The sequence below is a fragment of the Rattus norvegicus genome, chromosome 2 (genome assembly GCF_021556685.1).
Source record: "Rattus norvegicus strain SHRSP/BbbUtx chromosome 2, alternate assembly SHRSP_T2T, whole genome shotgun sequence".
Lineage (NCBI taxonomy): Eukaryota > Metazoa > Chordata > Mammalia > Rodentia > Muridae > Rattus > Rattus norvegicus.
This window is the reverse complement of record NC_141535.1, coordinates 71,253,447-71,397,625: the sequence shown is the minus strand read 5'-3', so window position 1 is coordinate 71,397,625 and position 144,179 is coordinate 71,253,447. Positions and strand designations below refer to the sequence as shown.

The window sequence follows — 144,179 nt, the reverse complement described above, 5'->3', positions numbered from 1 at the left end:
TGAAGAGACTGGACATTTTATTTGTTTTGTGCTCTTTTTCTTTTTCTTTTTGGTTATTTTATTTATTGACATTTCAAATGATATCCCTCTTCCCAGTTTCCCTTCCACAAACCTCCTATCCTGTACCACTCTCCCTGCTTCTATGAGGGTGCTCCCCCATCTACCCATCCACTCCTGCGACAGTATCCTAGAATTCCCTTACTCTGGGTCAGGACCAAGGGGCTCCCCTCCCAATAATGCCAGATAAGGCCATCCTCTGCTACATATCCAGCGGGAGCCATGGAGATTGGACATTTTAAATGCTCATCTAACCACCTGTTTCAGTGTTCCCTCGTCTATACAAAGGTGATGTCTTGCTACTTAAGTAGTTTAATTAGCTATTTACATTTAACTATATGATTTATTTCACATTTCAAACTAGACATGCACAATATCTGATACTTTTTATAATTACTTAAAGAATTATGTTGGTTTATTTGCTACAGATACACATATATAGGTATAACACATTTAAATATATGCATACTGCAACCATGTACACATTATCTCGTTTTGGGGATATTTTTATTTACATTTCAACTTCTCTTTCCCAGTTTCATATCCATAAGCAACCTATCTCATACACTCCTCATACTTCTATGAGGGTGTTTCCTCCTCCCAACGAGATCTTCTTCCTGGCTTCCTGTCCTGACATTCCCCTACACTGGAGGGTCCAGCCTTAGTACGATCAAGTGCTACCCCTTCCTTTGGTGCCCAACAAGGCTATCCTCTGCTATATATGCTTCTGGAACCATGGCACTGCCCATTTGTAGATTTTGGGTACTGGTTTAGTCCCTAGGAGCGTTGGTTGTCTGGTATTATTGTTTTCCTGGGGTTGCAAACCCCTTTCAGTCCTTTCTCTAAATCCTCCAACTGGGACCCCACTCTCAGTTCAATCGTTTGCTGCTAGCATTCATCTATGTGTTTGTCACGCTCTGACTGAGCCTCTCAGGAGAAAGCTATATCAGGCTCCTGTCAGCATGCACTTCTTGTTTTCATAAGTATTGCCTAGGTATATATATGCTGAATACCCAGGTGGGGCTGGCTGTGAATGGCCATTCCTTCAGTGTCTGATCCAAAGTTTGTTTCCATATCTCCTCCTATGAATATTTTTATTTGACCTTTTAAGAAAGACAGAAGCATCTACACTTTGGTCATCTTTCTTGAGCTTCATGTGGTCTGTGGATTGTATCTTGGGTAATTCGAGCTTTAGGGCTAATATCCATTTATCAGTGAGTGCATACGATATTAGTCTTTTTTGTGATTGGGTTACCTCATTCAGGATATTTTCTAATTCCATTCATTTGCCTATGAATTTCAGGAAGTCATTGTTTTTGATAGCTGAATAGTACTCCATTGTGTAGATGTACCACATTTACTGTATCCCTTTATCTGTTGAAGGGGATCATGTAGCTTCTTTCCACCTTCTGGCTATAATAAATAAGGCTGCTATGAAGATAGTGGAGCATGTGTCTTTGTCATATGCAAAAGATGTTGGAGCATCTTTTGGTTATATGCACAGGAGAGGTATAGCAGAGTCCTTAGGTAATACAATGTCCAATTTTCTGAGGAACCTCCAGACTGATTTTCAGAGTGGTTGTACGAGCTTACAATCCCAACATTGGAGGATTGTTCCTTTTTCTCCACATCCTTTTGAGCACCTCCTGAGTTTTGGATCTTAGCCATTCTGGCTGGTATGAGGTGGAATCTTACGGTTGTTTTTATGTGCATTTCCCTGATAACTAAGGATGTTGAACGCTTCTTTAGGTGCTTCTCGGCCATTCGATATTCTTCAGCTGAGAATTTTTTGTTTAGCTCTATGCCCCAATTTTGAATAGGGTTATTTTGTTCTCTGGAGTCTAACTTCTTGAGTCCTTTGTATATATTAGATATTAGCCCTCTATAAGATGGAGGAGTGGTAAAGATCTTTTCACAGTCTGTTGGTTGCTGTTTTGACCTAATTAGAGAGTACTTTGCCTTACAGAAGCTTTGCAGTTTTATGAGGTCCCATTTGTCAATTCTTCATCTTAGAGCATAAGCCATTGTTTTTCTGATCAGAAAAGTTTCAGGTACCAAAGTGTTTGAGACTGTTCCCCACCTTTTCTTCTATTAGTTTGAATGTATCTGGTTTTATGTGGAGGTCCTTGATACACTTGGACTTAAGCTTTGTACAGGGCAATGAGAATATATTGATCTGCATTCTTCTACATGCTGACCTCCAGATGAACCAGCACCATTTGCTGAAAATGCTATCTTTTTTCCACTGGATGGTTTTAACTCCTTGTTCAAAGATCAAGTAATAATTGGTATATCAGTTCATTTTTGCGTCTTCAATTCTATTCCACTGATCTACCTGCCTGTCTCTCTACCAATACTGTACAGTTTTTATCACTATGCTCTGTAATACTGCTTGAAGTCAAGGATGGTGATTCCTCCAGAAAGTCTTTTATTGTTGAGGATATTTTTGCAACGCTGTTTTTTTGTTATTCCAAAAGAATTTGCAAATTGCTCTTTCTAACTCTATGATGATGTGAGTCAGAATTTTGATGGGGATTGCATTGAATCTGTAGATTAATTTTTGGCATGATTGCCATTTTTACTATATTAATCCTGCCAACTCAGGAGCATAGGATGTCTTTCCACATTTTTAGATCTTCAATTTCTTTCCTCAGACACTTGAAGTTCTTTTCATACATAACTTTCACTTGCTTGGTCAGAACCACACTGAATTATTTTATGTTATTTGGGATTATTGTAAAGGGTGCCATTTACCTAATTTCTTTCTCAGCCCATTTATCCTTTGAGTAAAGGAGGCCTACTGATTTACTTGAGTTAAATTATACCCAGTCACTTTGCTAAAGTTGTTTATTAGGCTTAGTATTTCTCTTGTAGACCTTTTTGGGGTCACCTAAGTTTACAATCATATCATCTACAAATAACAATTTGTTGTCTTCCTTTCCAATTTGTATTCATTTGGCATCCTTTGTTGTCTGATTTCTATGGCTAGGACTTTGAATACTTTATTGAATACGTAGGGAGCAAGTGGGCATCCTTGTCTAGTCCCTGATTTTAGTGGGATTGCTTCAATTTTCTCTCCTTTTAGTTTGATGTTGTTTACTAATTTGCTATATATTGCATTTACTATGTTTAGGTATAGGCCTTGAATTCCTGATTTTTATAAGACTTTTAACATGAAGGAGTGTTGAATTTTGTCAAATGCTTTCTCAGCATCTAATGAGATGATCATGTGTTTTTTCTCTGAGTTTGTTTACATAGTGGATTACATTGATGGATTTAGCCATCCCTGCATGTCCAGGATGAATCCTACTTGATCATGATGGATGATTATTTTGATGTGTCTTGGATTCGGTTTGCAAAAATTTATTGAGGATTTTCGAGTCGATACTCATAAGGAAAATTTACCTGCAGTTCTCTTTCTTTGTTGGGTCTTTGTGAGATTTCTGTATAAGAGCAATTGTGGCTTCATAGAAGGAATTTGGTAGTGCTTCATCGTTTCTATTTTGTAGAATAGTTTGGACAGTAATGCTATTAGCTCTTCTATGAAGATCTGATAAAAATCTGCATTAAATCCACCTGGTCCTGTTCATTTTTTTTTTGGTTGGGAGACTTTTAATAACTGCTCCTATTTGTTTAGGTGTTATGGGACTGTTTAGATTGTTTATCTGTTCCTCATTTAATTGTGGAACCTGGTATTTGTCTAGAAAATTGTCCATTTCAACCAGTTTTGTTGAATATAAGCTTTTGTAGTAGTATATGATGATTTTTCAACTTTGCTCAAATTATGATATGTTTCACTTTTCATTTCTGATTTTGTTAATTTGGATACACACTCTGTTCCCTCTGGTTAGTCTGGCTAAGGGTTTATCTATCTTGTTAATTTTTTCAAAGAACGAGCTCCTTGTTTTGTTGGCACTTTGTATAATCCTTTTTTTTTTCTACTTGGTTGATTTCAGTCCTGAGTTTGATTATTTCCTACTGTTTGCTCCTCTTGTTTGTATTGGCTTCTTTTTGTTCAAGAGCTTTCAGGTGTGGTGTCAAACTATTAGAGTTCACCCTCTCCAGTTTCTTTTCGGAGGCACACAGAACTATGAGTTTTCCTGTTAACCCTGCTTTCCCTGTGTCCCATAAGTTTGGTATGTTGTGCCTTCATTTTCATTAAATTCTAAAATATATTTTATTTCTTTTTTTATTTATTCCTTGATCAACTTTTCATTGAGTAGAGCATTATTCAGCTTCCATGTATATGAGAGCATTCTGTTGTATATGACATGTATATGACAGCCTTACCCTGTGATATCCAACAGGATGGATGGGATAATTTCAGGTTTCTTATATCTGATGAGGACTGTTTGGGGACTCAATATATGGTCAATTTTGGAGTACCATGAAATGCTGAAATGAAGCTATATTGCTTTGTTTTAGAATGAAATGTTCTATAAATATTTATTAAATCCATTTGCTTCATAACTTCTCTTCTATTTTCACTGTGTCTCTCTTTAGTGTCTGTTTTAGTGAACTATCCATTGATGAGAGTGGGGTGTGGAAGTCTCCCCCTATTATTTTATGAGGTACAATGTGTGCTTTGAGCTTTATTAAGGTTTCCTTTATTTATGTTAGTGACCTTTTTTTGGAATATGAATATTCCAAATTGAGAGTTCATCTGGTAGAATTTTCCTTTGATGAGTATGACGTTTCCTTCCATATTTAAAATAACTTTTACTTGAAAGTTGATTTTTTTGGATATTAGTATGGCTACTCCAACTTGTTTCTTATGATCATTTGCTTGGAAATTTTTTTCCAGCCTTTTACTCTTATGTAGTGTCTGTCTTTGTCACTGAGGTACGTTTCCTGTATGCAGCAAAATGCTGGATCCTGTTTACATACCCAGTCAGTAACTGTATTTCTTTTCATTGGCGATTTCACTCCACTAATATTAAGAGATATTAGGGAATAGTGATTGTTGCTTCCTCTTATTTTTTTTTTTCTTTTCTGTTGGAAGTGGCGTTTTGTTGTATTGGTATTTTCCTTAGGGTTTGTTGAAAGATTACTTTCTTCACATTTCTAGGGTTTAGTTTCCCTTGTTGTGTTGGAGTTTTCCATCTATTTTCCTTTGTCATATTGGATTTGTGGATAGGTTTTCTGTAAATTTGGTTTTGTCATGAAATACCTTGGTTTCTCTATCTATGGTAGTTGAGAGTTTTGCTCCTGTATAGTAGCCTGGGCTGGCATTTGTTTTCTCTATGATCTATATGCCATCTGCCCAGGAGTTTTCACATTCTCTGTTGAGAATTCTGGTGTTATTATGATACGTCTGCCTTTATATGAGCTGGGAGTCTTCACTCTCTTCTATACCTATTATCCTTAGGTTTGATCTTCTCATTGAGTCCTGGATTTCCTGTATGTTTTGGACCAGTAGCCTTTTCCGTTTTACATTATCTTTGACAGTTGTGTAGATGATTTCTATGGAATCTTCTGCTCCTGAGATTCTCTCTTCTATCACTTGTATTCTGTTGATGATGCTTGTATCTACTGCTCCTTGTCTCTTCCTTTGGTTTTCTATATCCAGGGTTGTTTCCCTGTGTTCTTTCTTGATTGCTTCTATTTCCATTTTTAATTCCTTCAACTATTTGATTGTGTTTTCCTGGAATTCTTTCAGGTATTTTTTGATTCCTCTCTATAGGCTTCTACTTGTTTATTTATGTTTTCCTCCATTTCTCTAAGGGAGTTCTTCATGTCTTTCTTGAAGTCCTCCAGCATCATGATCAAATATGGTTTTAAATCTCGATCTTGCTTTTCTGGTGAGTTTGCATATTCAGTGTTTGCTTTGGAGGGAGAATTGGGCTCCGATTATGCCATGTAGTCTTGGTTTCTGTTGCTTGGGTTCCTGCGCTTGCCTCTTGCCATCAGATTGTCTCTGGTGTTACTTTGTTCTGCTATTTCTGACAGTGGCTAGACCGTCCTATAGGCCTGTGTGTCAGGAGTTCTGTAGACCTCTTTTCCTGTTTTCTTTCAGCCAGTTATGGGAACAGAGTGTTCTGCTTTCGGGCATGTAGTCTTTCCTGTGTACTGGTCTTCAGCTGTTCCTGTGGGCATATGTCCTGAGTCCACCAGGCTGGTCACTTGCAGCAGAAAAGTTGGTCTTACCTGTGGTCCTGATGCTCAAGTTGCTCGTGGGGGGCTGCTTTTGAGCTCTCAGTGAGTGAGGCAACCAGGAGGGCCTGCGCTGCTTTTTCCAGGAGCCCCTGTGCACTGGGGTCCCAGATGGCGTTAGGTGTTTTTCTCTGGAGTCAGAAATGTGGGCAGAGTGTAGTCTCTTCTGGCTTCCTAGGCGTGTCTGCCTCTCTGAAGGTTTAGCTCTCCCTCCCATGGGATTTGGGTGCAGAGAACTGTTGACTGCGTCCCTTCAGGTCCGGGCAGTGTCTGGAGCGTGGAGGACCTGCAGCTCCATTGCCCCTATCTTCCGGTTACCAGAGGCTGTATACTGTTTCCTCTTGGGCCAGGGAGGTGGGCAGGGGTGGGCAGTATTGGTGGTCTCTCCGGCTCTGCAGTCTCAGGAGTGCCCACCTGTCAGGGTCGTGAGTTTCTCTCCCAAGGGGTTCGGGAGCAGTGAGCTGTAGACCAGAATCTGCGAGGTTGGGGCTCCAGCTAAAAACAGAAGTTACCGGTCCCAGAGGAATTTTGCCTCTGTTTGTCCTGAGACCACCAGGCAGGTCTCTTGGAGCAGAAAAGTTGGTCTTACCTGTGGTCCCATGGCTCAAGTTTGCTTATGGGGGGTTGCTTTTGAGCTCTCTGTGAGGGAGGCAACCGGGAGGGCGTGTGCCGCCTTTTTCTCTCCTGTATTTCTTTAAGGGGGTTATTTATGTTTTTCTTAAAATTCTCTATCATCATCATAAGATGTAATTTTAAAATCCGAATCTTGCTTTCTGGTATGTTGGGGTATCTAGGACTTGCTGTGTTGGGAGAACTGAGTTCTGATGATGCCAAGTAGCCTTGATTTCTGTTGCTTATATACTTTTGCTTGCCTCTAGCTATCAGGTTATCTCTGATATTAGTTGATCTTGTTCTCTCTGGCTGGATCTCATTGATCTGGTTGATCTTGTTGTTTAACCTGTGGGCCTGTGATGATAGGAGTGAGAGCACTCCTGGGAGACCAGCTCTTGCCAGGCATGATTTGGGGTGCCTACGGCTGTGGAGTAGCCTTAGGTCTGGGCACGAATAGAGATCAGAATGATCCGTTGAAAGGCCGTTCAGTGGTTTCTATGCCCTATGTTCTCTAGCCGGGTCATTCTTTGAACAGTCATTAGAGAGAAAGTGGAGTCTAACCTGTGGGCTTAGGATTGCGAGCAGTACTGAGAGACCAGTTCCATCTAGTTTGGATTTGGGCCCGGAGGGCTCAAAAATATCTCTTCAGTTCCTACTTTATCATTCTCAAATCCTTGAGCTCAGCCTATTTCAAAAATAAATATCTAAATTATGCCAGCTTCATGTAATGAAGACCTCACAGGTGTAAAATTTTCTTTAATTTGCCATGTAAAATAAGTTAATAAAGGGCTTGAAAGATGGCTCAATGTTTAAGAGCATCTATCATTCTTGCAGAAGTCCAAACTTCAATTTGTAAGAAGCACAGCATGTGGTTCAAGCTTCATGTATCTCAAACTTGAGGGAATATGACTGACTATCATTAGCTCGCACCTGTTCACACATGCGCTTGCTCAGCTGTCTTACACTAGAAAAATAATTACACGAATGCTAAACATCATTTGCAGGTCCTAATGCCAATAAAATGAAGAAAAAAAAAACTAAATGGAAAGGACAAAAAAATTCCAAGTCTGCTAAGTGGACCCTTCCCATATTATTTATTTACTGTTTACCTTCCAAGACTACTGTGAACTCCTAATAACTATTATTTCTGATAATGGTTTGCTAACATAATGATACATGTCTATTTTTATGGTGAAATCCATGTTCCTCATTTTTTCATATTATTGACAATCATTTTCTTTTTTAAACCTACTAAGTAAAGATAATACAAACCTTAATCACAAAAAAGGAATACCGGATGTTGTCCTTTAATCAGTGTTTGGAACATAATGGATATACCTTCAATAATAAAAGTTTGCATTTCTTCCCTAAAAAATTGGTGGGAATTCAGTGGGAAAAAGAGTGCCACTTTGAGCAATGCTGATAGATCAGCAGTAGAATGAGTAAATATGGTGCAGTGTATTGCCATTAACATGAACTGAAAAGACAATAAATAAGCTATAACAACACTAAAAATATAGATGGATTTTTTGTAAAAATTATTTATATGAAATAGAAAGGAAAACTTATTACATAATCTAATTATTTAAGTTTTGATTTGAGCTAGGCTTATTTATAACAATAAAGTTAACTATAAGGTTATTAGGAGGTGTGATAATATAAAGTATGAAATCCTCTGAGTATATCAGCATGAAGGTTAATGTGTGCCTCTATATGTTAACATTCCATTTATCCTTATAATTATAACCATGTACTATTCTACATATACTTTGTCCTGAAATATATATGAATATGAGTAACCACAATGGAGAACATAAAAGTAAATCATGATCACTTAAAATGAGATAAATTAACATCATTAATGTAAAGGAATATTATGATATGTTTCATTTTCAATAACAAATTCTACATAGAGCCATATCTTGGTAATACTATTGTGAAAATTACTTAGTTGGATTATGTATGGAATCCTACAAGTGGAAGATACTCATTTTCCCCCAAAAGATATCATCCTCCTGTCCCTCTCCCTCTCCCTTTCCCTCTCCCTCTCCCTCTCCATCTGTCTCTCCATCTGTCTCTCCATCTTCCTCTAGCTCTGCCTTGGCTTCTCTTTGCCTATATGGATTTTGTGTTTTCACCTTCAATTAAAAACAGTTTCCACTTTAACATGTTCTATCACACGCTTGCAGCACCTTAGTATATATTTTTGCCATTAATTGTTGTATGTATCATTTTTAAAGTCCAAGAAGTTAAAATTGGTCCATTACAGAAGACTTCCAGTTTATTTATGCAGAACAAATAAAATATAACATAATCTGACTGAATAGTAACTACACCAATTGTTTTTGAACTCTATTTGAACACATTTTCATAATTTTGTTTGAAGGGTATTTAAACAAGATTAAGAAGAGAAAAAATTGACATAGATACTTAATTTCATATTTAATTCTTGGAAATTTGTCATTCTAAGACATTGTCTTTCCTTTGATAATGGTGGTAAATTTCTGTAGGTGAAAGTGTCAGTGTGGAACTGAATTAAACACAGGGTAGATTAAGGAAATGGTTTCAGAAGTCATTGATTTTTAAATTTTTTTATGTTCTATATATCCAATGATTTGTTTATTTATTCACTCTACAACCTTATCAGAGTCAGTCAGCTCCCTCTTCTCCTCCCTTATCCCCTTGCCCTCAGAACAGGGGGACCCACTCACCCTGGTAGATCAAGAGCTAGCAAGACTAAGCACATTCTCTACACTGAGATCAGACAAGGCAACACAGCTGAGGAAAAGTTATTCAAAGAGCCACAACAGAGCAAGAGACAGCCCTGCAAGTCCTCTTACAGATATCATTTATTTGTGTGCTTTAAAAACAAACAAACGAAAACAAAACTGTTTCTAGAATCATAGCATTGTATTATTTACCTTTGGACAAGTTATAGTAGGTTAGGCATGTGAGTTCATACACTCTGTACTCTGTAGCCACAAAGCCTTTGATTTTTCTTTTTTCTTTTTTCTTTTTTTTATTAACTTGAGTATTTCTTATATACATTTCAAGTGTTATTCCCTTTCCCGGTTTCCGGGCAAACATCCCCCTCCCCCTCCCCTTCTTTATGGGCGTTCCCCTCCCCATCCTCCCCCCTTGCCGCCCTCCCCCCAACAATCTAGTTCACTGGGGGTTCAGTCTTAGCAGGACCCAGGGCTTCCCCTTCCACTGGTGCTCTTACTAGGATATTTATTGCTACCTATGAGGTCAGAGTCCAGGGTCAGTCCATGTTTAGTCTTTAGGTAGTGGCTTAGTCCCTGGAAGCTCTGGTTGCTTGGCATTGTTGTACATATAGGGTCTTGAGCCCCTTCAAGCTTTTCCAGTTCTTTCTCTGATTCCTTCAACCGGGGTCCTATTCTCAGTTCAGTGGTTTGCTGCTGGCATACGCCTCTGTGTTTGCTGTATTCTGGCTGTGTCTCTCGGGAGAGATCTACATCCGGCTCCTGTCAGCCTGCACTTCTTTGCTTCATCCATCTTGTCTGATTGGATGACTGTATATGCATGGGCCACATGTGGGGCAGGCTCTGAATGGGTATTCCTTCTGTGTCTGTTTTTTTTTTTTTTTTTGGTTCTTTTTTTCGGAGCTGGTGACCCAACCCAGGGCCTTGTGCTTCCTAGGTAAGCGCTCTACCACTGAGCTAAATCCCCAGCCCCCTCTGTCTGTTTTAATCTTTGCCTCTCTATTCCCTGCCAAGGGTATTCTTATTCCCCTTTTAAAGAAGGAGTGAAGCATTCACATTTTGATCATCTGTCTTGAGTTTCATTTGTTCTAGGCATCTAGGGTAATTCAAGCATTTGGGCTAATAGCCACTTATCAATGAGTGCATACCATGTGTGTTTTTCTGTGATTGGGTTACCTCACTCAGGATGATATTTTCCAGTTCCGACCTTTTGCCTACGCCAGCCTCTTCCTTCTTTTTCTCCTCATCTCTGTTACTACTAACTTCAAACTTCACTATAATTTGACTACTGAATGTACTTCTTTTAAATATGTGTTGAACACAATATTACTGTTTCATTTTTGCTAATTTTAGCTCTGTTTATCCATGTTTTCATGAATCTATAGACCATTGTATGGGGCAATTTTTCTGACCAATTCAAATATCTTATTTTCCCAGATGTCAGTTTTGATCCATTAAATACATATTCATGCTATTTCAGCTGTTTTGTTGTTGTTGTTGTTGTTGTCGTTGTTAGATTTTTGCTTTTCTGTGTCTTTGGGTGTGTCATTTTTTCTTTAGGGTTTCTTTTTCATTGTTGACAACTCAAAAATCTCTGCAGAGACTTGCAGTTTAATGAAAATAATTAATTGCATCAAACCAGCTATACTAATAGAAGAAAAAGTGGGGCAGTGTCTCGATCACATGGGCACTGGGGAAATTTTTCTGAACAAAACACTAATGGCTTATGCTCTAAGATCAAGTATTGACAAATGGGACATCATAAAACTGCAAAGCTTCTGTAAGACAAAGTACATTGTCATTAGGACAAAACAGCAACCAATAGACTAGGGAAAGGTCTTTACCAATCCTCAGTCTGACAGAGGCCTAATAACCAAAATATACAAAGAACTCAAGAAGTTAGACTCCAAAGAGCCAAATCACTCTATTAAAATGGGGTACAGAGCTAAACAAAGAATTCTCAGCTGAGGAATGCTGAATGGCTGAGAAGCACCTAAAGAAATGCTCAACATTCATAGTCATCAGGGAAATGCAAATCAAAAAAACCCTGAGATTCCACCTCACACCAGTCAGAATGGCTAAGATAAAAAACTCATGACAGCAGAGTCTGGCAAGGATGTGGAGAAAGAGGATCACTCCTCCATTGTTGGTGGGATTGCAGACTGGTACAACCACTCTAGAAATCAGTCTGGAGATTCCTCAGAAAATTGGACATTTCACTACCTGAGGACCCAGCTACACCTCTCCTGGGAATATACCCAAAGATGCTCCAACATATAACAAAGACACATGCTCCACTATCTTCATAGCAACCTTATTTATAATAGCCAGAAGCTGGAAAGAACCCAGATGCCCTTCAACAGAGTAATGGATACAGAAAATGAGGTACATCAACACAATGGTGTACTACTCAGCTATCAAAAACAATGACTACATGAAATTCATGAGCAAATGTATTGAACTAGAATATATCATACTGGTGAGGTAACCCAATGACAAAATCATACACATGGTATGCAATCACTGACAAGTGGATATTAGCCCCAAAGCTCGAAATACCCAAGGAACAATCCACAGACAACATGAAGCTCAGGAAGAAGGATGACCAAAGTGAGGATGCTTCCCTCCTTCTTTAAAGGGGGAACAAAAGTATTCATAGGAGGGAATATGGAGGCAAAGTTTGGAGCAGAGAGTAAAGAACGGCCATTCAGAGCATGCCCCAAATGTGGCCCATATATATACCACCCCCAAAACTAGATAAGATTGAAACTAAGAAGTGCATGCTGTCAGGATCCAGATATAGATGTCTCCTGAGAGACAAACCAAAGCATGTCAAATACAGAGGAAAATGCTAGCACCAAACCATTGAACTGAGAATGGGACCCCCCGTTGAAGGAATTATAGAAATGATTGAAAGAGCTGAAAGGGCTTGCCACCCCATAAGAACAACAATGTCAACCAACCAGAGCTCCCAGGACTAAAACACTACCCAAAGACTGATACATGGACTGATTCATGGCTCCAACTGCATATGTAGCTGTGTTTATTGGGCACCAATGGATGGTGAAGCCTTTTTTCCTGCCAAGGTTGGACCCCTAGTGTAGGGTAATGTCAGCAGGGCAGAAAGGGAGGATGGATGGGGACAGGAACACCCTTATAGAAGAAGTGTAGGGACATTAGATAGGTGTCATATATCTGGGAAAACGGGAAAGGAAATAACATTTGTAATGTAAATAAAAAATTTCCAATAAAAGAAAAAACAAATAAGAAAATACCTATTTGCACACTTCCCTACCTCTGGACTCTGATGTGCACCAAGATCCAAATACTATTCCTTCTAGCTCAAATAAGAATTTAGCCAATGAGATCCCAAAGCTGTTGCTATTTTCTTCTTCTTCAGAATCTGATGGAAATACCTTATTCCTGAAGTTAATATATAATTGATTCACAGATTATGAAGAAACAAAGTATGTAGCTTCATCCTTACTAGCTAGCCTTCATGTTACTAGAATATTCTATGCATGCTATTCAAGGAGGAAAGTGATAATCAATCTCTCCTAACTGTGAACTCTGTGCATTAGTATTGTTTGGGCAAGATTTTCACATGGATATAATACTAGCACAAATATTATGGGGATTATTAATAATGCTCTGTTTGTATCTAAGGGTCTCCTTATGAGATGGAACCCATTCTTGAAATTTTAAATAAGGCCAAGAACCTCTGGCTACATAGTACATAGTTCATAGGGGAGAACTTAATGCTAGTATTCCACTAAGTGGATTTAGCACTTAAGTGACTAGTAATAACATATTTTTATGCCTATAAAACAGCACATATGTCAAAAGTCAGCCGACAAGTTTCTTTCAGAATATGACAACACAGAAACCCTCAGTTGGCCAATACAAAAAGAATAAGTGACATTGGAATGCCCACAGCTAAGTGGAATGAACATGATAGAAGCGATTGCTCAAGAAGCAGGGAAAGTCATGGATAAGGTGGCTGAAACATTAGCTTACATGTAATATGTCTTCAAGGAAAGAGTGTGTTTTGGACACAGCAGAGTACTTGTATATGAAATGACTGTGATTGTACTAGGTGAGAAGACTTGTATAGTCAGACAAAAATCCCAACATGAATGATGGGGAGAGTGAGAAGCAGAGTGAAATTCCATGGCCAACTGAAGAACTATTGGCATTTGATAGCAGCTGCTAAGAAAAGATGAGTAACCTGCATTTAATGATAAAAAAATAACCACTGAACTACATATTTTCTTTTCATAAGTAGGCCTTCATCTTTCTTAATTTGTAGGTATCTATAAATAGTTCTATGTCTTTTTTTTCACTGATTCTTAATATATAATTGGAAATAGGAGCTGGTTCTTCACTACTCTTAAGTGAAAAAACATTCTACGGCATTTCCTTCAAGAGGATTATTTGTCTAAAGTCAATGACAAATTACTTAGCCTACTGTAACTCACTTTGACTCTACTCTTCTTAATTAATTATGGGACTTTCTATGCTATTCACTGAAATTTTATCTAATCTCATGTTAGTATACTATCACAGACCTCCCCTTATGCTTCCTCTCAAGCCTCTCTTTTCCTTCAAGGGTCCTGTGACACTTTACCCAAAACTTTGTCCTTCTTAGAATCAACTCCTATCCTTTTGTTCTTTCCTCCAGTTTTTAAGGCTCAGCCGCATTCACATACACACCCTTCACACACACTTTATTTCTGTTATCATTTTTAATATTTTAATTATTTTTCTTGCATCATTTATTTATAATCCAAACCTTGGCCCTATTCTAGGATCCCCTCCAAGAATTGTACACTCCACCCTCCTCCCGTTTGCCCCTCAAAGGGTGCTCTCTACCCCACAACCAACCCATCCACCACCTCACACACCAACATATCCCCATCTCATCATCTTCCACATCTCTTTTCCGAGGGCATTAAGTCTTAACAGCATTAGGCTCATCCTCTTTTACTGAGACCAGACAAGGAAGTCCTCTGTTACTTTTGTGCCAGAGGCCAAGGACAAGCCCTTGTATACTCTTTGGTTAGTGGCTTACTCCCTGGGAAATCACAGGGTCCTAGGTTAGTTGTACTGTTGGTTTTCCTATAGGTTTGGAATACCCTCAGCTCCTTCAATCATTTCCCTGAATTTTCCACTGGGCTTCCCAACCTCAGTTCAAGGCTCAACTGCTAAGTATCTGCATCTGTCTTGTTCAGCTCTCAGGCAGAGTTAATTAGAGGACAGCCTGGCTAGGCTTCTGTCTGCATAACATAACAACATAACATCAGTAATAGTGTCAGGGACTGGTACTTTTAAAGGGAACATTTTTGGATACAACATTCCTGGTTTACACACATTTACACTCAGAGCTGAGATATTTGAACCTTGGCTTTTCTGGCTATAAAAGATTTGATGTTATTTTGATAGCCCCACTTTTGTATAGGAGTTCACATTATATTCAAGACACTTTTAGACAATTTCATGACTTTATATTTTTATCTTCGTGACTATGATATGTTGCAGATAATTTACTCTCTGATGATATGTATACATCGTTATAAATTCCTCCTATGAACTTGAGAACTTCATACAATTTGTCTTGATGATATACGATCCTTCCAATCCATGAACCCTTTCTGCCTATCTAAATTTAATATTCTTTACATCTACAATAGTAAGCCCTGAAAAAGTATATGTGAGTAACATTCTAGAGACCGAGAAGGTTACATTTAAGAAAAAAGCATGTGTGAGACACCGCCGGAACCTGAAGGGACCAACCGGATAAACAGTTCTCTGCACCCAAATCCCGTGGGAGGGAGAGCTAAGCCTTCAGAGAGGCAGACACGCCTGGGAAACCAGAAGAGACTGCACACTGCCCACATCTCAGACGCCAGAGGAAAACACCAAAAGCCATCTGGAACCCTGGTGCACTGAAGCTCCCAGATAGCGCAGCACAGATCTTTCTGGTTGCTGCCGCCCCAGAGAGCTCATAGGCAGCACCCCACGAGCAAACTTGAGCCTAGGAACCACAGGTAAGACCAATTTTTTTTTTTTTGCAAGTGACCTGCCGGGTGAACTCAAGACACAGGCCCACAGGAACAGCTGAAGGCCTGTAGATAGGAAAAACTACACGCCAGAAAGCAGAACACTCTGTCCCCATAACTGGCTGAAACAAAACAGGAAAACAGGTCTACAGCCCTCCTGACACACAGGCTTATAGGACAGTCTAGCCACTGTCAGAAATAGCAGAACAAAGTAACACTAGAGATAATCTGATGGTGAGAGGCAAGCACAGGAACCTAAGCAACAGAAACCAAGACTACATGGCACCATCGGAGCCCAATTCTCCCACCAAAGCAAACACGGAATATCCAAACACACCAGAAAAGCAAGATCTAGATTTAAAATCACATTTGATCATGATGCTGGAGGACTTCAAGAAAGACGTGAAGAACTCCCTTAGAGAAACACAGGAAAACATTAATAAACAAGTAGAAGCCTACAGAGAGGAATCGCAAAAATCCCTGAAAGAATTCCAGGAAATTATAAATAAACAAGTAGAAGCCCATAGAGAGGAGTCACAAAAATCCCTGAAAGAATTCCAGGAAAACACAATCAAAGAGTTGAAGGAATTGAAAATGGAAATAGAAGCAATCAAGAAAGAACACATGGAAACAACCCTGGATATAGAAAACCAAAAGAAGAGACAAGGAGCTGTAGATATGAGCTTCACCAACAGAATACAAGAGATGGAAGAGAGAATCTCAGGAGCAGAAGATGCCATAGAAATCATTGACTCAACTGTCAAAGATAATGTAAAGCAGAAAAAGCTACTGGTCCAAAACATACAGGAAATCCAGGACTCAATGAGAAGATCAAACCTAAGGATAATAGGTATAGAAGAGAGTGAAGACTCCCAGCTCAAAGGACCAGTAAATACCTTCAACAAAATCATAGAAGAAAACTTCCCTAACGTAAAAAAAGAGATACCCATAGGCATACAAGAAGCCTACAGAACTCCAAATAGATTGGACCAGAAAAGAAACACCTCCCGTCACATAATAGTCAAAACACCAAACGCACAAAATAAAGAAAGAATATTAAAAGCAGTAGGGAAAAAGGTCAAGTAACATGTAAAGGCAGACCTATCAGAATCACACCAGACTTCTCGCCAAAAACTATGAAGGCCAGAAGATCCTGGACTGATGTCATACAGACCCTAAGAGAACACAAATGCCAGCCCAGGTTACTGTATCCTGCAAAACTCTCAATTAACATAGATGGAGAAACCAAGATATTCCATGACAAAACCAAATTTACACAATATCTTTCTGCAAATCCAGCACTACAAAGGATAATAAAGGGTAAAGCCCAACATAAGGAGGCAAGCTATACCCTAGAAGAAGCAAGAAACTAATCGTCTTGGCAACGAAACAAAGAGAAGAAAAGCACACAAATATAACCTCATATCCAAATATGAATATAACAGGAAGCAATAATCAGTATTCCTTAATATCTCTCAACATCAATGGCCTCAACTCCCCAATAAAAAGACATAGATTAACAAACTGGATACGCAACGAGGACCCTGCATTCTGCTGCCTACAGGAAACACACCTCAGAGACAAAGACAGACACTACCTCAGAGTGAAAGGCTGGAAAACAACTTTCCAAGCAAATGGTCAGAAGAAGAAAGCTGGAGTAGCCATTCTCTGAGTTCCTGTTTTTTTTTAACTTGAGTATTTCTTATATACATTTCAAGTGTTATTCCCTTTCCCGGTTTCCAGGCAAACATCCCCCTCCCCCCTCCCCTTCCTTATGGGTGTTCCCCTCCCAACCCTCCCCCCATTGCCGCCCTCCCCCCATAGTCTAGTTCACTGGGGGTTCAGTCTTAGCAGGACCCAGGGCTTCCCCTTCCACTGGTGCTCTTACTAGGCTATTCATTGCTACCTATGAGGTCAGAGTCCAGGGTCAGTCCATGCATAGCCTTTGGATAGTGGCTTAGTCCCTGGAAGCTCTGGTTGCTTGTCATTGTTGTTCATATGGGGTCTCAAGCTCCTTCAAGCTCTTCCAGTCCTTTCTCTGATTCCTTCAATGGGGGTCCTATTCTTAGTTCAGTGGTTTGCTGCTGGCATTCGCCTCTATATTTGCTGTATTCTGGCTGTGTCTCTCAGGAGAGATCTACATCCAGGATCCTGTCGGCCTGCACTTCTTTGCTTCATCCATCTTGTCTAATTGGGTGGCTGTATATGTATGGGCCACATATGGGGCAGGCTCTGAATGGGTGTTCCTTCTGCCTCTGTTTTAATCTTTGCCTCTCTATTCCCTGCCAAGGGTATTCTTGTTCCCCTTTTAAAGAAGGAGTGAAGCTTTCACATTTTGATCATCCGTTTTGAGTTTCATGTGTTCTGTACATCTAGGGTAATTCAAGCATTTGGACTAATAGCCACTTATCAATGAGTGCATACCATGTGTGTTTTTCAGTCATTGGGTGCCTCACTCAGGATGGTATTTTCCAGTTCCAACCATTTGCCTATGAATTTCAAAAAGTCATTGTTATTGATAGATGAGTAATATTCTATTGTGTAGATGTACCACATTTTCTGTATCCATTCCTCTGTTGAAGGGCATCTGGGTTCTTTCCAGCTTCTAGCTAATATAAATAAGGCTGCTATGAACATAGTGGAGCACGTGTCTTTTTTATATGTTGGGGCATCTTTTGTGTATACGCCCAAGAGAGGTATAGCTGGATCCTCAGGCAGTTCAATGTCCAATTTTCTGAGGATCCTCCAGACTGATTTCCAGAATGGTTGTACCAGTCTGCAATCCCACCAACAATGGAGGAATGATCCTCTTCTCCACATCCTTGCCAGCATTTACTATCACCTGAGTTTTTGATCTTAGCCATTCTCACTGGTGTGAGGTGAAATCTCAGGGTTGTTTTGATTTGCATTTCCCTTATGACTAAAGATGTTGAACATTTCTTTAGGTGTTTCTAAGCCATTCGGCATTCCTCAGCTGTGAATTCTTTGTTTAGCTCTGAACCCCATTTTTCATAGGGTTATTTGTCTCCCTGCAGTCTAACTTCTTAAGTTCTTTGTATATTTTGGATAAGCCCTTTATCTGTTGTACGATTGGGAAAGATCTTTTCCCAATCTGTTGGTTGCCCTTTTGTCCTAACCATAGTGTCCTTTGCCTTACAGAATCTTTGCAGTTTTATTGATCCTCTTTATTGATTCTTGATCTTAGAGCATAAGCCTTTGTTGTTTTGTTCAGGAAATTTTTCCAGTGCCCATGTGTTTGAGATGCTACCCCAGTTTTTCTTCTATTAGTTTTAGTGTATCTGGTTTGATGTGGAGGTCCTTGATCCACTTGGACTTAAGCTTTTTAAAGGGTGATAAGCATGGATCGATCTGCATTCTTCTACGTGTTGACCTCCAGTTGAACCAGCACCGTTTACTGAAAATGCTATCTTTTTTCCATTGGATGGTTTTGGCTCCTTTGTGAAAAATCAAGTGCCCATAGGTGTTTGGGTTCATTTCTGGGTCTTTAGTTCTATTCCACTGGTCTGTCTGTCTGTCTCTGTACCAATACCATGCAGTTTTTATCACTATTGCTCTGTAATACTGCTTGAGTTCAGGGATAGTGATTCCCCCTGAAGTCCTTTTAGTGTTGAGGATAGTTTTAGCTACCCTGGGTTTTTTATTATTCCAGATGAATTTGCAAATTTTTCTGTCTAACTCTTTGAAGAATTGGATTGGTATTTTGATGGGGATTGCATTGAATCTGTAGATCGCTTTTGGTAAAATGGACATTTTTACTATATTAATCCTGCCAATCCATGAGCATAGAAGATCTTTCCATCTTTTGAGGTCTTCTTTAATTTCTTTCTTCAGAGGCTTGAAGTTCTTATTGTACAAATCTTTTACTTGCTTGGTTAAAGTCACACCGAGGTACTTTATATTAGTTGGGAATATTATGAAGGGTGTCGTTTCCCTAATTTCTTTCTCGGCTTGTTTCTCTTTTGTGTAGAGGAAGGTTACTGATTTATTTGAGTTAATTTTATACCCAACCAGTTTGCTGAAGTTGTTTATCAGCTTTATTAGTTCTCTGGTGGACCTTTTGGGATCACTTAAATATACTATCATATCATCTGCAAATAGTGATATTTTGACTTCTTCTTTTCCAATCTGTATCCCCTTGATCTCCTTTTGTTATCTGATTGCTCTGGCTAGATCTTCAAGAAATATATTGAATAAGTACGATCAATTTACATGCTTCTTCATGCAACTCACTAGTTAGGTCAGTATCCCCAAACAATGATACATTGACTTGTTCCTTTCCAATTTTTATCACTCTGATCTCCTTTTGTTGTCTAAGTGTTCTAGGTAGAACTTTGAGTATTACATTGGATACCTATGGAAAGAGTGAAGAGCCTTGCCTTATTCCTGATTTTAGTCAGATTATCTCAAGCTTCTCTCCTTTTATTTTGAAGTTGTTTGTTGTTTGTAGTATGTTGCTTTTGTTACGTTTACGTATGTGCCTTAATTCTTGATTCTTCTGAGTATTTTAACATGAAGGGTTATTGTATTTTATCAAAGACTTTTTCAGCATCTAATGAGATGATCATGTGAAATTTTCTTTGAGTCTGATTAAATAGTGAATTTCAATGATGGTTTTACACACATTGAACCATCCCTGAATCCCTGGATCCCTCCATCCCTGCATCTGTGCATCCCTGAATCCCTGGATCCCTCTATCTCTGCATCCGTTCATCCCTGCATCACTGCATCCCTGCAGTCCTGCATCCCTACATCCATGCATCCCGGCATCCCTGGATCCCTCCATTCCTGCATCACTGCATCCCTGCAGCCCTGCATCCGTGCATCCCTGCAGCCCTGTATTCCTGCATTCCTGAATCCCTGGTATGAAGCTTACTTGATCATGGTGAATGTCATTTTGATAACATCTCCAAGCATTACATATGCAGACACACTTATTGTTCAATTTATTTAATAAACTGTTTTTAGCAATATTCTTCTTAACTCTTAATGATTTATTCAGTGTATTTTAGAAATATTGATCCCTCCTGCAATATTTTTTCTACCTTCCTATATCCTTCTTTCAAACTTTGAGGTTTTTTTCTTTGTTTCTTTTTTCCCCCTTCAAATATAATGTATGTTGCCAAGCTTGTCTTGCAAGTGCAGATTACCCTGTAAAGTGGCAGACACGCTGGGAATCATATTATTAAAGTAATACCTCTTTCAGTAGTTATCAAGTGAAAATAGCTTCTCAGACAGTGGTAGAACTTCTCTCCAACTTTATCCTAAACTTCTCTGTACTTAAATTTTGTGTGACTGAGTTTTTGTATGTCTGGTGCATGCTGTTACAGTCATTGACTTCATGGGTACAACCGCCCTTTTCTGTCTTGGAAACCCTGTCTCCTTGATATTATTGAACACCTCTTGGTCTTACAAGTTTTTTCCATTTATTTGGCCAAGATTTTTGAGTTTGTGGAGAGGAGTGTGATGTACATGGCCCATTTAGAGCTAAATCTTGCACTGTCTCTCTTTTTCTTCCTTTCTTTCAGCTGAGGGGAAATTCTTCGGTTTTAATGGCCATCTACCTTAATGAAAAGCTAAGGTAATGAGGTCTGAAAAATACCAAAATCTGTGGGCATAACTCTATGTCTTAGGAGGCATGGTAATACTATACCAGTTTTGCAGAATGTTAGTATTGGTTTATTCCTAGGGCCTATGACTTATCTAGCTACTGGTCCTTGTGCCCCTCCCAATACGTGTTCCATCTCTTTGAACAGGCCCTAGATCAAAGTAGAAAATGGTTAACTAATTACATAACAGTCTTATTTAAACATTATGCACAGTCTTATAACTTTTATAAATGAGTAATATTTATTTTATTTAATAGAGGTGAATAATAAACAAGAAATCATAAAAATGAGTATTTGTTAGTTAAAACTCAGTAATATCTTTAGTCTGAAGATACTTGATACAGAATTTCAATCAAATTGCAGATGATGTTATCATGTTGATGATTGTTCTCCTATTTTCACAATCATTTAAAACACTTATGAAAATGATATTCATTTTATTAGTATTATTAGCTAATAAAGTTTTTGATGAGGACAAAGAACAGAACTGGTTTATCAACTTAGAATAAGAGCCTCAAAACCAGTTACGCTTCTTAGTCATGATAACCAAATCTGTCTTGCTCTGAGTCCAGGTAACTCAGCATTTTCATTTTTGTGAATATTGAAATACCAAACAGGATAGGAGGAAACCTAAGACATTGCGTTCATGATCTCCATTCTTGCTTTTGGTTGTTTATATGTTTTACCTAAGAACTTAGTTAGAACAACAACACACAATCTAACAGAAATCAGATACTTCATGAGTGCTAGAAGGTGTGTCCAAACTTCAATCATGATTGAGAGTCACAGGAACACTCAAGGCTCTTAGATTCAACTTACACTCTTACCCCCAGGCCTCAATCCAGCAAACCTTTTTTTTTTTCTTTTATTAACTTGAGTAATTCTTATTTACATTTCGAATGTTATTCCCTTTCCTGGTTTCCAGGCCAACATCCCCCTAATCCTCCCCCTCCCCTTTTTTATGGGTGTTCCCTATTACCGCCCTCCCCCCAACAGTCACATTCACTGGGGGTTCAGTCTCAGCAGGACCAAGGGCTTCCTCTTCCACTGGTCCAGCAAACCGTTTTAAGTCCTAAATTGGAACCCTCAATAGCAAACATTTCATGAGATCTGTCTTTGTTCTAAAGGAGAACAGATTGTTTTTCTTTTTAAAATTTTAAAATTTTCTTAAATTTATACTTTTAATAAAACTCCCTTCTGAAAATCAATTTCTTTTTTTCTATGAATTTAAGTCCTTAATTATTGAAACAAAGTACCAAGAAACTGTGTTGTCTTTGTCGCTGTTAATACTATGTCACGTACCCTGCAGAGTTATTGCTGACAGCAAATAAAAAAGCCTCTGTCTATTCTAGTATGCCTTCTTTCCTGTATATTTTTTATTACATATATTTCTTTTTTCCTTCTCGGTACATGACTCAAATATAAGTGAGAAATAGCTAACCTATTTAAATTTGAGGTGTTGGCCTTCCTAAGAAGCATCTTAGAATGTTGGACATGTTAAAATTCTTATCAATACTTCTGCTTAATGTAAATTATGAAATAGAAATGATAACAATACTGCTTTAAATGACTGTGATGGTAAAAATAATATTAATAAACATTTCCAAGAAAGGCAAAAATGTTAAATATGTTATTAAACTCATAACCAAGATGACATTTTCTAGATATGTGAAAGCAAACGAGAGTTCAAAACAAGTTTGGCATGAAAGATTTTACCCGATAACAGTCTGTGAGTATGAGAGCCAAAGTGGGACTTTAATGATCAACTTTAATGTTGATCTAGCCAAAATTCATCTTCACAGGGCAAAAATACCCTCTTCATTGCAGCATGGGAGTTGGATACAGATGCACACTATGTATGTGCTGGGAGCACTTAGCAAACACACTCATAAAAATAGTGAATCAAAGCCCTTTAAACTTGAAGATATTTCTACAGGCAATCCCCAGAAGAGGAGTGTTTGCTTCCACAGGAAGCAATCCCACTGAAAATTAGCTCTCACAAGTTTCCTAAAAATATAGATAGTATGACAAAGTGTCAGGAAAGCAGCAGGCTAAACCATTTAAAGTGCAATAACCAGTAAAGAAAAGCAGGCTACTGAAAGATTTAAATGTAATTATATTTTAAATGTTAAAAGGGAGTTCCAATACTAGCCAGGAGAGTGTTCTGAATTATACTAGTGTCTTGTGAAAGGTAGCTACGAAAGGTGCAGGTGCATTGTATTCCTGCATATGTGGGCATTCACAGGTGAGCATTTGTGAAATGCGTTTAGAAAATTTTGACATTAAGGTAGCCAGTCTCCAAGAAAGGAAGGACTTGGGGCAGCTGGAGTTCGAGCAGAAAACAGCAGAGAAGAAATACCACCAAACACAGTGGTTAGAAAAGGACACTGTGAAAAATGGCAGTGATTTGGAAGACAAAGATCGAATACATGGGTTATGAAAGAAGTAAGTAAAAATGTGTGGGCTTTATTATCAAGGTGTCTTCACTATATATGAAAGAATTCATCCAAAGGTGACAGCATTTTAAAAACAACAGCATAAAAACAAATAACGGTAAGTTATCATTTTCTGCAATTCTAAATATTTAAACAATATTTGTCTCTTTAAGATGTGAGTAAAGAAAAAGGTAATTTTAACCTGAAAATAAAATTTCTCACACTCAGAATTTCAGTGGAAGAAAATGTGGGAGTAAGAGAGGAGAAATGGAGCAAATGGCAGGTATTCCTTATTTTCATAGATTTCCCTTTAATGTTAAACCAATTGATTGAGGTTCTCTGCCAATCCTAAGCTAGGAAAGGTGCTAGGCGGCAGTTTTACCTCACACCATATGGTTGCTTTAATGAAGGGGCTTGTTTTGTTTTGTTTTCCCTTCTCTATTATATTTGTATACTCTTTGCATTATTTTAATCTCTTTCATTAATGTGACCTATAAAGACCTATAAAGACGTTTTACTGACCTATAAAGACATTTACTTTGGTTAGGTAGCATAAATATTTTGAGGCTCTCTGATGCTTTCTTATCTTCATGAGTTTGTTCTAACTCATGGTTTTAACAATTCTACTTCTCCTTAACTGTTACACCATTAAAATGATGCCCAGAATGCTGACGAATAATCCCCAGAACAGATTCTAAGTGCTCAAGTGGATAAAATTGGAGAGAGTTCTCAGCTAAAAAGTAAGAAAACCTAAAAGTGTTTAATTAAGCTAATTCAAGAAGTCAGGACACTTTAAAAGGGTAAACTGAATAAAGTCTGCACATTTGTGTTGGGTTACCTTGTGTGAATGCAAAGAAAGACAAATGAAGTAACAACTCCATTGAAAATATGAACGTTTGCAACAGTGTTTTTGCTGATATAAAGGAACTTCTGCTGCTCATTAAAGGATACCAGTTAAAGTAACCACAAAATAGCCTTAATAATTTAGGCTAACTGCAACCAAAATCTCTATTTCCTTTAATTCTGGAGAGTCCAAGAAACAGTAAAAGATACAAAAGAGAAGTCTGAGGCTACGGACATCTGTTTATAACTGACAAAATAGCCATCTCTATGATATAAACGTACTAAGAAAAATAATGCTGATAAAGCTACTGTATCAAATGACCCAGATATAGCTTTAATCCCTGTCAGATGACTAGCTAAAAAAGCATATTTTCAGTATGTGTTAAGATGCACATATAATATAAGAAAGCATAATTTAGGAGTTTTACAGAAAGAAAAGTCTTCACAGGAAAAAGAGACATTAAGTTCAGAGTTGATTTTTCTTAGTTAATATTCTTATATTCTAAGTACACCAAGTAGTTTGCATATGTATACTGAAATTTAAAAATTGTGCAGAACAGTATGTCTCTTACTGAATACAGTTAGTTAGCTTATTCGTATTCTTACTGTCTTTTGATAAACCTCAGTGAGCATAAAGACATGAAAACAGTAATATAAATTTACATGAGTTGTGTGTTAGGGTCATGACATCTCTATCATAATAGTCATTCTGTATTGGTAGCTAAAAACTTTTATAAAGATTTAACTTGGGGTAGGAGTAGGTGAATGAGGATGGGAGCATTCTAGTGGAGGCATGGGGAGTGGGGGGTGGTATGGGACAGGGTTGAAGGGGGATAACTAAACGGAACCCCCTTTAGGGAATTAGAGAAAGGATTGAAAGAGCTGAAGGTGCTTGCAACTCAATAAGAACAACAATGCCAACCAAGCAGAGCTTCCTGGGACTAAAACACTACCCAAAGATTACATATGAACTGACCCAGGGCTCCAACTGCATATGTAGCAGAGGATGGCTTTCTTGGCCACCAGTGGAAGGGGAAGCCCTTGGTCCTGCCAAGGTTGGAGCCCCAGTTGCAGTGGAATGTTGGAGGGAGGGTGCTAAAGGAGGGTGGATGGTGGGAACAACCATATAGGGGAGAGGGAAGGGATAGGGGGCTTATGGACAGAAAACCAGGAAAGGGAATAACATTTGAAATGTAATTAAAGAAATATATCCAATAAAAATGAAATGTAAATACGTAAAATATATGAGAAAAATAAAATTTAAAAATATTTAATTTTGCTAAGGTTGTATTCTTTTGATATATTTTATCAAAGCAAATTAAAAATATCCTCCCAGAAAATGTAATAAGTTTGTTTCTAACTGACAGAAATTTCCACATGTTTGTGACATATAGTCTGTCTGCCCCCCCCCCCTCTCTCTCTTTCTAGCTGGTTATTTTTCTTTTTAAGGGAACTAAGCAGGAGTTAAGAACGATGGGATAAAAGGGGTCTGTGGTCTGTGGAAAGGACTAGGAGCAGTGATGGGGAGGAAGCTGCTATCAAAATCTTATTGAAACAACTCATTACATCTTTCATTAAGGCAATTTAATGCATGATATGGATGAGAACATTAAATAGTATAAAATTTTTTGAAGTCGTTCCTTCTGATCATGAGAATGGCCCTGTGATGTCAGTATACACTGGAAGAAGTCATAGTAGAGATGCTGAAAAGATCGAGATAAAACTATACAGATTCAGAACATGAAAACATGATCTAATTAGGAGCAAACCACTGAGCTGAGAATGGGATCCCCATTGGAGAAATTAGAGAAAGGACTGAAAGAGATGAAGGGGCTTGCGACCCCATAAGAACAACAATGCCAACCAACCAAAGCTTCCATTGACTAAACCACTATCCAAAGACGATACATGGACTGACCCTGGGCTCCAACTGCATATGTAACATTGAATAGACTTGCTGTGGCACAAGTGGAAGGGTCCTGCTAAGGTTGGACCCCCAGTGTAGGGGATTGTTTGGGGTAGTAATGGGGGGTGGATGGGTAGGGGGAGACCCATATAGAAGTGGAGGGCAGATTAGGGGGCTGATGGACTTGAAACCAGGAAAGGGAATAACACTCGAAATATAAATAAGAAATACCCAATTTAATAAAAATGGGAAAATTTTAATACAGGGAAAAATTTACTTAATAAGGTTATTATATTATATTGATTGGAAAATAAGCCCATCTCCTGTTTAATGATGTATGAATATTGGTACATGACAAAAAACAGACTCATGGTTCTATATGAATCTACATGCTAGCACTTTGGAATGTGTAGACAGTAGGACAGAAGTCCTGAGGATAAATGTAATAAGAAGGCATCCTGAAAATGGAGAAATGTTTGAAGGGAAGAAGAGTCAGTCAATCAAGGCAGAAAATGTCAATCTTCTTTTCTGTCAGGAAATTGGAAGCAACTGCACTTTTCAGCAACCATTTCCCTGATTAATCTACATTTCTTAGCTCCCATGAAAATCTACCAAGAAAAGGTTGACATTCACTGAAAGTGATCTACATTTGTGTCATAACAATACTTTTTTTCTATATAAAGTATAAATATTTATTTCAGGCTTTAGATCCCAATCAATTTCAAAATACAAAATCTGTTATCTCCTAAGAGTAGCTGCAGCCTCCATGTTGGGATGGTCTCACAGAGGCAGCACATTTCATCAGACTTAGTGAGAGTAAGTCCCTGATTCCCAGCACAGCCCAGCCTTAGGAAGGGAAAGAAAAACTCACCACCAGGGGGCTGAACAAATGCACATGCACTAATGTAAAGGAGCAGGTAAACCTTGGCAAATTGGCTTTTTTTTTTAAGTTTGTTTTGTGGGGTTTTTTTTGTTTGTTTGTTTTGTTGGGGTTTTTTCCCCATTTTATTTTGCTACCCAATATATGCAGCACTTGTGGACTCCCAGTGGGCTCCCAGCTTTAAACACAATGTCTTAGACAGACTAATTCTTTAAGAATCTAGAAACAGACAAAGGTAGTTTGCTGTGAACACTCTGCAGAGATGAGGTGAGGGGAGGTTTGAGGGGTGGTGGCTGTTTTTAAAAAAGAATCAATAGAGTGATGGAGGGAAGAATGCAAGGATTCAGACATTCTGTAGAGGGAACTTCCTCTCCAGTAAGATCCATAAAAGGAAGCAAACTGAGAGGTGCAAGGGGAGTGAGTCAGCAGGAGCTGTTTGGTTCCCATCCCATGAATAAGTTTTTTCTGAGTGGCCACTGTAGATCCCCACTTGCTCCCCTCCCTTTGGCCTGAGGTGTCAGGGCAGTACAGGGAACTGAAGGAACATGTCACGACTCTCCTCATTTCCAGAGTCGTCATCATCATCATAACAGTAGGCATCTTCTTCCTCCACATCTTCGTCATCAATGTCGTCGTCATACAGGTCATCATAGAGCAAATCTGAGCTGTTGTCATTGGAAGGCACTTTAGTTTTGGTGCAGTATTCTGCCAGGGTTGTGGGGAATTTCACTCCATCCTTTTCTGCTTCAGCTTTCGTGGCTGAGGCCTGTTTCCTAATGATCTCAGCATACTCCTTGTCCTTTCTTCGCTGTCCCTCCATTTCCTGAACATGACTGAAGCATCCACATTAGCTGGAGAAAAGGTGTTGGGCTCATTAAGCAGGGAGATTACACTCAGCAGGACAGTCCACACATTCTGAGTAGGATTCCACCTTTCAGAGGGCAGCTCTCCACTCTGTGGGTCATCTACAGAGATGAAGGGTTGAAATGCATATATCTCCATTCTCAGAGATGCTGGGGTGCCACATTTTGGTCAAGAATCTGAAGGTAGGTGGTGGATATGGGTAGTCAATAGGAAATTTAATATATGCCTTGAAATAGCCGCCTTCGTAGGGGTTGTTAGGGGGTCTGAAGATAGCCACCTCCCAGTTTTAGAGATCTGACTCATCCACCAGTGTGATCTGGAAGCCCTCCACCGGTGCCTCCTGCAGGGATTTCATCTCAAGCATCAGGGCTTATACTTTTAAACTATGACCTATAATTGTTAATGGGCTTCAGTGTGTTGAAATATAAATTTCCATATGTACAGAGAAATTTAAGACATAGTGTTATTGTTTATTTTGATATGTATGTTTGAGTTTTAGTAGTTTGAAATGCAGCCTCCTATAAATGAGAAGTGTACCCGTCTTGAGGTGATAAGTCAATGTAGAAAACTTACTGTCCTATGAGAGTCCATCTTTATAAATTATTAATGGGCATTGTGGAAATTGTACATTTCTTATATTAAGTTAGGAAAACTAGAAGTGATAATTTACATAAGTTTCAAAGTATTTGAACAATATTACACACACATATATATGAAATATATACATATATCTGAAATATATACATATATATGAAATACATATATACATGAAATATATGTGTATATATATTGAAATATATAATATATGTACATGTATATATGAAATATATATACATATATATGAAATATACATATATATGAAATATCCAAAAGGATATGCATGGTATGTACTCACTGCTAAGTGATATTATCCAAAAAGTACAGAATGCCCGGTATAAAACCCAGAGATTGTGAAAAGCTTAACAAGAAGGAAGACCCAAGTGAGGATGTTCATAAAAGAGGGAAGTAAATAATCACCAGAGGCAGAAGGAGGGAGAGACCTGAGTAGGAGAGGAGAGGGGGAGGAGAACAGGATATGGTATAGAGGAGACAGGAGAGTAGTCCGGAGGACCAGGAAAATGAAAGGAAATATTCAGACCTCAGGGGTAAGAGATAGGAGTGGTCCTTTAGAAAGTTACCTGAGACCTAGAATTGTTCCTGTCTAAAACAAAATGGAACAGAGAATGAAGGAAAGGCAGTCTAGTGACGAGGCCAACTTGGGATCCATCTCATGAGAGGGCACCAAGGCCTGACACTCCTATGCTATGATGTGCTGGCAGATGGGAGCCTGGCATGGTTGTCCCCTGAAATGGCCTACCAGCAGCTGCCTGAGACAGAGGCAGATACCTGCATCCAACCATTGAACTGAATTCAGGGACCCCTATGGTTCAGTACAGAGAAGGATTGAAGGAGCTGAAGGGAGAGAGGCCCATAGGAAGACCAGCATCTCAAGTTACCTGAACACCTGAGAGCTCCCTGAGACTGACCCACCAACCAGAGTATAGACAGACTGATCTGTGGCCTCAGGCACATAGATAGCTGAAGAATGCCAGATCTGGCTTCAGTGGGAGAAAATGTGGCTAATCTTTAAGAGTCTTCAGGCCCTTAGGGGGATCTCTGGGGAAGGGGTAGACCACTCTCTTGGAGCCAAGAGGTAAGGGAAATGAGATGAAGGAATTGTAGGAGGGGGCACTGGGAGACAGGGCAACATCTAGAACATAAATAAATAATTAATTAAAATAGGAATTACCAGATGTCATCATTCTAACTGATACGATCTTAGAATTTACCTGACACAAATCTTAGGCTTTCCGAATATTTTGCTAAATTTCTGAAAATATGAATGTGTCCAAAATGATTAATACTTCACAAAATATTAATGGAGAATGCAAAATGTAACCTAATGTGGCTATTAAGAAACTTTTCTGCAAATGAATGAACAATTGGATATTAGTCATGCCTACTATATCACAAATTTTCATATTTGCTATTATGTTTCAATATCAATAGTGTGTAATATATTTAATGTACTTAATATTGTCACATTTATTCAAGGAAGCTGATAAGAAGTATACTTATCAATTGGTCACTTATTTAATATGAAGCACAAACTATATGTAATATTACTCATGTATTTTAATTGTATTCTACCTTAAGATTGAGGTTTAAAAATAATTACAATTTGTATATCATTTAGAATTTTACAAAAATTTAAGCATTTGTACTCAAAAATAAAAAATTTGTAGCAATGTCACCATAGATTATGTATGTGTAGGCCATTTTCATAAATCTTAAATGCATTAATAAAAGCACTGAAGCATTATGCAGGAAATTCAAAAAGGTATCAATAAATTATCTAACTTTAACTAGTTGTCGAACAACTTAATGCAATCTTGAATAGTTAGAAATTTATTGCTTTAAAAGATCATCTCTGTATAATTTAAATTATTTTTAAATGATGTTACTTACTCTCAGCTTTAATTAAATTTATCAATGAACTATCTTTATGTTACAGCTCTAAGAGAATATTGTATTCATTTTTATTTGTGCTGCACATAGCATCAATATTACAAATTCAATATAACATTTCTTGCTTAAGAGAATACTAAAATTTAGCCAATAGGACATTTACATAAAGAAATAATATAACAGCTTATATTTATAATGCCATAATTATGCTATGTTGTTCAGTTTCAAAATATGTATTATATCAATACTGGTAAAACATAAAATTGAACCTATAAAATAGAGAAAATAACAGTAAAAGCATATTGTTCCAAGACTGGATATTGCTTGAGATCTATTAAATGTTTTAACTATGTCCTCAATCTCATTAATCTCATTTATTTTTCTTCTAATGATATCTTCTGTATGCATTTGTGCATAATGTTTTTAAATTTTACTTTAATAAATATTTATGTATTTATTTTTATTTTTTTCTTTATGTTTCAAATGTTATCCCCCTTCCCAGTTTCCCCTCCACAAACCCTCTATCACTTACTCTTTCCTTCCCTCTTGCCTCTGTGAAGGTGCTCCCCACTTGCCCACCCACTCCAGTCTCAGAGCCCTAGCTTTCCCCTATTCTGGGAAAGTCATTAAGCCTCCACAGGACCAAGGTGCTCCCCTCCCAGTAATGCCAGATAAGACAACTCTGCTACATATACAGCTGGAGGCATGGGTACCCTAAATATGATCTTTGGTTGTTGGTTTAGTTCCTGGGAGTTCTGGGGGCTCTGGTTGGTTGATATTGTTTTTCCCACGAGGTTGCAAACCCCTCCAGCCCCTTATGTCCTTTCTCTAACTCCTCAATTGGTGTCCGTACACTCAGTCCTATGTTAGACTTTATATATCATCATCTGTATTAGTCCGGCTCTGGCAGAATCTCTCAGGGCACAGCTATACAGGACTCCTGTCAGTAAGCACTTTTTGGCATCAGCACTAATATCTGGGTTTGGTGATAAGATGGATCCATGGTGGGGCAGAAACCCAAGAAGAAAGTTTACATAAAAGTGTGGATGTTACACTACTGCTCAGTAGGGGGAAGAGAATAAACTCTGGGAAGTAGAGGGAGAGAGGGATCCCGGAGGGAGAGAGGAGAGGGAGGGAAAAAGGGAGGCCAGTTCAAATATGGGAGATGGGGAAAAGTGCAGAGGGTCAGGAATTTGAAAGTAGATGTGTACCAGTGAGGAAGTGGGGAATGGGGTATCAGGGACCCAAGAGGTTCCCAGTTCCCAATAGGGAGAACTTTAGCCAAAATACCCAACAAAGAGGATATAGAACCTGTAGAGAACATATTCAATGGATCGGCATAGCCCCCAGTTGAGGGATGGGGCCACCTGCCCACCTCAAAAATATTAATCCAGAATTCCTCCTGTCAAAAGAAAATGCAGAGACAAAGAATGGAGCAGAAACTGAAGGAAAGGCCATTCTGAGACTGTCTCACCTAGCTAGGGATCCATCCCATCCAATAAACGATTTAAATATTTGAAAATTTCACAATGCACACACACACACACAACACACACACACACACACACACACACCACACACACACACACACACACACACACACACACACACCTCCCCCTCCAGGTAACTCCCTGCAGATCCATTCTCATCTCTCTCTTCAGCAAACTTTATGTCTTTTCAATTTTTTTTCAATTACTAACCTCAACTCTAAATTCTTCTGCTCATATGTCTTGATGTGAGAGCAACAACCTTGGTCTATTAAGTACCTTACACTTCCAGAAAACTAAATCCCTCTCCCAGATAACTTCATATCTTCATAGCTTCTTAGGAAATTTTGAGGGTTCATTAATGTCTTCTGTTCCCATTTTAGAATGGATGGATTGATATTCTATCAGCAACAATCATACTTGCTGACATGTGAGTAGCAGTCCAAAATTTACAGAAGACATGATTTTACTCCAATTTTTTCCCAAAATCTTACTGTTAAAATTTTCCTCTTCCTCTTCTACTTCTACTTAACCTTAGAGAAAGAGTGTGGTATAGATGATCATTTTGCACTTGAGGGCTACACAGTCATGTATCTTCTTCATTTTGACCAGCTACAAGTTTTGTCATTAAGCCCCTATGTTCTCTTAAAAGGTCTCAGAACTGTACAAATTTATGGTTAGACAGCTAAATATTTAGAGGGTAATTTTATACTCCTATTTTAGTGAAATAATGGTAGTAGATTTCTCCTTGGAGTCTATGTGCTCTCCAATCCTGAGTATTTACCCATATTTTCAGTAATAGACATGCATTTTTTTTCCGGAAGAATGAATAGAACTAAAATTGAATTTTTTAAAAAAAATCTGATTTTCTCCTTAGAATTCACATCATTATTTCATCAAAGAGCATATCTTGCTATTTCAGTCATTATTAAAGTTCATAGGTTTTACGGTTGAATAAAACTGTTGACTTGTATTCCCAAGCAAGCCCTATAATATCTTCCATTGCTAAGGGAGCTTTGAAGAATAGTTGAGGCTTCTAGGCCAGTGCCAAGTTTGTTTCTCCATGTTCTTTGACCAATGTTTTGGTGTATTCAGTGATGATGTTTCAAGGTTGACAAATAAGAGCAAAACATGATATGAGGGGGAGAAGGAGAACTAATGGAAGTTTAGATGTTTAAGTGGGGAAAGGAATAAGAGGGTTGGAACTTGGGGAAAAGATACCTAACTCTAAATATATTTGAAAAACAGTGTGGTGTCTTACAATTTTATATGTGTTACATATACACACACATAGGTGAAAATCTCTAAGAGGTATCCTACAAAAGATCTTACACAACTCCCAGAAACCCTAGGTTACCAATGGTGTGTGAATAATACCACCTTCAAATTCATGGTAAGAAGTTTCTCACACATCATCCAGTTTAGGATACTGCTATTGTTCTTCATTACTGAGAAGTAACTGATGAATTTAGATACGTTATTTTGGAGAGTAAATATCAGAAAGCCAGACTGGCATATATGTGCTTATGTGTGTGTATGATTTATTGTGTCTATGAAATTTGTCAGATAAGGTAACTGCTTAGTCATTCAAGTTATGCATTTTTCCAGAAATATAATCATTATTATGTTTGAAACATATTTAAATTTTATGAATATAATTTTATTTGTAAGGTAATTACACACTTGTACACAAATTATAACTGGTTATGGGATCACATTTCTGTGGATTTGTGAAGTTGACTTAACTTACAAGACCTTCATGTTTCTCTTAGTGAATGATCTCAAACAGTGACTTTGGAAAGCACTTTCGTTACATTCTCACTGATCCATAAAGATTTAATTGCTCCATATGCTGCAAATTCAGTGCTAGCTGGAGTGCAATCAGTAGTTTGCATATCTCTGATTACCAGATTTCTTTGGGAATATTTAATTAATGTTTTAAAATAATTGAACACTCTTCTGTTAAGTGATAATGTTTCCCTCATCCTCTATTTCACGGTCAACAACCCCTCCTGTGCTATGATGAAGGACCACAGAGGCACATAAATTGAATGGTCATTTTAAATCTCACTTGCTTGGCAACTTGCTTGCAATTTTATTTTTTTTCTAAGTAAACTAAAAAAACAAAAAGAGTTTTGCAAGAAAGTACTATTTCATTGATATATTTTTCAACCTACTTTGTGAATTAATATATTATTAGGAAAATGTTAGTGTTACTGAATTCATAAAAACCAATGAAGCTTATGATTTATGACCTTAGAAATATAGAATATTATACAGTTAAAATATTCTGACAGTAATTATTTTGCCTATATCTATAAAACACAGAAAAATACCAAGAGGTTTCTGAATATAAAAGGTCAGAAACGTGAACAGAGGTTCATATATCAGCTATTATTTTTTTTCATGAAAACTTGCCCAACTTAGACCACAGAACTTTAAAAGATTATGTGAAAGTAAGGAACTGAATTTTTATCTACCTTGATATTTGCTGTTGTTATACAAATGGAATAATTTGGGACTGTTGGCTGGTTTGAAGTCTGGTTGCCTGCAAATATTTTGATATGCCTCCCAGGCAGACCTATAACTGCAACTCATGACCTCAGCCCAGTTGCATAATAAAATTACAGACAGGCCACAATACTGAACTCTAATATTTCCTGTTAATATTAAAATCAAATCAATGCATGTTTTATTTTCAGATAAAGCTATGCCTTTACAGCACAATGTGAAAATTCATGACTATGATCTTGAGTGAATTTGATGGGTAGGACTGTTACGTGTTTCTCTCCATTTACAACTTCTTTGTTATCTTCTGGTACCATGAAAGGTAGTCTCCAGGGAGGCTGAATTCAGGTTAATTCCTGCTCAGAGGACTTTTTTTTTTAATTTTACGGTATCTTCTGCAATAAAGATTTACCTTCCACCTCTAGGGAAAAACAAGAGCAATTGCAACCTCTGGGATTCACTTGGACAACTCTAATTAACAATTCAAAAAGTATGTATTCTTTGTCATGTTGGGAATACATATATATATATATATATATGCTAGAAAATTAATAGTATAATTCTTTATGGCTTTATCAGACCTGCCATAATTTTTTTAACAACTTCAGTCATTATTTTCCCGCCTCCATCTGTAATTAGAAACTGGAGAGAAGAAAAGAATGCAGTTTTGAAAAGCAATGAAATAGTTTGAAAACTTAGTTTTTTATCACAATATGTAGACAAAGATTGAGATAAATCTTGTGGAATTAGGAAATTATGACTGTGAGTGCATTCATACATAAGCCAAGTGTTCTGTGTGTAATGTAACATGTCAAGAGTACCAGCAGGGTCCTACACAGGAAGAATTGGAAACTAGAATGGTTGATAGAAAAGAGATCTGATGAGAATCAGGTATAGATTAGACGTAAGATTTTTTTTAATTCAATCTCTCTCTCTCTCTCTCTCTCTCTCTCTCTCTCTCTCTCTCTCTCTCTCTCTCTCTCATACTCCAGATTTTATCCTCTTCCTAGTCCATCCTCTGACTGTTCCACATTCCATACCTCCTCCCCAACCCCTGTCTCCAGGAGGATGTTTTCACCCCCACCCCCTTCCCCACCAGACATCTAAACTCCCTGGGGCCCCCAGTCTCTTGAGTGTTAGGTGCATCTTCTGTGACTAAACCCAGACCCAGCAGTCCTCTGCTGTATATGTGTTGGGGACCTCATATCAGCTGGTGTATACTGCCAGGTTGTTGGTCCAGTGTCAGAGATCATGGTGGTCCAAATTAATTGAGACTGCTGGTCCTCCTATAGTGCAGCCCTCCTCCTCAGCCTTTTCCAGCTTTTCCCTAATTCAACCACAGTGCTCAGCAGCTCCTGTCCATTGGTTGGGTGTAAATATCTGCACCTGACTCAACTGCTTGCTGCTTAAGATTCCTTCAGTTCTGATTTGTTTCATTTCAGAAGATAGAATGAAGAGGAGAGTGCATAGAGTCATCTACTTTTAGTGTTTCTTTGAAACAAAGTAGATGACTGAAACAGCTCTAGACTGTGGAAGACTGCAAAGAATTATCTAATGAAATACCCAGATCTGCATATAGGTGAAGACTTGGTTCCTCCAGAGCAAATTTTCACCTAACATCCTTGCTCCATTTATTTCTAGTGAGTAGTGTATTGGAACCAAGGCAACAGCTCAGCCACATGGCCTGCCTAGGCATAGTGACAGTGTGATATTAGTATGTTATGGCACAATAAAGACCAATATTTTTTACTAGACTCAGCTTTACTTCATAACATATTTTTATTGGATATATTTCTTTACTTATATTTCAAATGTTATTCCCTTTCCTTGTCCATAAGTCTCCTATCCCCTCCTGCTCCCCCATAAGGGTGTCCCCCCATCCATCCCTCCTTACCACCCCCCTGACATTCCCCGGCACTGGGGGTCCAACCTTGGCAGGACCAAGGGCTACTCTTTCTACTGGTACCCAACAAGGCTACATATGCAGTTGGAGCCATGGGTCAGTCCATATATAGTCCTTGGGGAGTGGTTTAGTCCCTGGACATTCTGGTTGGTTGGCATTCTTGTTCTAATGGAGTTGCAAACACCTTCAGCTCTTTCAATCCTTTCTCTAGCCCCCCTAAAGGGAGTCCCATTCCCAGCTCAGTAGTTTGCTGCTAGCTAGGGTTTGCCTCTGTATTTGACATGCTCTGGTTGTATCTCTCAGGAGAGATCTATATCCGGTTCCTGTCAGCATAAAATATTTTAATTCTTCTGCTAAACTAAAGCTTAACTGTAGCATTTAAACCTCAGGGGTTACTTAACTCAACTTAGAACAATAAAACCTAGTCAAAGAAAAACAATGTATTTCAGAAAATTTAAAATTTGCATGTAGTACATCAGAATAATGTAATTATAATTAAGAAAAATAGCCTTCACATATTAGTAATGTGATTCTGGTGCATATTTGTGTGTGAATACATATGTGTTATGTTATGGACTACTACAGCAAGGATACAAAATACATCAGTAGTCAAGAAAAAAGCACAGCCTATATGATTGCCTTTAATATTCCATATGTTAAAAAAATTAAGGTTTTACTTTTTGTTCAACTTTTATACTATGGTCACATATGTTTAATTTAATCATGAAAAATAAAAAATATTACAAAAATATTGTTTGAAAAATGAAACTTATCTTCAACCAGTAAAATTCTTCTATTCTGTCTTAATATGCATGTGTGATGTACAATTTTCCTTAATAAGATCTACTGAGAATATAGAGAACAAAATTTTATCTTGGTTCATAGAATACACTCAATTAAATCCTCATAGAATGTCATTTAAAAATATTGATGTAAATATGGAGATATAATTAATGTGCATTTTTAGAAAAAATATCATTTTCTATGCATAGATTTTTATAATTGAATAATGGCTACATAAAACCTATCATGGTCTCTATTTTTCCTCCTGAGTAATGAGATTAAAATATTCATAATCATAATCATTAGAAAAATATGAATTTGAAACAGTAATCAAGATAGTTGTCCATTTGCAATAATTCTTTTGTATAATTAATTTCAATATCTCCCCTCTCACTCTATTCCTTTCTCTCTTCTCTGTCCCTCTCTCTCTCATATACACACAAAAACACATACACCCACATGCACATGCATACACATTCAAAACTTTATTTTCTGTGTTTGGATTTTACAAATCCTTTCAGAACTACAACTTTGGCCTTGGTTATGTGTACACTAACAGGACACCTATACCAAAGTAAAACATCCAGTGTTAATATGAATCACCTAGTCTGTGCAAATTCTTGGTATAGTAATTTTTACAGTCTGTGCCACAGTAAAAAACATGGCAGGCGGTATTGGGCTCCATGCTGCACTTGAATAACTAATCTCCATAAGCACAGTAAGAAAACTCATTACCCGACAACATATGTGGACACATCATTTCAGGATGCCATATGCTTCTAAGACACATATAAAATAATTATCACAGCTAGTCCCAGATAGTATCATGTGTGTTTCGTTGAGTTTTAGCTAGGAGGCTTAATTATACCATTATCGTTTCATTCCTTTTATGTTTCTTCCATCTCCAGTCACTTTGTTCTCATTATCGCTGGTGGTTTTATTTTCTAGCAACAGTCTTTTCTCTTTATCCTTGGCCCTGGAGAAAGGAAATAAGGTGATAGTTTCTTATCCCTACACCATAGCTTTAATTTATTGCACTCTTGGTTACTTTATTGGAAACAATTATCTTCTGTGGAATTCTTTTGTAGATGTTCTTATTCTTTTTCCTATACTTTTTTAAAAACTAATTTCCCTTTCATTATTTTCATGAATCCTTGTAACTTTGGTTTATTCTGGTTGTATAGAGTCATCCAAGTCTTCTTTCTTCCTTCCTTCCTTTCTTTCTTTTTTCTCTTTCTTTCTTTCTTCTTCCTTCCTTTCTTCCTTTTGTCTTTCTCCTTTCTTTCCTTCCTTCCTTTTTCTTCCTTCTTTCGTTCCTTCTTTCTTTTCTTCTTTCTTTCCTTCTTTTTTATCCTTTCTTTCTCTCTTTCTTTCTCTTTCTTTCTTTCTTTTTCTCTCTAATGTTTCCTAGATTTAAAATTGTATGAGTCATATAACCCCCAAGTTAGTTTTACTTATATAATATTTACAACAAACACAAATAATACAAGCATCTACTTTAAAATATTGACCATTGGAACGTAACAAAAATTTACAATCAAAGAGTCAGTGATGTCTCCAGTACAGGAGTCTCAGCATTGATTACTATTAAGCCACAGGCACTGGACATTCAAACCTAGAGGATGTACATCTGAGTCAGTGTTCTCACACTTCCTTCAACTATGAAGAATTCCAAGCACAATTATACCTCATCATATTGCTATGCTGGATGAATAATCTGGTATGAAATTTTGTAAAAGTAACTTTTATTCTCCAGATGTAATTATCTTGGTGGTTTACTTTTGAAAAAGTTGGATTGTTCTTGGCTTCAAACTAACTATGGAGATTACTTCTAATCCTTTGGGATCTTCTCATTCTTTGGTTTGTTCTATTTTCACCTGGAACCTGTCTCTCTAAAACCGCTCCCTACTTCTCTTGGCTCTCCTCTAAATCCCTCTCCTGTTTGTTCTCTTAAGTATTCTCTCTTTCCAACGCTGTTCTTGTAAGCATATCCTATCTCTGGCTTATTTTGTTAAATCTTTCTTTGATTCATCATTCATTGCCTTTTTCTTTCAAACATGGCTCTTTCCTTCTACAAATCAATTTTTCAGCTTGGCAGGGCTGTCGTCTGAGAGGCCCTTGCAGCAGCTGACTGAGACAGAGGTAGATACTTACACCCAACCATTGAACTGAAGTCAGGGACCCCTAATATTTAATTAGGGGAAGGATTGAAGAAGCTGAAGGGGAGAACTACCCTGTAGGAAGACCAGCAGTCTCAACTAACCCAGAGGCCAGGGCACCCCCAGACACTGAGCAACTAACCAGGAGCATACACTGGCCTGTCTCATTATATAGGATGAAGAACTCTGAGAAGGGGTACACGGAGCTGGGCAACTTTTAAAATGTAAATAAATAAAATAATTAAAAGAAATATTTATTCCATAAAGAAAAAGTAGAGAACTTGTGAGGTGGGAAGGGAAAGAGCAGGTGAGTTCTGTTAGGGAGGAAGCACCATCTGGGAGGGTACTGGGAGGAGGAATATGATAAGGAACTGTTGGAGGGGGGCCAAGAGGGGAAACGACTGGAATATAAATAAATAAATAAATAAAAAAGAGCACCCACAGTGCTCCAAAAAGTATCTGGAGAAAGAAAAATATAGAAGAAAAACGATATATTTGTATTCAAACCAGAGAGATTAAAAGTGTGTGATAAGGACATGTATTCAAGCCTGACAGCAGACCTAAAAGGTCTTTGGATGTGTCCTGTTGAGTTTGATACCCCAGGGAAAGAGAATGCTTTGGGAAGGGAAGGGTGAAAGGGTAGGTAAGGGAGGTGTAGGTAGGTAACTAGAAAGGGGGATAGGGTTAAGGACTCTGAGAAGGGGTTCCTGGAGCTGGGCAACTTTTAAAATACGAATAAATAAAATAATTAAAAGAAATATTTCTTCCATAAAGAAAAATGTAGAAAAATAAAAGGTCTTTGGATGTGATCCTTTGCCAGAGCAAAGGTTAATTTATTCATCAGTAAACTTCAGAGAGGGCAATTATACCCGGCAAATAAAAGTCACTTTTGTGAATCTGGATAGAACAATAATTTCTTCTTTAGAACAAAGAGCTCCAGGTGTAGTTTGCTGATTAACTTAGCATATGTGAGTAGGAATTAAAGACTTTAGATGTTTTCATGACAATCATAGTTTGCCTAAGCACATCTGGCTGTGGTTACATGGAATGGACTATTTGATAAGGTCAGGATTTCAATGCCACTACAACCTCCCTGAACGTTTTTGATGCATTAGCACTTTCCTGTTCATGGTCTGATTCCATGGTAAAAGGAAGAGCGATTTTATTTGTTCATTGGAATAGACTAGAGGTACATCATTTTGCAATTAGAATGTAATTTAGGACTTGGGAGAAAAGATCAGCTCCTTCCTAGCACATTTTCCTATCCCACATAACGTGCCCCATGTTTCCATTAATGGTACAGCATGCAGAACAAGAGCACTGTTAAGGGAATAGTACCTATTCTTGAATAAAAATTGGTCTTGGGATTTTCTTGTTCTTGCTGCATTATTTTAATGCAAACAAGGCCTGGACAATATAATTTTTAAATTGTGGTAAACAAATGGTCAGCTTCATTAAAATCGGCATGTTCTTATTTTTAATTTGAAGCATTTGATAAAGCCACAATCTATTTCTATGTTCCCTTTATTTAGAGAGGAATTGTGCCAATTTGTTGATGTTTGCAGAAATGATGTCACTTGACAGTTAGACAGGAGAATGACATATGATTCCTCGTGAAGAACAGTTGTTCTGGCAATGAGGAATGGGCACTAGCAGTTGCAGAAAGACACGTTGCTAACAAGATCTTTTATATGAAAAATAAACAATTGCTGCTTAAATTATATGAATACCCAAAAGAAAAACACTCAAAATAAAAAACCTCACACATTTGTAATTTACAAATATAATATCCACAAAGGTCATATCAATTTACAGTCCCACCAGCAATATTTACATGAACTGTCAAAAACTGCCAGCATTGTTAATTAGTCTTTGCCAATTGGTTAGTACAGATTATTTCTGGATATGTTTCACTTTTATTGTTGTGTATTGCTGTGATATCACTCACTTGTAATTTTAGTAAATGTAACAATATAAAGAAGTGGAAGTTCATTTTTGTATCAAAAATGGTAATGTAAATCAGGTTTTTCTTTGAAAAGTCTTTCTTTTTTCTTTCTTTCTTTCTCTCTTTCTGGGGTGCTATTTCTTTCTTTCTTTTTTACACACCCAAGATAAGTAGACCATAGAAAATAGTACTACCTTAGGAACAAGCTATACCACTCCTGGGCATATACCTAAAGGATGCTCTAACATATAACACGGACACAGGCTCCAATATCTTCATAGCAGCTGTATTTTTAATAGCCAGAAGCTAGAAAGAACCCAGATGCCCTTCCACAGAGGAATAGATTCAGAAAATGTGGTACATTTAGACAATGGAGAACTACTCAGCTATTAAAAACAACGTCTTCCTGAAATTTGCAAGTAAATGGATAGAACTAGAAAATATGCTGTGTGAGGTAATCAAGTCACAAAAGAACACACACGTTATGTACTCATTGAGAAGTGGATATTAGGCAAAAGGCTCAGAATATGAATGATACAACTTACAGACTGTATGGAGCTCAACAAGAGGGAAGATCAAAGTGTAGATCCTTCAGTTCTACTTAGAAAGGGGAGCAAAAGTACTCACAGGAAGTAGAGAGTGGGAGGAAGACAAGTGATTCTTTAAAACTGATTTCTCTTCCTGTCTTTTTTCTTTGTTTTCTTCTTTTACTTTCAATTTTTTCCTATCACTTTTGTGTTTTACACAGAACTGCATACAGGCCACTCAAGGTTTACATCACTAAATTATCTATCGAATACTTTTTTGTTTTACTCAAATGCAATGTATTTGAATTTATAAAATATTAGATTATAAGTGTCACTGTTCAGAATGAGAAGGGGTACAGTACTGGATAACAGATATATTCAAATCATGAAATACATTTAAATTTTGAAAAGTTGCCCTTCTGTAAACGGCTTTCTTTCCTTTTTTTTTTAATTTTTAAATTTTGTTTATAATCCCATCTTTACCCTTCACAGGCTGCTCTCTGACTGTTCCACATCCTACATCTCCCACACAACTTTCAAAGGTTATCCTCCCCTAAACTCTTATCCTCACCCTGTCAACCTTTTCACTTCTTGGGGTCTCAAGTCTTTTGAAGGTTAGGTGCATCTTCTCTCACTGAGTCAAAACTGGCAGTCCTCTGTTGTATATGTGTTGGGCACCTCATATCAGTTGGTGTATGCTGCCTGGTTGGTGGCTCTAGGTTGGAAAGGGAACAGGGAAGGGAAGAGAAAATCATGATCAGGTATTGGGTTGGGGGCAGGACTAATGCCCTGGATGCCAGCAGAAAGACTCAAAACAGCAACCTTGGGAAGCAGGAGGTGAGGGGGCCCTCTTTAATGAACCAGAGACCTGGGAAGTGAGAGACTCTCAAGACTCAAAGACCTCAGATAATATTTTCCTACAGTGGAGAGAGGGAACTTGTAGAGTCCACCTCCAGAAGAAAGACAGGGAAACATGTGGAAAGATGGGGTTGCCATCCCATAGTCAAAAACTCTGACCCAGAATTGTTCCTTTCTGAAAAAACTAGAAAGTCAAAAATGGAGAAGCACCTGAGAGAACGAAGGTCCAGTGACAGACCCAAAATGGGTTCCAGGATAAGGGGAGGCCCCATGACCTGACAATATTACTGATGCTATGTTGTGCTTACAAACAGGAGCCTAGCATGACAACCCTTCAAAAGGCCCAACAAACAGTGGAAAGAGTCAGATGCAGATATTTGCATTCAACCAATAGATTGAGGCCGGTGAACCCTGTGGTTGAATTAGTGAAAGCAGGAACAAGCTGAGGAGGTGGGTGACTGTAGGAGGACCAGCAGTCTCAATTAACCTGGACCCCTGATACTGCTCAGAAAATTTGATTTCATGTATGTTGGTGATTATTCCTTCTGGCACTTGCATAGAAGACTTTGTAAGTATTAAAAATAGTAAATTCTTGCACTCGGTGATACAAAATTGTGCATTAATTCTGAAAATTGTTCCTTCTAAAATTCTAGAAAAATAAATAAATTTTTATGCAGCTTATTATATCATATCACTATGTTGTAGCATGTCTCTTCTCTCTGTTTGAAAAAGTAATGATAATTAAGTTATAGTTACAATCACTTGTAACAGAAAACAGAATTAAAAAATAGAAACTTTAATCAATAGTGACTTACCTTGTAATTGATTTCTATTTTTTCTTTTAATTTATTGTTCTCTCATACAATATGTAGCAACTGTGTCCCACAGTACCTCTACCCTCTCTACATCCTCCACCCGTTTCACTCCCTCCAATGCTCTATTCCTTTCAATTATTTGTCATCTCCCTTCTGCAGATCCACTGCTTCATTTCATTTCCCTCCAGAACAACAGAAGATATCAATCCATATAGGTATAAAAGATTCAATGAGACTAGTCAAAAGACTAATAAGACTAGATATAACAACACAGTAGGAAAAAAAGAGTTCCAAAAGCAGGCAAAAAACATGTCAGAGACACTCTCACTATTTGGAATCCCACAAAAACCCCAAGCTAAACAACCACAACATTTTTGAAGAGGATCAAGTACAGATTAATGTAGGCTCCATGATTGACAGTTCAGTCTCTGTGACTCTACTTACTTGATTCTGTGAGCTGTGATCCCCTGGTTTCCTCAACCTCTCTGATTCCTATAATCCTTCCTCGATCTCCATCTCTGAGTTCTACGTAATGCGTACATATGTCTCTATATTTGCTCACATAAGCTGAAAGAGGAAGCCTCTGTGGTGACAAATGTACTAGGCCCTGATCTATGATCTATGTGTAGAACAGACTATCATTAGAAAGCACCTTTTAAAAAATTCTGTGTATTTTGTTTTGTGACAATCATCTTGCATTTTGCCCTAGGTCTCTGAACCCTCCAGCTTCCAGTTCTTGGCTATTCAGGTTCCATATAGCATGGACCCCCTCTTTTGGCTTTGAAATCCAGTTAGACCAGTCATTAGTTGGACATCCATATAATTTCTGAGCCACCATTGCCCCACCATTGCCCCACCTTGCAGGCAGGACAGATTAAATCTTAAAGGTTTTGGAACTGGGTTGGTCTCCTAGTCCTACCACTGGAATCCTTGCCTGCAGAAGATGGTTGGTTCCGGCTTTAAATCCTATATTACTGAGTCCTCCCTAAAGTCACCCTCATAGATTCAATGAAGCTTCCACTGCACTATGTTTTCAATTCACCCTCAAAATGCCCTCAAATTCCTTAAATTCCACTTGTCTCTCCCAGTGTTTTCTCCCTCTGTCTCTCTTGCCTTGTTCCCATCCCTACCAGGCAACAGTCCACCCACAAAATTTATTCCATTTCCCCTTCTCAGGAAGACCTGGGCATTCTAGAATCCTCACTGTTACTTATCCTCTCTGCGTCTGTGACTGTGGCATGATTATCATTTACTTACCAGATAATATTTCCTTATGTATGAGTATATACTGTTTTTTTTCTTTCTGGGTGTGGTTACTGCATCCAGATGTTTGTAGAATAAGGCTCTAAAAATTACCCAATTCCAATTGAAAGCGGCGTAGCTTTTCTTCCTGAGTGCTTCTGTTTTGTGCCATCATCTTAGCAGGTCGACCTGTAATGACAAAGTTAGTTCAGATTCCTTCTTCATCTTCCCATCCTCAAAACAGAAAGTTAGAGGTCAGAGCATTCTTAACACAATAGCAACAACCAATTAATGAGTTTTCTAACTGCCTAAAACAACAGTTATCAAAAAGAGAAATACTGTGGCCAAAACTACTTAGGAAAAAAGAGTTCAACATTCTTAGCTATTACAGAAAAGCCAATTAAAACTCCTTTGAGATTCCATCTCACCTCAGGCAGATTGGCTAACAACAAAAGACAAATCATAAAGAAAACCACAGCTAATCAGTATGCAGAGAACAAGTCACAATTCCTAAGAATTGTGTTCAGCCTAAATATCTATAAACAAATGAATATAAAAAAAGTATGAGACAAATAAACAAATGCTGGTTTTAATTCTGATCACACCCATTTTCTTCTCCCATTTCCCCTTCTCATACCAACCTTCCTTCCATAACATCCAAAATTTATATCCTCATGTACACTTCAGTTTTTATTAGTTCCATTAATTCTCTCTATATGCTCTTAGGTCTGTGATATTCCACTGGAGCCTCTAAGAATAATCAAGCCTTTGAATTCTATTGCATTAGTTGAAAGAGGATGCGAAGACTTGCATATGCTCAAATGTAGACAACGTTCTAGCTAGCATGCATGGGAACGAGAAGAGGGCAGCAAGACCAACATCCAGTAGAGGAAAGTATGATAGAGGCAAGCTGCCAAAAGAGGATGTGTAATGCAAAGAACAAAGATGAGTTCCTTATGTTTCTTCACATGTGGGAGACTTAGACATTTCATTAGAATAAGGCTGGGCACTGATATGGTTGTAGTCTGGAACTTGTGATCATTAGAAAGGAAACAGGAAAAGGGTGGAGAAAGAAAGCAAGGGAATGATGTGACTTGAAAACTGAAACAAGGTAATGAGGAAGAGGAAAGACACCATGAGTGAAAGACAAGGAACAGAGGAAGAAGCAGGCATAAGAATAATAAAAAAGAATGCATACAAAGGCCATATTGAAGCACATGGCTTTACATTCACTTTATAAACTGAATTTAAAAAAAAATGAGAGCATCATTTTATTTTAACTCATTTAAAAACCTAGTCATGAAATGTTTCTCTTTTGATTTTTTAATTGGTTATTTCATTTATTTACATTTTAAATGGTATTCCCCTTCCCGATTTCCCCTCCACAAATCTCCTATTCCATACTTCCTCCCCTTCTATGAGGGTGCTCCCCCAACCACCCACCCACTCCCACCTCACTAACTTAGCATTGCCTTATGCTGGGGCATCGCGACTCCACAGGGCCAGATAAGGACATCCTCTGCCACATATGCAGCTGGAGCCATGGGTTTGTTTTACTCCTTGGGAGTTTTTTTGATTTTTATGCATGCTATTCTTCAAGTGCTGCCATCAATATTTTCGGGAACAGTAAGAGATATTGGTGTTGAATTCCCCCCCCCAGAAGTGAGGTCAACTGCCTAGTGAGCCCTGAGAATCTACATGTCTCCATGCCCCAGGACTTCAAGTGCAAATTTCTGCCATGCCAATTTCTGCCATTCCAATATTTGTTTTACACAGGTCTTAGGTATCAATGCAGATCTTCATTTTGCATTCCAAGAACTTTAAGCACTCAAACTAGCCACACATCACTAGCCACATACGGTTGTATTCATTGGTATTAGCATACTTACATTGCTGAAATGATTATTTCATTGTATTTATTCCATTTAGCATTCCATCCTGCCACACATAGGAAAAAATAATTCAAAACTAAAGATCACATTTAATGAATAAAGTTAACATGGGTATTTTCATGAACTGAAGTAAATAATAATATATTATAATATAATCCTCTGTGGTGGAATAAAGGCCAATTTAGAATGTTCACCTAATTAATTGAAGCAGAGTCATAGCTGTCATTGACCTCAGTAAATATATCTAGTGTAGTTTTTCTAAAACTTTTGATAACAGTTTAAAAAGAATATTACACTTAAGAAAAATAAGTTTATATAACATAATTTGTCTTCATTTTTGCATGCAGCATAACTTCATATTGGGGTGATTAAATCTCTGTAGACTAAAAGTGAATAAGACAAGAGATAATGTCACACTGTTTTCCTTCTATGTTGTAAAAAGTGTAATTATGAGGATTTGAATTTTAGATCTACTCAGCAGTACTTACTAGGAATGGGTACTTGTTTCAGATTCTTTTTTATTAGTCACATGCACTTTTGTTGATGCTAGAAGGAATATTTTAATAATTATTGTAGAATTGTTTATTTTTACAGTGTACTTGGCTTGTATTATTTGTCACATACATTTTTATGAATTACAATCTGTAAGAAGTAAGTGAAAATTTAGTACAGTGCCTCCTATCTATAAACTGTACGTTTAGTCTATAAACAACAATTCAGGCTTTAATTTTAGCTGGATGGGTTGAATTCCTATTACCTGGAGAGGAGAAACCAAACACGTGTGCATTGTACAAAACTGATCTTCATCTGCATAGTGCTGTTCTGTGGATGACCAAACAGATTTGCATGGGTATGGGTCATCTGTGTACTGCAGTGGATTTCTCAGGCTTACTCAGTCATGCTAATTTAAAATCAACCAGTACCCTCTTGACTAAAGACCATATTCAGATAGTCTCCTTTGTAATATGCAGAGCCCATTTAGTGGCTTATTTCCCAGGAATTGTCTTTTGTCATTTTCGTAGTTGAGCACTTTCTTGCTCATGCTAAACATTCTGTTAGTACTGGGTGAATCAATTGATATCTAAAGTATCTCTAAAGGTTTTAAAATTTACAAGGTACATAACTATTTTCAAAGAAAAAATTCTATTTGAGTGTTTTTTTTTACTAAAAAACAAAACTAATTGGCAAGTGTTATTTTTTGTTATTGTAAAACCCCTCTTCCTTGGCTTTTGAACTTGGAGTTATAGTGAGTAGTATTATAAGTTTTAGGCAAGCAACTGATCTAATATGTAACAAAAATGTCCACAGCAAATTAACCATTCTTGACCTTTATCATAATTTACATGGTCATATTACATGTGCTAGAAAACTTATCTGAACAATAGCTCCAATCTATTCTCATTTAGATTCAAAGTGATTTTAGCTAACAAACTAATGTCAGTAGAAGTTTTAATGTCACAGAACACATTCTTATGAAATAATGTTGAGGTGGGACTTTTTCTTTGACAATTGACAATGATGTGTAAGACCACTCTCCAAATGGATGAACAGCAAATTTAAGCCTTTCACACATAGGGATGAACAAATAATACAGCATATAATTTATTTTAATAGGCGAAAGAAAATGTTCTCGTGCCAGGAAGCAGTATTTTATGTCAAAATTTGAAACCTCTGCACTCAGGTTATCCTGTTTTACAGAACTTTTCACTACTAGAGTATGACATTTTTCATCAATTTCTAGATTTCATAACTAGAACTATTCCTCCACCTGAGTCTGGGTGACAATCTGACTCTCATGGTGTGAAATTACTTTGTTTCTTTCATAAGGAAAAATTAGAAATCTCCATACATCTCAATATCTCAAGGCTTTATCAACTGTCAATTCTTCTAACAAGTGAGAGCTGACTTACCTAAGAAACGTTGGTGTGCTGCTACTGTCGCCCTTATGGAATTTTATAATAACTTTATTTTATTTTCAGTTTTACCCATTCTGATCTTTTCTGAGCAGAGAAAATATATTTCAGGATACTGTTTTAAAAACAAAATAAGATTTATTTTTTAAAATAAAAAACTCAATATCAAATTTGTTAAAATGATTTAATTTTACAAAAATTAAATAAATTATGTGAATACTATATTGTCTATGTGCCTGCAAGAATGCCAGTATTTAACAAGTAATGTCATTAAATACAGTAAACAATGTTGTCACTCTCAATCACTACCTGCTTTTAGAATACGTATGTCATCCTAAACTCTTCCTTCCTGTCGACCCCGCTTCTGGCAAAGAATTCCACTTAGCTTATATAGAACATTTCATGTATGTGGGATCAAAAAGTATTTTGCCTTCATATCCTGGTTATTTTCTTTATCATGTTTTCGTGCATCAACTTTAAAACTGACTTATTAACTAGATATATAAAGTAAACGGCATGTTATCCTAAAATTAATGGTAGATTCTAAATGATTCTTCTGCTAAAACTTTAGCATTTTTCACATTTAATTGCTGTGAGGTTTTGATTATGCTGGTTTTTCTTTTTCTAATATGAAGGATAATGCTGTAATTGCTGATTTAAAAGGGTTATCTCTTTTCTGCATTTTGACCATTAGGGGAAAATGACAGTATGTTCAGTGCAGCAAAAATAAAAAGAGTAATTATAGCCATTCTATGACTTATACTTAAATGCAGAATGGTAATGCTCTAACTTATGTCCTTTCTGATACACAATTAGAATCCAGGTATATCAACCTCACATTCTTTTGTTATTCACAGACTTTCTCATGTTGAAATTCTCAAAAGACTACCATTGCTAAGGGGAATTCTGATTTAAAACTATGCAGCCACGTACACATTAGACAACAAATTATTGGATATTTTTTAAATTCTTTTCTCCATAATATGTTGTATTGATCCAAGCACACATACCTTTACATATATATGTAGAGATATTCACTAATAATACACAAATATTTTATGAAGAGCAATGCATCCATGAATATCAAGAAGTATGCATTAAAATACTCATATATATACTAATCTCACAAGGTTATGAATTTAATGTTCTTTTCTACTTAAATACAAATATATAAAGAATGATGAAAACTAAGCTTTAATGTATATAAATTCTAAAGGACTGTAATTTAAACAATGCTTCCAGTAGTGAAGCTCAGTCTACCCAACAACTTGAAGGGTATTTGGCTGTTCCTAAAGCTTTTTCCTGTCTGTGAATCCTGTTCCCCCAACAGGGCTGCGTTGTCTGGCCTCAGTGGGAAAGGATGGCCTGGTCCTTCCGAGACATGATATGCAGGGGTTAGAGGTATGCAGGGGCAGAAGAGGATGGAAGACAATTGGAGAGTCTGGGGGGTGGGGTGAATGGGAGGAGGGGGACAGTGACTGGACTATAAAATGAATATATAGCCTAATGGAAAATAAGTGATATTGTACTATGCTTTCTCAAGTCATTAACGTTGTATTTCTACATTATGCTTCAAGGAAGCACTTGTTTCTAGAATACGGACAATTACTCCTGTAAGATAGTAATTCTGTATCAACTCTTTGTTTGGACATTTGAGACACACATTATTTAGTCAGCTGTGAGGTAACACCTACCACTTGATAACTTTGCATGTTCATTGATGAACTCTGATCAATACAGGGATATGTTACAGTGGAAACTTCCTCATGTAAGATATGGAAATAATGATTCTCTCGGCTTGATTCTAGGCACTAGAAATGTACTACTGCACATGCAAACCAAAATATTTAAATTTAACTTATTTCATTACTATAATATATGCTTATACTTATGCATACAAGTAATTATCTTAGAAATTTTAATGTATTTAATAAGAACATAAAATGATATTTCTAGTTCATTTATAAATAAATCATCATCATCATCATCACCATCACCACCACCTGGCCACTGTTTCTTGTCCACAGAAACATAGGTAGTTTTTTAAGTAAAGGTATAATTCATGTTATATATGAAATTTCCAAAACTTTATAACTTGTATATCCAGCATCTTATCCTATTACTGACTGATTGCATGTTCCTATAGCAATATATATGCAAATTGACTTTGTATTTGTGTTATCATATAACTTACTAACAAATGCTTTTCAATTCCCATTCACTGTTGTTCCCATCAATGAAATCTTGGAACCAAGTACACATTAACCTCCTCACAGGAATTTCACAAATGTGAACATGCACATAGAAGCTAGAGACTTACATCTGAGTGTCTGCCTCTTGAGGGCCAGGAAACAAAGAATTTCCCAGTCCCCTTCTCCTACAGCTGTCAGTGAAGACTTGTGCTACCAGATCTTGCTTTTCATGGCTTCTCCATTTGCAAAAAAAGGAATAAAGTGCTCATGTTGTACTTTATAGTTTTTAACAATAGAGTTATTTCTTGAGTACCAGTTCTATGATTGTATTTTTAAAACCCTATTTTACTTTAGTAAGTTTCATTACATAGAATGAGTACATATGTCATATGACTATCATTTAAAGCTTATTTAAATATATGTATAGTTACATAGCACTATTTATTTAAAAACGTTTTTTTTCTAGAAATGATGAGAGATCATTAGTGAAGTATCATGGACCATGCTATTTCCTAATATAATTCTGGATTCTTCCTTGTATGGATCATGGTGCATAATGTAGATTTTCACATTGTGAGTGCAAATAAAATGAAAATATTCAGCTACTTGAAAATTTCTACTATAAACATCTTGTAATTTAATGTTACTTCAGTAAGAATAAAAATTTTATATTCAATCAGTTTACTTTTACAAATTACATTGTGTGTTTTGGTATCATATGAACAGATACCAATCCCGATGTGTAGATAATCCTTAGGGTAAATGTTTAACTTTAAAATATATTCCAATAAATCTATTAAAATTTTTAGTAAGAGAATTTCATAGGATTCCTAAGCAAAAATAGACAAAATGTAATGAAAGATTCTCAATTTTGCATCACAATTCTTAAAACCATAATGTAAGGCAACAGAGGGTAAAGGTTAGTTATATCCCAAAATGTTTCAAAATATATTAAAATAGTCTCAGAGAAAGGCAGTGCAGGACACACTTTCTCTATCCATCTGGCTTTCAGCACCAACAGGCAGTTCCCTATACCCCAAGCCCACAGCCCCCATTTAATCTTCTCATTGCCTGAGACAATAGGTAAAAGATCCTCTTGGATCCCTCCAATCCTCTGCCTGTACTTGAGACAAGCCCCAGCTCTCAGCCCTTATATGTAAGAGTTTCTAATGGATATCAGTCAATTTCAAAGTAACATAAAGATAATCATTAAAACCTTTATTCCACTACACAGGAAAAGCTAAATACAATAGATGAAATTTTAGCTGAATCCTACATTATATGGAGATTAAACGCTAGTGAAATAAATAATTTAAAAACAAAGACGCAGCAATAAGACTGAAATGATACATTTTCAAATTAAAACTGGTAAGCATCAGATGGATACAACAGAGAATTGTGCTAGAAATTTATACAGAAATCCATACCAGTGTTATGCAAACATTTTCATAAACAGAAAATGGCCCTCCAAACTCATTGAAAGTGGCCAGTATTATCCTAATATCAAAAAGAAATAAAGGGGCAATAAAATCCAGAAAGTTGCATGAGGCTCAACAGTTAAAGAAATCGCTGTTGTTGCATAGGACCCATGGTTTGGTTCCTAAAATCCAGGTAGAAGCTTAGAACTATCTCTACCTCCAGTTCCAGAGATTCAGTTCTGTCTTCTGGTTATTTGTGTCCCAAGCATGTGTGGGGTACACATACATACAGGTAGGCAACACACACAACCCTGCATAGAAGGCACACACATATAATTTAAAATAGGTATATATTTTTTTAAAAATATTTGTTGAAAAATTCTAAAGAAATATAACAAGATGAATTCAAGGTCATATCAAAATGATCTTGTCAAGAAGATCATTCATGGAGAAAAAGTTGACTTCATTTCAGAAGTGTAAAGGTTCACTATGTGTACTGTCACATTTATCGACCCAAAGGCAGAAATGATGTGAAATATAATATCCTTTTAAAAGATTCATTTATACAATATATGAAGTTTTCTCTTTCTACAATGCTAATTAATATCTTAGTCTAAGTTACGGCATTCATAATTTAATGATATAATCTTAACTTTGAAATATAAGTATGTTTTGCCAATGCTTTTAATGCTAAATAATTCCATAGTTTAAAATGGCATAAACAAGGTACTAAAATCTTGTTTTCATCAAACATTTTAGTTTTTAAAAATTTGCTTTATCAGTAAATTAATATTGTTCAATAAAATCCATTAGACTCTATTAAGATGACTTAATTTTTAATAATTGTGAAAACTCTTAACTCATTACAATATCTCCCCTTAATTTTATCCACAGAAAACCAATTAAAAGATGCCTTAATGTATCTAACTCGAGTTCACTGATAGTGTTATACATGTATCTTATGGTTGTAGAATTGTTTATTCACTATGAATGCAACCACATATTTTTATACTAAATTAAAGAAGGAATTCAAGGAATATAATAGTTAATCTAATGAATATAATGAAGCTAACATCTAAGTTTAGAGTTTTGTAAAGTAGGCAATTATGTTGCCTGGCTATGATTTATGATTTGCTCTTGCTGTTTATTGCTCAGCAATAGACTATCATCCAGATGTTAAAAAAACTCACTATCCTTCCATCTAATTTTCAATTTACTTTGATTTTTTTCTTTTATAACCATTGTCAAGGAAAAGCATAATTTCTCTTGGAAACCATAATATATATCAAAAGAAGATGAAACTATTCATAGAGTGTTTTCAAACTCATGATCAATAACTCATGCTGATAAGTTTCAACCACCCATTGCTAGTGTGCCTTGAAGTGATAGTACTTAGCCAAACTATCTATTATCCTTGATCAATGACTCTTTTTATTGGAACTATAAGCACAATGCCTTCATAAGACCTAGAGAGTTCTGTATATTTTTGTCTAGCCAGCAAGTAGGCAAATGAAACAGAAATGACTTAAATTCAGATTGTGTCATATTTAAACATATGTTGTACAGTAAAATATAATAAAAACAATAAAATAAATGAATTAAATTGTTTTGTCTTTCTCATTTACACTCTTTATAAAGAATGTCTGTCAGTCAGAAAAAATTGTAACTTTTAATAGCTATATGACTGACTATGGAAAGGAAAGGCATGGCTATATCACAAAGAAAGGTGTGGCCAACTCCTTAAGAGGAGACAAGGAAGCACAGGCTGACAAAGGCTGGAAAGAAGCAAAGGAAGCTTTCATTTCTAAGGAAAAAAGCGAATTTACATGTTTGATTTTTGGTCCTCTTTCAGGTCACTAATTTTAAAGGGGAAGATATTTTACAAAAGCTGATCAAATGGCACCAAAATTAGAATATTCTAGTAGGAAAATAAAAACCCAAATTATGTATATGACTGAGAATTCAGAGAGTACATTTTAAAATCTCGTGAATTTTGATAATATATAAAACTATATATAGTTTATATATAAATTATATATAAAATATATAATTTTGCAGGCTGTTTAAAAAGGAAGTTTGATAGAAACACTGCACAAGCTAACATAACTAAGACAGTTTGAACAAGATGCTCTGCATTTTTTGTAATGTTTTATTTCATTAATGTCTTAAACTATAATTAGAAAATCAACTATGATAAATCAATTTCGCTTACTCTAATGATCTATCAGGTCTTTACTCCATTGTTATTAGATGCTTATCCAAAGGCTTAAATATTCAAACATGATTCCCACCTACATTTATATGACACAAATGGATATACCAAAGGAATAATCTGTGGGTATTTAAATCTGTATTATCATTAATTTGCCAAACTAGAGTTGTCTGGGGGAAGAAATCCAAACTATGAAAAGGAACAAACCCACTACTGTCTGTAGACATTCTATAGGACATTTTCTTCATTAATGATTGATATGGGAGAGCAAAGCCATACTGTGCACATTCCTTGGCAACTGGTCCTCTGAAGCATAAGAGAGTGAGATGAGCAAACCATTGAAAACAAGCTAGTAAGCCGCACTCCTCTTTTACCTCTGATTCACTCATATTTCCATGTCCCTGCCTGACTTCCTGCACTGACTTCTCTTCATGAAAATCTATACAAGCTAAGTCTCTTTGGTCTTTGATTTTTTTTTTTCATGGTAGTAGAGCACAAACAACATTTAGTGTCAGGAGTTGTGGCATACATGAAGTATCACGTACGACATTTCTGTAATGTTTTGAGCTAAGATGGTTCTGAAATATGCTATAAAAACTAAGGTTAAAATATTTAATTATGCTCTAAGATCAAGAATCGACAAATGGGATCTAATAAAACTGCAAAGCTTCTGTAAGGCAAAGGACACTGTGGCTAGGACAAAACGGCAACCAACAGATTGGGAAAAGATCTTTACCAATCCTACAACTGATAGAGGCCTTATATCCAAAATATGCAAAGAAATCAAAAAGTTAGACTGCAGGGACACAAATAAACCTATTAAAAAATGGGGTTCAGAGTTAAACAAAGAATTCACAGCTGAGGAATGCCAAATGGCTGAGAAACACCTAAAGAAATGTTCAACATCATTAGTCATAAGGGAAATGCAAATCAAAACAACCCTGAGATTTCACCTCAAACCAGTGAGAATGGCTAAGATCAAAAACTCGGGTGACAACAAATGCTGGAGAGGATGTGGAGAAAGAGGAACACTCCTCCATTCTTGGTGGGATTACAGACTGGGAAAACCATTCTGGAAATCAGTTTGGAGGTTCCTCAGAAAATTGGACATTGAACTGCCTGAGGATCCACCTATACCTCTCTTGGGCATATACCCACAAGGTGCCCCAACATATAAAAAAGACACGTGCTCCACTATGTTCATAGCAGCCTTATTTATAATAGCCAGAAGCTGGAAAGAACCCAGATGCCCTTCAACAGAGGAAAGGATACAGAAAATGCGGTACATCTACACAATGGAATATTACTCAGCTATCAAAAACAATGCCTTTATGAAATTCGTAGGCAAATGGTTGGAACTGGAAAATACCATCCTGAGTGAGGTAACCCAATCACAGAAAAAACACACATGGTATGCACTCATTGATAAGTGGCTATTAGCCCAAATGCTTGAATTACCCTAGATGCATAGAACACATGAAACTAAAGACAGATGATCAAAATGTGAATGCTTCACTCCTTCTTTAAAAGGGAAACAAGCAATGAATATCCTAGTAAGAGCACCAGTGGAAGGGGAAGCACTGGGTCCTGCTAAGACTGAACCCCCAGTGAACTAGTCTATGGGGGGAGGGCGGCAATGGGGGGAGGGTTGGGAGGGGAACACCCATAAGGAAGGGGAGGGGGGAGGGGGATGTTTGCCCAGAAACCGGGAAAGGGAATAACACTCGAAATGTATATAAGAAATACTCAAGTTAATAATAAAAAAAAAAAAAAAGGGAAACAAGAATACCCTTAGCAGGGAATAGAGAAGCAAAGATTAAAACAGAGACAGAAGGAACACCCATTCAGAGCCTGCCCCACATGTGGCCCACCAATTAGACAAGATAGATGAACCAAAGAAGTGCAGGCCGACAGGAGCCAGATGTAGATCTCTCCCGAGAGACACAGCCAAAATATAGCAAATACAGAGGTGAATGCCAGCAGCAAACCACTGAACTGAGAATGGGACTCCTGTTGAAGGAATCAGAGAAAGGACTGGAAGAGCTTGAAGGGGCTCAAGACCCCTTATGAACAACAATGCCAAGCAACCAGAGCTTCCAGGGACTAAGCCACTACCTAAAGACTATACATGGACTGACCCTGGACTCTGACCTCATAGGAAGCAATGAATATCCTAGTAAGAGCACCAGTGGAAGGGGAAGCCCTTGGTCCTGCTAAGACTGAACCCCCAGTGAACTAGATTGTTGGGGGGAGGGCGGCAATGTGGGGAGGGTGGGGAGGGGAACACCCATACAGAAGGGGAAGGGGAAGGATTAGGGGGATGTTTGCCCGGAAACCGGGAAAGGAAATAACATTCGAAATGTAAATAAGAAATACTCAAGTTAATAAAAAAAAAGAAATTACAAACAAAAAATATTTAATTATGCTTACAGAAGGTTTAAATAAAATTACTTCAAATTTTAGACGTTATCCTTTTAAAGTTAGTCCCCAATTTTTGAGTTGTCATGAAGCACTCAGATACTTCTGTTTGTTTCATGTTTAAAATAAGTTAGGATGAAGTTAGTAATCATTTTGTTATTGAAAAACCTTACTCTAACTGTTCGTAATGTTTTCTTTTTCACAGCATTTTGAAGCATTTATTTTCTAATATTATTTGTATTAAAATATATTTTATTAATCTTTATAAATTATCTATACTATATTTAAATCATATTATTTGCTCTACAGTATTCCTCCAATATCCTCCAGCCCCAACTTCCTGTTCTTTCTCTTAAAGAAAAAAGAAAAGTGTCTTGAAAATACACATGAAATAATGGTTATACTTTTTTGTCAGCAATCTTCTCCTGAAACTGCAACCCACCCTAATATTAGATTGACATACTCAAAGCAAATCCATTGAAGAAAATTTATTTTCCCTTTCCCAGAAGTTGTGAATTAAAAATGGATTCTTGGCTACAGTTAGTACTTCTTGCCTACTCCACCTTTTCATGCTGGGATATTGCCAAATTTGAGTTTGTTCAAGTCTTAGGATGATATCACTTTTAGTTCACAAGTCCATCTCCAAAACATTATTTACTCTACCAATTCTAGCTTACATCCTCCTGTTTTTTTTATTTATTTAATTTATTTTTACACTCTAGATTTTATTCTCCTGGTCTACTCTCCAACTGTCCCAAATCCCATCCCTCCTCCCCACCCCTGCTCCTGTCTCCACAAGGATGTTTCTACCCCACCTACCATACCAGACCTCTAAACTTTCTGGGACTTCCAGTCTCTTGAAGTTTAGGTGCATCTTTTCTGACTGTACCCAGACCCAGGAGTCTTCTACTGAATATGTGAATTATGCATCACCATCTCAGCTGGTATATGCTGCCTGGTTGTTGATCCAGTGTCTGAGAGATCTTGAGGGACCAGGCTAATTGCGACTGCTGGTCCTCCTACAGAGTTGCTCTCCTCAGCTTCCTTCAGCTTTTCCATATTTCAATCAGAGAAATCAGAAGCGCGTTTTCATTGGTTGGGTGTGCATATCTGCATCTGACTCTTTCAGCTGCTTGTTGGGGTTTTTTGGAGAGCAGTAATGATAGATCCCTTTTTGTGAGCACTCCATAGCCTCAGTAATTGTGTCAGGTCTAGGGTCCTTCCCTTGAGCTGGACAGCACTTTGGGCCTGCCAATGGACCTTCTTTTCCACAGGCTCTTCTTCATTTCCATCCCTGCACTCCTTTCAGACATGTAGAATTATGAGTAGGAGTTTTGACTGTGGGATAGCAAGCTCATCTCTAACTTGATGCCCTGTATTTCTGCTGGAGGGGGTCTCTACAAGATCACTCTTCCTGCTGTAGGGCATTTCATCTAGAGCCACCCTTCTGAGTCCTGTGATTCTCTCACTTCCCAGGTCTCTGGTACATTCTGGAGGGTCCTCCCAACTTCCTTCCTCCTGAGGTTGCCTGTTTCCATTCTTTCTGCTGGCCCTCAGGGCTTCAGTCCTTTCCCCCTACCCAATACCAGATCATGTTCCCCTCACCCCAATCCCATCCCCTTTCCCTCCTTAGTCTCTCCCTACCTCCCCACTTGTGGTTGCTTTCTTCTCCCTCCCAAGTGGCTGAGGAGTCCTCACTTGGGCCCTTCAGCTTGTTGACCTTTTTCAGTTCTGTGGACTGTATATTGGATATTCTTTACTTATTTAATTTTTGTTTTTGGCTAATATCACATATTAGTGAGGACCTACTGTCCAAGTCCTTTTGTGACTGAGTTACCTCACTCAAGATGAAATTTTCTAGTTCTATTCATTTGTCTGCAAAACACAGGGTGTCTTCATTCTTAATAGCTGAGTAGTATTCTATTGTGTAAAAGAACCACATTTTCTGAATCTGTTCTTCTGTCATGGAACACCTGGATAAATTCTTATTCTAAAGAGACTCCTGATTTTTAAGGGGAAGGTTTATTCAAGGCATCTCATTTAGGGTTGAGTGGCCCCTAACTTACACCTTCTTCATATTGTCCAGTTACAGGACTCTGTTTTAATTATCATCTACTGAAAAAATATGTTTCTCTAATGAGAGTTGAATGATGCAGTGATCTACAGTATAGCAATATGTCATTGGGAGACATCTCACTGCTCTGTTCATTTAGTAGAAAAGTGAGAGTATGTATGACCTATCTAGTCTCAGGATTTTGGTCTCATTAATAATATTAGGTATTGATTCTGTCTCATGTAGCGGACTTCAAATAAATTTTTTTTAAATTGTTAGTTATTCCCATGATGTTATTGTTACTATTGCACCAGGAGATAAACCTTGCAGATAGAGCAATATTGTCGATTTCAGATTTCATATCTGGGTGAGATGTAAAATTAATCTTCAGTCCAGTAGAATATATTGTAATGTTTAGTACTATAAATGCTACTCTACATAATTGAAGCCTTCAATAAAGCATCGGCAATTTTTCCATGTTCACTGACACAATTTTGTCATATTTTCATCAATAGAATTTTATGGGATGATTGTAAAAATGATACTATGAAATATGGAGGGAATGGATAAGAGATGTGAAAATCAACAGGTAATCCAGATTTGGGGAAAATTCCTACACTTGGTACAATTTTACTTCTCTGTAATCTCCATTGCCCATGGATATATGGAGCTATGATCAAGTCCATGATTCCATTTCACTGAACAATGAGTATGTTTAAGCCAACTCTACTGTATTTACATAATAATTCTTCACCATTCCTTGAAATATTGGTCATGAATACCACTACCAGATCTTTAATTATTCAGTATTGATTTACCTATACTTGATTTTTCAAGTTTCCACATAAAATTGATGATTGCCTTTGCAATATGTGTGACTTGTCTTTGAATTTTAATGGGATAGCATTAAATCTGTAGATGCTTTTGATAGGGTGACTATTTGAACAAATTAATCCTACTTATCCATGAACAACAGGGATCTTTCTATTTTGTAAAGTTTTCTTCAATGTGTTGTTCAATGTGTTTTTCTAAAGTTTTCATGTGTATTATTAAATTATGGATAGAGATCATTCCAGTTTTGTGAGATATATATATATATATATATATATATATATTGTTATGAATTTCCCTCTTAGTATCCCTTTCATTGAATTCAACAATTTTGGTATATTCTCTCTCTCTCTCTCTCTCTCTCTATATATATATATATATATATATATATATATATATATATATGTGTGTGTGTGTGTGTGTGTGTATATTTGTATATATAATATTGTATATATATATATATATATATATATATATAATTTTTTGTGCTTTACATCTTGACCAGTGTACATTAAGTAGTAGGTTATTAACCTTCCATAACTTTGTGCACTTTATACCATTTCAAATGTTATTGAACTTTAATGAATAGTGGTCAGATATTTTATGGTGTGCTATTTCAATTTTACTCTATTTTTGGAAACATGTTCTGTGTCTTAACATGTAATCAAGCCTGGATAAAGTTCCATAGGCTAATGGCAATAAAGTATATTCTTTAGTTTTAGATTGGAATGTTTGTAGATGTTTCATAGGACCATTTGATATGCGATATCATTTGTTAAAATATTTCTGTGTCGAGATTTTGTTGGGATAACCTGTATATTTGTGTGACTAAAGTATATGATCTTGATGATGAAATGTGTTCCTTGGAGGCAGCAGGAATTTATTATAAGAAACACACCTAGAATTAAAGTTAAAAATCATATATAAGAAAACTGAACAATGTCCAGGCTGACTTTATCTGAGGGAAAGGGATGGAAATGAGAGAAGAAAAAGCAGAAAGAGAGAAAAAGAAAGAAGGAAAGCAGATCAAGAAAGGAGATGTTGACCAAAGACTGTTAGTATTTGGTCTTTGAACAGAAAGCCATGGTGCTATAAGCTGGTAGTTATGGCAGGTGTAATAACTGTGGTATTGTAGTAAAGTCTTGTATTCGAGAACCTCACATGAAAGACGTAAAAATAATCTAGGCAGTGAAAGAAATGCCAATTTTTCTAAGTCACATCCACTATGCCTTTTATTTTAATGCTAATTACTGCTGAAATAAAAAGTAGTGTGTGGTATAGCATAAAATATTTTGGGTATGAGCATCAATTTAGAGATGGTTGTACAGGTTAAAATGGGATAAGGAGCAGCTCACTGCTCCCAGACACCATGGGAGAGAGACCCGACCGCCTGGTCAGGTGGGCACTCCTGAGGCTGCAGAGCAGAAGAGACCACCAGCACTGCCCACCCCTGCCCACATCCCTGGCCCTAGAGGAAACTGTATAAGGCCTCTGGGTTCCCGTGGGGAAGGGCTCAGGAGCGGCAGGACCGCTGCCTCTGAAAGACCACCGGAACCTGAAGGAAATAGACCAGATAAACAGTTCTCTGCACCCAAATCACATGGGAGGGAGAGCTAAACCCTCAGAGAGGCAGACACGCCTGGGAAACCAGAAGAGACTGCACTCTGCACTCTGCATACACATCTCAGACGCCAGAGGAAAACAACAAACGCCATCTGGAAACCTGGTGCACTGAAGCTCCCGGAAACGGCGGCATAGATCTTCCTGGTTGCTGCTGCCACGGAGAGCTCTTGGGCAGCACCCCGCGAGCAAACTTGAGCCTCGGGACCACAGGTAAGACCAACTTTTCTGCTGCAAGTGACCTGTCTGGCGAACTCAAGACACAGGCCCACAGGTACAGCTGAAGACCTGTAGAGAGGGAAAAAAAACACGGCCAAAAGCAGAACACTCTGTCGCCATAACAGGCTGAAGGAAAACAGGAAAACAGGTCTACAGCACTCCTGAAACACAGGCTTATAGGGCAGTCTAGCCACTGTCAGAAATAGCAGAACAAAGTAACATTAGAGATAATCTGATGGCGAGAGGCAAGCGCAGGAACCCAAGCAACAGAACCAAGACTACATGGCACCATCGGAGCCCAATTCTCCCACCAAAACAAACATGGATTATCCAAACACACAGAAAAGCAAGATCTAGTTTCAAAATCATATTTGATCATGATGCTGGAGGACTTCAAGAAAGACGTGAAGAACTCCCTTACAGAACAAGTAGAAGCCTACAGAGAGGATTCACAAAAATGCATGAAAGAATTCCAGGAAAACATAATTAAACAGGTAGAAGAACATAGAGAGGAGTCACAAAAATCCCTGAAAGAATTCCAGGAAATCATAAATAAACAAGTAGAAGCCCATAGAGAGGAGTCAAAAAATCCCTGAAAGAATTCCAGGAAAACACAATCAAACAGTTGAAGGAATTAAAAATGGAAATAGAAGCAATCAAGAAAGAACACATGGAAACAACCCTGGATATAGAAAACCAAAAGAAGAGACAAGGAGCTGTAAATACAAGCTTCACCAACAGAATGCAGAAGATGGAAGAGAGAATCTCAGGAGCAGAAGATTCCATAGAAATCATTGACTCAACTGTCAAAAATAATGTAAAGTGGAAAGAGCTACTGGTCCAAAACATACAGGAAATCCAGGACTCAATGAGAAGATCAAACCTAAGGATAATAGGTATAGAAGAGAGTAAAGACACCCAGTTCAAAGGACCAGTAAATATCTTCAACAAAATCATAGAAGAAAATTTCCCTAACCTAAAAAAAGAGATACCCATAGGCATACAAGAAGCCTACAGAACTCCAAATAGATTGGACCAGAAAAGAAACACCTCCCGTCACATAATTGTCAAAACACCAAACGCACAAAATAAAGAAAGAATATTAAAAGCAGTAAGGGAAAAAGGTCAAGTAACATATAAAGGCAGACCTATCAGAATCACACCAGACTTATCGCCAGAAACTATGAAGGCCAGAAGATCCTGAACAGATGTCATACAGACCATAAGAGAACACAAATGCCAGCCCAGGTTACTGTATCCTGCAAAACTCTCAATTAACATAGATGGAGAAACCAAGATATTCCATGACAAAACCAAATTTACACAATATCTTTCTACAAATCCAGCACTACAAAGGAAAATAAATGGTAAAGCCCAACATAAGGAGGCAAGCTATACCCTAGAAGAAGCAAGAAACTAATCGTCTTGGCAACAAAACAAAGAGAAGAAAAGCACACAAACACAACCTCACATCAAAATATGAATACGACAGGAAGCAATAAACACTATTCATTAATATCTCTCAACATCAATGGACTCAACTCCCCAATAAAGAGACATAGATTAACAAACTGGATACGCAACGAGGACCCTGCATTCTGCTGCCTACAGGAAACACACCTCAGAGACAAAGACAGACACTACCTCAGAGTGAAAGGCTGGAAAACAACTTTCCAAGCAAATGGTCGGAAGAAGCAAGCTGGAGTTGCCATTCGAATATCAGATAATATCAATTTTCAACTAAAAGTCATCAAAAAAGATAAGGAAGGACACTTCATATTCACCAAAGGAAAAATCCACCAAGATGAACTCTCAATCCTAAATATCTATGCCCCAAATACAAGGGCACCTACATACGTAAAAGAAACCTTACTAAAGCTCAAAACAAACATTGAACCGCATACAATAATAGTGGGAGATTTCAACACCCCACTCTCATCAATGGACAGATCATGGAAACAGTAATTAAACAGAGACGTAGAGAGACTAAGAGAAGTCATGAGCCAAATAGACTTAATGGATATTTATAGAACATTCTATCCTAAAGCAAAAGGATATACCTTCTTCTCAGCTCCTCATGGTATTTTCTCCAAAATTGACCATAAAATTGGTCAAAAAACGGGCCTCAACATGTACAGAAAGATAGAAATAATCTCATGCGTGCTATCGGACCACCACGGGCTAAAACTGGTCTTCAATAACAATAAGGGAAAAATGCCCACAATACGTGGAAATTGAACAATGCTCTACTCAATGATAACATGGTCAAGGAAGAAATAAAGAAAGAAATTAAAGACTTTTTAGAATTTAATGAAAATGAAGGTACAACATACCCAAACTTATGGGACACAATGAAAGCTGTGCTAAGAGGAAAACTCATAGCGCTGAGAGCCTGCAGAAAGAAACAGGAAAGAGCATATGTAAGCAGCTTGACAGCACTCCTAAAAGCTCTAGAACAAAAAGAAGCAAATACACCCAGGAGGAGTAGAAGGCAGGAAATAATCAAACTCAGAGCTGAAATCAACCAAGTAGAAACAAAAAGGACCATAGAAAGAATCAACAGAACCAAAAGTTGGTTCTTGGAGAAAATCAGCAAGATAGATAAACCCTTAGCCAGACTAACGAGAGAACACAGAGAGTGTATCGAAATTAATAAAATGAAAATGGAGACATAACTACAGATTCAGAGGAAATTCAAAAAATCATCAGATCTTACTATAAAAGCCTATATTCAACAAAACTTGAAAATCTGCAGGAAACGGACAATTTCCGAGACAGATACCAGGTACCGAAGTTAAATCAGGAACAGATAAACCAGTTAAACAATCCCATAACTCCTAAGGAAATAGAAGCAGTCATTAAAGGTCTCCCAACCAAAAAGAGCCCAGGTCCAGACGGGTTTAGTGCAGAATTCTATCAGACATTCATAGAAGACCTCAGACCAATATTATCCAAAATATTCCACAAAATTGAAACAGATGGAGCTCTACCGAATTCCTTCTATGAAGCCACAATTACTCTTATACCTAAACCACACAAAGACCCAACAAAGAAAGAGAACTTCAGACCAATTTCCCTTATGAATATCGACGCAAAAATACTCAATAAAATTCTGGCAAACCGAATCCAAGAGCACATCAAAACCATCATTCACCATGATCAAGTAGGCTTCATCCCAGGCATGCAGGGATGGTTTTACATACTGAAAACCATTAACGTGGTCGATTATATAAAAAAACAGAAAGAACAAAACCACATGATCATTTCATTAGATGCTGAGAAAGCATTTGACAAAATTCAACACCCCTTCATGATAAAAGTCCTGGAAAGAATAGGAATTCAAGGCCCATACCTAAACATAGTAAAAGCCATATACAGCAAACCAGTTGCTAACATTAAACTAAATGGAGAGAAAGTTGAAGCAATTCCACTAAAATCAGGGACTAGACAAGGCTGCCCACTCTCTCCCTACTTATTCAATATAGTTCTTGAAGTTCTAGCCAGAGCAATCAGACAACAAAAGGAGGTCAAGGTGATACAGATCGGAAAAGAAGAGGTCAAATTATCACTATTTGCAGATGATATGGTAGTATATTTAAGTGATCCCAAAAGTTCCACCAGAGAACTACTAAAGCTGATAAACAACTTCAGCAAAGTGGCTGGGTATAAAATTAACTCAAATAAATCAGTAGCCTTCCTCTACACAAAAGAGAAACAAGCCGAGAAAGAAATTAGGGAAACGACACCCTTCTTAATAGACCCAAATAATATAAAGTACCTCGGTGTGACTTCAACCAAGCAAGTAAAAGATCTGTACAATAATAAATTCAAGACCCTGAAGAAAGAAATTGAAGAAGACCTTAGAAGATGGAAAGATCTCCCAGGCTCATGGATTGGCAGGATCAATATAGTAATAATTGCCATTTTACCAAAAGCGAACTACAGATTCAATGCAATCCCCATAGAAATACCAATCCAATTCTTCAAAGAGTTAGACAGAACAATTTGCAAATTCATCTGGAATAACAAAAAACCCTGGATAGCTAAAACTATCCTCAACAATAAAAGGACTTCAGGGGGAATCACTATCCCTGAACTCAAGCAGTATTACAGAGCAATAGTGATAAAAACTGCATGGTATTGGTACAGAGACAGACAGATAGACCAATGGAATAGAATTGAAGACCCAGAAATGAACCCACACACCTATGGGCACTTGATTTTTGACAAAGGAGCCAAAACCATCCAATGGAAAAAAGATAGCATTTTCAGCAAATGGTGCTGGTTCAACTGGAGGTCAACATGTAGAAGAATGCAGATCGATCCATGCTTATCACCCTGTACAAAGCTTAAGTCCAAGTGGAACAAGGACCTCCACATCAAACCAGACACACTCAAACTAATAGAAGAAAAACTAGGGAAGCCTCTGGAACACATGGGCACTGGAAAAAATTTCCTGAACAAAACACCAATGGCTTGTGCTCTAAGATCAAGAATCAACAAATGGGATCTCATAAAACTGCAAAGCTTCTGTAAGGCAAAGGACACTGTGGTTAGGACAAAACGGCAACCAACAGATTGGGGGGTCCTATTCTCAGTTCAGTGGTTTGCTGCTGGCATTCGCCTCTGTATTTGCTGTATTCTGGCTGTGTCTCTCAGGAGCGATCTACATCTGGCTCCTGTCGGTCTGCACTTCTTTGCTTCATCCATCTTGTCTAATTGGGTGGCTGTATATGTATGGGCCACATGTGGGGCAGGCTCTGAATGGGTGTTCCTTCAATCTCTGTTTTAATCTTTGCCTCTCCCTTCCCTGCCAAGGGTATTCTTTTTCCTCATTTAAAGAAGGAGTGAAGCATTCACATTTTGATCATCCGTCTTGAGTTTCGTTTGTTCTAGGGATCTAGGGTAATTCAAGCATTTGGGCTAATAGCCACTTATCAATGAGTGCATACCATGTATGTCTTTCTGTGATTGGGTTAGCTCACTCAGGATGATATTTTCCAGTTCTAACCATTTGCCTACGAATTTCATAAACTCGTTGTTTTTGATAGCTGAGTAATATTCCATTGTGTAGATGTACCACATTTTCTGTATCCATTCCTCTGTTGAAGGGCATCTGGGTTCTTTCCAGCTTCTGGCTATTATAAATAAGGCTGCGATGAACATAGTGGAGCACGTGTCTCTTTTATATGTTGAGGCATCTTTTGGGTATATGCCCAAGAGCGGTATAGCTGGATCCTCAGGCAGTTCAATGTCCAATTTTCTGAGGAACCTCCAGACTGATTTCCAGAATGGTTTTACCAGTCTGCAATCCCACCAAAAATGGAGGAGTGTTCCTCTTTCTCCACATCCTCGCCAGCATCTGCTGTCACCTGAGTTTTTGATCTTAGCCAATCGCACTGGTGTGAGGTGAAATCTCAGGGTTGTTTTGATTTGCCTGGAATTCTTTCAGGGATTTTTGTGACTCCTCTCTATGGGCTTCTACTTGTTTATTTATGTTTTCCTGGAATTCTTTCAGGCATTTTTGCGATTCCTTTGTGTAGGCTTCCACTTGTTCTCTAAGGTAGTTCTTCACGTCTTCCAGCAACATGATCAAATATGATTTTGAAACTAGATCTTGCTTTTCTGGTGTGTTTGGATATTCCATGTTTGTTTTGATGGGAGAATTGGGCTCCGATGGTGCCATGTAGTCTTGGTTCTGTTGCTTGGGTTCCTGCGCTTGCCTCTCGCCATCAGATTATCTCTAGTGTTACTTTTTTTCTGCTATTTCTGATAGTGGCTAGACTGCCCTATAAGCCTGTGTGTCAGGAGTGCTGTAGACCTGTTTCCCTTTTTTCTTTCAGCCTATTATGGGGACAGAGTGTTCTGCTTTCGGGCATGTAGTTTTTCCTCTCTACAGGTCTTCAGCTGTTCCTGTGGGCCTGTGTCTTGAGTTCACCAGGCAGGTCACTTGCAGCAGAAAAGTTGGTCTTACCTGTGGTCCCGAGGCTCAAGTTTGCTCGCGGGGTGCTGCCCACGAGCTCTCTGGGGCGGCAGCAACCAGGAAGATCTGCACCGCCCTTTCTGGGAGCTTCAGTGCACCAGAGTTCCAGATGGCATTTGGTGTTTTCCTCTGGCGTCCGAGATGTGTGTGCAGAGTGCATTCTCTTCTGGTTTCCCCGGCGTGTCTGCCTCTCTGAAGGTTTAGCTCTCCTTCCCATGGGATTTGGGTGCAGAGAACTGTTTATCTGGTCTGTTTCCGTCAGGTTCTGGCGGTGTCTCAGGCGCAGGGATCCTGCCGCTCCTGGGCCCTCCCCCACGGGAACCCAGAGGCCTTATACAGTTTCCTCTTGGGCCAGGGATGTGAGCAGGGGTGGGCAGTGTTGGTGGTCTCTTCTGCTCTGCAGCCTCAGGAGTGCCCACCTGACCAGGCGGTTTGGTCTCTCTCCCAAGGGGTCTGGGTGCATAGAGCTCCTGCGGGCCGGGATTCGCGGGTGTGGGACTCCAGGTAAACACAGGAGGTGCCCGTTCCTAGAGGAATTCTGCCTCTGTGTGTCCCGAGTTCACCAGGCCGTTCTCTTGCAGCAGAAAATTTGGTCTTACCTGTGGTCCTGAGGCTCAAGTTTGCTCGCGGGGTGCTTCCCATGAGCTCTCTGAGGTGGCAGCAACCAGGAAGATCTGTGCCGCCGTTTTCCCCTGGCTTCCATTCTCACAACTATAAGAAAAATGAATTTTTTTCTTCTCTAAGTTGATTTAGCTCATGATGTTTTAACAAAGCAATAGAAAATCCACCTAAAATAAATCTAAATTCTCATTGCATTCAACTTAGTTTCTATTCTTTTTACAGTCAGTCTTTTCACTAGAAATTGTCAGGAAACAGTGCATATGCACACCTGTATTCACAAACACACAAACACACACACAAACACACACACACACACACATGCACGCACTCCTTCTCACAAAAATACGAATGCTAAATGCTTAAAAGATCTCAATTACAATTCATTATTTTTATTTTGCCTGAAAAATGGCATTTTGTCCTGTTTCTACACTAAATTTTTCATTTTAATATTTGAAAATATGCTATGCAAAACAATATATTTAAAAATGATATTGAATTATAAATACTTATTATATGATCATCTGAAATATTAGTTAATATTTCAAAACATAGTACTTTTATGATATATCTTTGCAAAATCACTTTCAAATGTTATTTTATTCAATATATGGTTATTCAATTTTTTAAAATGAATAATCATTTTTCAATTAATATTAAAAATGAAATTATTAAATTACTATCCTTTTTCTTTTGGAATATGCAACATATTAGTGTCCTCTAAATATCAGCTATGCTATAGCTCATTAGAACTTCCTGTTGCCATCTAAACCGCCAAGTATGCTGTAGCACTTTGGAACTTTCTGCTCCTATGGGTGTTAAAGTTAGTGTGCTTTGGTAAGACATTCTTCATCCTCCCTTCTTGAAATATGTATAAGCCAGCTGTTAATGTAGACAAACCTAGAGTCGTCTCCAAAGAGAGATTGTCAAAATAATGATTGCCTACTTCTGTCAACTTGTAGATAAGACTATGGCGCATTTTCCCTTGACTACTAATTGGCTTTGGAATACACAGCCCACTTTGACCATCCTTAATCATATAACCCTGGGGTATACAAGAAAGGGAGCTAGGCATGCCAACTTCAACAGGCCAGTAAGCATTTGTTACATTAGCTCTTCCAGTTTCTGATTCCAGGTCCATTGCTTGTAGCTCCTGTCTGGCTTCACTTAGTGGTAGACTGGAATTTTGCACTGAAATAAACCCTTTCCTCTCCATGATGTTTTCTGTCAGTGATTTATCACATCAAGCAAGAATGAAATTGGTACCAAGCATAAGGGACGTTGTAATAGATCTGACAAGGCAGTCGTTATGCCTCAGAAGGTTTTGTGGCTGCAACGTGTAGAATTTTAGAGTTTTGGCCTAGAAATGCTATTGAAGGCTTAGAGCTTAATGGTCTATCATGGGTACATGGGAGATAATACTGAGAATGCTGCTGAAACTGTATCCTCAATTCCTTAAGGACAGAAAATAGTGAAGGCTTTACAATGATTTTTTCACATGATATTTTGTATTAGAATCAGTGTAAGTGAAAACTTGTTTCATTATGAAAATAGATATAGGTTATCTCAGACTTAAAATTCATCTGTGATTAATAAGAGGTCAGAATCATTAAGGTAAGTCATCCAAAAAATATTTTTTCAGGATCACCATACAGAAACTGTGGTCCAGGGATGCCAGGGTCACGTCTCCATTTGATCCCTGAGCTGGACCTGTAGAAGAGCCTCCCTCATGTTACTGTATTTGTTGACATGAAAGCCACAGGATAAAAGGGTCATGTAATGCCAATGACAATTGATATAGTGTGGCTAGGGCTAAAATGCACACTCAGTTGTGGGGAAGACCTCCAGGATTGGAGAAGTCCCCAAGACAACCAAAGATTTGGGAACGAGAGGTCAGGAGAGGCCACTGGTAAAAGTGCAACCTCAGTTGTCATTAAAAACCCAGTCTAATGGAGAAATCTGGATCACTGATTTGAATTTCAAGGATAGGTTTGTTATACTAGAAGAGGCAAGAATAAAGATATGAACTCCCTTCTAGCTCACTGTCCAAAGAAGGAGAGAAATAATATAATTAGATTAATAGAGATGTAAACCTATCTAGAAGATTTTCTTTGAGGTGATTCCAATATCTGTTATCAAATACCTGAAGTCCAGTTCAAATAATATTACCAAATCCAAATCAGCAGCAGTATCACAATCCAACAGAAGCAACTAAGCCTTCACAGAAATCAGCATACGTCAGCAGGTATGACCAGAACAAGTTGGTATGCCCTGCGAAGTTCAATGCTAGCCTCTCTCAGTGAAGCAAAGATCACCTAAGATCTAAGATCAATAAAGTGTTACACACCTTCACTGACTGTTGGGTCCTACTTATACACTCTCCAAACATCATGTATCCTCTCATGGGTCTCTTCAAGCAAGGCATCACATGAATTTGCTTCTGCAAACCATCATATGTGTCTGCTTCAGTGAAAGATCACATGATTCTGCATCACATGACACAACCAGAAATTTCTACTTCAGAGACCATTGCATTGTTGGATTTGGGGTTTAGTTTGATCTTATTATTACTCTTTCTACTTATTTCCTTTAGTAATAACAAAGTCTGAAACATATTTTAGATTTTACAGAGAACCGCAATTAAGAACATTTTCTTGACTTCAAATTGATACATAAGGGTACAGTCAAGTGTGTGGGCATCCCATCCCTGCCATTTTGTGGTAAGCTATATAAGAAAGGTAGCTAATCAAGCCAGATGGTGAAAAGCTTGCCTCCATTGTCCATGCATTGGTTGTTCCCTCCAGGTTCATGTCTTGAGCAACAGTCCTGTCTTTTCCTCATAGTGGATTATAATGTGAAAGACATACATATTTTCCTCCTCAAGTTGCTTTTTTGTATATCACAGCAACACAAAGCAAACAAGAGCAATATCCCCTTCACTTCCATTGATCCCCCAAAATCATTTTTCTGCATCATGTTGGGTCCCTCTTTGGTTGATTGTTTAGCCCCTGAAGCTATGGTGAGTAAGTATAGTTGGTTGATATTGCTGTTCTTCCTATGGGTTGCAAACCCCTTCAGCTCCTTCAGTCCTTCCTCTCACTTCTCTTTTCGGGACCCCATGATCAGTTCAATGGTTGGTTGCTAGCATCTGCCTGTGTATTTGTCAGACTCAGGCAGAGCCTCTCAAGAAACAACTATATCTGGCTTCTGTCAGCATGCACTTCTTGGCATCAGCAATAGTGTCTGGGTTTGGTGTCTGTACATGGGATGGATCTTCTGTTGGGGCAACCTCTGGACATTCTTTCCTTCATTGCCTTTCTAAGACAAATGCTTATCAGTATGGAGGAAGGGTTTCTTTCCTTCATCTCCTCACCAGTTAACTATAGTAAGATTATAGTGCAAACTCAAACAATTCACTACTATATTATTTCATGTAATATATTTTGTTTATGTTTTGTCACCATCACTGACATCTCAGTTGCTGGAAGATACTTTGCATTGTACGAGAGGAAAAAAGTAATCACTATCCCCTATATACAAACCTTGAAACCTACTTTAGAGTCCTGTCTGGAAACTAGTAAAATTTTAAAAGATGTTAAGAACATACTTAAGTGATTTACTTACAAATAAATATGCATTTGTATACTTATAAGCTAAATATATACTTTATAAGATTATATTTTATGTACACCTGAAATTTGAAGATACATAATTAAATTGATTTGTAACATCTGATATAAAAGTAAATGTTTAATGAATTTTAATATTTAAGCATTTGAATGACATATAAATCATATATCTGAGTTTTGATTACACAATTTCATATTATTTTATATTTGCTAGTATAATTCATGACAGAGAAAAAGCAAATTCCTTCAAGTCCTATATGAAATTTACAAAGATGTTAAATTGTTTGTAGTAGCCTGCTTTCTGAAGTTCTTGGAATTTCATATTGAACATCAACTCTATCTTACTGTTACCTAAAATGAAATCACTATCTAGAGGAAATTGAAGTTCTGTAAGAGAGAATATAGTGCAGGAATAACTTAGATGACTGGATAATGAAACTGTAGAGCATATACAAGGTAGAATTTTATTCGCTTGTATAAAATCAAATCAAATCAGAAGTTTTCAAGAAAATGAAAGTATCTAGAAAGTATAATGTCAAGTGAAGGCAGCTCAACTGAAGAGGTAATAATCAAGTACTTCCTTCATAAAAAATTTAACGTACCATGGTGTGTGCACATGTATGTACATAAAAGGCTGTAACATCAACTGCTGCCCTTTAATAAAATCAATCAGATATCTTTGAGTATTCTTTTATATTTTTGATATTTCAGTTACATCATTTCCCCTTTGGATTTTGCCCTCCATATTCTTTTTTTTTCTTTTTTCTTTGTGTCCATCTTTATTAACTTGGGTATTTCTTATTTACATTTCGATTGTTACTCCCTTTCTGGGTTTCTGGGCCAACAACCTCCTAGTCCCTCCCCTTCTATATGGGTGTTCCCCTCCGCATCCTCTCCCCATTACCGCCCTTCCTCCAACAATCACATTCCCTGGGGATTCAGTCTTGGCAGAACCAAGGGCTTCCCCTTCCACTGGTGCTCTTACTAGGCTATTCATTGCTACTTATGAGGTTGGAGCCCAGGGTCAGTCCATGTATAGTCTTTGTGTAGTGGCTTAGTCCCTGGAAGCTCTGGTTGGTTGGCATTGTTGTTCATATGGGACCTTGAGCCCCTTCAAACTTTTTCAGTTCTTTCTTTGATTCCTTCAACTGAAGTCCTGTTCTCAGTTCAGTGGTTTGCTGTTGGCATTCGTCTATCTATGTATTTGCTGTATTCTGGCTGTCTCTCTCAGGAGAGATCTACATCCGGTTCCTGTCAACCTTCACTTCTTTGCTTCATGCCCTCCATATTCTGGTATATACCACTGCTTCCTGTCTTTTAAATTCATGATCTACTCTTTAATTGTTTCTTCGTATTTACATGTATATTCATACATATATAATTAAAATTTGGTCAGTCTGTATATTGTTATTTGTATATCCATTTCAGAGATGGTTATTTGATACTGGATAATCAGAGACAAACCCTGCTTACGTTATTTTTATATTTAGACTTGGAGATGGGATTGGAAACATATTATTGCACTTATTAGATTATGGTAAATCTGAGATTTACTAGTAAATTTATATTCTTTTATTATTTTACTTGTTTTTTTTTCTTTTTATCGGAGCTGGGGACCGAACCCAGGGCCTTGCGCTTGCTAGGCAAGCGCTCTACCACTGAGCTAAATCCCCAACCCCCTATTATTTTACTTGTGAGACTTTGTCATAAACATGAGCATGTACAATTACAATTATTTATGTGATAGCTTATAGTTAAAATTCTAAATGTCAGAAATATTTTGCCAATAATTTTATTTATGGAGTATTCTTCCAGGATGTACATAATTACATTCATTACCAAGGTGACTATCATTTCACAACAATAAGGTACATACTGAGTTAATGAATCTTAATGTTTTTAGTGTACATTTCACTTTGAAATTCCTTGCCTTGGTTACCATGCTTCTAATTACTTTCCTCACCCTAAAACAGTTTGAAGAGCATTTCACTTTTGATCTCTGATTAATAAGACTCCTTATGACACAGACTCAATATGAAGATATGAAGAGAGAAAAGAACATGTCTCGGTCTAGTTATCTTTGTCTCTGTCCAAGTTGAATGTAATTGTGAAACATAGAGATATGCCATCAAAAAATGACAAGAAAATTGCTGACATTAAACAGTCTAGACTCTGACACAAGGATAGCAAATTCTACCATACATTTTATTTGTTTTGTGTAAGAAGTGATTATAATATATTCATTGTTTGTGTAATTTTTACCCTGGTTTTGTTAACTATTTATGAACATCTATGTTCCAGCTTATTTTCTTTTGTGCTTTCATTAATATTTGCCTGATATATCTTATTTACAGTAGATATTATAAAATGATATTGACATCAAGAAGTATTCACAAGAACACAAAATTTTTCAGTGAAAAGCAAGAAGTAAGTTTTATTTAATATATATTTCCAGCCAGTTTAGAATTGCTGACCTTCACATTATGGAAGACTGATATTCTAATCACAGAATGTTCACTTGTATTATTCTAAGACTCAGTAATGTAATCCTGTAGAGACATATGAGGCACATCTACACATGTTTAGTAGGGGAAACATTTATTTTGAACACTTTACCATTAACCAGATGCTTTAGTCACAGCTGCTATTCCTGCAGAAATATCATACCCAAGAAGGAAGTTGGGGAAGAAAGGATTTATTCAGCTTAAACTTCAACATGGCTGTTCATCACCAATGGAAGTCAGGACTGGAAATTAAGCAGGTCAGGAAGCAGGATCTGACATAGAGGCCCTGGAGGGATGTTACTTACTGGCTTGCTTCTCATGGCTTGCTCACCTTTCTATCTTTTGGAACCAAGGAAGGACTATCAGCCCAGAGATGGCACCACCCACAAGGCACCCTCCCATCCTTGATCACTAATTGAGAAAATGCAGTTGAATCTCATAGAGGCACTTGTTCAAGGAAGGATCTTTCTCTATGATAACTCTAGCTTGTGTCAAGTTGTCACACAAACTCAGCCAGTACACCAGCAAATAATTTTTAAGAAGTTTTAAGAGGCTTGATTGTCAGTCATCCTTGTTAGTTGGTAAAGAAAAGTACCAATTTCTGACAATTCTGTGAACCCTATTGAATAGCGATTTTAAAATGTCTATGTGAGGGGTATTTTTACTACATTTAAGTTCTTAATAGTGCAAACAGGAGTCGTTTACTTTTTACCTGTCGATAAAGAAAGCACTGAATTGTATAATAACATATGCCAGGTCTCATGTGATTTTTGTTTTAATAATTAAACTCAAAAAAAAGTGTTTATCTATGGGGAATGGATTGACTCAAGCATCTGCATCTGCCTCCTAACGTCTGTCAGACTTTTGTTTTTATTATGTGACTATTACTACAGTTCATATTATAGGATCCCGGGAGTCCCAATCAAAGCTGGTTTCTCCTTTAGAAATCATTTCACATTGTGTGTGAAGGACATACCTGGTGCGTAGAGACAACAGCTACAGCTGTCACTCAACACTCAAAAAGAGTGCACGCTATGAAAGCAAAGCACCAATGATCTCACTGTTTCCTAAGTGGCAAGAGCCTTATTGTAAGTTATCGTGTGTGCCAGAACGTAGTACCTGACAATGCGTCATTTCATTTACTTTATGCAACGTGCTAAAATCTGTCACTAAAAAAAGCCTATTAAGGTAGGCGGGTTACCAAATACAAACATTATGTTTATTTATGTATCAAAACAAATATATACAAAACATGAATCCTTTCCCAATTGTTCCTAAATCATTTGAAAATAAGAAGAAATAAGTATGCTCTTAAAAAATTTTTTTAGGCTAGTAGTTTATTTATTTCCCTCTTTCATGTCTGTAGAAACATTTCAAATATTTAAGATCTGAACATATGAGCTAAACAAGTCATTGAGCTACAATATGCTCATTTCTACAATTCTGATCATGAACCTAAACACAAAAACATTATATTTCATTTATGTGGCCTCAAGATTGATGTATATTTTATTGTTCCCAGCCTACCTTATTTTTCTTAAAGGAATAGTTACATACATCCTATCTGTTTTTGATATATTGTCCCACATGGCTTTGCAGCAACAAACTTGCTCTCTAGCTGACACTGACCTTGAATTCTTTATCTCTTTGCATATGTCTTACAAGTAATAAAAGGACAGGTGAATATTACTCTCCTGCATAACTTTCAGAGATCTAATATTTTAAAATGTTTCTATGAAATGATTATGGTTTTGTTTATACCAACAGTAACAGATCTAGCTAATTATTTAAAGAATATAAGACATAGTATGTCTTTGGAAAAATTCTGTTTGTGTTACATGGTTGAAAACAAAATGATTGAAAAAAAATTATCACACATATGGCTGAGAATTATTGCTTATTTGTTCTACCTAATTACAGCCACAGAGACACATTGTGTAATTCTAGTATATAATTGAACCCGCATACTTTGATTTAGAGATGGGCACCACAAATTGCCATTTTAGTGATTATGAATAAGATATTCTCTTGTTCCTATTATTTTTATCCTTCATAAAATGTGTAGTGTTATATGAACCACTTAACAATGCAGTTGGGATAACCAAGTACTATGCATAAAATTTCTAATGTGTCTTGGCATTGTATTATTTTCTTTATAAGAGCTTGTTGTAAAATGATATGAAATAATAGTAAGAATAAATACTCATAGTTAGCTTCATTGTACAAGTACAAACAATTTCAATTTTGGTTAATTAGAATGGGAGTCCATGAATACCACTGAACAACTTACTGAAGAGAGTTATGTTCAAGAATACATATAGAGAATGCAATCAATATCTAATGTTTTTATTAAGCTTACAAGATTTCAGTGTTTCTAACCATATGAGACTAGATAATAAATTGACTATATTGAAGTAATCACAGTAGTTGTGGAGGAACCATACAAGCACGATAATAATAATAAGTTCTCTCAGCTTTCTTACTCCTGTAGGGAAAGTGTCAAAACCTGTGAGTAAGCAGATATCAATCTAGAAATGTGACCCATGAGAATCTATTTTTCTGATGAAACCATATACATTCTTTTAACTGACGTGCAGAAATGAGCAGAGAGGCCTAATTTTATGTGCAGTTACTTATTCTTGTATTTCTCACTGCAGCAATCTCATGATGAAAGATTCAGTAGTTGTCTAAAAGTATTCTATTTGGGGTTTGGAGAAATGGTTAGAGGTTCACCCTCATAAAAGAATGGGGTGATGTGATAGGGGGTTTATGGATGGGAAACTGGAAAAGGGAATATAATTTGAATTGTAAATAAAAAATATCCAATGGGGGAAAAAGAAAGGTAAGGTGAATAGATATTTTTAAAGTTAGACGAAATGATTTTGAAACATTTTACAACTAAAGAAGTGTAACTATTTGAAAGGTAAATATAGTTATAGTGTAAACATTAATTTAAAAAGTGTGTTTGTTCTTCTTGCAAAAGACCCTTAAAAAACTCCCTTTAACTCTGACAGAGTGCTTAATTCAAGAGGTGAAATGATTGAAAGTGGTAAACCAATCTTGTTTTCAAATTGAATACAACACCACATACGGTGGTGGGGAGAGAATACTGTTCGGAAACATTCAAAGACTAGGGTTCTAAAAATGGGATCACATTGCAAATCATTCTATATATTTAAATCCATCAAAAGTCTTTAGTTTTGACCATTGTCAAAGAAATACATGAGCTAAATGTAAAAATGTTGAAATGAAGACATAAATCCATACTACTGAATCTGGGATGTACCTTCTTAGTGGAAGCTTGTGATATGTTTCCACACACTTACCATTTAGCTAGTTTTTCTTTATTGTCAAGGTATTAAGTGCAAGTATTAATCTGAAAATAACATGACAATTTTCAGTAGAAAAGGAAATGAAATGTTGCCAGTAGTGTCTCCACAGGCACAATAAGCAGTAATGACAGATTTTAAAATGTTTCTTTGCTTATTAAAAGTATTGTTCCATCTGTCCCATTTACTGTCCCAAATACTGATGAACATTTAAGCATGTATGCTAGGTGTTTCTTTGAATTCACATGTAGTGCTAAGTCTATATACCTGGAAATAAGAAGAGGCACCTTTTTGCTACATCACTAGTTCATCAGAGCTTCATATTTTCAACTTTGCATGTGAATGAGATGCCTAGATATTAGAATGTGAGACTCAACCGTGAAGATAGTGTACATAAATATGAAACAGAAATCCAAAATATCATTAATAATTGTCTGTTGCTTGAGAAGGGTCACAGTTAGATATGCTAGTCAGATTTCTACTTAAATAACAAATACCTGTGAAAACAAGTCTACAAAGAATAAAGGTCAATTTTGACTCTCAATAGATCAGGTTTGAAAATCTATTACCAGTAAATACCATTGATTTAGTCTGTAGCAGCACCATACATAATAGTTGAAATGAATGGCAAAAGATGAGTGTAAGGATGAGTATGAAAATGAGAAGTGGAGGAAATAGTATACCAGCTCTTCTTTTTTTCCTTCTTTTTCTTTTTTATTTGTATTGGATATTTTTAATTTACATTTCAAATATGATTCCCTTTCCTCGTTTCTCAGCCATAAACCCCCTCTCCCATACTCCTCTGCTTCTTCTATGAGGATGTTCCCCCTCCCCAACCACCCACTTCTCACACTGACATTCCCCTGACCTGGGGGGGTTCCAGTCTGGGCAGGACCAAGGGCTTCTCCTCCTATTGGTGTTCAACAAGGCCATCCTCTGCTACATGTGCAGGTGGAGCCATAGGCCTGTCCATGTGTACATTTTGGAGTTTCCCTGGGAGCTATGATTGGTTGGTATTGTTGTTTTTATGGGGTTAGAAACAACTTCAGTTCCTTCAATCCTTTCTCTAATTCCTTCAACAAGGACCCCGTTCTCAGTTAAATGGTTTGCTGCTAGCATTTGCCTCTGTATTTGACATGCCTTGGCTGAGCCTCTCAGGAGACAGCTATTTCAGAATCCTGTCACTATGCGTTATTTTTTTTTTTTTGGCTTCATCAATATTATCTAGTTTTGGTTGCTGTATATAAATGGGCTGCATACCAAATTGGCGCATATTTTTAATGGCCATTCCTTCAGGCTGTGATCCAAATTTTGTCTCCATATCCCCTCCTATGAATATTTTTCTTCACACTTTAGAAAGAAGTGCAAAATCCACGCTTTGGTTGTCCACCTTGAGCTTCATGTGGTCTGTGGATTTTATCTTGTATAACTTGACCTTTGAGTGAATATCCACTTCTCAGTGAGTAGTACCACTTGTGTTTTCTTGTGATTGGGTTACCTCATTCAGGAGGATATTTTCTAGTACCATCCATTTGCCTATGAATTTCTTGAAGTCATTGTTTTTGATAGCTGATTAGTATTCAATGAATATAGATCTACCAAAATTTCTGTATTCATTTTTCTGTTGAAGGGTATCAGGGTTCTTTCCAGATTCTGTCTATTATAAATACGACTCATATGAACATAGTGGAGCATGTGCCCTTGTTGTATGTTAGAGTATATGCCCAGAAGAGATATAGCTGGGTCCTCAGGTAGTGCAATATCCAATTTTCTGAGGAACCTCCATATTGATTTCCAGATTGGTTGTACCAGCTTGCAATCACATCTACAATGGTGAAGTGTTTGTCTTTCTCCACATCGTTGCAAGCATCTCCTAGCACCTGATTTTTGGATCTTAGCCATTCCGTCTGATGTGAGGTGGAATGTTGAACATTTCTCAGCCATTCGATATTCCTCATCTGAGAATTCTTTTATTTTTTTGTACCTCATTTTTAATGGGGTTATTTGACTCTCTAGAGTCTAATTTCTTGAGTTTTTTTTATATTTTGGATTTCAGTCCTCTATCAGGTGTAAGATTGGTAAAGATCTTTTCCCAATTTGTTGGTTGCCGTTTTGTCCTAATGACAGTGTCCTTTGCCTTACAGGAATTTTATGAGGTTCGATTCTTGATATTAGAGCACAAGCCAATAGTGTTTTGTTAAAGAAAATTTCCCCAATACCCATGTGTTCGAGGCTTTCCCCTACTTTTTCTTCTATTAGTTTGAATATATCTGGTTTTATGTGGAATTCCTTGATCTACTTGGACTTAAGCTTTATTTAGGACAATAAGAATTGGTCAATTTGCATTCTTCTATATGCTGACCTCCAGTTGAACCAGCACCTTTTGTTGAAAATGCTATCTTTTGTCCATTGGATCAAGTGACCATAGGTGTGTGGGTTCCTTTCTGGGTCTTCATTTCTATTCCACTGATCTACATGCCTGTCTCTGTACCGATACCATACAGTTTTGTTTTGTTTTGTTTTGATTTTTTTATCACTATTGCTCTGTAATACTGCTTGAAGTCAGGGATGGTGGTTCTCCCAGAAGTTCCTTTGATTTTGAGTATAGTTTTCTTCATCCTGGGATTTGTTATTCCAAATGAATTTGCAAATTGCTATTTCTAACTCTACGAAGAATTGATTTGGGATTTTGATGTGGATTCCATTGCATCTGTAGATTGTTTTGGCAAAATGGCCACTTTTCCTATATTTATCATGCCAATCCATGAGCATGGGAGTCCTTTCCATCTTTTGAGATCTTCTTCATTTTTTTTCTTCAGAGACTTGAAGTTGTCATACAGATCTTTCACTAGGTTGGTTTGAGTCATATGGAGATATTTTATGTTATTTTTGAACATTGTAAAGGTTGTCATTTTCTTAATTTGTTTCTCAGCCTGTTTATTCTTTGAGTATAGGAAGGCTACTGAATTGTTTGAGTTAATTTTATACCCAAACACTTTGATGCAGTTGTTTATCAGGTTTAGTTATTTTCTTTTGAAGTCACTTAAGTTTATTATCATATCATCTGCAAATAGTGATAGTTTGACGTCTCCTTTTCCAATTTTTATCCCTTTGAGCTCCTTTTGTTGTCTGATTGCTCTGACTTTGAGAACTATATTGAAAAATAGGGAGAGAGTGGTCAGCATTTTCTAGTCCCTGGTTTTAGTGGAATTGCTTCAAGTTTCTATCCATTTACTTTAATGTGGTCTACTGGTTTGCTACATAATCCTTTCATTATGTTTAGGTATTGGCTTGAATTCCTGATCTTTCCAGGGCTTTTATCATGAAGGGTTATTGAATTTTGTCAAATGCTTTCTCAGCATCAAATGAAATGATCATGTGATCCTTATCTTTGAGTTTTTTATATAGTGGACTACGTTTATGGATTTCTGTATATTGAACCATCCATAGATCCCTTGGAGGAAACCTACCTGGTCACAATGGATGATCTCTTTGTTGTGTTCTTATATTCATTTTGCAAGAATTTTATTGACTATTTTTGCATCAATATTCATAAGGGAAACTAGTCTGAAGCTCTCTTTCTTTGTTGGGTCTTTGTGTAATTTTGTTATCAGCATAATTGTGGCATCATTGAAGGAATTTAGTTAGGGCTTCTTCTGTTTATGTTTTGTGAAATAGTTTGGACAGGATTTGTATGAGGTCTTCTATGAATGTTAGATAGAATTTTGCACTGAACCCATCTGGTCCTGGGCTCTTTTTGGTTGGGAGACTTTTAATAACTGCTTCTATTTCTTTAGGAATTATGGGATTGTTTAGATGATTTATTTGTTCCTGATTTAACTTTGATACCTGTTTGTGTAGAAAATTGTTCATTTCCTCCAGATTTTCCAGTTTTGTTGAATATAGGCTTTTTTAGTGGGATCTGATGATCTTTTTAATTTCTTCAGATTTTGTTGTTATGTCTCCCTTTTCATTTCTGATTTTGTTAATTTGGATACTCTCTCCGTCCTTTTTGGTTATTCTGGTTATATGTGTCACGCGTCCAACGTCTCACCAGCAAGAACGACGCGCAGACACAAGGATCCTTCTACAGCAAAGCGTTTATTGCATCTTAAAGAGGAAGAGACCGAGCCACAGAATGGCGCTGCTTATATACACCCTAATGTGGCATGTCCACGCCTGATTGGTCGCTTACCCATGATCTCATTGGCACACCCCGGGGTGGGCAAAGACTTGGCGCGAACACACTCTTGCACATGCGCACACAGCTAGTTTCCTGAAAGGAAGTCGGGCTGGCACAGCAGAAGCCAGCGCCATCTTGTAATGTCGAATGCTATCGCAGCTTTCCACATGGGGAACAGCGGAAGCCGGCGCCATCTTGTAATGGCGAATGCTATCACGGCTTTCTACATCTCCCCTTTTTGTTTTACTAGAATGAGGCTGGTCTAGGCCTCTGTAGTTAACGTCCATCTGCTGTGGCTCCTGTCTTAGGTCATTCCTCTAATGTCACAGCCTTATCCGTTGTAGGGTAACCCTATCGCCACTGGGCCCTGTGTCTTAGATTGGTCTGTGCATGAGGAAAGTTGGCCGTCTCTGGATACCGCAGTGCTGTGTGACAGTAACTGCTAAACGACTTAGGGCGAACTCTACAAAAGAGGCCAGCCAGAAAATGAGTTAGTGGGGAAATCATGATCACCCTATCGCGTGCAATGAGGAAACCTCGGCAATGTAGAAGGGCTGATCAAATAATCATTGAGTCTCTCTCATCCCAGTGCAATGGATCCACAAATCCATGTGGTGCAAGAGCAGAGAACTCAGATGCCTACTAATTCCTAAGCATAGATAACCAAATTTCAGGGGAGGCCCATTGTTCAATGGCCACAATGGCTTGAGTGATAACGACCTTGTCACGTTTCTGTTGAGATCTGAGTTTGCAAACCAACCATAGCATGAACACTAATCCACAGCATAGGGCTGCACCAAACAGAGCCACTCCCACCCATTCTTTGAAGTAAGAAAAGGCTGAAGAAATCCAGGAAGAGAGTCCCTCCGTGGGCTATACGTGTGTTTTTTTGGGGGGAGAAACTGGACAGAGGAGCATTTGACCGGCCCGTACGTTTAAACGGGGAGTAGCCACCTCTGTCTTAGGATCGACCTCTGGAACCCCAGCCTTATCTGTCATAGGATCACCTTGTCACCCCCAAGGTTCCATGTCTTAGATTGGTCAAGAGTCAGAGGAAGTTGCCTGTCACTGAGGAAACTACATCGGGTCATCTTCTCATTCCTCTTACTTGAGCCCAGTGGCGAAAGTGTAATAATTTAGGAGATTGTGGAGGTTGAACCTCTCCTGATGATAAGTAGTGGGCACCTCATCTGGTTCTCCTCAGCTGCTACCACCAAGGGCCGTAGTCAAGCCACTCCTATAATAAAATTTAGAATTCCCAATTGTTAGCAACTACTCCAGAAAGTTCACCCACTGTGCTTGCCTAACAATAGATTGGGGGAGGGTAACTCCAGACACTGCAGACACAATGGCTGCAGCAGTAATGGCTGCTACAATAGCAGCGAAAGTGCCAAGGTCTTTCCCAGGACAGTTTAGGATCAGTCATTCTTCTCTGGAACAACCAGCAGGCAATGGAACCATGTCTGAGATCTGTACAACCAGGGCAGAGTTCCTCAGTCCACAGCAGCTTCACGCAGATGGCATTCCTGTGAAGCTACAGACTGCAAGATGACAACACCAGTTAAGGCAGCAAGAGTCTCCAGGGGAATGAGGGGGGCAAAGGTAATGGAGTACAGTCTTCTCCAGCAAGCAGCAGTGCACAGAGGGTCTAAGCATAGGCCACAGTGGAATGAGACACACACAGTGGTTGACAAAAGATGAGGGGGGGGATCTTCCATCTTCCTCTCAGGGCAGAGGAATGACTCCAGGGACCCAAACCACGAAAGCTGAATTTTCATGCAACCAGGATCAGCAAGTCTCACCAACCGCTCAGGCAGCTGGCATACTCTTGTAGCATCCTGTAGAAAAAACACAAAGATTTCCTCTTCCCCATATAAAATATCTGAACAGGATCATGTCAATATGTGAATCTTTCTATTTCACCTAGGTAGAAGTATGCCTAGTTGTAGGGTGCCATAAACACTCAAGGGTTCCTTGGCATCCAAATTTTAAAATTGAAATAAAAGGAGCATTATTTAGCATACTGGGATAACTCCCCCTTTTTATTTATTAAGATATAAACTGTCTAGTATCATTGTCCTCCCTCGTTAAGGGGTCTAGGCAATCCAGTTTGAGTTCTTAAATGACCTCTATAGGAACAGTATTTAGTGTTCTTAACCACTAAGCCATCTCTCTAGCACCTCACAAACTTTATTTCCAATGAGGATAACAAAGACCTAAGTCCTCTGGTAAGGTGAGGTACTTAGCCAACTAACATATCCTTAGAAGTTTAAAATTACTTTCAAATATTCTTTTCTGGAGTAGTGTGATAGCTACTCCTGAAATATTAAAGCTCATTTTGAGAACAAAGGTTTGTATTAAAATTTTTCCATATACACTGAAAGATTAAAAGTTCTAACTTCTTACATTGAAGAAGCAACAAAATTACATAATACAAGGCTGTTAGCAATCCTCTAAATCTATCTTGAAATGGCGGTTGAAGTAAGGAAACAAGCTGTAATGCTCTCACAAGTTCTAAAACCTCATCAATCCTTTGTAAATCCTGTAACAATCTCTATCTGTTTGATTTTTTCTCAATAATAAATAAGTTTGAGTTAGTCAATGAAACACTGGCAATCCTTAATCACAATCCTTAAGTTCTCCTTGTAACACCAGAGCACAACCACAAGGTCACCTGAGTTCTGAGTAGTGACTAGGCAGCTGTCCTTGGGGCAGTGGAATTAGCATTAAAATACAGATAACTTCAGGGCAAACCACAACTTTGGAAAGCAAAACTCAACCTCCAAAAAATGATCTAGTCTCCAAAATCCAGTCTCCAAAACGCTGAGTCTATCCTTCATGCTACAAAGTTTGACTGCCAATTCCTACATATGAACACATGATGGTGCGGTCTCCGATACCTCAACAAAGAGACATTCCCCTAAATTCTTTTAGAAGCCTGGTTTCTAGAATAAGAATTCCATAAAAATATTATCTCAATTTAGACCTGTTTCCCTAGGTTGGCTCATGCCACATGTTGTCTAGAATGAGTCTATCCAAATTACCAGCTTTATGTCAACTTTCTGTTACCAATATTATACCCTTTTAACCATATCCAATAACTTAAAAGCTAATAGTCCATAACCAAGGCATGTAGAGCATATTTATGCATTTAAAACCAATCAGAAACAAAATTGAAGTGGCTATACATATCTTCAATATTTACACCAAGCACCATTTTTAGTTTTCTAGCTGTGATTTTAAGAGAAGTACCTTGTCACCTGTTGAGTCTAATAATAAGTCAGGGATTTTTCTAAGAGAAACAGCCATCAGCTCCTGTACCAAAGAAGCTGAGGAGTTGTTGGCTCCTTTAAGATCAGCTCATGTAGACGCTCACCCCCGGGCAGCTTCTCCAGCTGACCTATGCTCCTAGCTACAGGTACAGGGCTCTAAAGGCCGATTGAAACTGCATTTTATTCATTTCTTCCTTTTTGAAACGAGTTAAATCCAAATCAAGATGTGAACGATTGACAGATAAAGTTTTTACCATTTTTTCTTTTGAACATGAAGCATAAAACATTTAAACAATGAGAAACAAAACCACAGATATAAACTGACAGACATGGACAGCTTGGTGCACCAAGGACAGACAATAGACAGAGGGGAAAAAACTAGATGGTGTCCCACCAAAGGGACCCAGATTCCAATAGGAGTCAGCAGAGAGGTAGGATTTCCTCTTTCCCACCACTTCCACGGTGACCATCCACTCAAGTGGAGTTGATATGGACGATGGATTATCTCAATTCCTGGACTAGTCCATCAACATGTTGAAACCAAATTACTGTAAGATACTGAGATATATTACAGGATATCTGAGCAGCACGACTGACATTCACAAATGGTATGGAAGTGAAACACAGTCCTGAATATTTCCACTCACAACCCAATTACATTAACTCCATCAAGCTGTGCATGGGTGTTGAGATGTCCTTGGGGGTAGGGGGTAGGAAAAATGAAACTAATGCTGTAGCTGATATGTTCTGACTGGTCCCAGCTAAAAGTCCTTGAGACCAGGAATCCAAGTAGGCACACTCTGTAAAATACAACTCTGAAGACAAAAGTTGAGAATTGAGATATCTTTTTGTTTGATTCTCCTGAATAAATGTTTCAGGAGGTCTACCTCTATCAAATCTGATCAGTATGACTCTGTGAAGTTTCCAGAGCCTAATCACACCTTTTACAAGCACAAAGACAAAATTTTTCTCCCAAAATACTGTGTTGCTTTTATCTCCTCCCTGTTTCTCTCCCAGGGCGTACTTTCCCTTATCTCTCACTTCCTCGGATCCCAGGTCCTTGGAAGGGCCACTTTTCTTAGGTGCACCTTTCCTTCTTAAAGCTTCTAATCTTTCACCTCGCACTGTTTCTGACATGCTGTCCTGTAACTCCTCTAATGCCCCCTGTCCTGCTATTACTGTTGGGCGGCATTTCTCATCTTCTAGGCATGATTTCTGACTGTGCCTAGCGGCAGCCGCAAAATCGAAAACCAAAAGAAAAAGAATGAGTGCAGCCAAAACAATAACAAAAGCTTCCACCTCATCTTCTAATGGGGGAGAGAGATGAGAGAGATCAAGACCAAACATGCCTCTCAGAGCTTTCCTTTTGTCCTGCAGTTCTGGACCCTCTCCGCGAGCAGAGGCTCTTCTCGGTGCCGGCGATGGTGAGGCGTTTTTCCGGGTTTTGGCACCAAATGTCGCGCGCCCAATGTCTCGCCAGCAAGAACGATGCGCAAACACCAGGATCCTTCTGCAGCAAAGCGTTTATTGCATCTTAGAGAGGAAGAGACCGATCCACAGAATGGCGCTGCTTATATACACCCTAATGTGGCATGTCCACGCCTGATTGGTCGCTTACCAATAATCTCATTGGCACGCCCCGGGGTGGGCAAAGACTTGGTGCGAACACCCTCTTGCACATGCGCACACAGCTAGTTTCCTGAAAGGAAGTCGGGCTGGCACAGCGGAATCCAGCGCCATCTTATAATGGTGAATGCTATCATGGCTTTCTACGTGGGGCACAGCGGAAGCCAGCGCCATCTTGTAATGGCGAATCCTATCACGGCTTTCCACATATATGTTTATCTATCTTGTTGGTTTTCTCAAAGAATCAGCTCCTGGTTTTGTTGATTATTTGTATAGTCCTTTTTGTTTCTACTTGATTGGTTTCAGCCCTGAATTTGATTATTTTTCAAAGTTTGCCCCAAATGGCCTAACATGACCATGCCTGAATCTGTGTCTTAAAGATCCCAATGGTATCATTCACTGGAGACCAAATATTTGACACATGGGAATTTAGGAGATTCTTACAATCCATACCACAGCATACATACTATGGGGCCAATACAACTGAGATGGCTTTATCAAATAATATACCTCTCCAAAATTTGTTGGAACAATCAATATTTGTTTGTTCATATTATCCATAAAATATAAAATTATAGTGATTTTAATTTGGAAGTTTAAAGAACTGTAGTCATATAAAACAAGACAATTCTTAAAAATGTAAGAAGTGTTTACGTGTGATTGAGTTATTCAAATATATTCATAATAAGATATATATTTTCTAAAGAAGACAAACATTAGAAGTAATCTCATTGTATGATATTGGTAATAGAGTGATTCATGAATGAGCAAGACTTAACTACAAGCTGACAAAGTTTTTCTACTCATCAGCACTATTAGAGGACATTTTATAACCTCATGTTAGAAAGATCATTAATGATTTACATCACTATATATAGAGTTGCTATTTTGGGATGGAGGTCCTAGAAACCTAGTTTAAGATGGAGGAATGGTTTCCTGTAAGAACACTGTGGCTATTCTAAGCCAGATAGAAAACTTGAAGTACATTTGGGCTTCAATTTGTTCACAAACTAAGGGATCTTTAGTATTGCTTGAATGGTGATATTTAGTTGTCTGCAATGTTATTGATAATTGAAATATTTTTCTGTGCTCAAAATTGAACTCATGGTGTAATGGGTGCTAAGCACTTATTAAAGCAATAAAGAATTGAGAGTCTTTAATTTAAGCCAATGACCAAAAGCAGGTTCCTCTCACTAAAAATTCTACCCAAATTCAAGATAGTGCTCAGTGAATATAGTTGAAATATTGCAATCTCAACAGCCAAGTACAGGCTGATGATTTTTAATTTTTACAACTGCCCCTTCACAAATAAAAAGGAAAGATCTTTTGATATGTAAAACATCTTCCCAGCACCATTATTCCGAAGAAGGGAGATAACATTTCTTTTAATTGAAGGCAACTTAAAAGGTTAGTAGTCTTGGGGTCAGAGTCATATTTAAGCCAGTTCATTCACCATTTCTTTTAATTATATTCAAACCCTTGACTCTGATTAAATGATAAGTACTGGGTCCTTAGACTCATGAGTGAGGTAATTCTTTGTTGTATATATTAAAGAAAACACTGATAGTACAACACCCCACCTTATAAGAAAGGGAAACATTGGGCCACTGAACAATGAGCAGAGTCTTGAGTCAGGGGTTCCAGACAATATTTAATATTACCTAGAACGAATTGACTTTCTTGATTCCGAGGTTGCCATTTCCCTCGATCCCCAATTTCTTTAATAACTCCTGATTTGTTTCCAGAGAAAGAAGCCTCAACTATGACATCAAGTAGGAAGTTTGGTTGGCTTCTTCCTTATCCTGAAGAGATCTTTATATCTTTCTGGTCACTAGTGATGGGTGTATCTCTTGGATTTTTCAGGAATTTTAGTCTATTTTTGATTTTGAGTAATTATATCATCTCCCCCTCTGTCCCTCCAAACTCATATCACAAACTCATGGCTTCATTTTTTGTTTTTCATTAATAGTAGTTATGTGTACAAAAGTATATTGATATATAAATACATTTTTCTATATAACCTTCTGACACAATATAATGTTAGTTATATGTATGCTTTTGAGGCATTTGGTATTTGAAATTCAATTGGTGTGTTCTGTCCTGGGAAAAATGTATTTTGCTCTACAGCTACCTTAGTTACTGCAGTTCTTCTTCTTCTTTTTTTTTCCTATCTTTATTAACTTGGGTATTTCTTATTTACATTTCGATTGCTATTCCCTTTCTGGGTTTCTGGGCCAACATCCCCTAACCCCTCACCCTCCCCTTCTATATGGGTGTTCCTGCAGTTCTTGCTCACCCTCTTTAGCATGTCTATTGCTCTCAGTCCTGTTCAGTTCACATGCAGGTAATCACTTTGGAAAACTTTACTGGCTATAACTTCCACATAACCGTATGGCAAAATCTCATAGCAAACTTACTAATCCTCTAGTAGTATTGTTTTTTAGTAATTTAAATTATTTTCTTAATTTACATTCTAGTTCTTGACCCTGCCTCGATCACCACTCCCATGGTCCCTCATCCCATTCCTCTCCTTATGACCCCACCCCAGTCATGCAAGGACATCCCCTACTCTAGGGCCTCAAGGCACTTGAAGATTAAGTATTATCTTCTCCCACTGAGACCATTTGAGGTAGACTTTTGCTATATATGTGCCAGGGGCCTCGGATAAGTCAGTGTATACTCCTGTTTAGTCACCCAGTTTCTGCGAACTCCCTGGGGTCTAAATTAGTTGAAACTGCTTGTTTTCTTATGGAATTACTCTCCCTATCAGCTTCTTCAATCCTTCCCTTAACTCAGCAAGAGGGGTCCATGATATCAATCCAAGGGTTGGGTGTAAGAATCAGTTTCTGTCTTAGCTCCTGGCAAGGCCTTTCCGAGGACAGCTATGCCAGGTTGTAAGCACATTATAGAATAGTAGGGTCAAAACTTGGTGTCACCCTCATGAGATGGATCCCAAGTTGGGTCTGCTCCATTCATTTGCCTGTAAATTTCTGATGTCCTCATTTTTAATACCTGAATAATAATCTATTGTGTAAATGAACCACATTTTCTGTATCCATTCTTCTTTTGAGGAATATCTACCTGGGTTTTTCCCAGCTCCTATTACAAATAAAGCTTCTATGAAGGCAATGGAGCATGTTTTCTTGTTGTGTTGTGGGTATGTTTGGAGTATATGCCCAAGTGGTATACATGGATTTTTTTTTACATCCTCTTCTGTAATGTTCCTGGACCTTAGGTACAGGAATAGTTTTGAATGTGTATTGACTGGGCATGGTCTCCACAACTTTTCTTTGATGATGCTAACCCGAAAAACAATATTATCCTCTTTATTAACTCCTTCCTTGGCTGAAACATTCATGGCATTTTTTCCTTTTGACACTCTACTACTCATTTAATTTTGCTTTGAAAATGAACCTATGATAAAACACCATGACCAAGAGAACTGATGAGAGCAGCGTTTATGGCTGACTATTGTAAAGGAGAGTACAATACCATCATGATAGGGAACATGGAATCAGTAGACAAATATTTAAGAAGATCAGGTGAAATCTTGCATATAATCCAAGAACCTGAGACAGAGAAAGAGCTTTGAAGGGATAATTGCCTGTGCTCTAGAACACTTAAACTGTACCTCCCAGTTACATATTTTTTCCATCAACTTTTAAACAGTACCACCATCTGGGGACGGAGTGTTCAACCATACAAGCCTATGGGTAACCTCATTCAAACCACCATATCCACCTGATAAACTTGTATAACTTTCATTCAGACCTCTCTTGCTTTTCAAAATATTGATATTTCCTTTATAGTCCTTTTTCACACATTATTATTGCTCACTGTAAGCATATATACACATGCAGGAGACTTTTTTATTCACAGTAGTTTCAGTTCAGTGGCTGGCTAAGTGTCTTTTACATATCACTTTTAATAGTTTATTTATATTTATAAGTTATGATACCAAATGTTTAAAAGCAAGAATGCTTGTTATTTTAGTATAGTTATGATGCTTTTAATGTACTTATTGCTAAAATGATTTAGGAAATAATCAACTCTCTTCCCTCATTACTTTGCTGATCTATATATAATGTTTATGTAACACTGGCAAAAAACCAAACCGGAATGGCTGTGATAAAACTTATAGTAGGCAAGCAAATAGAACACATGTGAGAAAATTCTAAGGTTCAAATGAATTCACTCTTCTCTATTTATTTTGATTTCTAATATTCTACTTAATAAATAGGTTTTCATATTCTTTTCAAGTTCTTAATATCATAATAATTTATACATCCAATAGCTGTTTATCATACATTATAAATGCTGGAGTGAAATATTTCAAAAATGATCTGAAATATTGTAGTAACTGTAGCGATGACTTCTGCCTTATTTATACCTGTATTAATTATTACTAATGTTGACTAATCCATTCAAATTTCAAATTTTTAAATTAATATTATGTATATACATATATATTATAAATTTTTAAACTAAAAATTTGTTCCAAACTACCTCAACAGAATGATCAAATTTATCTCAACTCAGCCTTTACTGTGAATTATGCATGAAGTAATAATTACCTGGCATTAATTTATACAAAACCATCACTTTATATTTTCTTATTTAAACAGAGGAATCATAAAACATAAGGGTACATTTGACCTTTATTTAAAATTTATTCTTATTTTTCTCTTTTCTGATCTTTCGATTAGGAAAACAACAGTTGAAGAACTGTTAGGCTGAATTTAACAGGATTTGACATCCTCTATGCCCTAGAGTTGTTTTTTTCTCTCACTTCCATGAAATGGCAAGTTGAAAATGATAAAGCTATGGCTAAATGAAAATGAGAAGGGCCCACATCTGATCATGGCATATTATAAATATAAAATAGACATAATGTTTCTCTATTTATAGATATAAGCTCCATATACTGCAACAAGATATATTCTACGTCAATAGTGTAATAAAGACAGATCTATACCTCAAGGCCAATCCAGGACTTTTCCTTAAACTGTAAAAGAATCATTGTCTATTATAAAATACAAATTGCTTTAAGATTCTCATCATCTGAAAGTTGACAAGAATGTTTGCTTCCATTTATAGTAAGCATCGATATTAAAGTAGATGAGTATGATTATGAGACATGATCAAATACCTATTGATTTCGTCAATACCTAGTGTTCTCTGCAAACTTGTAAACATATTAATTTTAGTTTTTCTATTATTTGTGCCAATTATGCTCCACATTTCAATTAAACTTATTTTATCATGAAGAATTTTAGAATAGAGCAGTTCAGTGAGCCTACAAGTACATAAAGAAATGGGTCTGAAAATGATGACTGAGTTTTGCAAATGCTAACACTCTAAAGTAAGTACAATAGGGTTTTAAACTCACTAGATTCATGGTGTCTGACACTGGATTTTAAAGCTGTATCATTTGGTCACTGGTGCTGGCTTATTTGCCATTAAGGCATGCACTAAAACTCTTCTGTCAACACTGTAACAATCAGGAATATAGGAGACGAACTGCTTTCTGTTCTGGGAATTGCCATTAACTGAGGTTAGCTGGGCATTAGATGTAGGACTTCACACTAAACTTAATACATTTGCAAAGGATCCTTTTACAATGCAGAGGTCCCCTCAAGTTTTAATATTAGTTCAATATTTTTGTCATTGTTCAATAATAATTTTAGCACCCTTCACTTGAAGTTGTGAACTCTTACCATATAAATCATCACCACTAATTTAGAAACCTAGGAGAATGAACAACATGTAATTTGTACCAGAAGTTGTCATATGAAGTTTTATATGGCTTTGTCTTTCAGTATTTCTTTAGGTACATTGCCGTGGTTATTAAATTGATTATCTAATATAGTAATATATTCTGATATATATATATAAACATATATATATGCACATACACACATACAAAAGGCTTGTGAACATTTTTATTGCAATATTATGAATAATTTCATTATCTCTTTATTTATTGTAATTTTCTGAATTGTAATAATATTGAATTATGATATTTTATGTATGTCTGATTCTGTTTTATGTAGGCGTCTTGGTGTGTTTATGTGAGTATATGAGCAAATATATGCCATCAAATTCCTAAAATTTGGAACAGAATTTCGCTAGAATTCAGTCTTGTTATATGGATGCTGGATGCAAAATCTGATATCTATGACTGAAGACTGAGAGGTCTAAACCACTAAGTCGTCTATCCAGACACAATTTTTTTGGGGTGGATGATATTTTTTATTTTTATTTATTTTTACCTTCCAGATTTTATTCCCCCACCCTCTGTTCCCAGACATACCATACTTCCTGCCCCTATCTCCACTACTATTTCCACACCCCATCCACCACACCAGAACCCTAAACATCCTGGGGCCTCCAGTCTCTTGAGGGTTCATCTTGTCTTACTAAAATCAGACCCAGGAGTCCTCTGTTGTATATGTGTTGGGAGCCTCATCTCAGCTGGTCTATGCTGCCTTGAAGGTGATCCAGTGTCTGAGTTATCCAAGGGGTCCAAGACAATTGAGACTGCTGGTCCTCCTACAGGGTTGCTCTCCTACTCAGGTTCTTCCAGCATTTACCTAATTCAACCAGAAGCAGCTTCTGGTTTCACATAACTGCATCTGACTCTTTCAGCTGCTTGTTGGGTCTTTAGGAGGGCAGTCAGGACAGGTCCCTTTCTGTGAGCGCCCCATAGCCTCAGTAATGGTGTCAGATCTTGCAACCACCCCTTTGGATGGACCCAACTTTGGGCCTGTCACTGGACCTTCTTTTCCTCAGGCTCTACTCCATTTCCATCCCTGAATTTCTTCAGACAAGAATTATGGATCACAGTTTTGACTGTGGGATCTCAACTCCATCCCTCACTTGATGCTCTGTCTTTCTGCTGGAAGTGGGCTCAACAAGCCCCCTTTCCCCACTGTAGGGCATTTCATATAGTGTCCACTCGTGGAGTCCTGAGCTTCTCTCACTTCCCAGGTTTCTGGTACATTCTGGAGGGTCCTCCCAACCTCCTCCTTTCAAAATCACTTGTTACCATTATTTCTGATGACCCTCAGGCTTTCAGTCCTTTTCCCCACCCACCACAAAATCATGTTCCTCTCTCCCCCAACCCCTATTCGCGTTTCCTCCCCTGTCCCTCATCCCTCCCTCCTTGTGGTTGTTTTCTTCTCCCTCCCAAGTGAGACTGAAGCATCCTCACTTTGGATCTTCAGCTTGTTGATCTTTTTGAGTTCTGTGGACTGTATATTGGGTGTTCTGTATTTTTTTTTTTGGCTAATATCCACCTATTAGTGATGTCCTTTTGTGTCTGAGTTGCCTCATATCATACGATATTTTCTAGTTCCATCCATTTGCAAAATCAGAAAGTCCTCATTCTTAATAGCTGAGTAGTATTCCATTGTATAAATGAAAAGAATGGATACATGGTTCCAGCTTCTGGTTATCACAAATAATGCTGTTATAAACATATCCAAACATGTGCCCCTGTGGCATTGTGGGACATCTTTTGGTTATATTCTCCAGCGTGGTATTTCTGGATCTTTAGATCAATAAGAAAAAATGGCTACTTACAGAATGAGCAAAAATCTTCACTAAGCCCACATCAGATAGTGAGCAAATATCCAGAATATGTAAAGAACTCCAATAGCTAACCACCAAAAATACCAAACAACTCAATCAAAAAAATTGAATATAGAACTAAACCTAGAATTCACAACAAAAATCTCGAAAAGCTGAGAAGCACCTAAAGAAATGTTAAAAGTCCTTATTGACCAGAAAATGCAAATCAAGGACCCTGAGATTTCACCTTATGCCAGTCAGAATGACTAAGATCAAAACCTTAGGTGACAGCACATGTTGGCAATGATGTGAAGAAAGAGGAACACTATTTCATTGCTGGTGGGATTGCAAACTGGTATGATCACTCTGGAATCAATTTGAACATTCCACAGAAAATTGGAAATATACCTAACCAAGTTAAAAAAAAAACAATGGGAATGAACCTGATAGATATGTCAGCTCCATATACATACACACACACAAACACACACAAACACACACACACACACACACACACACACACACACATATATATATATATATATATATATATATATATATATATATGCATGCTTTTGCATGCTTTGCTTCAAAGATGGACTCCTATTAAGTTCAATCATTTGGGAAATTATACAAACTTTTTAAATTGTGGACACAAAATCATTATTAGCATTAGCCAGTGGGGATGAAATTTTCAGTACCATAAAACCTAGGTGTCTTCATGTTCTACCACATTCAAGTATGTGGTGTCTTCAGCAATGGGGTTTGGCTATTAAGTCCCTGAGGGTAACCAACAGCATTGGAAAAAAAAACTATAAAATTTGTGAATCTAGGGGAAAACTCTTGCCAACAACTCTAAAAGAAGTAAGGGATACATGGCATCTATATCTTTGTATTGTAGTTTCTGATTGTTGCCTCATTATGCTATAGCTCAATCTAAATTATTTTTATGTTTGTATGAACATATATTAAGAAGTACAGACAGTAAAAAAGTATCTTTTCTTACCTTTTCAAAAAGTCTGTGGTGTTATTTAATGATTCTAAATTTGTCCTCTATTGTAAAGCACTTTTGCACCCTGTTTTTCCCTTCACATTCCATTATATCCTTTATGGCACTCTTTTTTATTTATCCTCCCTTGAAATCAACCTTACATTGTTGATACTAATTTCATGACCTGTATACATATTCCAGTTGAACACACTTATCTAAAAATTCATCAGTAACATCCACCCATGGAAAAAACACAGTGTTTGTTTTACTAAGCAAAAGTTTCCTTACACCAAAATATTGCTTACAGATCAAGTTTTTTAAGTATGAATTTCATAATTTAAATCTTAATAGCAGAATGATAATCAATCACGTTCACTTAACATTGTTTGGCTATCCATTTATCTATTGACATGTAGACTTTTCAGCTTCCTCAATACTCTAAGTAGAAAAATTCAACATGAATAAGTATATATTTTTCCAGTAGGACATAAAGTAATTTAAGTGTATGGAGAAGGGTCTAGCTACATACTGTGAAATATATTTCTATTTTGTTCACATTTATATCTGCAGTGAATAATGCTTCACATTCATTGCGTAGTCTCCAGAAAGTGTTGTGTTTTCTTCATGATCATTGTCATTCTGATTGTGCTAAGATGATATTTCAAGGTGATTTTAATTTCCATTTCCCAGACAACTAAATATGTTGAACAGTTTTAGAAAGGTTGTTCAGCCATTTGAATTTCATCTTTTGAAAACACTGCTCAGTTTCATTTCCTATTTTTAAATTGTATTTCACGAAGAAATATTCTGACAAAAAAAGAAGCTTAATAGAGAATAAAATAAGTCTGCTCAGTGTTATTGGTCACATGCCTCATGAGGAGAAATCCAAAGGAGCAGGAGATTGGAGTAAGTGGTCCTAATATATATCTGGGCAGAAAAATAGAATAACAAATGAACACATGCTAATACTCAAACTCTTTTACTGCATTAATACAGCTCAGGATGTCCCAATAAATAAGATATTCTGCCATACATCAATTTACAAAATAAAGTTATTCCTCAACAGATATATCAAGAAGCTTTTATCTCAATTGATTCTAAGTGCTGCAAAGTTGACAATACTATCAATTTTAACCTGATTTCTGTCATTCATATTGAGGAAGGTTAGCAACTATCTCAAACACCTGTATTGTAGTATTTCCACAACATAGACATAATGAATGTTAGCCAAAATATAACAGAAAATAAGAAAACTTTGATGAATAAGAATACTTACATTCTCTCTCTCTCTCTCTCTCTCTCTCTCTCTCTCTCTCTCTTTCTCTCTCTCCCCCCCTCTCTCTGTGCGTGTGCGTGTGCGTGTGTGTGTGTGTGTGTGTGTGTGTGTGTGTGTGTTTCCTGGTATCTTTCTCACTGCCTATACTAATACTTTCTTATGATCTCCATGGGAGTGGAATACCAGGATTTCAACTTGGTCATGTACATGCTTGTTTGCTTTTTAAAGTGGCATATTATTCAAATACTAGCTCCTAAAGGCTCTTTTGTTTTTTTTTTATTATATACATCATTACAACATATACTATAAAAAGCTAACAGTCCTGGGAAATAGAGGCACAACAGTTGATCTCCCAAGGTAATACCCAATTTAGAACAGCAACTGCATGGTGATTAATTGACCTTTACCAATAATAAGTGAATGTTATAACAAGCTACAGGGTAGTAGTCACCCCCTTCTAGTTAACCATAGCAATTTTATTATATTTCCTTAAGAATACAGGCAAATAAAACAGTCCATTGTTAATCAGCCTTGAGGCTGATCACTTACCACAATAATACATGTACTTTAAATTTAGTTCCATATTAATTTCCCAAAAGGCATTTTATGAACTTATGTTATGGAATTCAAGAAGAGAAAACTATTATATTTTGGTAAATAAAAGAGCCATGTGGGAAATAAAACAAGTAAACCATGGCTTTAAATTATAAAGAACGCAGCTAGATAATTTTAAATTATTTAAAGAAATAAGGGACATTATATCACCTAATGTAAAACAGTGGTTAAGATTTCAATTTAAACATGAAATATCCATGCACTTCTCTGTCTTCTATGGAAAAATTGATGCTAATAGAAACTAATTATTGGAAAATGAAAGCATATTATGTAATTAACTACATATTGCCTAAATGTATTTTTAAAAATGTTTTCTTCTAAAACAAAGCACTTTGTATAATATGATGAATTAATTTTATCTTGTGCATTATGTAGTCTTTGAATAGGCAATATACTGTAGCTAAGCTTTACAAATTCTCCTAATTCTTTTCTGGGGGGGGGGATAAAACAATGGTAACACTCCTCTATTTTTGGCATGCAAACATGTCCAACCACTTTGGAAATCAATTTAGCAGATTCTCAGAAAATTGTAATAACTCTACTCCAAGATCCAGCTATACCACTCTTGGGCATATTCCCAAAAGATGCCTCACTGTACCACAAGGACACTTGCTCAACTATGTTCATAGAAGCTTTTTTCATAAATGTAAGACATTGGAAACAACTTAGATTACCCTCAACTAAAGAATGAAAAAAAATCTATTCAGCAAAAAACAAAAAACCAAAACAAAACAAAACAACAACAACAACAGCAACAACAACAACAACAAAAAAAACCCTAAAAGACATCATGAAATTTGCAGGAAATGGATAGAACTAAAAGATCATCCTGATTGTGGTAATCAGACCCAGAAAAACACACATAGTATGTACTCAATTAAAAGTGGATCTTAGCCAGAAATACAGGAAAACCATGCTACAACCCATGGACCCAAAGGAATTAATTAAAAAGGATGGCCCAATGGAGGTGGGTGGAGGGTGGTGATATAATAGGAGAAGGTATGACAAGAGGTAAATGAATGGAAAGATTAATTTTAAAAATAGCAAATACTAAACACCTACTCTCTTAAGTGATATTCTAGTGGTTTAGTAAGTTAAAAAAAACAGGAAGCTTAAAAATTTCATGTACTCAATGAAACAAAAATTGAAAAATATATAAAAATATATTAAAAAAGAGAAATTGGAATGAGTTTTAAATGTAGGGAGGGGCTTGGTCTGGGACTGGGAGAGAGAAGAGAAATCAGTTGGGGGGGGGCGGATATCTCTGGGACTAGTTGGAGACCTGGGTTGAGGAAGGCTTTCAGATATCAAAGGGAGTCTATCCCAACAGCTGAGGATACTCAGACTGAATTAGCCACCTCCTTTAGCAGGACTTCCATAGAGAGCGGAGGATATAAACTGATTCACAAACATTCTATCTAAAATTGTACTGCTTACAAGATATGTAGGGATAAAGAGGGAGCAGAGAGTGAGGGAAAGTCTGGTCAACTTAAGTCCAATCCTACGGGAGAGAGCCAATCCAAACACTATTAATAATAGCCTACTATGCTTGCAATGAGGAGCCTAGCATTAATGTCTTCTGAGAGGCTTCGTACTGTAACTGAACGAAACAGATGCAGAGACCTACAGCCAAATATCAGGAAGAACTCTGGGAGTCTTCTAGAGGAGTCAGGGATAGGATTGAGGGAGCCAGAGGAGTCAGTGAAAGAAAACACACAGAGTCAACAAACTTAAGCTGGTTGAAGTTATAGAGATTGATCCTCCAACCAAACAGCATGCAGTGGCTGGGACCTACTCATTTGTAGCAGATGTGATGTTTGGTCTTAGTTGGGTCCCTAACAATCGAATCTGGAGCTGTCTTTGACTTATTTACCTACTATTGGATCCCCTTCCACAGTTGGACTGCCTGGTTGGCCTCAGTGGAAGAGGATACACTCAGTACTGCTGTACTTGATGTCCAAATGTACGTACTACTTCAAAGAGGGTTTCCATTCTCGAAGGAGAAGGGAGGAAGTAATTGAGGGAGGGTCTTAAGAGGTGAGAGTGGTAGGAAAGGAAGGAGAGGAGCTGTGATTGAGATGTAAAGTACATTTGGATGTAAAGATAAATAAATTAATGGAAAAACAAAGAATAGATGCCTTTTCCAAAAGATTACAAAATGGATTTTATTTTAAAATTTATTTAAATGTGTGTGTGTGTGTGTGTGTGTGTGTGTGTGTGTGTATCATGTGGGTTCAAGTCAAATAAAAATAAATATTTTCATATTTATGTTTATTCAGATAGTATTACATTTTAAAATGCTTTTAAATATATTGATATAACCTCATGTACAGAAGGTATGATAATCATTATCAATGTACCTATTATTATCTTTATATGTTTTATTAATAAATATTAGGTTCATTTCTTTATTTTCACAAAAAAATGAAGAATATCGATGATGCTTTATGACAGATGATGTCTTTTTCAGCACATAAAAATGATACTGATATAGAGCATGTGAATATTGGATATTGTTTTCTCAAAAATAAGTATCTGAGAAAGTAAATAATTAATGAATTTAACTACATATGAGAATATTCATTTACTTATACATGAGACTACCTTTAAAACAATACTTGACCAATAGGTTCACTTTTAATGCTAATTAGCTACATATTCACCCATGAAAATTAATCAAAATTTTAGATTAGTGATATGAAGTAGTTACAGAGACTATTGTCTAAAGCACGTTTCTGAGATATTCTTCATGAAGCCACCACAAAGACTTGAAACTCTTTCTTTCTTTCTTTCTTTCTTTCTTTCTTTCTTTTGATCAAGGCTGAAAGTAAAAGCATAATTCAAAAGAAAATCATAAATTGCTCCTTATGCAAAATTATTGCAGAGTAGACACCAACTGGAAAGGATCCAAATCTTGCAAAATAATTAAATGAATAAGATTGTTGTAATTAAGCTATTCAATTGAAGAATATGAAGAATAAAATTAGAAAATATTTCTGATGCATATAATAACAAAAATGATTCTCATAACCACATTATTTAAAAAAGCAGATGCTTAGACTTGTAACATTCATTCTTCATTATTTATTCATAAAGATTTTTTTAGTTTGGAATCTGTGTACAACTCATCATATAAAAATCTGTTCTGCAGGGAGAGGGATGTCTTCAATACAATTACATAGGAAGTGTGAATACTTCTTGTCACTATTTTTGCAGCTCATTAGCACAGTTCTTAGAAGATAGGTTCATATTCTGTAATATTTTTAAAATGATGCATTGATACATATGATGAAATTGCACTTATGTTACATAAGTTATATAAGAGGAAGGACATCTCCTTCCTCTCTTACCATTATCTTCTACTGCTCTATCATCGTTCATTATCTTATTTTTGAATGTATCTGTGTGTTTTCAAAATCATGATTAGCTTACTTCCATCTTTACAATGCTAGGAATTACAAATTTTAAAATATTTAAAACCACTTTTTCACAAACTGTGACATTTATCGTTTTTCTGTTTGAATCAATCATTTAGCTTAAAATGTGAAGATCTTAGTGATTACTAATTACTTAGAATGCATAAAATGTATATGTGAAAATGTCAAATACCAGTTACAAGTCATTCAATGTGTAATTAATACGCTGTAATTATTTCTAAGGTAAATCAAACAAGAGAATTAAAATTGGTTTATTTTTGCTATTACTAAATGAGAAGGAAATAAACACACCATTTCCCTACATCTTGCAAGAAATTCAGGACACCCAATGACACATGGTTAATAACCTAGTTCAGTATCTTACACAAATATTCTCAAAGAAGCTTCTTATAATAGATCATAATTCACACAGAAACATAACTAGAAAACATACAGAAAGCGACTTTACAGTACTTAGCCATAAATGAGTTCCCTTTATAAAAATCATTTGCTCTAGGTTCAGGAAACTATGTGAACAAAAGACAGAAACACTATAAGAGCCAGAGGTCATGAAGAATATTAAGAAATCATTGGTTCAAGCAAAAAAAAAAACAGATGAAGATGAATATGTATACTCAGAGGCTGTGGCAGCATGCACAAGACATGCACAATTTAAAACAAACAAAATCTAAGGCTGGAGAAATAGAAATGGGCAGAAAGTCCCCTTCTTATTGCAAGCGTTGGTTCTGGTAAAAAACAAAACAAAACAAAACAAAAAACAAAAACCCTCCAACCAATCAACCAATCTCTGATTATGGCTGAGTGAGGCACTAAATTATGAATATAGCAACATATCACCAGTAGTTACTTTAGCACTATGTTTATTTAGTAGCAGTACTTTTTTATGTTGTTTTGGGTGTGTTTTTGTTTGTTTATTCTTTATTTTTGTTTTGCATTAACCCTCAATTTCTGGGTTAAATAGTCTCTGATTCTTGTTCACCCATTCAATGTTGGGTATGTACAAACAAAAGCTTGAAGAAGTTTGAATAACCTGGTAAAATTGAAATAGTTTCTGGAGTTGGCACTTTCCATGATTAGACTAAATACTTTCAAATATTTTAAATTTCCTTCTAACATCATTTTCTATTTTTATACCAACTATAACTATTTTTATGTAATTGTATTAGAATTAAAACTCATTTTGTTTTTCCTTACCATGTTCTTTTTAAAAATAAAGGAAGTTGGAAGCATTAATAATGATTTTTAAAACTATTAAAATAATGATCATAGTGAGATACCATGTCAGGAAATGCTCTCAAAAAAGTTTGGAGTATTGGAGCAGAAAAAAAATACAAATGCAGTTTTCAGTTACTGTGTGGATTATACAAATTTTATCAAAATCATTTCTTTTTGTTCCTATAGCAGTATATTCACAGTTAATTTGGTATACCAAAAAAAGTGGATTAAACCATTTAAATGAAATGAAACCAAAAACTGTTAATTGGCACATACATATTAATACATTTATAAAGTTTGAGTTATAAAAACTGGAATAAGACAAAATACAAAAATTAAAATTTGTCAACTCAAAATAATTATTTCTAAAATAAGAGGGTGAAGTATTATTGGAAATTACCTAAGGGCAGGAGAATTAAATCAGTGTTACAAGCATTTTCTTCTCTTGAGGATAGTCTGTATTCAGTTCCAAACTCTTATTTTGAGTAGGTCAAAATAGCCTGTAATTTCACCTCCATGAGATCTGATCCCCTCTTCCATTCTTTCCAATTCCTTGACTGATACTCACATGTATACAAACACATGTTTGTATATATACACACAGAGAGACACAAATAAGTACTTTTACCAATTTTCCAATGAATGATATGATTTTGTTCTTTATTGCCAAATGAAACCATTGTGAGTGTTACATTATATATTTATATATGTATATATACATATATATGCATAAATGTAAATAATTTCTGGTATACGTTGACTTTATATTATTCAAGGTATGTTTCCAGACCGTATTCTACTAGATTTTATATTTTTAAGGACTCTTCATATGCACTTGAGCATAGAGACATTTATTTGATCCATATATCCATGCAGTGATAGGCCACCAATTAAAGATATACATGACATGTTGCCTATCCCTGCCATAGGTTTCTTGAAATACAATTAAATAGAGCTCATAAGAAAGGTGGGGGAAAATAAATAATGTAGAAATGTGTATGGTTTGATTACATACATGTAGAAAATTGTCACAATGGAAAGTATCGTTAATTACAGTTAACGTATACTATAAGCAGTGATACCTGATCATCACTGTTTATTGTGGAAATCTTTAAAATAGCGAATTTATCAAAAGAGCCTCGACACCTCTAGGAATGTGATCTTTAACTACACTATAAGAGAACTAGGGAATTGGAGTACTAAAAGGATAGTTTTTGAGAACCTGGGCATCAGTCCAGAATGGTAGGAGTGATGACTAAGCACACAGAATTAGAAGTAGAGAGAGGATAAAAGAGTAGAGAATGAAAAGTGAACACAAAGTCCTTGGAAAACTACTATGACCAAGAAATAATAAAACAAAATTTTGTAGAATATATATATTATAATTAAATTACAAGAACAAAACAGAAAAATATTTTTCTCAGAAATGATTTTTTTTCAATTTTTGAATCTTTGATTCAATCTATAAAGGTTGTGCCAAGTTTTTAAAAATAGACAAATAAAAATAAACAGTAGAGCTAGACTTGTTTTATTATTTTTAAACTATAAAATCTGCTTATAAACTAGCATATATATATATATATATTCAAAAGTCATAAAAATAAAAAACTGTTTGGTAAACTATGAGAATGCTAAAATGCCAGGACACTATAGTACATGGGTGAATGGTATTCTAATCTCTGGACAAAAATGACAATGAAGAATAAATGTTAGAAAGCCAATAATATCAAATGGGTTTAGTAAACGAGTGGTATTGGTAAATTTGGGAAAACATAGATGTAATTTTGTTCACAAATAAAGATACTATCTGTGAATTCATTTTGATTTCACAATGAATTGATAACTCCTATAAGGTAACACCTTTCCCACATTTTTTTTAAAACAAAAATGTTGCTATCTAAGCACAAGCAGTATATATCAAAGTACTCCAGATTGAAAACAAATGTATTAAAAATGACAACCAACAGATTGGGAAAAGATCTTTACCAATCCTACAAAAGATAGAGGGCTCATATCCAAAATATACAAAGAACTCAAAAAGCTAAACCACAGGGAGACAAATAACCCTATTAAAAAATGGGGTTCAGGGGTTGGGGATTTAGCTCAGTGGTAGAGCGCTTGCCTAGGAAGCGCAAGGCCCTGGGTTCGGTCCCCAGCTCCGAAAAAAAGAACAAAAAAAAATGGGGTTCAGAGCTAAACAAAGAATTCACAGCTGAGGAATGCTGAATGGCTGAGAAACACTTAAAGAAATGTTCAACATCTTTAGTCATAAGGGAAATGCAAATCAAAACAACCCTGAGATTTCACCTCACATCAGTGAGAATGGCTAAGATCAAAAACACAGGTGACATCAAATGCTGGTGAGGATGTGGGAAAGAGGAACACTCCTCCATTTTTGGTGGGATTGCAGACTGGTACAACCATTCTGGAATTCAGTCTGGAGGTTCCTCAGAAAATTGGACATTGAACTACCTGAGGATCCAGTATACCTCTCTTGGGCATATACCCAAAAGATGCCCCAACATATAAAAAAGACACGTGCTCCACTATGTTCATAGCAGCCTTATTTATAATAGCCAGAAGCTGGAAATAACCCAAATGCCCTTCAACAGAGGAATGGATACAGAAAATATGGTACATCTACACAATGGAATATTACTCAGCTATCAAAAACAATGCCTTTATGAAATTCATAGACAAATGGGTGGAATTGGAAAATGTCATCCTGAGTGATGTAACCCAATCACAGAAAAACACACATGGTTTGCACTTACTGATAAGTGGATATTAGCCCAAATGTTTGAATTACCCTAGATGCACAGAACACATGAAACTCAAGAAGGATGACTTAAATGCGAATGCTCCACTCCTTCTTTAAAAGCGGAACAAGAATACCTTTGGCAGGGAATAGGGAGGCAAAGTTTAGAGAGGCAGAAGGAACACCCATTCAGAGCCTGCCCCACATGTGGCCCATCCATATACAGGCACCAAATAAGACAAGACGGATGAAGCAAAGAAGTGCAGGCCGACAGGAACCAGATGTAGATCTCTCCTGAGAGACACAGCCAGAATACAGCAAATGTATAGGCGAATGCCAGCAGCAATCCCCTGAACTGAGATTGGGACCCCCATTGAAGGAATCAGAGAAAGGACTGGAAGAGCTTGAAGGCGCTCGAGACCCCATATGAACAACAATGCCAAGCAACCAGAGCTTCCAGGGATCAAGCCACTGCCCAAAGACTGATCCTGCCCATGGACTGATCCTGGGCTCCAACCTCATAGGTAGCAATGTATAGCCTAGTAAGAGCACCAGTGGAAGGGGAAGCTTTTGTTCCTGCCAAGACTGAACCCCCAGTGAACGTCATTGTTGGGGAAGGGTGCTAATGGAGAGAGGATGGGGAGGGGAAGCCCATATAGAAGAGGAGTGGGAGGGGTTAGGGGGATGTTGGCCCAGAAACCGGGAAGGGAAATAACAGTCAAAATGTAAATAAGAAATACTCAAGGTAATAAAGATAAAAAAAAGAATACATAAGCATTTTCTATGATGCAGTACAGTCCTTAGTGCACAACTCTAATGACTAGAAACTACTCTAGTGGGTTCTTTTAAAAAAAAGAAAGAAAGTTTACTTACCAGATTAAGAAGAGTGAGAAAGGGAAGTGCAATGGAGCCATAGTCAGCTGAGAGTTTAAGTGTACTTTATACTATTTTATTTTGAATTTATAACTTTGACTTAAATTTGGAGTAGATATTTTCAGGTGCATCCAGATCCCTGTTACTTTGTAAAACACACGCTGGCACGGAAAGCTCTAATGGTTAAATCTATATTGCTCAAATTATATGTATTTTAGTCATTAAACCACCTTCCACAGAACTAAAAATGTAAACAAGTTGAAGGGCACAAATGAGGACGCCTCACACCCACTTGGGCCGGAGAAGAAAGCAACCACAATGGGGGAGGGAAAGGATGGGGATGTGGAGAGAGGGGTATATGATCTCATATTGGGTGGGGGACTAAGACTCAAACCCTGAGGGCCAGCAGAAAGAAAAGAAATTGGTGACCTCCGGAGGAAGGAAGTTGGGAGGACTCTTCAGAATATACCAGACACCAGATAGGTGAGAGATTTTAGGATTCAAAGGGGAGGACCCTAGATAAAATGCCCTAGAGTGGGGAGAGGGAACTTGTTTAATCCACCTCCAGCAGAAAGACAGTACATTAAGTGAGGGATGGGTTGCTATGCCACAGTCAAAACTCTGACCCATAATTCTTGTTATCTGAAAGAAATGCAGGGGTGAAAAATGGAGAATAGTCTGAAGAAAAGAAGGTCCAGCAACAGGCCCAAAGTGGGATCCACCTCAAGAGGAGGCCCCAAGACCTGATACCATTACTGATGCTATGGGGTGAACTAGTCTATGGGGGGAGGGCGGCAATGGGGGGAGGGTTGGGAGGGGAACACCCATAAGGAAGGGGAGGGGGGAGGGGGATGTTTGCCCGGAAACCGGGAAAGGGAATAACACTCGAAATGTATATAAGAAATACTCAAGTTAATAAAAAAAAAAAAAAGAAACCTATCATGACTGCCCTCTAAAAGACCCAACAAGCAGCTGAAAGAGTCAGAAGCAGGTACGTCACCCAACCAACGAACAGAAGCTGATAAACACTCTGATTTAATTGGGGAAAAGCTGGACGAAGGTGAGGTCCTGTAGGAGGACCAGCAATCTCAACCTGGATCCCTGAGATCCCTCAGACATTGCATCAATAACCATGCCACATGTACCATCTGAGATGAGGCTCTGAGATGAGCAGAGGATGCCCAGGTCTGGGTTCAGTCAGAGGAGATGCACTTAACCCCCAACAGACTGGAGGCCCTAAAATGTTTAGAGGTCTAGTGGGGTAGGGGGTAGGAACTGATAGGGTGAGGGGGCATGTAAGGGCAGGGAGGAGGTATGGGATGTGGGACAGTTGGAGGGTGGACCAGGAGGGAAATACAATCTTGAGTGTAAAGTAAATAAATTTTTTTTAAATTATAAGAAAATGACCACAAAAATGCTTTCTTCATTTATACTTTAATGGGAAGTATTAAAATTGTTATATTTAACCCAATTTTATTTAAAACAAATGACTAATCTGAAGATAAAAAAGTATCCTAATAAACCAGGAAAGTACTTTCTGCACACGACAGCTCTAAATTTCACGATGTACATCCATGCTATATCGACATACCATGTAAAGGGAAACCACATCACTAGGGCATTTGTAGAGTAAATCTTAAATGATTCTTTGTAGCAATAAAAAACAGAGTTGCATTGATATTTTTCACTGTAACCTTTCACTTCAATGAGGATAGTGACAATATCCAGCATCCAAACTGCAGAATGATTTCTAACACTCTGCTCTAGAGCATCTTGATATTTTGCATTGTATTTCAGTCTTATCCCATGCTTAAAATGAGACAAAATAGAAAATTTCAGAAATTGGTACATGAGGACCATATGGAATCATTTGGCAAATCGCTATATTGATTCAACAATATTGTAGGATCTGATGACATATGTTTCATGTAGTATTCCATTCAAAATTTATAACCTCACTTATTATAACCTTGAAAATACACTAAAGTTAAATGCTGTATAATGGCTGTGTATCTGAACATGCTGTTTGACTTACAGGTTAATGATTGTTACTATTCCTATGTCAAATTCTGTTACTAATATCTATATATGTGAGAATATTTGGAAAGTTCAAAAGAGAAAAGTATTTTAAGACATTAATTCTACTGTCCACATGGTACTGCTAGAATTTTATAGTTTTTCTCCATTTTTTGTTCACTCTCTATCCCAATGGCAGCCTGTCTTTTACAAGTTTCCCTCACATTGCCCCCTGCCCATCTCCTCCTCACATTAACTTCTGAGAAGGAGGGGTACTTCATTTGTAGGAATGCCACATTTGGCATCCAAAGTCACTGCAGGACTAGATACATCCTCTCTCACAGAGGCCAGACAAGATAGTACAGTTAGGGGAGTAATATTCACCAGTAGGCAACAGAGTTAGGATAAACCCAGGCTTCAGTTGTTCTGTCCTGCATGAAGACCAAGCTACATATTTGCTACATATTTGGCTGCAGAATTAGGTCCAGACTTTGTGTTCTTTTTAATTTGTAGTTTAATTTTGGGTGCCCCCCCAAAATCCAGGTGAGTTGACACTGTTGGTCTTCTTGTGGAGTCTATCCCTTCTGGGCTTTTCATTCCTCCCTCCAACTCTTTAACCTTCTCAAACTCCATCTAGTATTTGGCTGTGGGTCTCTGCATCTGTCAATGGTTGGTTGGAACTTCTCAGAGGAAAATTATTTTAGGGTCCTATCTTTAAGATTATTATTAATAGTGTCAGGGATTGGTGAGTGCCCTTGACCTGGATATCAATTTGGGCCACTTGTCTGGTGACAAGTTGCTCAGTGTCTGTTCTATCTTGTTCCCTGTATATATTTTAGGGAAGACAAATTTTGGGTTGAAGGTTTAGAAGGTGCATTGGTGTCCTTATCCCTCCTCTGGGAGTCCTGCCTGGCTACAGAAGGGGGGCATTTAATGCTCCACATTCTTCCCACCATGTGTTATCTCTTCAATTTTGGATCTTTGTTTTGACATGCATTTCCTTAATGACTAAGGAGATCAAACACTTCTATAAATGCTTCTTGGCAATTTGAGATTCCTCTGTTGAAAATTCTCTGTATACTTCTATACCCTATTTATTTTTGTATATTTTTATTGACTAGTTTATTTACATTTCAAATGTGATCCTCCTTCCCAGTTCCTACTCCACAACCTGCCTTTTCCTTCCCTTGTCCCTACTGCTTCTATGAGGGTGCTCTCCCACCTACCTCTCCACTCCTACCTCAGCACCCTAACATTCTACTGTCCTGGGTCATGGAGCCTCCACAGGACAAAGGTACTTTCCCTTGTTACATACGCAGCTGGAGCCATGGACCTCTCCATATGTACTTTTTCATCAGGTTTTACTTCCTGGGAGCTTTGGGGAGGGGGTCTGGTTGATAAAGGATAATAGATGGAAAAGCCCAACACAAGGAGGGAAACTAAAACCCTAGAAAAAGCAAGAAAGTAATCCGCTTGCAAGAAAACCAAAAGAAGAGAGAAACACAAACACAATCCCACCTCTAAATATGAAAATAACAGGAACCAGTAATCAGTATTCCTTAATATCTCTCAACCTCAATGGATTAAATTCCCCAATAAAAAGATATAGATTAACAGACTGGATACTTAAAAGGTACCGATTATTTTCCTGCATGCAGGAAACACACATCAGAGAAAAACACAGATCCTACCTCAGAGTCAATGGCTGGAAAATACATTTTCAAGCAAATGGTCCGAAGATACAAACTGGAATATCCATTCAAATATCGAATAAAATCAACTTTTGACCAAAAATCACCAAAGAAGATAAGGAAAGACACTTCATATTCATCAAAGGAAAAATCCACCAAGATGAACTGTCAATCTTAAATATATATGATCCAAATGCAAGGGCACCTACTTTCTTAAAAGAAACCTAAGGCTCAAAGAACACATTGCAACTCACACAATAATAGTAGGATATTTCAACACTCCACTCTCATCAATGGACAGATCATGGAAACAGAAATTAAACAGAGACATGGAGAAACAGAAGTTATGACCCGAATGGACTTAATGGATATTTATAGAATATTCCATACTAAAAAAATATACCTTCTTCTCAAAACCTTATTTCTCGAAAATTGACCATATAATCTGTCACAAAACAGGTCTCAACAGCTACAGGAAGATAGAAATATTCCCATGTATCCACAGAATAAGGCTTGTCTACAATAACAAAAATAAGGAAATAATGCCCACATATGCATGGAAGATGAACAACACTCTACTCAATGATAACTTGTTTAAGGAAGAAATAAAGATAGAAATTAAAGACTCCTTAGAATTTAATGAAAATGAAGGTACAACATACCCAAACTCATGGGACACAATGAAAACTCTGCTAAGAGGAAAACTCATAGCTCTGAGTGCCTGCAGAAGGAAACAGGAGAGAGCATAAATCAGCAGCTTGACAGCGCACCTAAAAGATCTAGAACAAAAAGAAACAAGTACACCAAAGAAGAGTAGAAGTCAGGAAATTATCAAACTCAGACCTGAAATCTATCAAGTAGGAACAAAAAGGACTATATAAAGAATTCAACAGAACAAAAATCTGATTCTTTGAGAAAATCAACAAGATAGACAAACCTTTAGACAGACTAAACAAAGGGCACAGAGGGTATGTCCAAATTACCAAAATCAGAAATGAATAGGAAGACATAACAACATAGTGGGAGAAAATGTAAAACATCATCAGATCCTACTACACAAGACTATATTCAACAAAACAGGAAAATCTGTAGAAAATAAACAATTTTATAGACAAATACCTGGTACCAAACTTAAATCAGGAACATATAAACCATGTAAACAACCCCATAACTCCTGAAGAAATAGAAGCATTTATTAAAAGTCTCAAAACCAAAACATTCCCAGGACCAGAAAGGTTTAGTGCAGAATTCTATCAGAACTTCATAGAAAACCTCATACCAATACTGTTCAAACTACTCCACAAAATAGAAACAGATGGAGCACAACCAAATTTATTCTATGAGGCCACAATTACTTTTACGCCTAAACCACACAGAGACCCAACAAAGAACGAGATCCTCAGACCAATTTCCCTTATGAATATCAATGCAAAAATATTCAATAAAATTCTTGCAAACCAAATCCAAGAACACATCAAAACAATCATCCATCATGATCAAATAGACTTGATCCCAGGTATGCAGAGATGATTCAATGTACGGAAATCCATCAATGCCAGAATACAGCAAAAACATAGGCGAATGCCATCATTAAACCACTGAACTGAGAACGGGACCCCCGCTGAAGGAATCTTAGAAAGGACTGAAAGAGCTTGAAGGGACTTGAGACCCCATATGAACAACAATGCCAACCAACCAGAGATTCCAGGGACTAAGTCACTACCCAAAGACTATACATGGACTGATCCTGGGCTCCAACCTCGTAGGTAGTAATGAATAGCCTAGTAAGAGCACCAGTGGAAGGGGAAGCCCTTGGTCCTGCCAAGACTGAACCCCCAGTGAACGGGATTGTTGGGGGGAGGGCGGTAATGTGGGGAGGATGGGGAGGGGAACACTGATAGAGAAGGGGAGGGGGATGGGCTAGGGGGATGTTGGCAAGGGAACCTGGAAAGGGAATAACAATCGAAATGTAAATAAGAAATACCCAAGTTAATAAAGATGAAAAAAAGAAATTAAAAATAAATGATAAAGATTTATAAATCGTAAATAAAAAACAAAAAGTTTTATCAGTAAAACTAAGATCAAAAGACAACATTAAGCCACATAAAATGTTAAAGTAACATAATATATTTCATACCTTCAGATCACAGACATAACAAGATCTTTTGATGATTGTTAGCAAGAACAGGCATCAACTTTCTCTTGAAACATTATTGTATAGAATATAAATATCGAAGTAAAAGAAATGAGATGTTCAGGGTAAACAATAAGACAGACTTTCAATGTTTTCTGTGTGGTAACTCACTGAGTATTTTCAATATAACTTAGCCTTTGACTCTTATTAAAGGAATGGAAAGATGATGAGTTAAAACAGGAAGAATGAAACATGTTATGTATAAACACCAGACCATAATTTTCCTTACATAATTATTCCCTACCGGGAAGAGGGAAGAGTAACTAAATGAAGATGGAAATGCAGAGTGCTGGAAAGAGAGAAGACAAAAACAGAGACCGAGTTCGTATTATTTGACATTATGTTCTCACATGAGAGATGCACATCAAACCTTTGGGAAATTCCTCCAGTTACTCACACTGGGCATCATTTATTGTGTTTTTGGTGGTTTTTTAATTGTGCTTTACTTTTTATTGTGCTTTACAATAATATGATGACTTCCAGTGGCTTTGAGTGATGTGTGTGGAATGAGTGAGTTTTTAATTATTATTTCTTAGAGTGTTTTATACATGTGTATAATAAGGAGTTATTATGTCCATTTTCCATTGAACCTTGAAAATAATCCAGTTCTCCATTGATATATTCCATCCCAACTTTATGTCTCCTTTAATTTTATAACCCATGAAGTCTTATTTTGAATTTAAATCATAATTCCACAATTTATTCATGCAGTTATTCTCTTGATTATCCATATTTTACTTTGTATACCAAGAATGTTAATTATTAATTATCCACAAACATATTAATTAGAAGTCCAAATTATTTTATAAAACTATGATGTAATTTTACATAACTGTAATAACATTGTTTAATACAATTCACAGACATTTAAAGGGTACTCGAGTAAGTCTATTAAAGGGATTATAACATACTGCTTTAACTTTTGTTTTGATTATTCACTGATCAAATCAAAACAAAAATATTGGTGTTATAAACAGCATTATATAAGTGAATTAATCTAAGTGTAGAAAAGCAAATGTAATATAATTTTACTCACATGGAAAACATGCAGTTTGATTTGATTGAAATTACAGGACAGTTGTGGTTTAGAGGCTGTGATTATTAGGGAAAGGGGGCAGGAGTTGATCTGTGTAAAAATCATTGCATATCTTTAGAAAGAACACCAAGAGTGCTGTTACTCCATAGAGTGACTGTGGAGCACAGAAATATACTGTTTAAATTACACTAAAACCCTTTCAGCTTCTTGCAACCCCATAGGAAGAACAATACCAACCAAACAAAGCCCCCAAAGCCTCTACAGACTAAATCACCAACCAAAGAGTACACATGGGGGCACCCATGGCTCCAGCTGAATCTGTAGCAGAGGATGCCTTATCCTGCATCACTGGGAGGGGAGCCCCTTGCTTCTGTGGAGGTTAGATGATCCAGCATAGAACAATGCTAGGACACTGAAGCATAAGTGGGTGGGCATGTGGAGGAGCATCCTCATTGAGGCAGGGTGTAGGGGTGGGGATAAGGAATTTGTGAAGGGGAAAATGGGAAGGGCTATAATATTTTAAATGTGAATAAACAAAATAACCAGTGAAATATGGAAAAATAAATAAATTAGACTAAAACAATGGATACATATATTAAAATTATAAGACATTCCATTAATATTTTCATTGTTAAGTTTGTGTGCATCAGTTAACTAGAACAAACTTTGAACTATAAGCGATGACAGGTGGGTGTGACTATCATGCAATGAAGATATTGAATCTTATATTGCTGTTGAGTCGGCCCTGATAAAAAGTGCACACATATCCTGTTGAAGTATAAACATCTTAAGGTTCAATTGTGAACTGATAAGACATTGCGTGCAGAGAATCTGTCTCTCTTTGTAAGCCATATGCTGCTTCAAGGTGCAATACCCATTACTAGCAAGTTGAAAATTATTTTAGACAGTCACTTTTAGGGTTAGCCAATGAAATCTCCTAGCACATTTTTAAAACCAAATGGGTACCTTAAGAAATAAGTGAGTGTATCTCAAATAATCAATTTGATGGCTTTCTGTTTTTCTACGCTTATCTGTGCAAATATGATAGCCTGCAGAAATTGCTTAAGTAAAGAAATGCAGCAGAATCTTAAACTAATGGGTATGGTGTGCTATGTTTTAACTTAATGAGGTGGCACTTCTTGGACTATCCCACTTTATATGTAAATTTCTCTAACCCTTGCAAATGGAAAATTTCATCTATACTATGCAGCATCGTTGTACAGCATAAAAATTATATCAAAATGGCTTTTCCTGATGACATGCATCCATTAAGAGAAGCCCATAAAATGTTATAAACATACTTGAATCTGCTAGGTGATGATTTTTCCTGACAAGCTAATGTGCTGTGCTGAGTGGAAATGGAGTAATACTGTTCAAAGGAGCAAAATGATCTCGGTGCATTTGTGCCAAGAAGAACTGTCAACAAGCACAGCAAACTGTCTAAGAAATGTAGCCCCTTGAGAATACTGGGTGCACAAGACCACTCTAACCTGTATTTACATATGGATGGGAAATACACTGATACATTTAGAATTTTTGAAACATTATATGACTATCTGAAGATGGTGAGTGATTACAAAGTTAAAATTATCCTTTGAGCTATTTTTTTAATTTTAAGTGATAACAGATTTTGGATTGATATGCCAATATTTTAATATTTAGAATGTCAATATTCAATTATATTTTCCTGTTATTGAAAAATGTTCACACATATTCATATACAATACATAAATGTAAGTAATCCTTTTAGATTTTTAAATAAACTGCTTCAATACTTGAAATTTATTAACTTCTTAGTTAAATACTTGACAAAAATCTAGAATTTAAAGCAAATATAATTTGAAAATATTCTACATCAACAAGTACATGGTCCAAAATTGTGATCGTACCTTGTCCATCAGTACTAATGCTTTAATAGGCACAGACTTAAAGTTTTATAAGGGAATAAAATAGAAAGATAAAATATGTTTGTAAATACAGACTCAGAGGAGTTTTAGAACACATTACTTTTGAAAAATTACGAAAACTTAGTAAACAGGTTCATATAAGTGTATACATACATATTTATATCAACCCTCTAGAAAATTCCAGAGACCTGGGAGGTGAGAGGCTCTCAGGACTTAAGGGGAGAGATTCAGGACTGAGTTTGGAAAAGAGGTCCAGTGACTGACCCAACTTGGGATCCATCTCAAGGGGAGGTCCTAGACCTGACAATATTACTGATGCTGTGGCGTGCTTACAAATAGGGGCCTATCATGGCTGCTCTCTGAGAGACCCAACAAGCAGCTGAGACAGAAAGAGATACTTTCACACATCCATTGGACTGAAGTTAGTGACACTTGTGGCTGAATTAGGGAAAGGCTGGAAAAAAACTGAGGAAGGCAACCCCATAGGAAGAACAGCAGTTTCAAATAATCCCTGAGATCTCTGAGACACTGAGCTACCATCCAGGCAGCATACAAGAACCTATTCATGGCCAATGACCCATATATATATAGTAGAGGACTACCTGGTCTGGCCTCAACTGAAGAAGACTTGCCTAACTTTTGAGACTTTAGGCTCCCAGAGAATGGGAAGACCTGGAAGGGTGGGAGACATCCTCCTGAAGATAGGGAAGACAAGGAGTGAGAAGAGGAACTATGAGAGGGCAGAACAGGAGAGGGTTAATGACTGGACTGTAAAATATAAAAGTAAAAAGAAAACAAGAAGTAGCATATGTCTATGTATCACTTATAAAAATGATACATCTGAATATTCATTTACAAACCAGTCTTATTTGCAGATATCAGGGACAAGATAAAAATAGAAGAATGAGGTATGTCTTTAAACTGTTTTCTGAATAGTATTTAAGCTACAGCTTTTTAATATTATAAAAATGTAATCTGAAACCAAATTAAATATCATAAAGATAATTATAGACAAAAATATAAAAAATAAATAATTCAAATATATACAAGTCATAAATACAAACAAAAGATTTGGATATAAAAATACAAATTTTTAAAATTGCTAATTTTCTACTTCTAAGTGAGTAAATTCCATGTTGATCTTTCTGAGTCTAGGTTATCTTATTCAGGATGATTTTTTTTTAGTTCCATTCATTGAGCCTACAGATGTAATGTTTTTCACAGCTACGTAGTCCTCCATTGTCTAAGTTTACCACATCTATTTTTTCCATTCTTTGATGGATCTAAGGAAGAAGGCACAGACACAGAAACTGCAGTCAGAATGCATTGACAAAAAAAGAAAGTAAAATTTAAAAATGCTAATTATATATTTTATAATATGAATGAATAATTTATTATTGTAAAAATGCTCTGTAGATAATTTAAAAATTAAATTTGATGCAGTTAGGAAAATGTGATTGACTCTGTGGGTGAAAATTTATTACAAACTATCAATCATGTAACACACAAAAATATTTAATGTTTAAAAAGGGGAATTGAAGCATACTTTGAAAATTTTGAAGGACTGCAATAGTACTTATGTCAGTGTTACATTTCCATACATTTAGATCATTTTCAGAAAAACTCAGAATGAGAAACCAGGAAGAATGAAAACAAAGTGATACTTAAGTTGACTGACGATAGTTGAAAGTTTGCCATCATGGTCCAGATGAAATTGATCTTTGAGTAAATCAACAAAAATTCATAGGATCATGCACAGAATATAGTGTTGAATATATGATAACAAAAGGACTGAGAGAAATGAGCAACAAAATACCTTTCATAACTTCCACCAAATAATATAAAATATCGTGAAGCCATGCTAACCAAGGAAGTGAAAGATGTGTAGGATAAATACTTTTCATTAGTTGTGGCTGTTGTGAAGGGTGAAAGAAAGTTCTGGATGGAGAGATAGGGATGTAAACAGGAGGGATCAGGTAGGGGAGGATGGGGGAAAAGTATACTAAATGGGACAACAGGAATCAGGTGGCATCTCTGGGATGAGTTACAAGCCTAGCACAATGGAAACTCCCAGGTTTCTATGAGGGTGACACTATCGATGTCCTGCAACATTGAGGAATACACAGTCCAGACCAACCATCTCCTATTACCAGGCAAGACTTCCAGTAGAGTCATTGGGATACCAATCCAAAGAGAAAACCTTTGACCTACCATTTGTCCTGCTACAAAATGAGTTTGAATAAAGGCAGTGCAGAAATTGTGGTAGTGGCCAATCAACAACCGGTGAACCATCTCTAATGATGCTCTGCTGTACTCAGAGTTTGGTGTACATTTCAGTTGTCACCAGAGAGGCTCCACCCAGCAATTAATGGACCAGATGCAGAGAAACGCAGCCCAATATTAGAAAGAACTTGGGAATCCCAAGGAAGAGAAGGAAGAAGGATTGTAGGACACAGCATGGTCAAGGGCATCACAAAATAAACAAACAAATGAAAATACAGAATCAGCTAACCTGTGCTCATAGGTGCTCAAAGAGACTGAACTGTGAACAAGGAACCTAGGTCCTCTGCACATATTTTATTGTGGTCTTTCTTATCTTTATTTTTTGGGGGGGTCTCGGTTTCCTTGTGGGACTCCTAAAGGAGCACGGGCTTTCCCTAACTATGCCGCCTGCTTTTGGGACCCTTTTCTTATACTGAGCTGTTCCCCTCAACCTTAATAGAGCAGTATATGCCTGATCTTACTGCAACTTAATAGGCCAATTGAGGAAGAATGGATGGAAAGAGAGGCAGAGGAGGGATTGGGAAGAGAGAAGCAGAGGAACCAGAACTAAGGTCAGGAAGCAAAAAAGAGAAAAACAAAACAAAACAAAAAAAAAAAACAAACAGAAAACAGGAAACAAAAACTTCCAGTCTTTGAAGAAAGAAACTGAAGATGATATAAATAGATAAAAAGATCTTGCACGTTTATGCATCAACTAAATGAATATAGTAATGGTGGACATCATACAAATAGCAATCTACAGGTTAAATGCAATTCCCATCAAAATTCTAACACAATCCTTCACAGATCTTGAGAGGGCAATGTTCTGCTTTGTATGAAAACATGCACATACATAAAACAAACAATACATCTACTTGGGAGCTCTAAGGAATTAAAATAACATGTCTTTGGCACATTTATAGACATGTTAGTCATTGGAATCAAACTGAAATCCCAGACATAAATCTGCACAAATATGGACACCTTATTTTTCATAAAGAAGCATTAAATAGGCAGTGGAAGCAAGACAACATCTTTTACACATGGTGCTGGTCAAATTGAGCAGCTTAACTAAAACAGATGCAAATAGTGTAAGTATCACCCTGCACAAAACCCAACTCCAAATTGGTAAAAGACCTCAATATAAAACCAGGTAGACTGACATGGAAGGAAGAAAAGGTGAGAATAGCCTTGAACTTGTTGGCACAAGTAAAGAGTTTCTGAACAGAACAGCATCAGTACAGACACTAATATCAACATTTAATAAAGGGGAACTCATGAAATTGGAAATCTTCTGCATTGCAAAGGACAATGTAGTCTAGACAAAGAACCATTCTACACAATGATAAAAGATGTTTTTACCAAGAACACTACTTTTAAAAAGCTATTTTTCAAAACATATTTTTAAAAAGTCAGATTGAATATTAACAAAAAATAGTCCATTTAAAATTATGGTACTCATATTTACAAGGAAATGCTCAACATCTTTTGTCATCACAGAATACAAATCAGAATTATTTCGAGATTCCACCTTATGTTTGTCAGAATGCCTAAGATCAATAAAATAGGTGACAGTTCATGCTGGTGAGAATGTAGAGTGAAAGGAACAATATTCAAATGAGTGTGTGAATTCCAATGTTTACATCTTCTATGAAAATCAGTATGTCAGTTCATCAGGATGACGAAAATTGATCCATATATATATATATATATATATATATATATATATATATATATAATTATCTGGCAAATTCTCAAATGACATTCATCCTACTGCAGACACAACTTGCACAGATATAATCATTGCTGCTGCATTCATAGTATGGAAATAACATAGGAATCCTTCAACAGAATAAAGGGGGAAAAGTTGTAAATTTTAAATAGTAGAATATTACTAATCCATTAAAAGAAAATCATTAAATTCACAGGTAAATGAAATGAACTACTAATGATCACACTGAGTAAGAATGTCCAGTTCCAGTGATACAAGGGTGGTATGTATTTGCTTATATTTAGGCACTAGCTGTTAAGTCAATGATAACCACTTATCAGAGAATGCATACCATTAATGCTCAGAATACCCAAGTTACAATTCACAGACCACATGAAGCCCAAGAAGAAGGAAGAGCAAAGTGTGGATCCTTCAGTCCATCTTAGAAGAGGGAACAAAATATAGGCAGAAATACAAAGACAAAGAGTGCAGCAGAGACTGAAGGAAAGGCCATCCAGAGATGGCCCCACCTGGGAATCCATTCCATATTTAGTCACTGAACACAGTCACTTTTGGGGGATGCCATGAAGTGCAAGCTGATAGGAGTTTGATATAGTTTTCTCCCGAGAGACTCTGCCAGAGACTGACAAATACAGAGGCAGATGCTCACAGCCAACATTTGGTATGAGCAAGGGGTCCCCAATGGAAGAATTAGAGAAAGGACTGAAGGAGCTAAAGGCCTTTGCAACCCTATAGGAGGAAAAACAATATCACCCAAACAGACACTCCAGAGCTCTGTTGATTCTTTGTATAGTCCTTTTTGTTTCTACTTGGTTGATTTCAGTCCAGAGTTTGATTATTTTCTGGCCTCTACTCCTCTAGGGTGTATCTGATTCTTTTTGATCTAGAGCTTCTAGATCAAAAAGTGTGATCAAAAAGTGTGACATTGTGCTGTCAGGCTGCTGATATATGCTCTCTCCTTTTTTTTTTTTTTTTTTTTTTTTTGAGGCACTCAGAGGTATGAGTTTTCCTCTTAGCACTGTTTTCATTGTGTCCCATAAGTTTGGGTATGTTGGACCTTCATTTTCATTAAATTGTAAAAAGTCCTTAATTTCTTTCTTTCTTTCTTCCTTAAACAAGTAAACTTTGAGTAAAGCACTGTTCAACTTCCAACTATATGTGGGCTTTCTGTCATTATTGTTGTTATTGAAAACCAGCCTTAGTCTGTGGTGACCTGATAGGATGTATAGGATTATGTCTATCTTCCTGTATCTGGGAAGGCCTGCTTTGTGACTGATTATGAAAGAATAAAAATTTTAAACTATCCCCCACTGACCCTGCTGTGAGGACAAGTGCACTTCACAGCAAAGAATAACATAACATGTTTTGGGGATGTAGCCTGGCTATAGCCACCACAAACCATCTGGCCTCGACTCAACAGTTCTGAGAAAAATAAGAACTAGGATCAGCTTGCCCCAGAAGCAGGGTGGCCTAGAGTTGAACTGTTTCCAAGTTAGATCACATGTGCCAATGTAAACCAAACAATGAAATTGCTTTGTGTAACTGTTGCCAACTGCCTATGCAATTTTCCCTATAAATACCTCCCCCTAATTGGGCTGGGGGTCGACTCCTATGTCTCCTGTGTAAGATACACATGGTCCCCAGAGCTCTGGTTCCTCAAATACCCCTCTTGTTTATTACATCAAGACCGGTTTCTCGTGAGTTCTTGGGTGTTGCGTCATCTCGAGATTTGAGTGGGGGGTCTTCCCCACCCCGGTGGTCTTTCAATTACCTGTTAAATTTTGGAGAAGGTGAGATGCAGAGAAGAAGGTGTACACTTTTGTTTTATGATGAGTTGTTCTATAAATATCTCTTAAGTCCATTAGGTTCATAACTTCTGTCAGTTTCTCTATGTCTCTGTTTAATTGGTTTCCATGATCTGTCCATTGATGACAGTGGGGTGTTGAAATGTCCTACTATTATCATGTGAGGTACAATGTGTGATTTGAGCTTTAGTAAGGTTTCTTTTATGAATGTATGTACCCTTGCATTTGGAGGATAGATATTTAGGACTGAGAGTTCATGAAATTTCCTTCCTTTTTCACTGATGTTTGGTTGAAAGTGAATTTTATTTGATATTAAAATGGCTACTCCAGCTTGTTTCTAAAGACCGTTTGCTTAGAAACTTGTTTTCCAGGCTTTTACTCTGAGGTAGTGTCTGTCTTTGTCTCCGGGGTATGTTTCCTGTAGGCAGCAAAATACTGGGTCCTCTTTATATATCCAGTCTGTTAGTCTATGTCTTTTTATTGGGGAATTGAGTCCATTGATTTTGAGAGATATTAAGGAATAGAGATTGTTGCTTCTTGTTATTTTTGTTGTGAGAGGCATTATGTTTGTGTGTATCTCTTCTTTTGGTTTCATTGCCAAGAAGATTATTTTCTTGCCTTTTCTGGGGTGTAGTTTCCCTCCTTGTGTTGTTTTCCATCTATTATCATTTACAGGGCTGCATTTGTCGAAAAATATTGTGTATATTTGGTTTTGTCATGAACTATCTTGGTTTCTTCATCTATGTTTAATTGAGAGCTTTGCTGGATATAGTAGTCTGGGTTGGCATTTCCGTTCTCTTAGGGTCTGCCCAGGGTCTTCTGGCTTTCATAGTCTCTGATGAGAAGTCTGGTATATTTCTTATAGTTCTGTCTTTATATGATATTACTTGATATTTTTCCTTTCTGCTTTTAATATTCTTTCTCTATTTGTGTATTTGGTGTTTTGACTATTATATTACAGGGGGGATTTCTTTTCTGGTCCAATCTATTTGGAGTTTTGTATGCTTCTCGTATGCTTATGGGCCTCTCTTTAGGTTAGGGATGTTTTCTTCTGTAATTTTGTTGGAGATATTTACTGGCCCTTTAAGTTGAGAGTCTTTACTCTTTTCTTTACTTATTATCCTTAGGTTTGATCTTCTCATTGTGTCCTCGATTTCCTGGATGTGTTTGGTCTAGGTGCTTTTTGTGTTTTACATCATCTTTGACAGTTGTGTCAATGTATTCTATGTTATCTTCTTCCCCTGACATTCTCTCTTCTATTTCTTGTATTCTGTTGGTGATGCTTGATCTATGACTTCTGATCTCTTCCCTAGGTTTTGTATCTCCAGGGTTGTCTCATTTTGTGCCCTTTTTATTTTTTCTATTTCCAAATTTAAATCCTGGATGGTTTTGTTCAATCCCTTCACCTGTTTAGTTGTGTTTTCCTGTTAATCTTTCAGGGACTTTTGTGTTTATTCTTTAAGGACTTCTATTTGTTTCGTTGTTTTGTCCTGTATTTATTTAAGGGAGTTATTTATATCCTTCCTAAAGTCCTCCATCATCTTCATAAAATGTGATTTTAAATCTCAATCTTGATTTTCTGGTGTGTTTGGATATCCAGTATTTACTTGTTGGGAGAACTGGGCTCTGGTGATGACAACTAGTCTTGATTTTTGTTGCTAAGGTTCCTGTACTTTCCTCCCACCATGCGGTTGTCTCTGATGTTAGCTTGTCTTGCTGTTTCTGACAGTGGCCTGATCCTCCTGTAGGCCTGTGTGTCAGCACTCCTGTAGACCCGTTTTCTTTCATCTGGATCTGGGAAGAGAGAGCTCTGCTCTCAGGTGTGTAGGCGCTCCTGGTGACTGACTGGCTTCAGCTCTTAGTGCAGGTAGTAGCCTGAACGGTCTTGCCCCTGACTGCTCCTAGGTCTCTGTGTCCAGGGGGCACATATGGCGCAAGGCAATTTTCTCTTGGGTCAGGAATGTGGGCCTCTGAGTAATCTCCTTTGAGTTATCAGGAGTGTCTGCACTTCTGAGAGTCCAACTCTCTCCACCATGGGATTTGTGTTCAGGGAGCTGTGTGAAAGGTTCAGTTCAGGTTCCTGCTGCTGATTGCTCCTATATTCCTGTATCCAGAGGATGCAGGAATGGGCCAGAGATGGAGGCAGAGATAAGCAAAACTGGCAGTCTGTCCTGCAGTCTCAGGATTGTCAGCACTTCTGGATGTTCAGCTCTTTCCCCCACGGGATTTGGGTACAGGGAGCTGTGGGATTGGTTCCTTTCAGTTCAGGACAAGTCAGAAACCAGAAGTGTCCTGTCCCAGAGGACTTCTGCCTTTGTGTGTCCTGAGTCCACCAGGAAGGACGCTTGGGGCAGAAAAGTTGGTCTTAGCTCTAATCTCATGTGTGTAGACACTCCTGGTGACTGACTTTCAGCTCTTGGCTCAGGCAGGAGAAAGCCTTTCTAATAGGTTAGATAAGATTCAGTTTTTCATTTGATAGATTCATATCAGTTTGTTGTCTGCTTTGGATAACTCACATGCTCATAATTCAATTCTTACCATTATAAAAATTTAAATACTGTTATTCTGCAATGGGCCTTAAGCCATGAAAAACATGGCTTATATTTCATCTCTTCTGTACACAACATCTTAGTGTAGATATGCAATAATTTCAACACATTGCTTGATGAGGAAATTCAAAACTGGGAGCATGTAGTAATATATAAGTCAAATATGTTTGATAACAAACTGAATAAAAACCTCTAATTAAATGACATTTTTATTATGGTGTAGAGCTATCCGTTTCAGAGTAATGCACCCATTCTCCTCTGCCTTGAGGCTGAATGACTGAAAGCCTCAGAGTAGTAAGGAGTATATAGAAACCTTTTGAAAAATTGAATTATTAATATAAGTGACTCCATGATATAGAGGAACAAACCTTGCATTTTGAAGTAAAAGACTGTAATCATAAATTAGACCTATGATGTTGAAAAAAGCACTTCTACCTTTTTTGCCTCAGTACACACATTTACATGATGAAAAGTGTCTACTCTTACTCTGTTTATAAAATCTGTTGCAAAAGGCTTTGCAGCGAATGAATAAATCAGCTTAAAGCAATGTATCTAAGCATTGGTGCTGGGTTCCCTCAATGATAAGGAGGCACAATAATTTCTGTGTAGGGCAGTTATGTGTGATTAGAGGAATAAGCTATTATTATTTCTGGTTTCTGCTCAGTAAAATATATATCTAGAAAAAAAACAGATCACCTTCCCTTACACCAAGAAAAACTGCAGTGTAAATTCTTTGCATGAACTCATCAGGTCATTTTTCATGGCATAGGAAGGCATGAGGAAACCTGGACCAGCAACTAAATAACTAAATGCCATATAAATCTCAAAGATACCATGGAAGTTTAAAAGATTGCAGATAGGAAATTTCCTCTTTCTACGTTTTTTTTTTTTTTCCTACAAAGGCCCATACTCTGAAAAACAGAATCCTGGCTTTCCCTTCATTTGACTGAACTTCAGTCTTCAACAAATACCTGCCCTTGACATCCTCGTTCTGAAGATATTTAATTTATTCAACCAACAGCATTATTGTTTTGTCTTTTTTTTTCCAGATGTAAATCTTTGAAAAATCCATGAACACCCTTGTAAAAGGCCTGGAAGCCGTTTATCTCAATTGCAGACATCAAGGGAAATTGGACATCTGTTTGCTATTTTGTTAGGAGTGTATCAGCCTCCACAAAGATTTACTTTGATACACTGATGAGTTATTCTGTTAATGTCTTCCAGTACATCCCCACCAGTTCAACTCAGTGTTTCCAATCCTTCTACTATCCCTCAGGGAAAACACAAAACTCAAATAAGACTAACATCAAATATCTGTGATGACCAGCAGCACCTCCAACCCCACTCTGAGATCTCTCAGACATTGAACCACCCACAAGGCGGCATACACCAGCTGATATGAGGCCTCTGACACATATACAGTAGAAGCCTACCTGGTCTGGACTCAGTCAGAGAAGCTGCAAATAACTCTGGAAGGCCTTGAGTACCCAGGGTTTAGGGAGGTCTGGTGTGGGGGAGGGTGGGGACATTCTCTTGGAGACGGGCCTGTGGTGGAGGGGTGGGGAGATTAAAAAATAAATTTTAAAGAAGAAGGAAAATGAAAGAAAAGAAATTACCTTGCTGTATTGTGAATTCTAGGGTTTGTTTATAGAATAATTGTGTTAAAAATAAATATGGAAAAATAATTTAAAAAACTGAATAAATAAAAATATTTCCTATTAATTACCAATATAGTCTTCAAACTAGCATTATTATTATATTACATGTATATGAATGTTAGGTATATAACTAAATTGTACACTAATCTGTCATGACTTCATGAATAAAGTACAGATGACATCTGTCATGTTTCTTAATTAGAAATAAATTCTAGAGTAAATTTTACTGAACATCTCATATTAAACAGTGGTGGGGCAAAGAATCAATAATTATTGTTTAAATTAGTGTAAATTCATATAGACAGCAAAAATTCATATAGAGCAGAACTTTTAAATCCAATTATTAATACATAAGAATAGAATATGGATGAAATAAATTTATTACTCTGTATTATGGCAAAATTGGCATGTATATAAATCTATGCAAACAACAATGGGCACTGTATTAATTTAGGTTACTTACTAAGACCACTGAGAATTATCAATCACTCAATTTCCAAATGTATATACATCCAGAGAAATTTGTTCCTTGTACCTGTTTTGTCTAAATAAAATAATTATAATTCCTTTCTGTTAACAGCTAAGTTAAACACAGAGATAGAGAATTCAAATTAGCTGGAATCAACAGGGAGTGCAAGAAAGTCAGAAGGTATGCCAAGATTACACAGGCCTCCTGATGGACAAAGCTGGAAAAGATTTAACTGAATAAGTAATGTGACTGATTACAATACAAGCAACATAAATATTCATAGCTCTATTTTGACAGAAATAAATGATTTAATACCTCTGTGGTGAATACTGAGGAAGTTACAAACTACTCTTAAAGAACTCTAGATATTAGGGTTAGAAGCAAAAAAAAAGAAAAAAACTAAAACAAAAAAAAGCAAAAACAAAACAAAAAAAACTTCATAAGCCAATCTAAGTAAAATCCATAAAATCCATACATAAATGTGGAATGTAAGAGTCATAATTTCCAGAAGAGGAATCACTCTAAAGTCTATATTGTGTCTTTCAAAGTTTCCACTCTATAGCTCTTAATAACTTTCTATCATCATGACTAGTAAGGTTATTTTATAATGTATAGAAATTTTTCTTGGTAGAATATTATTCATGATATTCATTACCAAATATGTAGCCATGTTTAAACATGAATAGGGAAAAATGAAATGCACAATGAAAAGGAGTATTCCACAAAAATCTTCACCAAAATATTCTAAATTTTAACACTATTAACTGTTGAAAGTGAAGACATGTGAAAACTTTAGGTTGCTAGGGAAACAAGATGTCTGAAGCTACTTGGCATCTTTAATTGTAGTCCTCAAATGAATAATTAAATAACTAGAAGACTTATTAGGGAGAAATTTTATAATCTGAGTAAGTTCAGATATTGATTAATATATTATACCTACATTATTATTTAAATTTCACAAATGTGTGATTATTAACTAAGAAATCAACTTAGGGGTAATTTGATACATTAGCATTTGTATAGTATTTGTATTACACTTGAAATTTAGCTGTTTACTTTATTTTATGTATGTGAGTACACTGTCGCTTTCTTCAGACACACCTGAGGAGGACATTGGATCCCATTGCAGATGGTTGTGAGCCACCATGTGGTTGCTGAGAATTTGAACTCAACACCTCTGAAAGAGTGGCCTGTATCTTTAACTGCTGAGCCATAACCAGAAAGGAGATAACATTTGAAGTGTAAATTAAGAAAATATCCAATTATAAAAAGAGAGTAGAGAAAAGAAAGTTAGCTTTTAACTTATTTTCCAAACAAAAATTAAAATAAATATATTTCATATAAAATGTTAATGAATGTTTATAATGTGGAATTGTAGCAAAAATATCTTAGAAATACCTGAATTACTACATTGAAACTATTCTTTTGGTCAAAGGGGTCCCAAGGGAAGGATGTTGGTTGCTCTATATAAATTGACTAAAAGACTCTATTTTTGAAGACAAACAGCTACATTACTTACTGCTAGTAGGTAAGTCAAGGTGGTGCCTCTCTAGAGCCTTTAATTTTACAGAACAATAAGTTCATGGTATTTGAAGTGATCTGCATGCTTCTAATTAAGATAGATAAAAATGAACCCATCCACAAAGACTTACATTTAAAATAGTAACCTGCCTGTAAGATAAAGTGGTTCAATAGTAGCAAAAAAAAATATTGGTTGGGAGTAACCAATTAATATCTGATTTTATTGAAGACCTACTGCATGAGATTGAGTGTATACCTCATTCTGCGTGATCTCTTAAGAACCTGGGAATAGATAGCTCAAGGACCTAGGGTAAAAGCTATTGCTATAGTCCTGATAAAGGAGCACAGATTTAAAAGGACTCCTAATAGCATTCTCCTAAACCCAGAGATCAATTCCTTGCTCAGTCATAGTCTTAGAAGCTTCCACCTGCAGCAGATGAGAACAGAAATGCACAATAGATAATACAGAATTAGAAGACTTAGATTGTCAGTCCTATATTGGAAGTTTTCAACAAAGCATTCCCATTAGGGTTCAAAGATCTCTGAGAAAAAGGAGGACAAAAAGAGTTCAAATTTAGTGGAGGATAACAATAAGTTAAGGTACATATAAGATCACATAAGTGATGGATGCAAGCACAAGTTGTGCATGGGTCTGGAGCAGATAGGGACTTAGAATAGAAACAAGAAATGGACACATGCCCCTATCTCCAACCTACAAGTTGTCTCTAGTTGATAACCTCTGTAAGGGAGTCTTAGTAGGAACTGAACCACTGCTGAGGTTAGGCCTGAGAACTAATGGTAAGTGGATAACAAACGAACAACAAAAGGAAAGCGAAACAAAACAAAATATCTCATGCTCTCTGGCGTATTTGGAAGTTCTTAACCTTATTACATGGTTTATTTTTTGCCCTGCTCCTGGTCTGCCCTCCCAAAGTTCTTCACTCCATCTCTCCTCCTCTTCTCCTCTGAGAGGGTGTTCCCCCGTCCCCTGTTATCCACTTTCCCTGGGGCATCAAGTCTCCACAGGATTAAGAGCATCCTCTCCTACTGCACCTAGACATGGCAGTCCTTGACTACTTATATGCCAGGAACCTCAGACCAGCCTATGTAGTATGTTCTTTGACTGTTGGTTTAGTCTCTGTGACACAGTTCTAGGTGTCCAGGTTTCTTTACACTGTTGCTCTTCCTTGAGCCTTGTCATCCCCTCTAGCTCCTTCAATCCTTCCCCTAACACTTCCATAGGAGTCCCTGAGCTCAGTCCAGTGTTTGGCTGTTAAGTCATCTTCATCTGTCTCAGTCTGCTGCTGGTAGGGACTCTCAGAGAACAGCCATGCTAGATACCTGACTGCAAACAGAACATAGCATCAGTAGTAGTGTCAGGGTTTGGTCTCTGCCAATGGGATGATTCCCACGTTGATCCAGTCACTGGTCAGCCATACCTTCAATCTCTACTCCAAATATGTCCCCAAATTTCTTTTAAACAGTAACAATTAAGGGTCAGAAATTTTGAAGGTACCTTTTTGTCCCCATCCCTTGAATGGGGACCCTGTCTTTAGGAAGTAGCCTCTTCAGGTTCCATCTTCTCATGATTGGGCATTTTGGCTAACATAACACCTATTGAGTCTTGGGAGCCTCTCACTTCCAAAATCTCTGGAACTTTCAAGAGCTTCCTCAACCTCATATTCCTCACCCCTGGCAGCCATGTAATTCCATTCACTCTCTTGGCCCCCTGGGCTTCTCTACCCTCTACCCCCATAACTGATCTTGCCTCCTTTTTCACCTCCCCTTGTTCTACCTAGGTCCCTCCCTCCATCTACCTCTTGTGGTTATTTTGTTCCTCCCTATAAGTGGGATTGAAGCATCTTCACTTGGGCCTTCCTTCTTTAACTTCTTAAGGTCTGTGGGTATATCATGGGTAATCTATACATTTTGGGTAATATCAACTTATCAGTGAGTATATACTATGTCTGTTCTTTGGGTTATCAGTTACCTCACTCAGAATGATATTCTCAAGTTGTATCTATTTGCCTACAAAGTTCATGATGCCCTTGTTTTTAATGTCTGAATAGCATGTCATTGTGTAAATGTACAACATTGTGTGCATTCTCCAGTTGAGGGACATCTGGGTTGCTTCAAGTTTCTGGCTATTATGAATAAGACTACTCCGAAAACAGTGGAGCACATATCCTTGTGGTATACTGGAGCATCTTTTGTGCATCATTAAAGGATAAAATTCCACCAAGATGTTCTCAATTCTGAACATCTATGCCCAAAATATTAGGGCACCCACACTTGTAAAAGGAACTTTGCTCAAGCTCAAAATACACATTGAACCTCATCCACTAATAGTGGAAGATCTCAAAAACCAACTCTCACAAATGGAAAGGTCACTAAAACTGAAACCAGACACACACACACACACACACACACACACACACACACACACACACACATTTATCACTCCAAAATAAAAGAGTATACCTTCTTCTCAGCACCTAATGATACCTTCTCCAAACTCCAAAACTGACATTTAATCAGACACAAAACAAGCCTCAAGAGATACAAAAAGTTTGAAATAACTCCAGGCATTTTATCAGATCACCACAGACAAAGGCTGTACTTCTTTATTTTTATTTTTTTGAGGTTACAGAGATTTTATTTGATATTTAGGTAATAAAAACCATAGAAAAACGAAAATGGTCAATACATGGAATTTTCCAGATGCAATGAAAGAGAGAATCCTGTATCTTTGTGACTGGACTTTAATAACAATAAAACAAACAAACAAAATACCCACATACACATGGAAACAGAAGATCTCTCTATTCAATGATAATTTGGTCAGGGAAGAAATAGGAAAAGAAATTAATGACCTTCTAGAATTCAATGAAAATGAAAGTACAGTCTACCCATACTTATAGGACACAATGAAAGTGGGGTTAAGAGGCAAATTCATAGCTCTTTGTGCCTTCATAAAGGAATATGGGAGAATATTATACTGATAGCTTAACAGCACAACCGAAAACTCTAGAACAAAAATAAAGAAACACATCCAAGAGGCGTAGATTGCAAAAAATAGCCAGACATGATGTTGAAGTCAACCAACTAGAATAACATAAGGAATCAACCAAAATGGGGATGTTATTTTTTTAAATGTTATATGTCCTTTGCATATAAGTAATGGCTTCTGTGTTTTTATGGCACTCTTGCATGCATGCACATGTGCATGTGTATATCTCTATATCTATATTTTACTATTACTTTAATTTTGGTTATTTTTTTCTTTATTTTGTCCTATTTAAAGGTTGTTGGTTTTGCTTTTATATTATTAATTATTATTATTATTATTATTATTATTATTATTTGATAGATGTAGATTTGTGTTTTAAAGAGAAACTGGATGTGGATAGAAGAGAAAATGGGAAAGAACTAGAAGAATTAGAGAGAGAAAAACACTAACCAATATATATTTTATGAAAAAATACATTTCTAACAGAAGAGGGAAATAATTTTCTGTGGATTGCTGTGCTTTGATTTCTTCACTTATAATTATTATATGTGTTTGTATCTGATGTATGTGTGTCAGTATGCATACCACAGTGAGTTTGTGAGAAGGTGAAGACCAATGTTGTGAATTTGGTTTTCTCTTTATATGGTTATGTGTGTTCTGGGATTAAACCCAATTTTCCAGGTTCATAATCCAAGGCCTTTTTTCAAGTTGCCATCTTACAGACCCCTGAAAAAATGTTGTTTACATACCTTTAGACACTTAAGGATATGCTAGGAGATGAGAGCTAGAAAATGCATGCATGGAATTGTTTCAAGAGTAATATACTGTTAGAACAGTTTGACTTCATTGATTTTAAATAAATAGAAACTACTTAAAAAAAACTATCCCTAGTATAATGTTCAAAATTAAACGCAGGATACATGACTTTATTTTACATACAGTTTCATGTTTTAGATGTAAAAATAAATATACTTTTATCTTATTTGTGAATGCAGAATATTAGAAGTGTTAACTTGTTAATGTTAAAAAATATAAAAATAAAAGTAAAACATATGAGATCTATAAGTAAGTCCCCAGAAATCAAACCTATTAAGGTAACTAGATGATATAAAATATATCTTCATTTTTCAACTGTCCATTCCTATAAGATTTGTAATCAGATATGAGGAGAATAAGAGCTATCTTCAGACATCCCAAATCATAATCGAAGGTTTTATTAAACTTATATTCCATTTATTTCACTTCTTCAATTCTCATAACCATGGCTGTATATGGTAGTTCATTCAGGGTTTTCCACAAGCATCTTTTTATGTTTGTGAAAAAAAGAAAGAAACCCATATTTCAGTATACTTTTGACTTAGGTTGGAATTTACTGAACCTTGTAATTGTTAAAAGTTTAAACTTAGATTTATATTATATCACTATAATACATTTAAAGGTCCCAGTAATATTCTTCTAGGCCATGAACTGAGCGGTTCTATCTTAACTCTGCACTGTTAATTTCATTGCAGTGATTAATAAACCTTGTCACTGCACATTTATAAACCTGCTATTTCAGGGTTGCATTTATTACCTGCATTTTTTCAAACTGCCATTTCATATGAGCAGTTTAACAAATGTTAAATTTCAGAGACAGATAATAGATAATTACAAACATTTAAATGATGGATGTTAATTTGATTCTAATAAATGTCAGGTAAATTAAGGTCATGTCTATAGAAGACAGTGATTCTAAAGCAAATTTCATTATTAGATAATAAATATGTCTCTACTCTTACAACCTACCACTATAACAGTTTCCGCAGAATTTAATATGGCATTTAAATAAGTGTAAATATACAGACAAAATTACCAACTAACATAGGTTTAAGAACCAAGAGATGATATATTCTACAATATTAGGACAAAATATTGGCATAATATGTGTTCATTAATAATATTAAATTAATTGAAAAATGTTACAATAGTAGACATATGTGAAGAAATATTGATTTTCCCACTTTACAAAGTAGAATTTGGGTACAAGATCAATAGTATATGGTTCATGTGCAATGACTGATTTACAAGTAATTTCAATTTAATGGCTTTATCTATCTTTAGAATTAGATAAAGTAAACAGAATTTGTATACATCATTATGCATTCAGAAAACTAGGATCCAAACTTTTGACAACCACAAAAAAAATGCAAAAAAGTTTTGAAACTACTTAGTAGAAAATAAATGAAGTTTTACACCACTTGTATATTTCATCTTAATTCTTATATAACTAATGCTTTCTTACAGGTTTAAAATTCATCAAATTATGGTTGTCGACAATATTAATGACACAAGAATGAGAAAAATTGCATAGAGGTAGAAATTTTGAGAAAATAAGAACGAACAAAAGCAAAGGCAAAAAATAGAGGGCAGCAAAAGCAGATGATACGGTATCATGACAATTCCATGGGAAGGAAAATGCTGTACCATGCTGGTGCTATATTAAAAAAGTTATTAGAAAATATGCACAAGAGTTTCAATTCAGGTTTATCATTACTGCAATGTATAAATTTCCATAATTTAATATTTAATTGAGATTATATTTTTAAAGATTATTCAATAAAACATTTTAACATCTTTGGTCTATACATCAAGATACAAATGTAAATAGTGTTTGTAACAAATGTTTTGGCACACAGAAGTACATTATCATGAAAATGTTTAATTTTTATTATGTATTTTGAAGAGTTTGGGTAATGCAACACTTTACTATTGACCATGAAGTTGCACCAAAGAGAAAAAACTTGTACACGGAAAGTAAAAGTGTGGATGGTTTTAATTTTAATGCAGTTAATGACTGGCTTTTAAATTCATAGTCTTTTAACTTTGGCTAATGTTTTTCATTTTGTTATGTTTTTAATAGATTTAGAATAGGATTTTATCAATTATCCAATGTTCTTTTTCCCTCTTGCTCATCCCTGCTACCTTTCCTTCAATGCTTTTCATAACCTCTTCATTCTTATGCTGACCATCTGCTTTATTGTTGTTGTTGTATTTGTCTACACACAGACATACACATATACACAGGGAGAGAGAGAGCACTTCAGAATTTTTGTTGTTTGTGTGAGTATGGCTTCTCTATACTCAATAAACCATATGGGCCTCAGGTATGAGAGATGCTACTTCTCCCTTCCTGTTTGTCATTACTTGTGTGCACTTCTTATCAAGAGGTAGGCCTCATGGAAATTTACTCTTTTAATATTAGCATATCCACGAATATTTCCATTTTTTTTATTTTTTGTGCCAACCATTTCTAGGAGAGAATGTTTAACATCCAAAATTCTGTCACTCTGAATTTTATATTACACCTCTCTTACTCAATGTTCCCTGTGCTATAGATGAAGGAACTGTATCTGTATGAAGATCCATGTTGTGCTTTGCCCTGAAGTCATCTTTATTTTGATGCTGATTCCACTGCCCCAAGGACAGCTGCCTAGTCACATACTCAGGAATCAGGTGACTTCACCAGAACCACCTCCCCATTGAATTTGTAAAGTACAGGTGAGGGGCAGGGAACAGGATAGAAGGAAGTCTATCTTTGGAGGAGAAGGAAGCATGGGCGGAAGAGAAGTTTGAAGGAGGAGGAGGAGACTAGGGGGAGAGGAAGAGAGAGGAGAGAGGGAGGAGAGGGTGAGAAGCCATGGCAGGTGATGTTAAGATTCTGCTCTGTGTATTTACAGGTTGTTATCAATGTTCTTAAGGGATGTATGGTACCGGGCTTTGTATGTTTAAGCGGGCAATTATATCATGCCAATTGGATCTAAGATTATTGTGTTGTATGTTCTTTTATGTGAGGGTTCAAGTGTAGGAAAGTGTGTGGCTGGGCTGTGTTTCTGCCAAGATATATAGCAGATATCTTGAGACACCAAGGTGTAGACCCAGCGGGCTAAAAGACAACTATACCCATTTTATTTTTATATTTTTACAACAACAGATCCATTGATCATTTAGATTGCATGTGATGGTATTATTTGGTTAAAAGAGCTTCTTTAATATGAGAAAATAGCTATACTTATCTGTGCATGTTATATAAGGATAATGTTTCCAGTGTGCTAAGGAATTATGGTTCTTTAGAAAAGTCAAAATAGTTGATTCTCATCCTAAGATCATGATCTCTTTAGCTTCAGAAATATGAATACATTTGAAGTAATGGGCATGATTTCCTTTGAACTGAATGTACCTTAAGTCAAATTTGAATGATGTTCATTGTCATCCTAACAACATGTTTGTCATTATTGCAGTTGTACGCATATCCTGCCTTGCTCGTAATTGTCATGGTTTATAGATGTTGTACCTGTATAGTATATTCTGGAAAAGTGAAAGAGACCACATGAAAGAAGTTTGCAGTTTGATGCAGTTTACATAATGAGTCCTGAATGCTAAGTGTGTGGTGTCTTCATAAATAGAGTCATGCCTTCAAATCTATGAGAGAAAACCAAGGGAATACATTGATACTTGGCATTAATTTAGGGTGTCATTTTGAATTTTCTGGCTGTCCATTGGAAATAGAATTTCTTTAGCCTAGTATTAAAAATGCTCATGGTCTACTGATTGTTAAGGGATGGTTTAATTTTTTTCAATATATTCTATATGATTTCAGGTAAATATAAAATAATGATTCCTCAAGGGTTTCTCAAGCAATCTTGAGTTTACTGATTGATTGCTCTTTACTTTTGTAACTGTATTGTCTTTTTTCTTTCCACCTATTTGTACAATTAACTTTGTTTCTTTTTGTTCCTTATCCTACTTCAGTGATTGTATCCTTCTATTCTCCTTCTGCCCATACCCACCTCCCACACTCTCTGGTGTTTGTGGTTATTACCTTTTATATACTTACACCTGAGTATTTGAAGCTAGGAATTACACACAGTTAAAGTGATGTGTCATTTTTCTTTCTGAATCTGAGTTACCTCATGAAGGTCAATCATTTTGAGAGTCATCTATCTATCTTATTTTCATGATTTCATTTTATACGGCTGAATATTACACATTGCATATATGGCCTATACTCAACAAAACTAGAAAATATGGATGAAGTGGACAGTTGTCTAGACAGATACCATGTACCAAATTTAAATCAGCATCAGATAAACCATGAAAACAGTTTGATAACTCCTAAAGAAGTAAGAGTAGTTATTGAAGTCTCCCAAACAAAAAAGCCCAGGACCAGATGGGTTTAGGACAGAATTCTATCAGATCATCATAGAAGACATCATACCAATACTGTCCAAACTATTCCACAAAATAGAAACAGAAGAAACACCACACAATTCTTCCTATGATGCCACAATTATGCTTATACCTAAACCACACAAAGACCCAACAAAGAAAGAGAACTTCAGGCTAAATTTCTTTATGAATTATGACAAAAAATACTGAATAAAATTCCTGCAAACTGACTCCAAGAAAACAAAAAAAAACATCCATCACAGTCAAGTGGGTTTAATCCCAGAGATGCAGAGATGACTCAATATACACAGAAATCCATCAGCGTAATCCATTATGTAAAATAAATCAAAGAAAACAAGAGCATGATCACCTCATTAAATGCTGATAAAGAATTTGATAAAATTCAACAACCCTTCATGATAAAAGCTGTAGAAAGTTAAGGAATTCAAGGCCCATATCTAAATATAGTAAAAGAAATACACAGCAAACCAGTATCCAACATCAAAATAAATGGAGAGAAACTTGAAGTAATCGCACTAAAATAAGGGACTAGACAAGGCTTCCCACACTCGGCATACCTATTCAATATAGTGCTGGAAGTCCCAGTCAGAACAATCAGACAACAAAAGGAGGTGAAAGGGATATAATTTGCAAAGGACAAAGTTAAAATATCACTATTATCCGATGATATGATAGTGTACTTAAGTGGGTCCAAATATTCTACCAGAGAACTCCTACACCTGATAAACATCATCAGCAAAGGGAATGGGTATAAAATTAACAAAACAAATCAGTAGCCTTCCTCTATTCAAAGGATAAACAGGCTGAGAAAGATGATAGGGAAATGGCACCCTTCATAATGGTCTCAAATAATATAAAATTCCTCAGTATGACACTAGAAATGCAAGTGAAAGTTCTGTATGACAGGAACTTCAAGTCCCTGAAAAAAGAAATTGAAGAAGATCTCAGAAAATGGAAAGACATCCAAGCTCCTGGATTGGCAGAAATAATATAGGAAAAACAGCCATTTTGACAAAAACAATTTTAAGATTCAATGCAATCCTCATCAAAATTCTTACTCAATTTTTTTATAGAGATCAAAGAGCAATTTGGAAATTCATTTTGAATAACAAAAGAACAAAGGTAGCAAAAACTATAGTCAACAATAAAAGAACTTCTTGGGGAATCACCATGCTTGACCTCAAGCAATATTACAGAGCAATAGTCATAAAAACTGTATGGTATTGGTACAGAGACGGGCAGGTAGATTATTAGAATACAATTGAAAACCCAGAAATGAACCCACACATCTATTGTCACTTAATCTTTGACAAAGTAGCTAAAACCATACAATGGAAAAAAGATAATAGTTTCAACAAATGGTGCTGGTTCAACTGGAGGTCAGAATGTAGAAAAATGCAAATTGATCCATTCTTATTTCCCTGTACAAAACTTAAGCCCAAGTGAATCAAGAACCTTCACACCAAACCAGTTATACTCAAACTAATAGAAAAAGAAGTTTGGAAGAGTCTCAATCATATGGGCACTGGGGAAAATTTCCTGAACAAAACACCAATGGCTTATGCTCTAAGATCAAGAATCAGCAAATGGTTCTTCATAAAACTGCACAGCTTCTGTAAGGTAAAGGGCACTGTCATTAGGAAAAACAGCAACAGACAGATTGGGAAAAAGTTCTTTATAAATCATACATCTGATAGAGGGCTAATATCTAAAATATATAAAAGCTCAAGAAGTTAGACTCCAGAGAGTTGACTGACCATATTAAAAAATGGAGTACAGAGCCAAATAGAATTCTCTACTGAGTAATATGGAATGGCTGAGAAGTACCTAAAGAAATGCTCAACATGCTTAGTCATCAGAGAAATGCAAAATAACAACCCTGTGATTCTACCTCACACCAGTCAGAATGGGTAAGATCAAAAACACAGTTGACAACAGATGCTGGCAAGGGTTTGTAGAAAGATTAACACTCCTCCATTGTTGATGGCATTGCAAACTGGTACAACCACTCTGGAAATCAGGCTGTATGTTCCTCAGAAAATTGAATATTGTGCTCCCTGAGGACCCAGCTCTCTCTCCCCTGGGAATATACCCAAGAGATGATCCAACCTACAACAAAGACACATGTTCCACTATGTTCGTAGCATCCTCATTTATAATAACCAAAAGTTGGAAAGAATCCAGATGCCCTTCAACAGACGAATGGATACAGAAAATGTGATACATCTACACAATGAAATACTACTCAGTTATCAAAAAAAAAAGACTTAAGGAAATTCATAGACAAATGGATGGAGCTAGACAATGTCATCCTGAGTAATGTAACCTCATCAGAAAAAGACGTACATGGTATGTACTCAGTGATAAATGGATACTACCTCCAAAGGCTTGGATTACCAAAGATACAATCCAGAGACCACATGAAACTCAAGAAAAAGGATGACCTACTTGCTGATGCTTCAGTCCTTCTTAAATGGGGAACAAAAATATTCATAGGAAGAAATATCAAGATGAAATTTGGAGTAGAGACTGAAGGAATGACCATTCAAAGACTGCCCCACCTTGCAATTCAGACCATATATATACAGCCACCAAACCCAGACAATATTACTGATGCCAAGAAGTTCATGCTGACTGGAAACTGATATAGCTGTCTCCTAAGAGGCTCTGCCTGAATGTGACAAATACAGAGGCAAATGCTTAAAACCAACAGTTGAGGTGAGAATGGGGGCCCCATTGGAGGAATTAGAGAAAAGATTGAAGGGACTGAAGAGGTTTGAAACACCCTAAAAACAACAAAACCAGCCAACCAAAACTCTGAGGAATGAAACCACCATCCAAAGAGTACACAAGGAAAGACCTATGGCTCCAGCTGCACATGTAGTAGAGGATGGACACCAATGGAAGGAGAAGCCTTTGTTCCTGCCAAGACTGGACACACAGTGTAGGGGAATGTCAGGGCAGGGAGGAAGGGATGGGTGAATGGGTGGGGAACACTCTCATAGAAGAATGCTGGGTTGGGATAGGGCATTCATGGGAGGTAAACTGAAAATGGAGATAGCATTTGAAAAGTAAATAAAAATATCTAATAAAAACAAGAAGAAGAAGAAAAAGAAGTCAATTCAGTAATTTTCCTTTTCTCTAATTATTAATAGAACAGGGTTGAACCTTGCTAAGCAGGTAACTCTGTGTGTCATGTGCTGGATTTTTTCAGCAGTGAATGATGGTTCTTCTTCTCCACTATCTCACCTGCACTTGTCTTTTTGTTTTACTGCTATTAGACATTCTGAATGGTTAGATACAAAAGCTCATGTTATTTAAGTTTTGAGCCCCTAATTGTTAATGATGATGAACATTTTTGTTTTATTTTTAACCACTATGTGTTGCAAACTCTGTGTTTAGATTCCTAGACAAATGTTAATTGGGTCGTTTCCTTGGTTCATTTCAAAATTCTGTGTATATTATGGATTTTAACCATTTATAAGGTGTATACCTCGCAAAGGTATTTTCTCCGTTCCATGGGTTTATTTTAAGACGACTTGGTTGCTAGGATTTCCTGAAGATTTCAAGTTTTAGGAGATCTTACTAATCAATTGTTTGCCTTTGCTCTTTTGCATATGGATTCCTGTTCAGAAAGGGCTTTACTACCTTTTGTTGTGTACAGTGCTAGTATGTTTTCTGCTACCAATTTCAGTGTGCTGGGTTTCAAATTGAGATCTTTAATACTTTGCTATCTAATTTTTAGGGAGGGTGATAAAATAATTGGGCATATATATGCCATATACTTCTCACCTTTTATTCTACTACATGTAGTTCAAGATAAGCATGTATCTTTAATTTAGTATTATTTTTCACATGACACATGCCTCATGAGCAAACTAAAATCTTTGTAAACTTTGTGTATAGTTAGAGAAGAAAATTATTCATATGCACACAAACACACATATATCCAAATATTTTGTTATTGTTGTGTATTTATTGCATTACACAGCAAGCATTCCATGAGGGAAGTAATATGCAATTACTTAAAGCAATTAATTAACTTAAAAACTTAAATCTGACTTACACTTTAAGGCAATTAAATTATTGATCTCAATTGACCCCCAAAGTATTCAGTATCACAAACTTAGCATAATCTAACAATATCCATACTCTCTTCCAAACATTTTTTGTGGTATTTATGAAAAGGTTGCATTTGACATTTTTTTATGTTTTCAGAAAATGATTACTATAAAGCACACAAACACACACACACACACACACACACGCACACACACACACACACACACACACACACACACACACATGCATGTATTACGCTGAGATGGGACAGGAAAATCCATGATTTAAGATCAAAGCTATCCATTGGAATATTGGCTGTTAATGTTGACTTCGTTGGAACCACAAAGCTGATAAACTTGGCAGTTATATTCTTATTCCAAAGATAGGTTAAATAAACAGTCTGAAGAGACAGCAGAGTATCAGTTCAAGTCTTAAAATTTATATTAATGTATCCTATTAACTATGATGATAGGTATGTAAAATGTCCCAGTCTCATAATATAAGAGATTTGTTTCATAAAAATATATGCACAATTATAATTGAAGAGGCAGAAACATGCAAATTTCTGATGTACTCTATCAAGCCTAGACTGATTATTATTTCAAGGTCAGTGAGAAACACTGTCTCAGAAGGCTCAGAAGAAAAGGACTGGGGGTGATAGCTGATAAACAGAGCAATATATTGTACTTCACCTCCAAAAATGTGTGTATATTTATCTGTGTGCACATGCATGAGAGTACTCATGGACACATGTCGCGCGCCTAATGTCCCGCCAGTAAGAACGACGAGAGGCAACAGGATTCTTCTGCGAACAAGCCTTTACTGTGTTACAGCTCTTCTTAGTGCTACAGCTCTTCTTAGTGTTACAGCTCTCTTAGTGTTACAGCTCTCTTGAACAGGGACCCCGAGCAGCAAATACACAACAGTATGCTAATTATCTCTCAGGGATTGGTGGGGCATGGATCACCCCACTACTTGTCCTCCAGGGATTGGCAGAGAATGAATCACCTCATTAGCATATTAACGGTCAACTGACACCTGGTGCATAAACCGCACATGTGCAGTACCGCTGTTCACCACTAGAGAGAGCCCTAGCAAGGGGACAAGCCTGCACATGCGCAGTAAGTCTTTTATATCCAGACAAGGCTGGATGTCGGCGCCATCTTTGTTTCGCCACGCAGCTCTCTACATCTCCCCCTTTTTTGTTTAATAAAATGACTGGTCTAGATCTGGGTGTCACGTCAATCTTGTCATTGCTCCTGTCTTAGGTCGTTCTCATCTAAACTCGGCCTTACCCGTCATAGAGTTACCCTATCGCCACCGGGCCCTGTGTCTTAGGTTGGTCCGAGTTCAAGGAAAGTTGCCCGTCCCTGGATACAATGACTCCACATGACTGTGACAAAAATGACCTAGGGCAAACTCTTGATCTTTCAAAGAGGCCAGCCATATGTTGGGAGAAGTACCCTTTTTAATGGTGGTCATAGCCTGGTAAACAACCACTTTGTGTCTGGCATGTTCTCTTTTTAAACGGCCAATAAGCCAGAGACCTACTCCGCATCCCAGGAGGACAATAGCTCCCCGGGACAAACATGCCCGCCCACTCCTTGAAAAGGGAGAAAGCATTGGTAATCCATGAGGTAAAGTCTTCAACTGTGATGGGATCCAGCCTAGTGCTATTGAGGACAGCAATCTGCATCAGCAATTGTCTTGATAGTTGCTCTGCTTTCATGGACCAGTTTCCTTTCAGATAATTCGAGATTTCTTTGCTCTGTTGAAAATGCTGAGAAAAGTTAGCTCGCAAAGGAATAATGCATAAACCTCTAAGGGAGGAAACACAAGACACCTGTGTCATATGATACAGTGCTTCAATTTGTTCTTGAACTAAATCTATCCTTTGATTGGCTAATAGAAGGCCAGATGACAAATGTGTATTAAATTCTTCTTGTATCTCTAGCGCCACTGCAGTTCTTTCTACAATCTGATTGACAGTCTCAGCCGTCTGTATTTGATTGGTCATAGCGATTGCAGCTGTGGTAGCTGCGGCAGCAGACAGCACAATGGCTGAAATTATGACTGCTGTAATTCCAAAATCTCTTTTGGCTCTCAGCAAATTAAGAATAGGAAAGCTATCTGGGTTTGCTCCACTGGGATTGGCACAAAGGAGGGAATCTTAACCATCACTGCAGTGTCATTAGTGCCATCCCAGCATTCAGCTAAATAGCAGACTACATCAGAGCTATTACAATTTAAAGCACCACTGCTTACCTTAGTGCTTATCAGAAAAAGGGTGATCTAGCACATACTGAAGTACTAGTGGCAGTATTATTTACCAAGAGGTTATTATATAGAATATTGATCAACCTGGTATCACCTTTTTCTGGTAGCTGAAACATTATACAGCACGAAGTTCTCTCCCATCAACCTAGCAAAAGGGGTCAGGGATGTATATGCCCCTTGCTCATTGGACAGCACCCATTGAAACCAAGGCCAGAGATTATGCTTGCCAGTCTTATTCTCAAAACAGTAGAATTGCTATGAACTGGCATGGGTACTGGCCAGGATCTGGCAATAGCCCACAGAGTAAGCGAATTAACCTGTATTACCATTCCCAGTAGTAATAGTAGGGTTCGTAGTCTCATCTTCAGGAAGAGCAGAAGATAATCTTCGAGTCAAACACTTGGGTTCCCAAATTGGATTTTCTTGATTCTGCGGAAAAACACAAATCGCTCCTCTAGATCTCGAAATCACAGGATCTGGGCCACACCATTCATCAGTTAAGACATCCTTCCACTTTACTTTTGTCTTAGTTATAGGTGTAGTAGTAGCATGGCGATCCACAGCAGAGCAGCCATGCGCATCCAGAATTAAGAAATTTAGAGTAGAAAGAGCTAAAGAAAGTTGTTCTTTTGGTGTTCGGCTGCTGGCAATTCCCTCTTTTTGTTTTTGTATAAGCTCTTTTAAGGTACGATGTACTCTTTCCACAATTCCTTGACCTTGGGGATTGTATGGTAAGCCTGTAGTATGACCGACCTGTATTGTCTGGCAGAATGCCTGAAAGACTTTGCAGTGTAGGCAGGCCCGTTGTCTGTCTTGAGACTATCAGGCTTTCCCCAGGCTGCCCATGCCTCTAAGCAATGGCTAATGGCATTACGAGCCTTTTCACCAGTCATTAGAGTAGCGTGTATAATACCTGAACAGGTATCAACAGAAACATGAGCATATTTTAAATTTTACCACTTTTATGTCAACTTTCTGTTATCAATGTTACATTTTTTAAATCATATCCAATAACTTAAAAGCCAATAGTCCATAACCAAGGCATGTAGAGAATATTTATACATTTAAAACCAGTCAGAAAACAAAATTGAAGTGGCTACACATATCTTAGTTACAGGTGCAAGGCTCCAAGGGCTGATTGAAACTGCTTTTTTAAGAGAAGCACCTTGTCACTTGCTAAATCTCCTTGAGACCAGGAATCCAAGTAGGCACACTCAATTTTATCTTTTTGTTTGATTCTCCTGAATAAATTTTCAGGCGGTCTACCTCTATCAAATCTGATCAGTATGACTCTGTGAGGTTTCCAGAGCCTAATCACATACCTAGCAATAGCCTCAACTTGAGCCACAACAAAAGCTGCACTGACCCCATTTTTTATCTCTGCCTTCTCTCTGTTCCTTTTATCTCCTTTTCTTTTCTTTTTTTCTTTTGAGACCTTTTCTCCCTCTGACATACTTTCTTGTTGCTCTGCAAGGACCCTCTGACCTGTCCTAACGGCTCTAAGGGCTTCCTCACATCGTTTATCCTCTAAGCAGGCAGGGACCATTCACCAAAGAGGTTTTGGTCCGGGCTTAAGCTTGCTGTCTGTGGCTTCTCTATCCCACACAAAGAAAAAAAGAAACAAAATTACCAGCCTTGACCACAAAGGATCCATAACTTTAGGTTTCTTCACAGTGGCTCTCCACCTAGGCCCATATCTTTCTTCCTCATATATGGCTGCCTCTTCCTCTAATTCCTCCTCCTCTGACCCTGACAACTCTTGCTCAGAGTCACTGCCAGCCAGTTCTAAGGCTTCTAATTCTTTTAATGGATACAAAGAATCCTCTCCGGATGACTTGTACTTCGTCCTCCGGGGCATACCTATTTTTTCCTGCAGCGGCGTTTCTTCCGCTTTTTGTATCTCTTTCACTTTTGTTTTAGTAACCTTTTTCTTTTTGTGCGCTCCTAATTTCTCACTCTGCTCCGTTTCTGACATGCTCTCTTAAATCCAAAAATGGGCATGCCTCTCGAAGCCCAATTTCTCACTCCGCTCCGTTTCTGACATGCTCTCTTCCAAAAAGGGGCATGCCTCTCTCTCAAAGCTTACCTTTTCATTTACCTTCTCGAAGTTCTGAATCCTCTTCAGCACACTGAAGGGTCCCCTCGGCACTGACGATGTTGGTTTCAGGGTTTCGGCACCACTTATCGCACGCCTAATGTCCCGCCAGTAAGAACAACGCGTGGCAACAGGATTCTTCTGCGAACAAGCCTTTACTGTGTTACAGCTCTTCTTAGTGTTACAGCTCTCTTGAACAGGGAACCCGAGCAGCAAAGTCGCTTGACTTATATACACAACAGTATGCTAATTATCTCTCAGGGATTGGTGGGGCATGGATCACCCCACTACTTGTCCTCCAGGGATTGGCGGAGAATGAATCACCTCATTAGCATATTAACGGTCAACTGACACCTGGTGCATAAACTGCACATGTGCAGTACCGCTGTTCACCACTAGAGGGAGCCCTAGCAAGGGGCCAAGCCTGCATATGCGCAGTAAGTCTTTTATATCCAGATAAGGCTGGATGTCGGCGCCATCTTTGTTTCGCCGTGCCGCTCTCTACAGACACACACACATACACACACAAAAACATTTACAAAGTATTAACCCACAAGTTATATCATTGTTTCCTTCTCCCATTTCCTTTCCCATTCCAAGATTTTGATAACTTCTGTTCTATTCTGTTCCTATGAATTTGACATTTTTGAAGCTCTATGTAACTAAGACTGTATTCTTCCCTCATATTTTTCATTGACTAGGCAACATATAAGATTTAATTGTCATTGTAATATTAAATGTTGTCATTGATAACAGTATTTCCTTTCTTAAGGCTGAATAACACCCTATTGTGTATAATACTGTTTACCACTTTTAATTCTGTGAAACATGGAAGAATGGAGTAAAATGAGGTCTCACGCAATTGCCAACATTATTCAGAACATCAAACCATTTATACTTTCCAGGTTAAGAAGAAACCCATTAGGAAAGTTTATAATCACAAGGCCCCATGTGGAGGCCATGCTTCATGGAACAGACAAGACCCATACAGCAAAAGCAAGGTTCTTCATAGATGTATACAAACAAATGACAAGAGCCAGTTGTAATGAGTAATCTCATGTAAACCCATTGCTATCCAAGAGGAGCTCAAAAACACAAATAGAAATTATGTTCTGAGAAAGTAGAT

At 37.0% G+C, this 144,179-nt stretch overlaps 1 pseudogene; it reads right to left on the bottom strand.

Moving 5' to 3' along the window:
• Positions 1-27,812: 27,812 nt before the first annotated feature.
• Ube2r2-ps1 (ubiquitin-conjugating enzyme E2R 2, pseudogene 1) lies at positions 27,813-86,527 on the bottom strand (annotated as a pseudogene).
• Positions 86,528-144,179: the final 57,652 nt, after the last annotated feature.